Source organism: Gavia stellata, chromosome 10 (genome assembly GCF_030936135.1).
Source record: "Gavia stellata isolate bGavSte3 chromosome 10, bGavSte3.hap2, whole genome shotgun sequence".
Lineage (NCBI taxonomy): Eukaryota > Metazoa > Chordata > Aves > Gaviiformes > Gaviidae > Gavia > Gavia stellata.
This window is the reverse complement of record NC_082603.1, coordinates 22411794-22554955: the sequence shown is the minus strand read 5'-3', so window position 1 is coordinate 22554955 and position 143162 is coordinate 22411794. Positions and strand designations below refer to the sequence as shown.

At 39.4% G+C, this 143162-nt stretch overlaps 1 protein-coding gene across 2 annotated transcripts; it reads right to left on the bottom strand.

Moving 5' to 3' along the window:
• Positions 1–34411: 34411 nt before the first annotated feature.
• On the bottom strand, positions 34412–110451 carry ADGRL4 (adhesion G protein-coupled receptor L4). Of its 2 annotated transcripts, none has more exons than XM_059821942.1 (17): positions 110410–110451; positions 109845–109905; positions 108190–108339; positions 70883–71035; positions 64449–64604; positions 63855–63925; positions 61937–62110; positions 61660–61843; positions 59297–59413; positions 57990–58183; positions 56538–56708; positions 54838–55041; positions 53584–53804; positions 53423–53489; positions 38326–38417; positions 36549–36717; positions 34412–36038 (listed from the first exon to the last, which is right to left on the bottom strand). In XM_059821942.1, the coding sequence occupies exons 1-17, from the start codon at positions 110449–110451 to the stop codon at positions 35976–35978; spliced, it is 2289 nt and encodes a 762-aa protein (XP_059677925.1). In that variant the 3' UTR covers positions 34412–35975. The 2 variants fall into 2 exon arrangements, with proteins under 2 accessions (XP_059677925.1, XP_059677926.1); XM_059821943.1 differs by lacking the exon at positions 110410–110451 and adding an exon at positions 110043–110382.
• Between the last annotated feature and the right edge of the window lie 32711 nt (positions 110452–143162).

The following is a 143162-nucleotide window of genomic DNA, read 5'->3' as shown; positions in this document are numbered from 1 at the left end:
GAAGACAAATCTTGTCAGTATGACCTTCACATTAGCTTCTGGCTAATGGTCAAAGTCTGTACTATGAAAACAGGAGATAAATGAATTCATTTATTTATGAGAAGAATCAAATAAAAAATAAGCTACATTTCCCGAAGGACCTCAGTGAGTTGGGAGCGTCAGGTCCTTCTCAGTGGGTTCTCACAGGGCTTTGGCTGCTACTACCCTTGGGAAAATATATCCTGAATTTCCCACTTGCAGTAAAAACATTTAGACCAATTCTTAGCAAAACTAAGTCATGAGGGAGTTTGCTCCCTAACCTCAGTTATACCTATTTTTTGCAAGTGTTTAATGTTTGCTTTGAATTTAAGCTTGTCTTTTGGTCAAATGATAAATTAAATATCATGTAAAATACCACCTGGGTACAAGGGTTACTGAGGGGGCAGGAGGGAGAGCTCAGGAATGTATCTCTGGTATTTCACTGAGGCTGTGAAAGGTACAACATGCTTGCAAGTAATGCACATAGTCGGGCAGCTAGACTCTATGCTCCAGGAGGAGAACAAGGTTTTCTCGGCTGTTGCTATTCATCAGGGAGGAGAAGGGTGAAACCTGAGCACAGGTCCCGAGGCCTCCACCAGTGGGCCTGAGAATGTACTTACTGTGGGCCCCATCAAACAGTCCCTTTACACAATTATTTCATTTACTTGGAGTGATGCCACCTGACTGAGGAATAATGAAGTGTATGATCGCGGTGCCAGTGCACCTGAGCTGGAGTCAGGGATGCAGCTGTGCGGCGCGCGCCCGGCGTGCTCCCTGCAGCCGTTCTGGCTGGGTAAACAGGGGAAAGCCAGAATTCAAATGCGTTTGGGCACCTTCGCTACCGATACCTCCAGAATTCTCGAGAATTTTAATATCGCAGCTTGCTTTCATGAAGGGAAAGATACACAACTGGATGAGTAGTCAGGTCTTCCTTGAAATGAAATGTGTGTCTAGTAAGATATTTACAAATATATGATAGATATGAACCGTTACAAGAGTCTAATAGTTGGGGTGTTGGTTCACTGTGGATTCAGATGGTGAAAAATTAAGTGCACATGGATTTTCCTTGATGTTTTCTTCTGGGGTGCTAACTAATGTGTGAGATATGACAAGATGCACCATGTTCCCTGGCCCTGCAAAATTCAGCGGCATACCTTGACTGGCACATATGTGCTGTCAAATGTAGTTAGAAAAGCCTTACAAACAGTCACATTTTTTGCAGCCAGAATGGAAGTAAACGCACAGCAGCGGTGTAACACTGTAAGCAGTAACATGCAAAACTCCTGCTTTGGTCACCCTGCTTTTATGGCACTGGTCCTCAGTGCCACAGCTTGATCTTTGCAGTAATACTGCGCTGTCGTGCTAGCCACACTTCCACAGGACAGAATATATAAGAATATATATATATGTCTCGTATATAGAACTATATAGGCAAGACTATTAATTTAAACATGTTATTAACAGCATATTGAAATACTGTCTAAGGGACACATACATATTAAAATGGAGCTATAATGTTTTTCAAGTGTAATAAAAGGCTTTATAATTAAGGTGTAACATGACTAGATTTGTGCTAACTGGGTAGTGAAAATACTGCATTTCTTTTTTTAATGAGGAACACTGAGTCTAAGCTTGCAATCAGAACGTAGACAGCTGATTGCTAGGCAGTTAGCTAAAATAATATAAGATTGTGCAGGCTGCCATGTTCTCTTCATCTGCAGCATGTCCTCTCTCATTTTAATAGCTCCTCTTTACCCAGGTTTGCTTTCTTGGAGGTGAAGAGAAAGTGATCTCAGAATTGTTGTACCTTTTATTACTTTAAAGGGACAACCTAATAAATTCACTAAGTGGAGAGGAGACACAGCTAGAGTTTGAGGGTCACAGCACTGGGCTCTAATCCTTTCTCCAAAGCAGACGTGTCCTTCCAGCTAGCTCTGAGGGAATAAACAGGCAATGATTCACTTTAAGGAAATGGATAAAAGGAGGAAAGGTGAGAGCCACACTTTTTAAAGCCAATACGATTTTTCTTAAACATTCAACATGTCTTAGTGAGCAAGAAAATACCTGAAAAATAAATAAAATATGATTAAATAACTTCCAAGTGCCTAATTTGGTTGCAGAGGAAGGAACTTTAACGTGGGCATTGGCTTTATACACAACCAGTGTCTTTTCCTTTTATTCTTTTTTTTAGCCATAAACAATGAAGAAAAGGAATTCTTAAAAAAACATGGGAAATATCCTGGGATTTTTTTTTAAGGAAGAAAATATATGGTGTTGAGTGTTACAGAGATATGACGGCTGTATAAGAGGAGCAATAAGATGAGGTAGACTGCTTTGAATTTACAGGGCATTTGCACCATAAATGAAACATGAATACAGCCTAATTAACCTGATTAGAGCTATTGCTTCTACACTGCAATTGTCTTTACATAACACATTCTGCTTGAGTAACAGAGTCTTATTATCTGCTGTTGTACTGCCGCCAATAGCTCTGCACTCTCCTTGTTCTGTATTCATATTGCTGAATTATGGTGCAGTGATGCCATTTCCACCCTGCTAATATATAGCCTAACGACAAAGCAGGGATTAGCAAAACAGCTCCCAAGCAACCATAGCAGGTTAAAATAGATATAATCAGATGGCTAAGCTAAGTGATTCTTAGCCTTCAGTTTTCCTCGTTTCTAAAGATGAAGAAACCTTACTTTGAAAATTTTTTAAAAATGTCACATCTATTCAATATTTAACATTCACTCCTTGAATCTTTTCCCAAAATATTCAGCATTTGCTATTGTAGCATAGCCTCCAAGATAATGTTTGATATTCTCTCCAGAGACTCTGGACACTGTCTATTAAATAAGAATGTGTTCTGGGTTGGGCTAAATTGCCATATGTTGATTCTAGTACATTCACAAAGGGATTTTATTACATTAGCTTGCTTTAAAAGGTGCTTTTTGTTTTTTTATTTCCATTCCTTTTACCAACAGGCCCAATTCCCTGCTGTTATCCCAGTTTGATCGGGGCACACCACCAATGGAGTGATAACTGTCGGAATTGGATACAAGGTTTGCAAATTAAAGAGCTAAAAATGCTATTTATATTTTGTCTATCTTTTGGAGTATGCATGGTTTGAAAGATGCTGCTAGTCTAGATTTATATTATAGCTGTAGAGTTTTGTTTTGATAAATCTTTTTTTTGTTAATATATGCTGTTAAGATAAAGCCACGTCTTCGTGCATTTCAGTGAAGTAGTCAATGGGACTGCTCCTAATGCCTAGCATGGATTTGCCTGTCATTTCCAGAGAAAAGAATGAATTTAAGAAAAAGAGAGCAAGAGTGTGGAATCCAACTCTGACATTCTTAATGTGAAAACAGATCATTTTGATACAACTTAGCTTTACTAAGATGTTCAAAAGGTTTTATTTCCATTAAAATACGGAAAACACATTCTAAAGCCTAACAGTCCTCCATTGTTGCTATCATCGTTGGCTCATCAGCCAGCATACCGATTAATTGGCTTCTGGATTTTCCCCCCCCTTTCAGTATATACTATTTCCCAAGTCATTCAGTAGGGTTAAATGTTAGACAACTTGCCATCTGAGATTTGAGTCATGTCATATTTGAGGACTGGTGTTTGATAAGTAGTTCTATTGCACTAGAAGATAACTTCTCCAAGTTTATCTTAACCCTAACTTAGACTTCATGGTCACAGAGTGATTAGCTGCTGTGGCATTGGTACTGATGGGAAATCAGGTAGCCCTGAAATTTAGCCTTGTCGTATCTCCACCTCAGTGACTTTGGGGATGAAATGGTGTCTGCACATGTAGGACACTGGAGAGCTCTGTGTGCTGCATTAAACATTGTTCTACTATAGGCTGAGGTACTGCTTGTAATTGCATGCTTAGTTAGAGCTATTATGGCTAGTAACTTATCCAGAGGGAATAATACTTGTGTAATGTTTATTCCAATGATGTACTCTGACTGTACAAAATGTGGGCACTGCGAGAGGGAGGTGAGGAGATCCCAGGCCATCCCATGTGCCTTAGGCAGGAAGAGGGAGTATACCTGGTTTAGCAGACTTGGCATCAACAACCCTTCTGCAGCAGGCACTGCATAATAATAAATTTATTATGGATAAACATAATACATAACAAATTGCCACTTCAGAAAAAGGCCCATTTTCCTCTGTAATCCTTTGTGAGGATTCTTTTCTATTCTCCAAGGAACAAGGCCTGAGACATTGGTGGGAGAATCTTAGAAAGAAGAAAATTCTCAATTCTTTCTTTTCCTTTACTTCAGGCCAAATATATTAGGGCTTCAAAACTTCAGACCCTCCTAAGAAAGGAACTGGGCTTATTTTTTTTTTTTAAGTGTGGATTTGTACAAATATATAATGAATTATCAAAATTGCTGCTTATTTTGTGGTTCCACCCAAAACGTGCAAGATTCTTTATGAATGAAGGGAAAAGCATTGACTTTTCCCCCAGAAGCCAATATTCTCAGGTATAATGATGATTATTTTTCTGTTTTATAGAACTTCACCTTAGCGACTTATTCCCTTATACCACAGAACCACTGCAAGAACATGATGGATCTGGATCATCACTTTCTAGTGTCAGAGTATCAGATAAGTTTATGGTATCAGGAGGAAACTCAACATGAACTTACTCTCAGTACAGAATATATGAGGTGTGTGATACCTTAGTTTCACAGCACTGGGTCACTGTGACATTAGGTCATGGGTCAGATAAGATAAGCTGTGTATTATTCCCAAGGAAGGAGCAGATAATACTCTGCCAGTTCAAACAACAGGCATTGAATTTACCCGCAAAAAAAAAAAAAGAAAAGCAAAATCACCTACCAGTATTCAGTCAATGACTTTCGACTTTCAAAGATTAAAAGGTCTAATAATATAAAAATAAAAAACACAATTTTGTTTTTAAGTTACTGTGAAAGTTAGTTCAGTAATAAATTGAGCACTATATGTTTCATTATTTTGAAAGAAAGTTGCTACATGATTATTCCCACTACAGCATGTATTAATCACAATCCCATTTTCTGTATAAGACAATTACAGTTTAATATACTAAATGGAGCACTGATGTTCATATCTGCTTATCAATTCATGTAGACTCACTACAGTGCCATGCTCCCACAATGCCCATAAACATCAGAGGACAAAATAACTCTTGAACACACCTTTGGTTAAGACTATGAAGAAATAATTTCTTCCCCCTAATATAAAGAATGAAGGCTGAACAAATTTCTATATCGAGGAGATGTGGGATCTGGATGCAGATCAACGCCTGCAATTTTCAGCTAACTGGTGTCTTACGCTCTTACACAACTGCGTTTTCCCCCATCTTGCAGAAAATCTCTTATCCATTTGACTGGGAACAGTTCTAACTTCTTGTGTTAAAGACTGTCTTTTGCTGCAGGAAGAATTTAACATGGCCAGAAAACTACAAATGCTGTTCTCCAGCATGGTGTGTGCAGCCTTAATGTTTAACTGCTCAAATTCTATTTTCAAGGCTTTTTGATATGAATATAGGAAAAAGTTAAAAGCAGACTCTGGCTCACTACACTCTCAACCCCTCACTGAAGTTAATGGTATCTGTTCACAGAGTTCAACTGGAGCTATATCTAGTATATACTGACACTAATTTGTTCTTTGAGTAATCACAGTAACTTCAGTGCAAACACTCGAGGAATAAAATAGTTCTCAATACGAACAGGGTTTGAAAATCTGCTTTATCACAGGTACCTGTCAGAACATGTTAAAAAGTGCTTTAAGACTACTTCAGAAACCATCCACTTTCTTAACTGTTCATTTATTTATTTTTTTAGAGTAATATCTAAATTAATTTCCTTTTGCCTTTTGCTCACCTCCAGAGAAAACACTAGGAAGATTGTTATTTCCTTGGTGTTTGAAGGCAAATGACTGGGAAAGCAACTTCTGAATTTAATTTTCAAGGAATTCCTGCACTGTTTAACAAACAATGTTGGTCTCAAAACTGAAATTGAACATAATCATCCATTTTTTCTTTCAATTCTTCAGGGAAGGCAATGGAATGAAGCCAGAGAGATTCCATGGATATTTTCTAGTTTTGTGTTGTTGGCTTTCCTTTCTCCTCTGGCAATTTAGCTGTGATTCATTCATAGGCTGAGTTTCTTCTGGGATAAACTGATAGGGTCAGTTTACCCCGGCTGCGTATCTAACCCAATATTTTAAAATTGTTTACACAGGAAGAGGTTGGTTGATGCTACCTTCTTATTTGCCTAGAGGCTTTCTAACAACTAAATTCCTGATTAACTGATCGAACCCCATAACTGAGTTCTTATGCTGCAAAACACAAAGAAAAATAAGTATTATCTACTACATAATTCAAACATTCCTATAAATTTTCCCAGACACTTAAAATGAAAACTGGAAGAAGTAAAAGAAAATGCAAATTTGGCATCGTCTTCATTTAAAGATTGGTTTAAGATGTTTCCTACAGCCTATAAAACTATTTGGATTCATACGCCTGTGAGTTTTCTGAAGTGAACATCAACTTTACCACCCCATTCTGTACTTGTGCGCTTACAAATACATGCAGCATATAACCCTATAAGGTATAATAAATGTATGCATTTAAACATATATATTAATTTTAACTCCTAACTAGTTATACAAATATCCTATACCACTTGCGTTCTTGGTCTAGCCACCACTGGCAACTACTCTTCAGCACAGGTGCCTGTGGCTGCCATCTCACACACAGTTTCAGCAGAACTACCTACTAACACAGACGAGACTCTTAGCACAGGATTTTTTTGTCTTTATAAATCTCAAATCTCTTTCTCAGTGTAACTATTACTCATAAGCATTAAGGATTTTTTAAAATCTATCCATGTTTAGGCTCTCCAGACAGCTGCTGGGCTTTCTGTAGCAGCAGTGTGCTCGAGCCATTGTTCTAATAGATGATGGCAGCGCCATTGTTGAACTTGGAGTCAAAAGATGCTATCATTTTAGGTAGAAGTGTTGATACTAAATAATTAAATGTCTTTCTGGAAGGTAGCAGCCCTATAACCTTTCAGTTCTCCTCACCAACCAATCTACAAAGAAATGTTGCTAGAAGAGGCTATGGAGGAGTGTGGGAACAGCTCGTCTTCCAGGCATAAAAGTAACTGCTGGTAACAAGAAAGGAAAATTAAAATATGAGACATACAGCTGTAAAAGAAAATATGCTCTACATGAAAGCACATCAGCAGCTCCATCTGTAAATTTCTACTCACCCAACATGTTGGGAAATGTATAGAAAAAGATAAAAGGGAGTGACAGCCGTGCATGTACCAAGACTTAGGCAATGTCTGAAGAGAGAGTAACAAATGCTCTGTTGTAATGAAGCATGGAAAAGAAACCAATCTCACAGTACAGTTTGAAAAACGAGGTCAGTCACCTGGGAAACATGAAAAAAGGAAAAACAAGCAAATAGCCTATCAGCTCAATCCTCACAAAGCATTCACGAAATAAAACGACCGTAGACTTGTAAGTTAGCAGTTAATAGGCTCTAAAATTATAGAACTGTCTAGACTATACTTGGAACCACAGGTGTGTGAGCCAACCTTAGCACTGAAGAAGATAATTACTGAAGCAGCAGGTTCAAAGTATATTGAAAGGAAGACCATTAAAGGTATTATGAGAGACATTTCTCTGACTCCAAGGAGCAGTTTAGCGATGGGCTTGAAACAGTCTGCCTCTTCATCTTGAAGTTACAGCAAAAGGGAGCTTGTTGCCTTTTAATGGGTAAATTGACTCTTCCTCTCAGGAAGAGTGAGACCTGTGGACAGATCTTCAAGATGGACCTGGATTGAGCCCATGGACCTCCAGTTGTGAGAAATAAGGTGCCAAGGACCATGGCCAAAGGCAAAAACGAGGCAGTGTGCTTCTTCAGAAACAGTGGGACGAATAGTCACTGAAGTTGGCCTGAGGTGCCTGCAATGAAAGGCGGTACAAGGGGTGAGAAGATTTTCGGGAACTGTATTGAAAGGGCAGGTTCAGGGAAGCAGCCAGGTTTTTCGCAAGGGTATTCCCAGACCCTGAGAGATAAGGGGAGCGAACTTTGCTAAAGAGCAGGAGGCACACAAGAAGCTGACAAGAGCTGCAGATTGATCTGGAGAGAGAGAGGAGACACTGGACTACCCAGGGAGGGAGCCATTCGATTTCTCATCATAGCACTTTGCCCTCACTGTCACTCATTTTGCTCTGGAGCCTTATAAGAGCTTCGACCCAAAACAGGTGTTTTTGTCCCACTAATGATACTTAATTGGAAACCTATTGTTTTTACAGAAAGACTCTTAGGTCTCCTCAATAGGCAGATTGAAATAACATGAGGGAAAAAGGGATTTAAACTGAAACACAGAGGTGATATTTTGTCCATTTTATTACCTCAGCATTAAGTAGTTTATTTTTAGCTCTCTGTCTTGGGGAAAAAATGATTTGGATTTGCCCTTGTAAACAAAAGAAGATAGAAAGGTTTTAAACAATTTAAATAAATACACACCAAAAACTTCTCTGGAAACAAATGAGAATAATTTGAAGCCACACAATAAAAAAGATATATATATATATAAAATTCTACTTTTCCATTTTGAAGCCCATTTAAAATTCTTCAGATGAGAAGGCTGGAAAAATGTGTCTACTTCAGACTCTTATCTGAAGCCAGCAGCAAGTGTACAATGCAGAAAAAAAGGAACAAAAAATAAACTTTTTTCTCTTTGATCCCTTCCTGGATCCTTCAGAAAAATGTAAGAGACCTTCAGGTATTTTCTTTTTCTTAGACTTGCACTTCTGGAAGACCCCTGAATTTCATATATTCTGTTTTTCCCAGTTGGCTTTTCTTTCTTATCTAGAAAAGTTATTCTAACATCTCTCACCATTTTCAACCTGTCTCTTGCTTTGTGGCACTATAGACACGGTGACTCTGTCCCAAGCTCAAAGCTGAATGAGAAGCACAGTGCAACAACACCCTTCAGATGGTTTCTTGATCTCTTAAACAGCCCATGCTGCAGTTCTCTAAATCTCTCACTAATTTACGTTGCTTCACGGAGACTTAAACTGTACTAACTACAAAGAAGACAGACTAAAACTGGAAAGAGATGAGGATTCCTCTTAGCTGTCCAGAGAACGGAAAGGGACCTCCATTTAAACCATCCTTTAGGGGTTGCTGCCTCCTCACGTGGTGCCCGGACTATGCCACTGTGACAGCAAGTTTGACATTGACCTTGCCCCTTCCCTTCCCTACCTTATGCACTCACACAAAGATGTGGGAGGCACTTTCTTCTCAAACTGGTCACAAAACTGGTCTTGTGTTTACCATAGGTGTTGTTAATAAACAAACAAATAAATAAAAGAACCCACAAAAAACCCCCCAAACAACCCCAAAAAACCAAAGTAGCGTTATTTGTATAAAATGTTGTCTGCCTTCCTTGTGTGTATGCTATGCTGATTACCATGTCTGTTCATGGCTGCCATAGGGACTCGAAAAGGGAAAAAGCCCAGCTTTGCCTCAGCATTACAGCACAACAGATGAAGAGAAAGGGAGAAGCAGCAAATATGTAAGAAGGCAGTCCAAGGACCTGATTCACTTGCAGCAACTTATTTTGCTGGCAGTAATTCATGTGCTGTGGTGGGAGGAAAGCACTCCAAGCAGGGATGTGAGGGGAGAGAAAAGAATGCTGACTTACGAGCTCCGCTTATATAAATAAATGTTACTGTTTGCTTGTGAGGTACAAAAGACAACAACACTTAAGGTATATCTGCTTGAAGGAGGTTAACAGGGATGCCATCTCCACATTTCTGTTTCTTACTCTATTTCTTTAGGTAAGAACTCTCCAGCAAGAATTTATCTTAACCTCATTAACAGCCTCTGACAACTGCTTTCTCTCCAGCTTTGCTTCCCCCAAATTCTCATGATCAAGAAAGACACGTTCACAGTTTTCTCTTCCCTGATTTTATTCAGGTTTGGGTTTTTTTTTTTTTTTTTTTTATAAAAGCCTGCAGTATGTAATGAACGATTGCTGCCAGGAGCACACTGCAAAGTGTCTATGTGACGATTATGTGAGAGGTTCATAGTCTTTCACGTACCATAGTATAGAAGTGAGCCTTTGGGGCACCTCAAAAAGTTTTAAAACACTTGATTTCATTCAGGGAAGAATCAAAGAGTTTCACTAGAAGAAATTGTCTTTACACACATAAAAAAATGAAGGTTTCTAAAGGGATCTTTTAGTTAGATGACAGAAAACCTGCATTTTGTAATACCGCAGGGGTTCTTTTAATAAGTCACTGAAAAGTTCCATTTGACAAGTTAAACCTTGAATTTTTTTTCATACTTATTATAGCCAAGGAGGTGCTAACCTAATACAATGGGCAAAGGAGTGTTATCACAACACAATAGACCAGACAGAGTTAGTACAATACTGGGCAATAAGGGATCTCACTATAATGAGTGAGAGAAGCAGTGTCTGCAACATAAGAAACATGCTTCAGAAAAGAGAAAAGAAATGTGTTTGGTTTGTTACTGGTCATTTTATAGCTGCAATTGTAACCCAATGCAATGACCTCAAGATGCTTAAGAGTCTTCTTTAAAAAGTGGAATGATCATTTCAAAGGTTCACAGGCCTGAAGAGACCATTATGGTACCTAAACTAGGGGCATCTAACACAGGCTATGGATTTTTGCACAATGTTGCCTCTGTCTAACCCAATAATTTGTGTTTCTTACTCTATTTCATTAGGTAAGCACATCAATGGTGTTCGGCTGCAGCTTAGTTTGGCCCTCCGTATTGCTCACATTGATGCGCTGTGAGGACTATGGAAGTATTTAGAGGGCAAGATGAGAGAGTTACTCCTGGCTTCCTTTTAACTATGTCTGACAAAAAGTTGCATAAATTAAGTCTTAAATCAGTTCTTTTTCTGTACTATTTTTGGTAGCTGTTTCCATGACCTTTATTATATTCTTGGCCTTCAAGTCACTTTCTTCCATTTATACTCAATTCCCAGCAGATGCTCAAATTTCAAGGAGCACTAGCTCCGACATCAGGATAGTCCTGTAGAAAATATAAAGGGTGTTTTGCTAGAAGAACATTCCCATCCACCACATCATTCTAAAGCACAACGTGGGCAAAGGATGCTCAGAAGAAATCCATACAATGTGCTATATGTAAATCTCCACAGGTATTCAGCAAACTACACTCCGCAAATTTATGTGACCTACTTTTTCAGATTGTTTAGCACCTAATAGTATCCTTGCTGCCAATCAAATGGTAGCTGCAAATATAATATATGCCCTTGATCTGGGAAGAATAGGATGATCTATGGATAACTTGAATAAAACTTGGGCGAGATGTAGGAGAAAATGACATGGGTATGAGTTCGAATGTACAGCACAGCTGTATGAATGCTTGGCTGGGGAAAAAGTGCTGCTCATTCACTTGATAAGTGGCCAAAATGAAATCTGTGGGGTAGAATGGTGACATTAAACGTAATTGTAATATATAGAGACACAATTTGGATCACTTAGATATGCACATGACAGGTGTCTGAAAGTCCAAGTAATACCTTTCCTGATTACCAAGAAGCTCTAGTACAAAGCTTCATACAAAACAGTGACATGCTTGAAAATACTTGTTCAGCAATCATAATGTATGATGCACTAACTTTTCTGATGTAGGCATGAAAAGGAGGCAAGCAAAGTATGTTGGAGTTACTTGGTGCAGTACAGTTTAAGGAGGAGTGCACTTACTTCTGGACCTGATTTTTTAAACATTTTTAATAGCTTAGTACTGAGGAAAAAGGGCATTCTTATCCAACACAGAAAAGCTGTAGTGGTATATAAACTTGAATTCAAACATGACAAAACACAGTAAAGTTACAAACATCACTAGAATGAAACAACCCTTTTGGCTTCAGTAAGACCCAATTTACAGGTACTAAGAAAAAGAGATTGTGAAATACTTCTGAGTTCCAATTGCTAAATAGCCTGCAGGAGTCAGAAAACTTGGGTTTGTGGTTGAGGCGGTGGATACAGCCTGAGAAGAACTGGTTTCAATTTATGGTTCCATGTTGCTCTTGGAGCAAATCACTCTTAATACAAAATGTGGATAGTATGTCATGCCTATTGGACTATAAAAGCTTTAAGGCAGGGAAAAATCTCTCACTAGGTGAAGACTTGGCATCTACCTCAAAGAAATATCTGTCTTGACCGAGAGGCTGAGGTATCCCTATATTAGAAATGCTGATCAATAACAAAAACAAATATTGCTGTCTCTTCCCAGCCTCCCCTGGTTGCTGGAGCTCAGCTCAGATGAGAGATTGGGTACACAGATTTTCTTCAGCACTTAACTTTGTTGTGATGCTGGGGGCAGACAGCTCTGGTTTCCTGAAGATCATGAACACTGGCAAAGAAGAAAATGAACCAGAGAGGTGAGGGAAAACAGAAAGAAGGAGGAACTGATGGAAGAATATGAGCTGGTGAAGATATTCTGGTGGGCAGATGGTGAAAAGCAGTTGGTCCTGAAGACCAATCTTGAGACCAGGGACCGATGGCTGAACTAATGCTATTGAAATGGAAGACAGGGTGCTGGCAGTATAGAGGCAAAGGCTCATGTGAATCACAAATGCTATATGAAAGGCCTTTCCTTATCCACATTTATAAGCCGGGAACAAGGGCTTTCCAGGTCTTTTGTGCTTAGTGTCAGTAAGGATCAGTGCTTATCCCAAGCGATCTCCACTTCATAGTCTGGCATTAGCTAGAATAGAAAGTTCTCAGGGAATTAGAAAATGCTGTTTTCACCTCAAAAATAAACCCAGTATAGGGGTAATGATTAAGGGGAAAACCCCCTGATTGTATAGTCAAGCATCCACAGTTCAGAAAGAGGGTACAAAGAATAAGAAACAGCAAGGGTGAGAGCTCTAAGTCTTTTTTTCTAGCCAGCACTCAGAGCAAAAACTAACCCTTGCTCTGAATTCTCTTCTCCTTGTTCCTGTGTTTGATGCTTCATGCAGTCCTCACCATACTACTTTTCTCATCCTTGCCTTTCACAAATCCCTGCATCTGCAACACTGCTGCTCCTTGCTTTAGGACATAACCTGGCACATGGGATAAGGGCTAGCGGTTTCAATAGACTCATATGCTTTTTGTTCAGAATGCAGAGAGCATAGGTTAGAGAATGAATTGCCCCCTCTCCCTCAGCCTTATTCTCTTCCTTCTCTAAGGGACATTTGGGGTATAATGTGGTGGGAAGACATGCTACAGATGGATAAAGCATGGTGAGAAGTTGGTTTTATCTGCCTCAAATTAGACATGGAGATAGAAAGGACAGCAGTTTCTGGATATTAGAAGGAAGGTTTGTTTGGCAGGGATTTTGAAACTTGGTCACATATTTTTTGTTTAACAGCTTACGAGATAGTGTATTATAAGATTGAATGAGTGTTTATGATCTGTGCTGGAAAAGGACTATGGGATGAAGGTTGCTGGTGGAAGTGGTTTCAGCTTATGTCTGAAAAGGCTGGCAAGGATGAAGGAGGCACTATTTAGCTTGGCCCTTAACCCTTGAGAACTGGATGCCAACCACCCTACTTCTGCACCATGGCTCCTCCTGGGGCAGAACATTTCACCGCGAGGATTCAGCACACAGTAATTACTACACTCCTGTGCTTTTGGAGGAGGACAGCAACTTCCTTCAGTTTATACAGGCATATGCATTTATTGCTAAGGGAATCTAGCTTCCCATTAAGTGCCTCTCAACTCAAATAGCTCCGATTGTTCTGTCTTAAAGATGTGAGACGTGCTTTTTTGTGAAAGCTTGTAGAAAAAGACCTATACTACCAAGGACAACTTTTCTTGCTTCTTACCCTTTAAAGGCTTTGCAAAATGTTCCTATTTAATAACAGTTATCTTTATGTAGTAGCTGAATCTTTTCATAAGCTAATAGTTGTAAAGCACTGTCTACTTTGCTTAATGATACTATTTTCCCAATATAAAACAGGGCTAATGGGTGTCAAATGTGAAAGCAATATTCCTGCAATTTATCACTTAAGCCTTCTTTCACTCTTTTGGGGTGAATTGTTGTATTTTTAAAGGGAAATTGATTGCCTTGAGTGAATTCTTTTATTCTTCTACATTAACAATTCATGAATGAAGCCAATAGCTGCAACACAATCTTCAGTTTCTTGTCCCACCAATAACCTCAGCTGTGTCCTGGAGGGTAAACTCACACTGCATCAATCAACAGTCTTCGTGGTCTGTAGCACAGCCATGTGAACTGTGGCTTACACTATGTTCTCGTTTGCTCCCTTGACTTCTGGCAGTTGGGAACTGCACAAAAATGAATTAACTGTTACAAAGTTTCCTGGCATGCTGTACTTTACATGATTGGAAAGTTACATTACTAGAAAGAACAAAGAATATTATAGACATTTACTCTGAGGTTCCGAACCAAATGCCAATGGTCAAACGATCCTTGTTCACCTTTCTTTTCTGCTCTCCCCATCTCCCTGCCGTTGTTAAGAGTTGGGCAAGTCCAGTTAAAAAGATTCTGGGAGATTAAAGAGATCTCAGTTAAGGAACGTTTTGGACTACTTACTGAAAAAAACCACCAAACCAAGCCACAAAAAAACCAACCCCCAAACAGCACTATAAAACCGAACTGGGAAAGGCAAAGAGGTCAGCAATTTAGGAATACATTAAGATTGCACCTGCAAATGAGTTCATTCACTTCTTTCCATGAGCAAACCTGGTGCTTCTATTCCCAAATGAGAAATAAACACACAACGTTGGGCAGGCAGACATCCAAATGCCCAGACTTAGTATAACTGTCTGCCTACAAAACTCATATGTAGAAAATGGAAGCTGTGAATGTGGACTTCAGACTAACTTGTGAAGCCAGAGCTGTTGTGGAGGTAAACTAATCAAAGTGTGGTGTAATGGCTGGCTTTGAGTCTCTGGTAAAACTTATCTCTAACACATCTCTCCCCTCGCCACTGCTGACTCCTCTCTTGAAAGCCACCTGTTTCACCACCTGTTAAACACATTTTCCTCCTTTATCAGCTTTTTTTGGCTCAGAGTCTCCGCATAAACGTGTATGCATGTGCCTTTTGCTGTTGTGGCTCCTCTCTAGCCACATTTGTTGTCTCTGTATGCTGCAACCCATACCCACACCCCCACATACAGCTCCTGCCCTGGGATGTTGCTGTTCTGCACACCCCAGGCTGTGCTAGAGCAGGCTTCACCCAGGAGTAACTCCTTTGACTTTATGGGCACCTGAGCACATATTTACATACTTGGCAAAACATCACTAGTGTGACCACATAAGAGGTCGCCTCTAAAACGTGGGGCTCATTTCTACTAGATCTGTACTAATTTAAACCTGTGAATTAGTCCATGTCTTAAAAAAGAGACACATATATACACACACAAGCTGTCTATTTATGATTTTTCATAATAATTGTAATTATTTTTCTGGTTTTTCCTATATATGCTGCTGACTCTTTTCATCAGACACTTATTTCTAGCTCAATTTCATCATGGCACTTGGTATGGCTGGTTATATCACTCTGTACAGCAAGAAAAAATACTGCTGGTTTACAAAAAAAAAAAAAGATAAAAATCTGAATGTCTTTCATTAGAAAAACCTTTTTTTGTTGACCAAAACCCAATAAAACTTAACGAAGTGTTACTTTATTTTCTCAGGAAAACAACAAATGAAGACGCAAATAAGTAGCCCACCCTTGTCATTGAAACTATATTTAAGAGAAGATGCTGTGGCTTCATTTCTGAAGCATTTGATCTCCTTGGGATAAAGACAATACCAAAGATTTTTATTTGTTTGCAGATTGCAAGTTAACAAGCGAGACATCTGAAAATATAAACCTGAGATGACTCTTCTAACAAACGATCTTGGGAGAAGAGGAACAGGTACAAGAAGAGAAAAAAAATGAAAGAGGCAGAGAAAGGAATGACAGACGTGCAGGTTATACGAATAAAGAGCTAAGGTAAGACCTGTGGAAATAATTGATTTTTCTGATTCACCACTGACATTTCTTAAAAAATCCCCAAGTAATTTGATGTCCACCTGAACCTAATCTCCGCTCCCCCCCCCCCCCCGCCCCCGGCCCCCGAATTATCTACCATTGAAACAAAAATTGCTTGGGGTTAAATAAAAATGTTTAATTTTATCTGAATTGTTTTTTAACTTTGATTGGAGGTATTTTCTGGTACTTTAAAAAAACAAAATAAGAAGAACTTGAAAACAAAGGATTTGATTCACAGGGACTTAAACATCACTGCTAAAATTGAAGAAAGAGAAGAACAAGTAATGATGGTGCCTTTCACAAAATGGAGCAGGAACAAGGTGTGGGATGTGGAAAACCCAGGCTCAGATTTCACCTCTACCAAAGCTGCAGTACAGACATTAATCTAGCTCTCCTTTCCTATCCTCATGTAATTTATTCACACAAAGATTCAATAAGATTTTGATTACATGTTCATTATTCAACGTGTTACAGAATAATGTCTATAGACCCTAGCTGAGATCAGGGTCCCTTGTACACCAGATGACGTTGAAGAGATGACCTTACTCCACATAATGGAGAGAGGAGATCTGCGTCCTGTTCTTAAGCTGTGGCAATATACAGAAAGGCTAAAGGTTTCTTGTTTGTCCCTGCAATCCCTGGAAACTGAGGTCAGAAATCCCAAGTCCTGGTTCAGTGGCTTTTCTGAAAAATATTCCACAAGACACACTATAAAGACTCTCTCTGATGTCCCTCCACTGCTTTACTCCATGAACTGGTAGTGCTGAGACTCCAGGAAAGCTCTGACCAGATAACTGATTGACAAAACATTTTACACGGACAAGGGGAAGGTAAACTTCCCCAGACTAGTCTGCAGTGTCATAAATGGTTGCAAGTTTGACTGTTCCCTCCAGAGTCAGCCCCATGCTTCACAGTCCTTGCTGCATACAAATGAACTCACTCCACAGCACAATCGAGTGCATATGCTGTGGTGTGACCTCCGGTTTGGTGACATCCATCAGTGAAATGTTCTGTGGTAGTGGCTGTCTGAAAATATCTGGTACACGAATTTTTACTCTGATTTCACTAAAGCCCAATCAATAAGGGCACATAGCTTTACTGTTCTCATATACCTGCTCTGTGAATAAAGTAAATGAAATATTTGCATAGACTTTTGTGATTCGTCTTGAAGAACCTGACCAGAAATTGGAACGTGTCAGGGCCTAGAACGAGGGGACTGCTGACAAGCAGCATTGCATGCACATGAACTGCAAAGTACTGCCTTTTGGGTAGAGGAAAGGGAAAATCAACTCAAATATGAATGAACACTTAGAAAAAATCTTGAAAGATTCATTTGGCATAAGTTAATATTGTACTCTCTGATGCTGGACCCTAGTGAGCATGTAATTCTAATTAAATTAAAGGAGCATTATAGACAGGTGTTCAAATATAAGTATATATCCCAGTTATATCTATATTTGCATAGGAATTTGTGAAAAAAGTTCTCTGGGCAAAATACTTGTAAATATATTATGGGGGAATTTTGTTTTTCCTATAAAAAATAAAACCATAAACCAGTCCGATTACTTTTTAATTATGGAAAGATTAGGTAGCAAGTGGAAACATTTGCTCATTTTGTATTCTAATAAGAAAACTGGGGCAAATCGAATGTAGACGTGGCATTGTGGGACATGGTTTAGTGGGCATGGTGGTGTTGGTTGATGGTTGGACTTGATGATCTCACAGGTCTTTTCCAACCTTAGTGATTCTGTGAATTTGCAAGCAGCCGTTTCAAAACAAAAGGAGATTCCTTTTTACTGAGTGTGTCTTTAAGCTCTGGGCTCCTTTTCACAAAGTGCCGGGGCTATTGAAAAATTTACATGACTAATTGGAAAGCTTCTGAAACAAATAGCCATTGAAGCTAATACAGAGTTATCACCTTGGATCAAAAAATACCCAATGCTCCTGGTGGCAACACTGAGAAAATGTCATATATGCTTGTTATTTTCTGAAGCTCATTCTTAGGTATTGTCTTTTAGTTACTCTCGCAGACAGGACGTGTGGCTTTGTGAGTAAGAATAGCAGTGCCTACGTGAGGCAGTAGGGTTATTATTCCTAAACGTTAGGTTATTGTTCTTAAAACATTCTTCTGCTAAGAACAATGCAACAAGATAAAAACAATAGTAGTATACTCAGAAAAAAGCAACCAGTGGCTTTAAAGAAAAACAACTCTGGGAAATTGAGAGGAGATTTTGCAAAAGAGCTCGTTCATTTTAAAAACCAGGCAGGGGATTATGTTTTGCTTTTATGTTTACATGGGGCTGAACGCAAAAATGGCTGAAGAGAGATCAGAGCATTTTAAATGAGCTATTCAGATGTTTACTAAATAGATACACGTCTTACATCAGAGACAGAGGATAGTAACCCTTCCCCTCCTCCAAGTTTTCAATTCTGATAAAACTGTGGGTAAAAGATAAACATACCTGCTCATGTTTATTACTGTTGTAGTGAGAAACAGACATTTGATTAAAACAGTTATTTACTTTCCAGCTATAGAAGTTATATGGTGGTCTTTGGTATTCAATAAGAGATTGTTATGTGATCTCAAGCATTAAAACTGGCTGATGCCCTGTCTTAAAATCCTTCATTGTCTCTCCAGTTCTCTTAATTTTTGCTTCTATCTTCTTCTCTAACTCTCCTTTTCCAGCTGTCCACAATTATACAAGTAAATGATTTCAATATGATGCAAAAGAGTAAACAAACCCTTACCCTGCAATTGTTCTAGGCACTGTGAAAGAACAAATAATCATTTTGACAGGTAGACGGAAGACAGGTCAAAGTGATCTGCTGAAAGTCTGCCTTCAAGAAAGGTCAGCAATGTAAAGCTGCTTTCTCCTTTCTTTTCTGCTAACTCTTTGTTTCCTCCGCCCCCCCCCCCCCCCCAAATTACAGGGTAACCCAACAGCATTCACAGATATTGAGCTAAAATAATCAGTGACTTTGTTCATGGCAAACCACTTCATCTCTAAGGCAGGTGTTGTGGAAATATATGATCTTTTCTGTATTTTTAAAGTAGTATTATGAGATCCCCTTGCTTTTACCTAATGACATAAAAAGCCATTGCATTAAAAAATGACAATAAAATACACTCTGAAGAGTAACTTCTTAGAGACATGGTAAGAAGTAACTTTCCTCTAAGATGAAAAGTTTGGACACTGAAATGGGAGAAGTCCAGTTCACCAACTTTTTCCTTCTGCTTCTCACTACTGCAAGAGCTCCCGTGCTGTTAAAATAAGGTACGTGTTTTGAAGTAATGATCCAGACCCCTAAAATATGGAAGGTAGCTTAAAAAAATCATGCAAATACTGCAAAATATTTATAGAGACATCTAAATATATTACATGTGTATCTTTATGTGTATATATTATTATGTGTATATATAACTATATCAATTTATACCTAAATGTGTTTTTTAAGTGCACGTGTATGCAGATACCTGTACACACTAATTTTTATAAACTAAGTACATATGTATATATAGTTATACACAGAAATATATATGAATAATATATTTTTTATTCTTTTTAAGTACCTCCTGTTTCTTTTTCTGAAAATACATTCACTTTATTAAGCTTTTGCTTCATAGCTCCAGGCTGTGAAGGTTAGACTTTTCTCCCCTCTAATGACAGCTGGCACCGTTCTGCAATCCTTGCTTTCCAGCAGCTGGCCTTTTTTAGCTGGTATGTGGACAGCCTTATCCTGATCTGGGGACAAGGGGCAGTTGGGACACTTGTTCTGGCACTCATGGCCTCGTGTGATTCATGGGGTATCGCAGCGGTAGCTGGGGCAGGGAAGAGGCAACTCCTGGCTGCAGCACCCTGGGAGCCACCCCTCCTGGAACGAGATGGGTTCCAACCCACACTGGAGATCTTTGTATCCTGGTAGCCCTCAACTATACATTTACTCGTGTTACTATTTCTCATGGTAGCTGGCTTAAACTACCAAGGGTAATTCTAGGACAAGCTACAATTACAATTTCTTTATGCTGTGTAGACATGACCTTTGACTATTTGATTGCAACTGGCTTTGGATCAGGGCCTGTAGCCAGAGCTGTGTCGCTAACATAATGTGCAACACTCTCTGCAGAGCCTCCAAGTATAAGCCATCACCTCTCTGATCTAAAATACACATAACTGCAATGAGCTGGGAGATCCTCCAGCTTTTCACAGCATATAGAGGAGATTTATTAACAAAGATTTTCCGTTTGCAGATACAGAAATACACAGAAGGCCAAATTCTTAGCTTGCATGAAGCAGTGAAGCTTAATGTATCAAGAAGGGCTGAAACTCGGGGGGGGAGGGGGGTGTGGGCATGGGGGCACACTGTTTCCACATACCACTTGGTAGTTCTATGAGGATAGATCTGTGAAGGAGCTGGGAAAAAAGCTGACAAAATGGTTGCAGCTTTGCAGTCCAATTCAGGCTAAAAGACAACTATTAGAAAATGTGATTTGGGCATTCCACATTCTGTTGCTAGGTGAATTTGGGTCCTGCCTTTCACATACAGTGTGATGGCAATTTCTTATTAGTAATTCATACGTAGACTAGAATTATAGTTCTGAGTTCATGGAAGAATTGTGGCTAAGACTAGTTCAGCAAGCAGAGAAATACGAGGGGTATGTCAGCATCTCAGCTTTAGGAGCAACATAGGGCTGTCTGGATCAGTGAGACTCTGCCTTCAGCTCTTCTACGCTGGGCAAGCTGGGGAGCAGCCTACTCCAACTCTAACGACACAGTGGGTCTGTCAGAGGAGCACTGCTGCTACCAGTGCATTGAATATCATCGAAGCTATCAGCATCAAAAAAACAAACCCAAAAATCTTTCTCAACAGCAACTGCCCTGTCAGCCTCTACATAAGCTGATTTATCTGTCACACACGCTTTGTAAAAGCATCAACCCATTAATTTCAACAGGATCAACTTCACACTCACTAAAAAGGGAATGGGACAAAATGAAAAGGTTTTGGTCAGGCACAGTACTATATTTATGACCTTTTTTCTCCACTACAGTTATGCTATTAATGCATTTTATGTGAGTACATCTCATTAGACAAGCAGGCGTTTGCAAAACATTGCAAATGCAACAGAGTATAATGAGTACGCTTCCAGACAGGATATTCTAGTACCCTCCAGGCCTTGATTGGGCAGGTCATTTAAACATCAGGTTAAATCCTGTTTAAGTGAAGTGCCTTATAGAAGTTTTTCAGCACTGCTCTTAATGGCTGCAGAAAAAATTGCAGGAAAGAGAATGAAGTCAGTTCTTGTTGTCTTTCCCTTTTTCTGCTAACCACCCTAAGGAACCTTACTCTCATTTTTTTTTTCAGACACATGAATTCTGCATGGATGTAGAGGGAAATACTTACTTCTCCCTCCCCCTCCCTCCAAGTGTCACATCCCCCGATGCTGCACCACCACCATTTACTTGTACGACTTTTCGTGCCTCCGGCTGCATCGGGCCCAAACCTCATGTCCCCTCTGCCTTCCCATTCACCTTGGGCTGGGGTCTTCCGCCGGGAACCGCTGTGTCCAGCTGTGTCCAGCTGTGTCCAGCTGCCTGAGCCGCTGCCCCTCCGCCGGGAGCGGGCGTCCCCCGGCAGGGGGCACTCGGGCTCCGCCGCCGGCCCCGCGGCCCGGCCCGGCCCGGCCCGGCAGCAGCGCGCGGGCGGGCGGGCGGCGAGGAAGGGGCGTTTGCGAAGGCGCATTTCATCCCTGGGACAGAGGCAGACCGGCGCTTTCTGCGCTGAAATTATTGGCAGCATCTGTTGTGAGCGCACTGTGCTGTGAGCACGTTCGTGTCGTTCCGGGGGAGTCACGCCGCCCTGCCAGGGACAGCCCGAGGTGGGTGTGCAGCTGGGGGGGCTGCAAGGTGCACCCCTCCTGGCAGGAGCCGGGGCTTATGTCTGAGCGTATGTAATATCACAGCAAACCGTCATGGGAGCAGAATTTAAAACGTAGTTATTATCCTCGGGGGAAATCTCTGCATCAAGAGGGGAATACATGTGCATGCTGTAACTCCTATTAGCGTTAATGGGAATTATGTGTGTAAATCCCCAAATCCCAGTGTACAAAGATGAGAGTGTCCCTGTAAGAGTATGAAATATGCATTTGAATTAAGTCTGACTGTTGGGAAACTCATAATGCTGTGGCTGTTACTATAAATTTATACTTACTAGGACTAAATTTCACCTGAAACAACAGAGCCTGAAGTGTTATTTGTTCCAGCAAATTATTTTTTTAGATGTGATAATCAGTTCACAGCAGGACTGTGAGAGGCTACTCAGATTGTTGACAATTCTGGGTCCCGTCCAGCTTCAAGCAGCTTCTGAAGCAGCTCCAAAGGCCACACAGGGGACTCCCGAATCCAGCTCCTCAGGGAGATGTGGCCAGGGCAAGGCTAACTGTCCACGGCCACTTCCCAGGACAACCCTTTCCCGGGGCAGAGTTACCTGTTCTGCCAAGCACACTGCCATCCCAATGCACAAACGATAGGTGGGACTCAGCAGAGGCACTGCTGTTCCCAGCCCCCTGTATTTTGCCAGGTGGATGAGATTTTTTTCTGATGAGCTAAGTGCCTAAGACACAGTCTGAGGTGGAGGAGGAGCTGCAAATCAGTTCTCCTCGACTTACTGGGCTACTCTGTAATTTATTGCAGGAATGATGTGACCTACGGGTATGTTTTCCATTAGCATCACCTTTGAATTAGGAAGATGCCTTTCACTGGAACTTTTGTCCCACATTTATCATCTCAACCTCAGATCAGATTTAATCCCAGGGTATCTCTCCTCTCAAGGCTGCACATTTTCCCTCAGGACTGGGAAGGAAACCCTGTCCTGATCCTCATGTGTCAGCAGCTGTATTGGATGAGTAGTCATGGCACTGCAGGAGGGATGCCATGGGTTTGGGGGGGCTCCTAACAGGGACACATGCCTAAAGAAGCCAGGGCAGTCTGAAGCTATGGCCATATGTCACCTTCATCACCCTATTATGTGGCCCAGCACCTAAAGGGACATGAAAGCATAGAGGACAGGTGTGGAGGGCCTGATCCAGCAGCGCGTGAATGGCAGGGAGGGCATCCCCTTTCCAGGGTTGTCCAGCTTACATGCCACAAGGTTGCAGTGGTGCTGGGTGCCAGCATGAGCCTTAGGGCCACTGTGTATAGGGACTGCCACCACCATGGTGGGAAACACCTGCCAAACAGTCCCTCACCCCCTCCCACTCTGTCATATTTTCTCCTCCTTCCTGTCTCTTTTAGTATCAGTGCCCAGACTCTTCATTCCCACTCGATTAGCCCACTCGAGAGCAGCCATGTGTGTCCTCTAATCCTGTGCAGTCCCAAGGTTAGGCTGAAGCAGACCTGCGTGTAACACCACCCTTGATTTAAATACCATTCATAGTGACAGGGAGTTACTTCATTCTGAATGATTCCTTAATCTATTGAGTTATTTGGAATAGCACAGTTAATTATTTCAAACCCCACTCTCCTCCTTTAAGCCTGGGTGTGACTCCAACAAATTCACTTTTGAATCTTGTAATGGAATAGAAGTATTGCCAGTCCTCATTAAAAACACCGCAAAAGCCACAGCAGCAGCACTGTGTTCCTTGTAATGATTTGTTTCACTGATAGATCAAACAGCCTGTTGACAATGGTTGACTGCAACCGACAGCCTCTTCTAATAAGATAAAGAAGTTGTACGTTTTATTGATTATAAAGCAAATTGGGTTTTTGTCCCTTTAAATTTTTTATTTGCTACAAAATGGAGGACTTATGCCTTTGAAATTGCAGCTTGCCATGACATTACAATGAATTATAATCCTAACCTATTCATGCTTCCTCAAAGGCCTAACCCATTTGCCTGCCTCACAAGCATGTTGTAAAATGCCCCGCATTTACATACATATTTTCAGGAGCTTTTTATTCAAGAACTGCGACAGACTCAGAAAGGGAAAGGGGCTGAATGGGCAAGAATTCTCAAGATCGTGGAATTTTAAGAGTCTTGCAATACCTCGTCACAACCTATGAGCTCAAGGCAGACATTTTCGGATAAGGTTCTTAGTTTTTTGTCACACAGGAGGTGAAGTTTTTAATCCCTTCTGGCTCTGAAGATCTATGTTCCTGAACATCCTGGGAATCTAGCTCCTATTGCCAAAATAAATTCAACACTTTCTAGATCAATATTTAGGGTCAGATCTTATAAAAGCTCAAGGCAAATCAAGGAGCTTTTTAAAGGCCAACCACCAAAATCAGGAGCCCCAAATCTGCTCTCAGCATCTCTCTTGCACCCCTAGACATCTCCCTGCCTGACCTCAAGCTGTGCAGGCACCTCCAGCACTGCCTGTGCCTTTGTATAGAGTGGAGCAGGTACATGGGGATCTGCAGCAACACAGTGCCCGAGTGGTACCCGAGCCCTCTGTGTGGCATCGTTCAAAGGGGGAGGCCAGTGAATACCTACGACCATCAGGGCAGAGTGCTTCAAAAACACCATAGTGTCAACTTTCCTAACATAATGAGAAAGAGAAAGAGAGGAGTTGCTTGTCACTTCCCTGACACATCTTTGCGGCTAAGAAAGCTGGAGCACTTGACCCTGGTAGTAAAAACAGCATAGAGACAGTGGCAGGGAGGAGTCCTGACTTCTGGTCTCTAGTCTCAGGGCCATTTCTGTTCTCTCACTCTTCCTGCTCTTTTCCTGCTCATCCCTAGCAGCTGGGCAACATAAAGGGGAGGGGAGGGGGAAGGAAAAAAAGTCTTGGAAGGAGCCATCAGAGCACAGGCTTCCACCTCCTGGCTCAGTGCACTTCCAAAGGGAGAGACATTCAGGCCCCTCTTGGCCCCATAATTTTTTGCTTTCAGTAGCAGAGATTTGTCAGGAAAACATGGCCCTACTCTGCCGAGTCCCACCTCATGAGCAGGTGTCTGGCAAATGCTCCCGACAAGTAAGAGATGTAGATCTGAACCCTTACAGGAGCTGGACCATGCCCTACCCAGATCCACTGCTCCCAGCTACTAGGCACATAGGTGTAAGTGCATCAGTGTCACCATTGCTGTTGGCTATGAATTAAGAGGCGAGAAAACAACCCTTGCTCTGTTATTAAGCAACTGGATGTAGGTTACATCTCCCAGAAATGCTGTATCCAGCACATATGACAGCCGTTGCCTTCCTAGCAATCACCTCTGTGTTGAGAGGACAGACTATCCCTGTGCTTTTTCAACCTCGTTTTTACATATGAGGTAATAGTAGAAAATGTCAGATACCACACCACCCTGAAAAACATCACTCTGGACGGAGCATTTTGTCCATATGACCCTTTGCAAGTTCTCATCTTCAGCCTCTTTCAGTAAGGAGAAAAGCACACACAGACACTCAGGTACACACAGAGTCCACAGCAGGTGACAAGGGATACTCTGTATTGGAAACTCAAGTTTCCAGCTGCTTTAGGGCGAACAAATCATGAGCTGCTACGTGCAAAGTGATGAGGCACAACAAATGGATGCTACTAGCCTGCAACAACCACAGGGCTTTCACCTCCCAGGGACCTCCATCCCCGTGCGGAGGTCGGCTCACAGATCAGCATTCTAGTCTATTAGTCTGGAAACTGGATCTGAAACACAGCTCTTCAAAGTGGCAATGTTTCCACGAGTGGTGACCAACTGATTAAACCTGTAGTTTGGCACTTACATGCCTTATTCTATTTTAAAACCAGTGTCTGAAGTGGTTTAGTAACTCCGCCATTGATTTCAGTACCAGTGTTTGAGCTTAGGAGACTGGTTTGAAATTTCAGCCCAAGTACATGGGTTATTACCAGGTAACAGCCATTCACTCACAAAGAGGATCAGTTAAAAGAAGCTTGCAGTGCAACAGTTCATGCTATCTCTGTCCTACAGGGATTGAAAGTCCTTTGGTTTCCTATTTGTCGATCGAGTGCTTTCACTAGTGCTCAAGTCAGTCAAAGGGGAAAAAAAAAATTAACAGAGCTTCATAGAAATATTGCATTCTTTCCTAGAGTGGAGGCAAAACAAACAGAAGTTTAAAGTAAACAGTCTCTACAAGCAGATCTTTTTCCCTTTTATTGCATGAATTACAATGCCCTTCAGCCAGCAGAAGGCAGAGAAAGCTCTGCCAGGAAAAAGAGTTATTTGGAAAAGTTTAAAGTAAACTTTTGTTTGCTTTGCTGTGCGTGCACACACAAAAAAAAAAAAAAGAGAAGGGAAGAGGCCCTTTCTTCAACCACTTTAGGGCTAGGTAGAAAGAAAATGGATTTCTCTTTATCGACTGGTATACGGCTGACAGAAGCAAAGGCAAGTTTCCTCATAGTCATGCCTCTGTGCTCAACCATGATCTGGAATAACACTGAGAGATAAAGCAGGACTGTCCTGTTCACCTAGAACATGCAGACCCATGGAAAAAAGAAATACAAGCATCTCTGATCATTCCATTGGTATAAACAAGCACAAAGCTACCAAAGCCAAACAGCATCATTTTATTCTAATAAAACTGCTCAGTTAATCTTTTTCTTCTAAATCTCTGTCCCTTTTGTAATGAGGACAAAAGTTGCAGTCTGTTTTCATTCACGCTCCTGTAAATCTGGAGTAACTGTAAGTCTGCTGGAAGAGAGCTAAAAAGCTCTGTAGTTGGTTAGGACAGAAATTCTGCGTAAGAAGTAAAGCGGTCTCAAAACAACAACCATCACCTTTTGTGAAAAATGTTCCCATTTCTGATCAGTTCTAATGTTTCCATTTGAAACAGACTCCTTGATCAGAAGTTAATAAAAGCATGTCATGTGAAATACGCAGAGCACTTTATAAAACATGTAAGAAAAATAGGGTTGTGTCCTGAAGACTTTGTAACAGGCAGAATAAGAAAGAGAAAAAGAGAAAAAGGAAGATAAAAAGAGGTTTCTAGCAAAGTATAAGCAAAGCGGGATAAAGCTGAATAGCAGTTGGATTAGTGCAGCATGAGTTTGTTTTTAAAGTACATCCCTTTTCTGCACTTCCACCCCCTCCCGTCTGCCCCACGGCCCTGACCTTGTTCCTCCCCATTTCAAAAGAGCCCTCCCTCCTTATTTCCCTTCTGACCTGCATTCCTCAGTGCTGGCTGCAATCTGGTGATAAAGGCACCAGTAAAGCCAGCCAGCTTGCCTAAGATCAGAAGATACAGAGGGTGATGTTAGCAAATTAACTGATTGGTATAAAACAAAAGGGGGAAAAAAAGTTGTCAGGAAGCTGAGAACTTTTGAACCCATTTAAACAAATAAGTGGCAGAGGAGCAGGCTTGTCTGTCACAGGAATCTCGTCTGCAAGAACCAAGCCAGAGCTTGGAAGCTACAACAGCCACATGCAGCCTCGGAGAGCAGCCCCTCGTAGGGGAACAGAGGTGTTTAAGAAAGCGGAGTTCCTGCCTTTCAAAAAGCAGGACACAATGGGATGCTCCCTGCCCCTCGCAGACCTGTACTTGATGCCCTCAGATTGCTCCAGTCTGCAACATGTGCAAAGAGACAAGGAAGCCTCTTTGTGCACTGGCCTCATGATTATGCTTTCAAGGGCCCTGGGCTGGTAAAGAAATTGTGCTGTACTGAAAATAATTGCAGTAAGGCTTTGAGATGCACACAGACTCATTTATTTAGTAATATTAACTGGCTTTCCCGCTTTTCCATCAGCACTAAGAGGGTTAATACCTTCCTCCTGGGCTGGCCTCCAGAGATTTTGCTCTCTGTGGCTCCAGATGGCTTTCAGAAATCTCTGAAGTTTTGCTGCCCTCATTAGTGACAGATGTGGGAATTATAATTTGAAATTTAGGTTCACTAAAGTAAAGCATTGTGAAATCCCGGGAACCCGCAGAAGTACTCTTAAATGCGCCAGTGGTACAGATCACAGAAAACATGCTCTCACGTAATGCTGAACAAGAGACTTTGTTAACAACAACATCACTTTCCTTTTCCCCCTCCACTTTATGTCAGGCTTCCAGTGCAGCCTTCCCTGGGAGCCTCCTGCTTGGCTTTTTGCTGCTCCCGTAACGCAGCAGCCCCCAGAGTCTCGCATCTTGGTGGCTCACCACGATGGACACACCGGTAACAGGCCTGGCAGCGCGTTCTCCTGGTCCGAGTCCTGCATGCCTCCCACCAGCCCTGATGGCACAGCGCTGGCCTCCTGCCTCAGATGCTCTCTTCCTCCGACAACCAGAGCCAGACGCTAATTCTGCATTGGTGTCAGCTCTGCTATTTCAGTAAATGTAGTAATGTTCAGTAAATGTAGTAAATAAACAGGCACCTAAAGGAACCTGAACCAGAACCTGTCTCAACCACTGCTTTTGTCACGAAGGCGGACAGATTTTTTCATTACCTCCATGCAGCGTGCTTGAGAACCACATCCAAAGCCTGCTTTCATTACAAATCCCATTCCATTCTTCCTCCTATAGAAAGGGGAGATCCAAAACATGGCTGTGCTCCTGGAGAGGATGTTTGCTTCTGCAACCAGCCCATAACACTTATGTGCAGAACCTGACAGGTAAAGCCTCTGAGGTCAGCCTGCATTGGCACTGTACAAGGCCTGGAGAAGACACTATTGCTTCATTGTCGTTACACAAAGCCCTTCACCAGCAACTCTTGTACGCAGAGAAGACATGGTACAACTGTCACTTTTAACATCCTCCATAAGTATTGCTTGAACTTTGATCTGGGTGAGGAGGCATGAAATAGCCATGCAACATGTAACCATTTCTGAATGGGCTTGAAGTACATAGTTGAGAGAATCTAACTCTTTGGTCATTCAAGTAGTTAAGACAACATTGACCACTTATAAGGAAAACTTACTTTAAAAACTGGTTTTATGTCCTTATACACTATGTATAACTAGAGTATATTTCTGTTCATTCATCTCAGCACAGACATACAACACATGCAGAGAAGAATATCTCCGAGATGGATGTACTCTAAGGTTGTCAGATCCAGAAGGGTGCTACTCCTTTGTAGCTTACAACACATGTATTCCATATACACAATGTCTTTCTGAAGAAAAAAATAGTTTTAAAGGAGGAAAACCAATCAAACAAGACCATTCAAGCCGTGTGATTGTATAAGCAAATCTCATAGACTGACAGGGTTTCGTGGAAGATGAGTAGAACCACAGGATCTTTCCCTTTTCCTCTCTTATTGTAAACATTTTCCTGCTGTTTCTGCAGGATTATGCTGTTTGATTCACTAGCCTGTAATATTTTTAGCCTAGAAGTGTTGCATACAAATAATTCATTAAAAAGCATACAGGATATCATTGGGAGTTGCTTTAAGATTGAGTTGATCTTTTTTTCATTTTTGTTTAGCTTCAGGGGAGACATCCTTGCAAACTGTTACCATTTGATGATTCTCTCATTTCCCCAATAATCCATAAATCTGGTTGTGGTTCCCCCCCGCCCCCCGCTTGAAATGCCACCACCTCCTCTTCCCCATCACTAGTCCCCTTTTCTTTTGTCAGGTTCAGTTATTCAGACAGGGAAGTGTGTGTTTCTCTAGATGATGGCTCTCAATTATCCATTTTGTCCCAGAATTTATTCTTTTATTTCCCTTCCCACCCCCCCCCCCCCCCCCCCCCCCTTTGAGAACTTTACATATTTGGGTTAGGAGGCATTCACGCCTTTGTTCTGTTATCCACCAAGCATCACCATTTTTACCATTGTATCCCAGTTCTCTCTCTTTCTGCCTCCCTATTGCAGCACTGAGATCCCTTCCTCACTGCAAAGCCAAATGTTGCACTTCAGCATCCTCAGCTGCATGGTTAAACTGGGAGCTGGAAGGCAATTGCAGGTGGGCTGTGGGTGCTTGACGCACTGCGGAGTGGAGGGGCTCTGGATAGGTACGTCCTTATCAGTACCTGCCAGAGGAGGGCGAATACATGGCTCTGCCCCATCCATTTAGAGAGGGACTGTATGCACCACCGCTTCTGAGAACAAAGAGTCAAATCTTAAAGTCTTTAGGAGTTATATTATAGGCATTAAGTGCCAATAGTAACAACAACAAACCATAGCTAAGCACAAGAAAGAAAAGTTATCCTTCACTAGGATGTGCAGTGTCATTTCAGTGAGGATATACTTTGCTCTTCACTGCTTCCATGTGACCCAGCTGCTGAAGATATGCACAAGCTGCCTCTCCCTTAGCTGGCATCTATACTAAATGGGTTACAGCTGCTACTAATTTCATTTAGGGCCTAACCCCTTGATGACAGAAGCCGTGACTTGTGCACAGAAGTTTGATGAGTCCTAGCTGGGTATTTGCAAGTGGTATTTCTGTAGCTCTTTCATACAGCAAGGAACATACTTTCAGCTTAAGAAGTGAGACCCTATCTGTCATTATTAACATAAACGAGCTGAGACAAACATGGCTAAGGTGGGCATTTATAAGTGTATCAACAGGAGCGAAACCCCACAGATACATTAAGGAAGACAGGGGTGAAATCAACAATGGCTCAGGAGTAGCAAGAAAATGAACTTTAAGTTCACCTTAAAAAAAAGAAAAAGGCTCATAACATCAGTGAATGAAAAACAGCTAAACGAATTTTGCTATTGATAATGAGCAGAAAATCCAGTGCTTGGGATCATGAGTTTATGCAAATCTGTTATTACTGCAAATTGGCATCCTAAGACCCTGATCATGCAACACTTGCACATATGCTTAACTTTATGCACATGAGCAGTCTCATTAACGCCAAAGACTTAGTTGTGCATAAAACTGAGCAAATGCATGAGTGTTTGTAAGACTGGGATTTAAGCACAAGGGATGGAAAACAAATTTACTGTATCATCAACAATTATTTCTGAAACCCATCAGAAGTCGAGGTGGTGCCAGAAGTCTGTTTAGTGTAGAAACATTCAAAGAGGGAGAGAAGGGGGATTTTGAAGACTGCTGCCTTTAACTCAATCCATTAGGCCCAATCATGGTGGGCCAAACACAGGAGGAAAACATCCCTGCCCAGATTAAAATATAACTGATTATGGGTATTGGAGACATAGTATTTCCCATCACATTTTACAAGACACACTGAACTGCCTCTTAAAAACACATATTTTAAACTTGGTTATTGCAAAGAAGAACTGGTTATAATCAACTTGGATTTGACTAAATTATTCAGCAGTGTCTCACAAAAGTCTTACAAAATTAATTTAAACGGTGTTAGGTTTACGTGAAGTCAGAGCTGACTGCAGCATTTATATAAATAGTTACAATAAATACAAAGGCTTACATTGAAGGGAGGTGCCTATTGCACTGCAGTGAAGATTGATGGCTAGTCTTAGAGCTAGTTTTAATTAGAATATCTGGCAATGCTTCAGAAAACAGAGGAGCTCCCTTATGTTATGAAACCTGATGAAAATATGCTATTTCCTTGGGAATCCAAAAGAGTAAATACAATAAAATTTGAGTACTTACCAGCAAGGCAAGAAAAAACAAAGAGCTGTAAAACAATGTCTGTAGATGTAAAGCTTCTGCCAAATTTAAAGGGATAGCTCTGGAAAAGGAATTCTGGGAAAAGTGCAACCCCACATTGGGAAGATGCAAAAATAAGGCATCGGCAAAAAAATAAGGTCTTGTTATGATAAATATAATCAGTCAAAAGTCATGTTCATGTTTCATGATAATTTCTATATGCTTTTTAAGCTTTTTTCTTTTTCTAGTTTGAAAAAAATTAGTACATTCTCAGCAGTCAGTTTCACTGCTACTTTTTGTTGTGTGGTTTTTTTAGTCCTATTTTCTGTTCTTTTCACCCAGTAGAATTGCTGCTATCAATTTTGCTGTGTAACAGTAAAGTTGACGGAATTATTGTATGTTCCATTTATCACATCTTGCAGCTTGTTTCAAAGCAGCAGTTCCAGGATCTCCGGGTACCATGCGTGGCCACGTATCTGACTCCTGGTGAAGTCTGGATATTGCAAGGGCTCTTGGTTCTCTGTAGGGTTTGTTTGGGAGGGTTGTCATGGAGATACAGAGTCTGAGAAAGGCAGTATGGACTTTCAGGTGGCTGCAGGCTGCCCACAGCAGTGGCCAGGAGAGCTGAGCTGGCAGGGAGCCAGCCAACTTGTGAAAATGCTTTAGCACATTTGCACTCGACATTTTGGTTGTGGTTAAATAGAATATCAGTGCGTTGATGACCAGCTGTTTTCAAGTCTGCATCCATCTCAAAAGCTTCATTTTATATAAAAATAGCTTTGGGGGATGACTTCAGTGAGGTAGTATCTTCACTTCTGTAGTCTCACAGCACAGTAATGCTGTGTGTCCTGAATGCACGAGAACAAATTGAAAAGAGCAACACAGGCTGGAGCAGGTTGTTGGCTAGGAGCCCTCCTCCCACTAGCTCTTTGCCCAAAAGGAAGAAAGTTTTAATTTTCTTGATGGGTTAAGTTTTGGCTTTTTTATTTAGTCTATAAAGGTTTCAGAGGAGGAGGTAGGACTTCTTCTGTGACTAGCTGGCATCTGGCAAGAGTGTGATTCTGAACTGGGCTTTAAGGGACTGTCATGACCCAGATATAAAAAGTGGTATTATTGGTGAGAAAAGTGATGCTGGAGGTGTAGCAGTCGGAGGAATCAGCCCTGCAAATATTTGTTCATCCTGCCTACAGTCACCATGTTCAACATTGCTTTATATGGCTGGTCAATAAGATGCACGAGTTTGCAAATTCCTGGCTTCGGGGCACCACCATGTTATGAATTGAAAGACTGTGACAGCTGGAGAGTGGAGGAAAGTCTGGAATAAATTTGAACAGTATCTATGGTGTTTTCATGCCTATCTGCTTCATTCCAGTAGGTAAAGAGCGCAGGCGATCTGTTTATCAGCACAGCTCTGGCAGACTGAACCTCCCAAAGGCTGTGATGATAATTAACTCCTAAATGTTGCAGTTTCTTTGAAATACACTTCCAATTCTTTGAGGAAATAATTATTTCAGAATAAACCAGCCTTTCTTAATCCAGACCTTATTTATTATATTCTGAAGCACACCTTGAAATGCAACATTGAACACAAATTTCTCTTTGATTGGTTTAATGGAAACAATTTCTCCCTTCAGCAGACACTTGCTTTCAGAGTGAAACCTTAATATTTTACTTTTTATCTGTCTTGTCAATCATTGATTTTTTATTTTTTTTTCCAGCTGGCCCCACCTGGAGATGTCATAAACCTCTCAAAAGCATGTAATCTGAAAAGATGCTGAACAAAGCTTTTATTTTTCAAACTAGTCAACTAGTTACCAGTTGATCTGACAAATATGGCACACAAATTTATTTTTGGAAAAACTGTTCAGCTGATGCATGGCACCTGAGTGCAAGTTTGCTTGACATAATCGTAACTAATGCCCAACTGTTATTTTTCTGATTTGATATTTCATATCACAGACTCATAGAACAATTCAGGCTGCAAGGGACCTCAGAGGGTCATCTCATCCACCTTCCTGCTCATGCAGGATCAGGTATGAAATCAGGTTCCTGGGGGCTTTATCCAGTCTTAAAAACCTCCAAAGATATTAACAAAACTGCACAACGTCTCTGGGCAACCATTTCCAATGCTTGACTATCCTCATGGCGAAAAGGTTTCTTCTTCACAACTTGCTGAAACCTCTCTTTTTGCAGTTTATGTCCGTTGTCTCTCCTCCTCTCTCTCTGCTGGGTTGGGGCTCATGTTACTAAGGGCTGTGGCAAATAAACCCTTTTATTTCTTGTCAGTACTTCTCCATGCGTTAGGGAGGACAATTACAGTATCCTTCTAGGGCAATGAAGCTAAACAAAATTTTTCTGCTCCTTATGTGCTGTATTAAAAGATGAAAACTCATCCTTGCATGTAAGGAAAACAGAGTTTCAATGAAGATCTGACCCAGAGATTGGAGAGCACAGTTTTCCTATAAAAGATGTTCTTTCATTAAAAAGACTATTGTAACCTAAACACTTTACGATATATTTTCTTTCCAATGAACTTTTTCAATCTAACCGAGCATGCTGAAGTCATTATACAGTTACTAGAGATGCCTCTTTGTCCAGACAGACTTACTATAGGTTACATTTCTGCAGGACATTAAAAATTATGTCTTATAGATATCCTTCTAAAAATACTCTTTTAAGTAATATGTATCTGCACCTTCCCAGAGCTGGAAGAACATATACAACAGCAAAGGAAATACAGCAAATAATTCAGGGCAAATAATATATAATCATGAGAATTTTTACCACTGTATTTATTTAAATGAAAGGAAATATGTCGAAATGTGAAAGCTAAGTACTTCAGTTTGTTCACATATTTTTACATTCAAAGGACCAACAGAAATATCTTTTTTTTTTAAAAAAAGATTTCTCTTGTGGTTTCCAAAATTTTGAGAGAGGCATGGAATATACTTAATGAAGCATGTCACTGCAGTGCATATAATGAAAGCCTTGTGTATATGGAAAAAAGATAAAAACCAAACAAATTTGACCATTACCAAAAAAAGGTTTCCTTTAATATAAATAAAATTCAGAGTAGTTCTTTATTTTAACAGACAACACAACAGTGGGATTTATTAACAACTACGTATTTACAGTGCCTCACTGGTAAAAATACTGGGCTTCATCTGAGATCCTAGACACTTCCTGAGAAGGCAACATGGACTGAGGATTGCTCAGCACTTCACATAAGCTAGGTGCTAAAAGGGTGAAAATAAAGCATACTTTAAAAATAAGTAAGATGGCAAAGGTGGAACTGCTGATGCATTGTCTTTATGCCCTGATCCAGCAAAACTTGAATCTTAAGTACTCCCTTTGATTTCAGTAGATCTAGGTATGCTCCCAAGGTTAAACACAGGATAAGTGTTTCAAAACCAGGAGCCTCAGAGGAAGACAACTGCTTGACTCCAAGATGTTATGAGTAGAGAAAGCTGCTATAATTACAATTTTACATGGTATGGAGGCACAGAACCTTGAATTTAAATCTGTATTCTTCTGCATGGGTGATTTCTACCACTTTACTTTTAATTTGATCCTACAAGGTCTGGATTCCAAATATCTCTATCAAGTGACAAACTTGTGAAAGCATCTTCTTCCCACAGCCTCCAAAATCATAGTGCCAGTTTAGCAGATCTCAGTCTTTTTGACAATTAAATAAAACAAGAACCAGATCTTTTTCAAAGTATTCACAAAATAATCTTTCACTTATAAAATGGCTGTCCCACCATTCTTGTATCAGATCTGACCTCAGCTCTTTAGATCTAAAGAGTTCTTTAAAAGTTATAAAAATAAAGAACTGATTAATATACAAATATATATTTCAGAGTGATAAGAGAATAATATTAAACAAATTCCTTTTTTAATCTACTTTAAATTAAAAGAAATGTTTTCAAAAGTCTGGGCTGAAGCAGATCTTTATCTATTGACCATTTAATGGATCCCATTCCCTGCAGATGGCCACATACAACTTAATTTAAGAAGCTCATTGCTACAAAAAGACAGTGAACATGTTTCCACTAGCAAAGCAATTAATAAAATCTGCTGTGCCAGTTGGTTTTTGGTATCTTGCTTTCAAGAACTACGGATATTTCTAATATTAGAAACAAAACTTAAATAATGAAAAGTCTTGAGCTTCTTTAGAAATTTGCTTCTCACCCTGGTCTTCATTAATATTTGTTTTGCAATAATCGACTTTGTTTTGTATACCGTTTGTACACAACATAATACAAATGCTCTGCATGAATGCACACTTATATACAAAACCAGTCAGTAATTCAGTTAAGAGATATGCCTGCTAACTGGGTCATTTCATATTTTCACAATACCATATTTTTCTGTAATATCCATAACAGCATCATCTAGGTTGCTCCCTTCTTCCACTGAGATGCTCACACATGTTTTCCTTCCATTTATCTCAAGCAGCCGAAACAGCAAGGAACATTTTTGAACAACCTATAATACTCTTCCTGAATCTGAAATAAAAATATTGAATTAAAATACGAAATAGATTTATCAATCTAAAACATCTGTCACTAGACGTTTTAAGGTGGGGCTGCTTTTGACTTTAGGACAGGATACTGAGGAAAGTATCATCCCAGGATCGCATGGATAGCATGAATCCTGCTGCTAACTGCAAAGACTGGAAGTGAGTTTTATTGCACCCATTGCATTATTTCATCGGGTTAATGGCACTATAACCAGTTCCATAATTTTAAAAAAAACATTTTTCCGTGTTTCATAAGTTGTGTTTAAAACTGGGAGAAAATACGTGAGAAGGTAAGAACTGGGCAGAGGTTCTGTCTCCACCAAAAGCAATAGTAATATTTCCCTTCTTCCCTCCTCTCCCCCATCAATGGCTCAAGGATTTCCTCTCTTGCTCTGATAAAACATTTGCACCACGACTGCACTTCAGGGCTGGGCACCTGCCTGTGTAGGTACACGTGACTACCCGAGTCACTTCCCACAAGGAATGGGACACTTACCTTCCTAGACAACACGCAAAGAAATATGAAGATGAACATCCCCTGGAATGCGTTGAAGATTGTAAAAAGGTATGCAGTAACCACAGATCCCTGTACGACATGGAGGACCCCGAAGATCCAGGTAGCCCCAAGGAGGAAGAGGAGAGCAAGAGCACCGCGGGCACAGGATCTAGACAGGAAGGAAACATTGTGAACAACATGCGGGCACGTGCTATTTTCCTCCCGTCACCGCTTTGGATGGTGAATGCTGCCTAGGCAGTTTCTTCAGAGCTGCAAAGGCCTGAGAAGTGAAAATGTGTGGGCTGCTCTTTAGGGTGTGCTGTAGCACTGTGGCATGAATAGGCTCACATAATCACTGCAGAAGAGCAAAGGAGTAAAACTGGAGGGCCTTAAAACACTGGCTTCTTTAATCTTCAGATATGTTTTCTCTGGTGTACTGCAGCACCATATGATTTGATTTAAATCTACTGTTAGTGTAATTCCCCAAGGAAAAACATATGTTATGAAGCATTCCCCCACTTTTTCTCCTCTGCCTTATCCTCCTCAAAAAATAACCCAGAAAAATGTACAGTATGCTCTTAGGTCAGTACATGTGCATGACATCAAAGGGTTCCCAGCCTGCCTTTCAGGTTCACTGCAGAAGACGGTGCTGGTTGTAAAACTAGACTTTCTTTCTTTCATTCTTTCTCTTTTAAAAAAAATGTTTTTGTTTTTAGAACACAAATACTCTCCAATAGTTCCTGGGTCAGCATATTGGTGCTTTAAAATTATAGCAACTGATTAGTTATGACTTTTTTTTCCAACACGCTGTAGAGCCTTGCTCACAGACTTGAGCAAATTACAGCATGTTGTCTTGGAAATGAAGCCACTGATTACTTTCTTATTCATTCTCAGCCCAGTCATTGCAGGACTTCCTTTGAACAACAGGCATTTTTAGCACTGTTCCTCTGAAAATGAATAATTTTCAACTTCATTAAAACCAGCTCACCACATGAAGCTACGAAGGGTGAGGAATAAGAGAAAGTAATCAATCAAACAATTGCTAAATCCTAACTATAAATCTAGTGCAATGCATTGAAACTGCAGGAGTGTTCCTAAGCAACACAAACAGTAAGTTGTTTTCAATGTTCCCTATAGTACACTTCAGCTTTTCCTGCACAAACGGTTTTCAAGGTCCCTATAAATCAGTTTTAAAGAGAGTGAGTTGATGGAAAAATCATAGCAGCATGCAAAGTAAGAATCCTGCAGAGAATCCCCCCCCCCCCCCCCCCCCCCCCGGCCAATGCCAGAAAAGTACAATGTCCTACTGTAGACTTCTTACAAATAATGTGAATGGCTTGATTCTCTTATCACTGTATTCCTTGTTACTTCAAGGCAAATATTTTGTCCCAATTCAGGCATAAGCTTTGAAATCTGGTTTGCCTTGCATAGAGCATAGAGGCTGTGGAAAGTACTTAAGAAAAAAGGACAATTACTTCTTTAACCTTGCTATCAGCCTTTACCCTCTGGTTGATAGGGGCCACTCATTGTATTCTTTGTACAACTCTCACACAACCCCAGTGTTACTGTACGAGGTATTGCTCAGTGGAAATAAAGATTGCAAAATCTACCTCCAAATCTATACGAGAGGAAAACAGAAAAAAAATAAAATCTCTCTTTTTCTACAAATCTTCCAGAAGATTAAATTGTTGCTTTTGTTGCTTTTGAATACTCACTTTCACCTCTGCTTGTATTTAAACTTACTGAAGGTAGAATTTTTATTAAATGGCAAACTTACCTTATATTTTCATAACAACTAACTTCGGGCTTTAACATTGCAGTGTGTCGAAATACTTTATAAATAATCACTCCGAAAGCCAACAAGTTAACCTGGGGGGAGTGAAGAAAGGAACTTTTAGTTCAGACCAGGATGCTTTTGAATTTCAGTAACTCTTACACATTTAAATGAAACAAGGCAGATAAAGTTTCTGTGTATATGAAACCTACAGAATCCAGTGCCGGGAGGGGAAAAAACCCCACATTTTTCTGATCCACTTCTATTAAAAAAATATGAAACCTGTAATAAACATTGATCAAACAGGGCTGTAACTCTACCTTATCTCAACAGTATCACTACCAACAGTCTGCAAATGTTTATTGATTTTATTGGTAAATCTCTTCGATTTCCTGCTGAGATTTTTTTTCTCTAAGTAGACATGTTTAAGAAACGTAAAGTAAAGAAAAGAAAAGAACAGAAAAGGGAAATGGAGAAAACCAAAAAAGCACCTCCCCCCCCTGGATTTTCTATTGTACTGTATCGCATAGATCTTGACAAAATGCATGTCTTTTGTTGCTGAATAACATTAATAACATCATATATTCCGAGGTCTTTGGAGTATGAAAATTTCAAGTGACACAAAAAAACTTTGAGGTTTACACAAAGAATTTTTAAAAAAGTAACTTTGGTTGAAAGGCTCCTTAATGCATATTCTCTCTTATATTTTATGTTTGTTTCATAGGTGAATAATGTCAGTATGTTTTTTTTCCTGCTTTCTTGAGTTTGAAACAGAAAAAAAGCAACTAAAAGAAGCAGTTTTGCAAATGATGCTCAATTATGGTTCTGAACCTTTGTTTGCTCAGCTAGGCTTCACTGATCTTTCATTTAAATTTATACTGCATTCCTTTAACAATGTGGATGGGTTTTCTTTCTTGCTTTTTTAAAAAATTCTTATTTTGCTTTGCAGCATTTAACATCAGAATCTATTATAAATGTTTATAAATGAACCAAATGTTAGCTGGATGTCATCCAGATACTATTTGTTGATCCTTGGTTGTAATCCCATGGTTGGTTCCTGTGGGTTTCCAGCTGTAGAATGAATAGAATTAATGTCTTCCCCAACTTGTTTCTCCAGAAAGACTGTGTGGTTTTCCTCCCTCCCTCTTTTTCTTTAAAAAAAAATCCTCCAAAATGAAAACAAAAGCCTGCAGTAGGAGCACAGCATCACTTTAAAAAGAATCACTTTCATTTGTTAACACTTGTTATGTATGTCCTTAGAACATTTTTGTTGTGTCAAAGGGGGAGTATCTGATATTAAATGCAGGCTCTGCTTTAATTAGCTGCATGCTTGTACTTTAATACAGCATAATGTATTTACAATTTGATAAGACAGGAGATAGGGCTGATTAGTAGTTTAGGGAATTAATCCTTCACTGAATACCTTGTACTTGCACTGATCGTGAGAGCTATTCTGAAGCTCCTTATATTTAAAATTGTAATCTATAATATCTCCTAAACCAGCAATTTTTCAAAGTTAATTATAAGTCAGTCAGTAGTTGTGGGTAATTATATGCAGACTTACTTTTTGTCTTATATTTGTTGGTGAATAACGTGTCAAATAACTTAGTGCACACACTGTAATCTGTATAACCCGCCTAATGTACTTACTAATCTGAAAAAGGTAGGGTGAAATGTGATCAAAGTACCATGAACACAGAGAATACACACTGCTACTTCTTCAGAAACTGTTATCAAGATTGCAAGCACAAACCACGCGACCAACCTTCCTTTCTGCCAGCCCGTCACCAAGATCACTAATGTCAATGAGAGCCTTCCTATTGCCATTAACAGGCTCTGTAAGAAGCTCCATGGGTCAAACCCCCTTACCCTTCAGCCACATAAACCTGCTGCAGAACTGGAGAGGTTTTGCTGAGCAAGGATGGGGCAGGCAGCTGGCAGATGTGGGGCCTCGCGGCAGTGGACTCCATTTCTCTTTGTCCCAGTCGGGCTCCTTTACACAAATACTATTTACGCTGTCCGTTGCACAGGATAATAGGATTTGGCCCTCTGCATTAAAGTAATACCCATTAACTATGATCTTTTCATTCATCAATCCATTCTAATGGGAATAATCTGTACATATCAGGGGAGCGGGAGAGGTTAATGCTGGCTTCTCGGAGTCGGCTGCCAGAACACAATTATTGTACCATACGTCTCAGGTAGCCTTGCAGGAGGTAGTGTTACAGGGTAATGAGGGTGAGCTTAACTTCTGAAATACCCGGTCATTTCCAAGATTTATGAAAGCCTTAAGCTGGTTTTTGCCCCATTTTGAAGCACTCCGTTAATAAAAAATACCTATAGCAAAGTGCATAGACTGCCTTTACACAATGTTCAGTGTCTCAAAACAGTAGCTTTTAGACAACGTAGCGGATTTTTTTTTTTTCCTTTTCAACCTAAGTTAGAGACCTCTGGAACGGCATTTTGTCCTTTGGGAGACAAAATAGGTAACAACAAAGTAGTTGTAACTGTCCTGTGACACAGAAATGCAGCAAAACTTGAGGGAAAACAATAACACGAACTCATGGGTAAATCCAGGAGAAAAAACTAGCTAATGTTAATAATGTGTCAAGTGTGGCCTTTAGAGAAAACTGGTAATCCAACAGGTATCCTAAACTTAACATATTCTGCTTCAACGTGATACTCTGCATGTTCTTTGCTATGAATATACCAGTAGCATCAGCTGTTTCTGGGAAATGAAAAGTAAAAAGTTCACATTGGACAGCTGGTCTGAGTAGGAATACTGAGGATTTGGACTGAGTAGGACTAAAGGGGAGATGGCCTTTATATAACTGATATCCCCAAAGACCCATACATATTTCAACAAATGGGATGGGAAGTCAAATCACCCAAAACGCCTGCCCAAAGATAGAACCACTTAAGACATTTGAATTTGTATCCAAAACTGAGCTTCAAATGAGCAGAAATCGAAGAAGTAGGCTGTAAAAGTAATCCAAAATATAGATAGGCACAAGGAAACCTGAATTCCCAAGTCTTCCAACTGGGACAAACTGAGGGACTTGTGGATGAGAGACAGTGAAACATCTAAAAAGGCTTCAGCTGCTACTTATGCCCAAATAATGTGATTTTTACTTACTTTGGCTGTAATCACGTTTTAGTTTTTGTAATTACAGCACAATCTTCAGATCTTGTTGAACAAACTTTCGATGACATTATAATTAAGGCTGCCTTAAGGTGACAGGCAAGGTGAATGAGTATGAAATAGCAAATATAAGGTAAACTGCCTCTGGAGAGGCAGCAAGCTGGAGTCGAGCAAGATGTGCAGGCAGCTGTGAAACCAAGCTCAGGACAGGCTTTGCACAGCCCTGGAAAGGGCCAGCCTGGGGACTGCTGCTGCCGCACGCCGGCTTTGGGGAGAAGTTACCTGTGTAATGAGGAGAGCTACTTCGCAGCTTTGGGCGAACCCAAAGCGTGAAATGTTGTGGCATGGCCACAGTTTTATCAAGTGAATAACAACATTACAGTGTGACATGGTAAGTTCTTGTGCCTTTGTTTTCAGTGTTATTACATGGCTGAGCAGTCAGAGAAACTGCTGCGTGTCCTGAGAGGGACTTCTCGGCAAGTCTAATAGGCTAAAGGGGAATTGCATTGATTCCAAGCCCAGAACTGAATTCTTTTTTTTTTTTTTATTATTTAACAAACAACCCCAAACTGCTATTTGGCAAACGGTGCACTCAGTCCTTACTATTTCACAAAGGAAACTTCTGACTTTCTCCCTGCAAGCCCAATTCTGGGAGGTGCTAGAGCATCCTCAGCCCTCCCTCCATCCCTCCCACCCCGAGATTCAGTGGGAATCAGGTTTCACTCAGTGTGCTCAGGTGCACTACAGGACTAATTTTAATAATTAATCTATTCCTTTTTTTTTTTAAGTGGTTAATCAAAGACAAGGGCTCATATAGGAACAGCCTCCGCTCATAGCATCTTCAAGGAATCATTTCTCCTTAAAGATATTTGTAAAAGTATTTTAGCTTTCCTAAATTCTAGAAATGTGGTATATTTATGAACAAATGGTAGGAAACTTAAAATATATTTATGTGAAATAGACATTAAATAGGGCAATTATTAGGATCCCATGAAATCAGGATTCTGTAGATACGGGCAACTACATTTATGTATCTATATAACCCAGGATAATCTCCAAGGAGCCACAAATCTGGATGAGCTAGTTTTTGCTGTACACCTGTGACTGAGTTTAAAGGGAGGATGGTAAGTGTTTGGTACGTCTCTCTTGGGGACATCACCTGTGTGAAGGGTCATGAGGATTTAGGATTTTGGAGTGACTTCTGGCCCCATTAAACCAATGGCAGAACTCCCATTGCCTCCAGCGTTGTCAAGGCTTTACCTCTACATATCATAGAGAGTGGCAGTCTCAAGGGGTTCACGGGCAACAGTGGACACTGCTGTGGGTTTCACTCTGCAGATTAGCACTTGCGTGTATCATGGATGCACACTGTGGTATAGAGCAGGACAGTGAAATTTTCCTGCAGCTGTGTTTTGGGGATCTCCATGGTACAGTTCCCATGTTCACAACTGTGACGTTGGTGGGTAAGATACAGCAGGCACACAAGGAAGAGCTCAGAGCTGTCTGGAGTGGCACAAGTCCTAGGATCAGATCTGACCCACAGCCACAGCGTCGGTCTGGATAATTTCCTCTTGTAAAGAAATTCACAGGAGAGGAAAACCAATTGCAAATTCAAAGAAATTTCCTGGTGCTTTCCTAATCGTATAGTCAAGAATAAGGTGGTTCTGCCACAGGAATTAGCCTGGGGAGCTCTGTTCAATCAATGACATGTATTTTAGGATAGGATGGGAAAAACTGTGTGGTGTTAACCTACCTCCACCTAGAGCTAGGATGGCTCTGTAAATCTGTTTGCACATTGGCATCCCTCCTTCTGTCTCAATGCCACCACTGCTAACTGAACAGAGTACTTCTGCCTAGGCTTCTGTAATGAAGGAAAACTGCCCGACGGTGGGCATGGGTAGAGCAAGATACTGCTGCTTTGGCTTCTACTCCTAGCAGTTCTGGGACCACCACAGCACAATTTCACCCAGCCACAGTTTGTAGAAGAAAATAATAGAGTTGTATACATATCAAGACATAATAATATTTACTTGGTTCTTTTTCCTAAGAAGAGGATCCAGAAGAGCACTGAGAAACAATCTCATCTATTGTCTAAGCAAATTACAAACTTCCCTGTCGACTACTAACTGTATTTTGCAAACTAAATAATAATATAAAAATGAGCACATAGGTCCTAAAATGCTAAATGTTCCAAGCTGTTGGAGTTCTGCTAATAGCACATTGCTTAGCAACTGCTATATTTAAAATAGGTCCTTAATTCCACTGTTAAATGTACGTATTTTACATACTGGAAGTAAATATGATGTTAGTGCTTCACACTGCATGAAACACTCTCTGTGCAGGTAGAGAATTATAGTTATTTTTAGTTGAGCACTGAATGGTATGAAATACACAAAATTTAATAAAGCATGCAAAACATCTGCCTGCAAATAAAAATATTTGCACTCATGTTGAAGAGTTGTAGTTTCTTTCATAATTAATTACAATTAAATTGTAAGATACTGAGTGAAGTGATATATCATCATTTTGCCCCATCAAGGTAGCTGACAGCTGTCAAATTTGGCAACTAAGAAATCTTTTTTCATTCCTCCCCCCCTCCCTTTTTTTAAGCAAGACAAAAGAGCACTTGAAAGCTCAGAGGGAAATGGTCCATCTTTCATGGCAGTAGCTCAGTTAGCATCTGGTAAAATGAAACAGATCACGATGAGAGGCATTCAAGAAAATTTTGTCCAACTTTTTTGTTGAAAAATCTCAGCTCATTAGCACTAAAAGACAGTTACTGTTTTAGACTACACTTTCACCAGGAAAGGCTTCCTGACTAGGGTAGCTTTTCTGATTAAAACCAGAAAGGACACTCCTGAACAATGAAAATCCCTGTGGACAGGGCATTTATCCAGGATGTTGGAGACACAGGCACAATTTTCCGTTGTACTTAATATTCAGACCAGGCTATGACCCTTAGTTTGTCCAGCCTCTGTACCCGCTCTATTCACTGCTATTGCTCCGTCAGCCCTGCTGGATCTATTCCATGCCATATAAATAATTAAATATTCACTGGAGCAGGGAGACCTGGATCTCCCTCATCCCTCAGTTCCTCATCCAGGACTATCTAAAGATAGTTCTTTTTTTAACAGTGGAGTAATTGTTTAATAAGAGACTGAGTTTTTGAGGCTATTTCCAATACACATGCATTCATGGAATGAAAAAGGAAATGGTAATTTCATATATGATATCCTTGTGTAAAAGATACACTCCAGCCTTTCAAAAGTTATTAAACCACTTTAAATATCAGCCTTTTAAGGCTCTCTAGTGTTACAAAGAAGAGAAGGTATAAGAAAGAGGCAGCTAATTCTAAAGATTCAGACATACTAGTTCTGATTCAGTCTGAGCACTTTACATTCAAACTTCAAAAAAGAAACCCCCAAATCATTCCCTTTTCCTTTCTTAGTCTCTGTTTCAATAATTGATGAAACCATCTATATGCTGATGTCAGATCTCACAAAAAAGAAAGAGAAAATTTTTCCTGCTGCTCTCGTAGGCATATACTTGAATTTTTTACATATATCATATTGAATTTGGCTCTTTCAAAAAATGTCTGAAGTTCAGAGCAGCTGTATCTGTATCAGTCCTTACAATGACCCTCATTATCAGTGTTTGAATTAATGAGCTTGTGATGGTCTGAATTCTGCCACAGAGAGCAATACATTTTTGTCTCTCTGGCTGTATGGCTAATGGCTGGGTAAAATGACAACATTCAGTGGGTCATCGTTATTTGAGTCAGGGGAGAGCAGAATTAAGCTATTAACAATACAACAGTTTAAGCTTCAAAATGAAAGTGTGTGCCATATTAATTGCATAAAATTGGACACAAGCTGGCAGTCAAACAGTCTGGGTTTGTCTCCTGACTGATTCATCTCATTATCATGTCCCCAGTGAATATACTTTCTCAAATGCTTTAGGTATACAACCTCACTCTTATCTGGGAGTAAAAAATGTAACAAAAACATTAACAAACCCCCTTTACGCTATATTTTGGGTAAATATTTTCAACAATGCAGGATTAGAATGTTATGATTCTAAGATTTTACTTGTTTTAAAAGTTAAAGCATAGCTAAATGAGTTTATTTCAAACCCTGTCTCAGGAAATACATGATTTTCACATAGGGTTGCTCTTTATACATTAATACTTCAAAGTTGTTCTTTTACATACCTCAAGCTGTAGATTTAGACTCAATTAAATGCTTCCTTTATATTTTTAGAACACTTATAGCAAGCTGTAAACAAAGAAATAAATAAATAGATGGGTTTTCTATGTTTTTCATCAGCGTAAACAGCTTCCGAGACTTCTGGATACAATGTTGCTTCTTATTGGATTGGAACGCTAAACACATACTGACCTAAATATGTTTATTTAACTTCAGTTCTGCAGCCCAGGGCAGGAGGGATGAACCAATAGATCTGTATCTGATCTCAGCCATAAACGTTAGCCCAACTAGCTACAATGGTTGGACTGGGGTCTATCTTGCTCCCAGTATAATTAATTACTAGATTTACTCTTCTCCTTTTCCAAGAAGCTTTTGAGAAAGTGTATTTACTTGGGAGTTGGTAATGACATAAATCAGGCTGTTTAATGAACTGATTCCAGGTGCATCAATGACTTCAGACTAAATGTTACACCTCTCCTATGGTTTCTTTGCGTAAATGCAAACCTGTGTTAGGTTACATCTACAGCCTTACGCAGGACCCCTGCAGAAGTATTTTTACCTGGCAAAGAGGAGTTAAGTAGTTGTATATTATCTTTTAGCACAAGTAGCTTCAGTGAACGGATGAGCTACCAGGAGGGAGGCAGCATAAGGAGCACGACTGAGCTGTCAAGTCTGACAACAGGCTATATTTGCCATTTTGGAGGAGTGAATAGTTGACAGAAAGCTGTCTGTGCCTTTCACAATATGCAAAATACTCTAAAGGATTTGGACTTTTGCTTTCTAGAAACATTCATGATTCTGCTCTGGATGTGGTCACAAAATCCCATGCTGTAGTTTACGATCTTACTCAAAGCCAAAAAAAGTTCTTTCCAAGACCAAGTGAGATTTCTAAACAGAGTATTCACATGCAGTTACTACTGTGAATTTAAATTTGCTTCTCTAAATGCCTGCAAGTTATGAATCAAAGGGGCAGTAGAATAGTGGAAGAAAATGTGATTTGAGTGAGAAAATATGTAGTGTGGATGTAGTCATTATGTAATTACTAAGAAAGACATCCTCCAAAAGACATCATCAGTCTATGTTAACTATCCAAAGCAAACCTACGGTGTCCTTTCAATGAACAATTTAGGGTAAGCATATGTGTTTATAGTAATTGTGCTTATAGCATATAGTAATTGTGCTTATAGCAAAGCAATGTAAAGAATCACCAAAAGTATATTAAGCAATTAAAAAAAAGAAGACTGATTCAGACAGTTGTGTGGCTTTCCTGAAAAAAAATCCACTGAGGCTTAGTATACGTGGATCCATTAAAATAGTGGGCACAGTTTATCTTGCTAGAAAAGAAGAAGGATGGCTGGGACATTGACCTGCACCGAGCTGTGGGACGTCTCAGGAAATCTGCACAGCCAGCTGGCACCTGCGGGTGCTCTTCCCCTTCCCCTTGGCTTCCACCTGTACTCCCTCACTTGCTGTTTCTGCTTCCTTCACTCTTGACGACAGAGGACATGCTTGACTTTTCAAGTCTAATGTCCTTTCAGTGAATCTGAGGGAGAACTTCTTCACATGCCTTTTCTTATAACAGTACTAGCTAAGTTGTTTTTTTAAAAAAATCTTTTTATCGAACATCATTCAAGGATCTTTGAGCCTTATGTGATGAGTTTGTTCCTATGTTACAACACAAGAGAAAGTAATGTTCACATTGTAGACTAAGGCCACAGCCTCTTTTTCCAAGTATTTCCAGGGACTTTAGAACAGGGGCTTTAATGACAGAGGGAAGGAAGGAAAAACCTTAATTTCACATGAAAGCCCTGGTCTTGCTGAGAAACTACATCCATTGGGTATGGCAGTATGGAAGCTGTGGCTTGGAGATTAAAGATGGTCTTGTCCACTGAACAGGGCAAGTACTTTCCGACTCAGTGATTACTTAGCACAGCAGGTATTGTTGCTGAACAACATTGTGGTTTAAACTAATCTGTTTCAACCAAAATTGCAGACTCAGTCTTTAATGTCACTGTGTAATTAATTATCTCCACTTTATCCACAATGGCATAATAAATGCAACAGAGACACCTTTAACTGAAGCCACAGAGGGGCTAATGAAAAGGGGACTATTATTCTTTCATAAAGAATAATAAAGCCATCGCTAGTCCCTGTAGGAAATTTATTTCCACTAAAAAGGCAGACTGAGGAACAAGAGTAGATATAAAAAAAAATGTTTAAAACAGCTATTTTCTGAAAAATGTATGGTAAACAGTACAGAGTATACTTTTCTCGTCTATCTAAGAAACATAACTAGGCATTTATCACAAATAACCCTTTTGAAAAAAAAACCCACAGAATTTTCCAAAGCATAAATATTCACTAAAAAACGTGAGATGGTGGTATGGTTTGTTGTGATAGAGGTCAGAGGTCAAACAACTTTTTCAATAGTAATCCTTAGAATATCAAGAAATACCAAGAGTAACGAACATGAGATGCTTCACTGAAGATCAGGTATAATAATGTGAAGAAGCCTGAAGAGGCAGTGTACCTGATTACACCAATGTGGTGTGACCGACCTCAGAGGGGCTGCTTTTGGTTTTTTTTGCCCTCCCTTTTTTTTTTTTTAAAATGGGAGCAAAGGACTGTCAGATCATGTCTGGGAAAACATAAAACTTTGGACTCTTTGAATATTTACTTTTCTACAAGAAAGATGTTCAGTTGGAATGGCCTAGATTAGAGTATTAAGTACATGAAATTTGTGAGCATATGAGAAAACAGCAGAGTAATGGATTTGCCAGGAAATTTTTCTGCATTGATTGCAGCAGTATTACTAATCCTGAATCAACCTAAATGTACAGAACTGAATAAGTATTACAGCTGTCCAATAAGATTTGATGAATGCACTATTCCATTAATTTTACCTTTTTTGTTGAATAAATTATTTGACAAATAATGGTAAAATTCATCAAATAAATTATCTGATGAATATATTTTTTAAGTAATCGACTAGCTCTAATGAATATGCAGGCAGTTCCTTAATGAAAAGCATTACTCTACTGTTAGCCTGCTTTCATCACTCACATGTCACTTTTTTGTATTTTGCAACTGCAATCTGTATATTTTATTCATTTACCCATTCATTTATACATGGGAAGTTCAAAACAGTATGGTTAATCAATCACTGCAATTCTTAGTATATTTTTGCTTTACAGTTGATTATTCATTACATTTATTACATACAGGAATGCTTAATAAAAAGAACTTGGCTTTTTTGAGGACACCTCTCCCAAGAACTAATCTTGGTTTTATGTTCCAAGTCAGGTTTACAAGACAGATCTGAAAATTGCAGGGTCCATTTATAAGCCATTTTTTTAGTTGCAAACACTATGATTACCAATTGTTTCAAGAAACTGGAGCTTGAAACCAAGCTAGATCCCTTCAAGGTCCCTGAAAACACACATGAATGGAGTAAACCAAGGAAGAGTGTACAGGAGCCACCTCCTCGCTGCACAGTGCTAGGATGTTTGGATAAAGCCACAGAGAGGATTGTTTGGATGATGTTCAATTTTGGAAATGTTCCAACCTCAAAGAGCAACTCTGTATTTTGTTATTACAGAGGTGATCTCAGCAAATGATACTGGTAGATTTATGCTGTTAAACAAAAAATTGCACCAGTTAATGTTATGTGTCATGCTTCTGAGTCCTGGTTTCTCACAGATGTATGCCAATTTATTGTGACATTGACAGTGGGTACAACAGTCAAGCCTGCATGAATCTGTCGATACTGCAAAGGTGCAAATCGTGTTATCATTAGTGACTTTGAACTTTCTGCATGAAGGTCAACTGAACAGATTTAATGGGAGAAGGTTGTGGGAGAGAGGTATAATAGAAGGGTTGCCTATAGCTGCACTTGGAGTAGCAGCAATTCTCTTTGAAATTTTCCTTTTAATGCCTTGTAGATGTTCATAAGTGTAGTATTAATAGCCTTTGCCCAGCCCTTCCAAACAATGTCATTTCTGCTGCCAGCTAGACAACTAATATATAGCTGTCCCTCACAATAGGTACAAGTGGAGGGACTTATCCTGTGTCCACAGAGTTTAAAAGATGAAGTTTCCACAAATGTCAGTAGTGCAGAATAAAGCCCTTACATAGGTCTGCTCCCACGCAACACAGAGTGAGCTGTCATGCCAGAGGTGGGGAAAGCCATGTAGAAGTCCTCCACAATGGGAAGGAGTTTGTTCTTGGCTGACATTATATGCTCATCAAAACTGCAGCTGCATTACCCTGCAGACAAATGGTTATTTCCATTCTGCACACTTCCTATTACAGGGAGATTATTATTGTAAGAGTGTGTTACAAAAGAAAAGAAAATGTTCTAGGGATTTTTTTTTTATTTTTTTTTTTCATTTTTATACCTTTTATCTCTGGAGCTTATATTTGTATTTGCCTCAGTCAGGCTTGGGTTGTGGTGTGTGTGAATGTTTGTCCCTTAAAGCTTGTGATAAACTCACTTTTATATTAAAAAGTTTAAATACTTGTTATAAATAATTTCTCCATACTTGTATGCTTTGATCTAATCTTCAGCATAGTTTTAGCTAAAATGGTTGTGGCTCTAAAGATTACAAGTATTAGGAGGAAGAAATAAGTTGTAGAAATTATCTTCAGTCTGCAGCTTGCTTTACAAAGGTTTAAAATGCCCTTTCTTTCCTAACTCCATCTAAAGAGCTTCTGACCCACTCCTTTTCATGTACAGTCACCAATATAATAATAATAATAATCATTTTTAGATGGGATCAATAAGGCCATTGCTTTACACTTAAGAATGCTAATAGAACCTTAATATTAATAAGCAAACACCTTCAGAAGTAGTGTTACTGCTTAGGCATTCAGAGAACTTGGTTTGTTCTCCTGATAAATGCTTGAGCTCCCTGTGCTTCACTATTACTGCAGATTTAAAGCCCAAGGATGTGTTTGAAATAATGTGCAGAAAATCCATTGGTACAGAACCGGTTCTGTTCATCATCATTTACATGCTGTCACAAGGGCATATCACAGTATAATCCAAACCACAAATCACCTGGGCCCCCATTCACAGAAACTGAAAGCAGCTTTTGGGTACCTGGGCTGACAATGAGTTTAATGTTTTTGTGCAAGAATCAGATTTCTGGTGAGGGGCTTTTCAGACGTTTGGTATCCAAACTCTCCAGGCTATCTTGGAAAACCTGCAAACTCCATGCTATTAGTAGATGAAACTCAGGATTAAAAGTGAGCTTGAAGCTGCCACATTTTGCAGCTTTCTATATGAGGGTTGCGGTGCTCTAGCTGGTTAACCCAGAACAAAAATAACATTTCCTTTTCAGAGTCCTTAATTAGTAATTTTTTTATTTTTTATTTTTTTTTTTAATTAGCCATGGGCAGAATGGGAAACTTAGGAAGGGATTGGCTTCTGTAATTAAAAGGACTTCCTGAGTGCCATTACTTTGGGAAGAGTTTAATCTTTGTTATGCTGGTGCCCATGCAGTATGCTGAACAGGAAGACTGGATGACAGAAACAGAATTACCACCACCAATGTGCTTTCCACAGAGCAGACATCTAACACCAACTTCATCTTCTTGAGTAAGTACCTACTTTCATAAAGTGTTCCATGTTTTCCTTAGACAATAACCCGGACAGGGCACGAGCAAATTAGCTAGCTCCCTGCACTCTTTGAAAACATTGCTTTTGCAGTTCAGGCTTCAATTTGCTGTCACCCCATCAAAACAAGCTGCCCAAATGCTCAAAATATCACACAGCAGATGAAGCAGCTTGCTGAAAGGGGGTTGCATTTCCTCCCCGGTTTAATAGTGCATGATTATGAAGAGACAATAATAAAGGTATGCAAATACTGTGAAAACAAGTTATCACAAAATACTTCCATAACACAAACAAAAGCAGCAAAACAACCACAGGGCTATTCGCTGTCCAGCTACAGGTCCTTGTGTGGCTTCACTTAGGCAAAGGAGTGAGAGAAAAAAAAGAAACTATCTGGCAGTTATCCTCATCCACAGGAGGACTACATTGGTGCAGAGGGCCCGTATCAACTTCTGCTACTTTCCCTTTTGCTTTTAATTTGCAGGGATTGCTGAAAGATCTGGACTGCTCACAGAACAGCTACGGGCTTCAGAGCCCAGCTTGCAGGATTTGCCTCTGTGCCCAGCTAGACCGATATCAAAGCCACTGCAGACTTGCTCTGCCTCTGTACTGTCTACCTAAGATACTGCATCAGGCACAGCTCAGCTGGAGCTGAAAACAAGGTTACAGATACATAAACTTTGGGCATTTTGTATGTTTTGATAATGCAGTTTTCCTGTACTAACAGTGCAGTGATACATCACTGCTCATAAATCTTCACCTAAGGCAGATGAGGAATAGGAATGAGAGCAACAACAAAAAAAATCCCAACCCTGCTGCCTTCATGGAAGAAAGAGATAAGGTCCGAAGAGAAAATAGGAAATTGTCAACTTAAACCTAGAGAATTGTAAGAATTTCCTAGTAAAGGGTGGTCTGTCCCCATGATTTTGTTTTATTGTAGTAACCTGTCGTCCCTCAGGGCCATCTGACCCCAGAAGCACTGAGCCAAGGGAAGCTACAGAGCCTTGTCTCTCTCAAAGTCTGCCGTGCTCACCAGGAGGGTGAGATGGGGAACCATCACCTGGCAGTTGCATCCGGCAGGTTGCTCCCAGCCTATCCCCAATCTATAGTAGGAATTTGGGGTGGAATTTGACCAGAATTATGCCTGATACTTTATTCAGCTTTGAAATGGCTAATGCATTGAAATAAAACTGGTTTACTATCATCTGGTGTGTGTTAGGCAGCACAACTTCTTCCTTTTTACAAATCCTCACAATTATCACCAAAGAGCTAAAAAACCAACGAAAGGTTATAGCTGACTTGACCATAGATGTCACGAGGCGTCACCATTGTACCTTCTCCTCCTGTTAGCTCCAGCTATTGCCAGATCACTGTCAACCCAGTCATACACAATAATGCCCCATTACAGTTGGAATGGTTTGTTAAACTTTATAGCACTTAGAAATGCTCCCGAGGCACCAAAAATGTCTCGATTCAGAATTGAACATATAATACCTGCCAAATTTGCAGGTTTGAAACCACTTCCAATAAGAATTAAAAAGGCCCTCTTCACAGCTGAAATAGGGCTATCAATACTTGACTTGTCTGCCCATGTGAAATAGCGGGTTCTTTTCTCTGACGTCGCAATTTAGTTTAAAATAGCTTTGATGATGACAGGGTACACGCGAGTGATAAAACCATAAGGATGGCAGTCTAATCTTACAAAGATGACCGATCACTGATAAGAGATTAAGTCACACAACGTTTGAAAAACCAGATTATCTGTCTGCTAGGATAGTGTCTGTGTACACCTCCTGCCGAGTCATACTGAGATGCCAACGACATACAAAGATGCTACTTCTTAAAAACCAGGAATGCTTCACAGAATTTCTCAAACCATTGGGTTAAAAGAAAGCAAGTAAGAAAAAAAAAGCTCTGATCTATATTGGGCTTTTTTTGTCAAACATTCATTTTTCAGGCTAGTAAAGTATTTAAATATACAGCATATAAATAATTTAGAGACACTATAAAAAGGTCTAAATTAGCCAATTCTGCCCTATAATTAGCACTCACAGCTATGCTGGCGATGGGTGGGTGATTATTAAACACCTTTTATTATCAGTTTTATGTACTACAATAAAAAATGAAAATTATACTTACAAGAATTATTAGACATGCTGGTCCTATAAAACTCCATATAAAGTTATTCTTTGTGCTGAGCCAACATCTGAAAAGTAAACAGCAGAAAATGCCTTGAAATGTGCTATTGTGACTATTGCATCCTTATGGATGCTGATCTGGACACAGAAACAGTAACTTACACTTCCGTGGTGCCATAGTATTTGTATCCCAGTGCAGCAGAGATTCCAACAACCACAGCTGGACTGACATAGCCAAAGACATAGAAATTCTTGTGCAAGAAACCCTTGTTGTAGATGACTCCCACAACTATAAGGTAGAGGTGAATACCTTCAATGCACATCCACGCAAAAGCAGCAAGAAGGAAATAATGGAGTAATCCAGCAGTAATGGAACAGAAGAGCTAGAAATTCAATCGGAGAAAGCAAGAGTCATAATTCTATTAATAAGTCTCTGTAAATGTAACAGCATATGCACAGCAACCTAGCGACTCTAAAGTGGTGGTCCAGCAGCCCAGATGTAATACTGATTAACAAGAACTTGGCCTACACCCAGGAGCACACTTGTTCATTGGTGTTTTCTCTAGCAACTGGTAAAATAGACTACATTCAGCTTTTAAAATTGGTGCATGTCTTCCCAGAAAAACTGTATCAACAAATTGACAAGGTTGATCTCACAGTTACAGCTGAGTAGTCTATATGCTTTCCTGATCTAGACATTCATTTTTATGATTTTGATAACAATGTAATTATGCATCACAAGGAATTATTTCTGAAATAACTTTTGTTACTACAAAGTGTTTGTAAAATGATATTTCTCAATCAATTAATACTGGAGTGCTACCTCAGGGATAGCAGTTCATATTTTCTCCAAGTAATTTTAAATCCTATCCAGTGACTTAGAGTAGGGGTATTTTGATAATTTATGCATAATTTAATTTCCTAAAACTAACCTGAGATGCACAAAACCAACAGCCCAACTTGTATGAAAATTAACAGGGACAGGTCAAGACCTCACATGTAGAAGGGAAAGGGGTCCTCCAGCCAACATTTAGTATCTTAAATGCCAGCTCAGGACTGCAGCTCTGGCCTGGCTTTTCAGGAAAATGGTCACCCAGAGAGCCACCAATGTGGCTTTGTACAGCATCCAAACGGATGTGAAAAGTGAAAATGCTGAACACATTGAGATCACAGTCTTGGCTAAGGTGACAAAGTTTAAATGAAACCCGTGGAGCAAAGTCAATACACACCAGCTCACATGAAGGCCCTACTTCTTTAAATGACTGTTTTATAGTTCCTGTTACTAGACTGGGAAGTTGGTGTCACTTGAATATTCATACTGATACTAGGAAATACTGGAAGTAGATGGACGATCACATCTTATACTGTGTATTTACTTTACAACACAAAATCAAGAGACAAGTGAAAAATACCCACCTTATTATTGTTCATATTAATTCCAATCAGAAAAATAAGTTCCGCCAGGAAAAGGCTGCAGCAGAGGTTTTTGTGAATTGTCGTTCTAGTGCTTTGAATTTCACTGAAGAACCAGAATGTAAAAATGCACATGGAGAGGCAAATCAACGAAATAATTATTCCTAGCTGAGTGATTCTTGTAAGAATGTTATAATTTGTAACACCCTGGGGGAAAATTATAATATAATATTTAAAAGAATAGCTTTGTACCTTCTCAAGAAAGACCTCATTCTATAATACAGTTCTTCTTTTCTACAAAATATTAATCAAAACTGTTTGGAGAGTTTCACTGCAAAAGTACACTTTGGATAATTTAAAAAGTATTGTTTTTTTGAGAGATGGGGAAAATTAGTAATGAACCGTATACATTCCTGCTTTTGCATTTTCTGATATTTCTTAACAAAACTTTTTATTAACATCAGTATCTCCTAATATGATTTTAAAAATCAGATCATTTTAGTGAATGACAAATACCCTGGCAGTAGGACATATATTAATATGACATGAACATTTTCTAATATAAAAGGGCTTATCACAGCAGTGACTTAGATAAGCAAAATTGAATAACCGTCCTACTGAATTTGCAACATGATCAAAACAAGACTCTGAAATAGCAATCACTTCAAACAAATGCTATTCCAGATATGTAACATGAACAGTCTCCAAAGAAACACAGGCTATTTTAATACTGGATATGAATATTTTCTGTGTAGGAATACACCTACATTTGCTGCTTGGTATTTGCGCAAAGAATCTCTGAAATACATGACTGTGTATCAGCATAAGGATAGTACTCAACTGACCATAAAATGTATCTAAGTATTTTTTTCTGAATACAAGACCAGAGATTATTCTCCTCCCAGCCTTCCTTTTCAAAATAACTATATAAGTACCTGCAAAGGTTTTAAATTTGAACTGAAGACTTAGGATGCTATATAGCAACCAGGAAACAGCCTCTATCAGCATGAAATTGCCAGTGTGAGAGAACTGTCTCAGTACAGTATATTCATGCTAATATTCTGCTTGTTGTCAGTTCTGATACCTTACAAAGCTGCCTCCTGAGGCAGGACCTGAGCTCCTACAGATCCCCACGTAGACCCTGGAAATCTATGGGGCCTCTTAATATAAGAAGGACATAAACTGAGTGGTCATTCTCATGATTTTGTGCTGGTCATGAGCGTCCGTGTTTAATAGTCATAAACTTCAAATTGATGATGCTGTTGCAAACTCTCAGGAGAGAATTTAAAGCAGATTTTTAGATGCCAAGGTTAGACAAATGGGTGACAAAGTTTTGTGAGAAAGAAATTCAGGGCCATATGGTTACTGACCACCAATGAATGCCAGTTAAATCCCACAGCAGTCTTAACGTGGGATTTAAAATTAAAAGCAATGCTCCAAAAATAAGCACAACAGACTGTGTATTTGGAACAAGATACTTCGCTGCATCACTGCTCTGTAATACTGCAGAAAGGACATAAGGAAATTCAAACACATATGGGAGGAATTTTGTTTGCTCTGTGCACAATAAATTGTGTGTTTGCTGAACAGAAACAAGAGGCAATCTAAAGGGGGAAAATACATAAGTTGCACTGAAATAAAAACATAAGGAATGAAGACAGGAGAAAGTATCAGGTAAAACACTAAATTAAAATAGCACTTACAACAGAGCCACCAGAGGACATCAAAACAGCAAAATGAGTCAGATGATTACATTTGCATGAGATATGAGTGGAATTGGAATGTGTCAGCTCACAGCCTTCTGTAGCCCAGTTGCCATTCATTGTGTCTGCTGAGTAGTTCCAAAACGCACATTTAGTATCTTTATCCGCAGTCTGGAACAGAAACAAGATGTTTTACTGATGGCAAAAGGCACGATATTTCCCATCAGGAGACCTTTCTTACGTTAACTGGCATAATTAATTAAAAATTTCTTGTTACCATTGGAAGGCGGGGAAACAAAAAGCACACTCTGCAGGGCCTGTTCCAAGCAATTAAAACATGGCTGGGGATGGCAGCATTTTATCCACACAGCTAACACCCCACCAAACATGTCGGCTCATCAGATTACTGAACCCTTCTGGCACTTGCAAAGGTGTTGGAATTTTTACCTACAGAAAGCATTGTTATATATACCCCTACACCTGCTGAACATGGACTAAACCCCAAGGTTACAGCCACATTGCTTGTCCTGCTCATAGTCCCTTCCAAATGAGCAGTTCACAAAGTCAGGCTTATTCTGTGCATTTTACAGAGTAATCTGGGATAAAGCCAGGGTCATATCACACCTGCTATATCAGGTGCAATGACAGCGATGAGTAAGACCATTAGTATTATTTATTACAGTTAATGCTTATTAACACTAGTCAAAGATAAGGTCCCCACTGTACTAGAGGCGGTATAAATATATGCAAATTTATATAAAGGTGATCTCTAGCTCAAATATTAGAAGGCAAGTAACAAATTTAAAAGCTGCATAACCAAGGTTTACACCTTGTCCCACTGCCCACCTCCCTACAGAGTCACTTGTTTGTTATGTTTCCGATAATAGTTTGTGCCATGTAAGGTCATTCTTCACATACAAGTGAAGTCAGCAAAATCTATATATACTGGAAGTAAAACTCCCAGTTTTAAATAAATGTGTTCAAATTTCAGAAATAACGAAGTTGCAACACTGTAGGTTCTTCTATTACCTCCTAGCTCCAGGTTAACTTTTTGCATTAACTTTGAAGCATTTCTTCACTTTTTTTAGTATGCATGCTTAACCATCTGATAAACTTTCAGAAACCCCCCCACCTAAATACAGAATAGTCAAGATCCTGTAATATTCTCTGGTTCAGGCATCTACATTTTATTCATACTACAACCCAGCAAAGATGGCATTGTTGCCCTTGCTTTAGTACCATAGCAATTTTCAGCTGTATCGTGTTTCGTATATTGCACTTAGGATGTCACATTTGAGATTAATCTTATTAGAGAAATAAATGACAAACTCACATCAGCAAACAACAGAATTATGTCTCAGTATATCATACACTGTAGGTATGGTTACATCACATAAAATGATTAGCTATTGTTTTGTTTTATTTGAAGTTGATAATAAAAAAACCCCTTACCTTGGCATACTTTAAGGTAAATGTTATTTTCTCGAGCTCATAGAGTGTAGGTGGATTTGAACTAATTGCAACAGCTATAACTGATGAGCTTACTGTCTGTCTCTGCTCTGAAGTATTTTTCGAGGAGCGGTTTTTAGGCGATGAAAGCAAAGAGCCAATATTGCTATACCGCAGAAAGACAACTGCAACGGTGCCTATCAATCAAACAGACCATGTTTAGTAGTTTGTGGGTTTTTATAGAAGAACAAAATTGAAGACATTAAGGAAACAATAAACAATAGACATTATTACTGCTATTGCATAAAATATGCAAAACAGATGGAATCTTTGTGGAATACTTATAAAAATGTTTTAGAGACAATGAAATATAGCTTTATTTAAAACAATGTAACTGCCATTACAAATAAAAATGTGTGTTCGCATTGGAAATTCTAATTAGACATATGCATATATTTTTTTTCTAGAGTAATATATGCTTGCTGCTCTTCTGCAGCTGGCTACACATGTGGTGTCAGGTCTCAGAAACAAAAACGGCACAGACCTGAGGTAAATACTGGGCCTCTCTGAAGTACCTGGCTGGCTTTGACGTCTCTTACAGTGGAGCCAGCATGGAAGGCACACAGGGAAAAAGAAAGCAAAAAGTATTTTAGGATGCAGTGCTGATATGAAAAAATGTCATGATTTTTCTCCCTGGTACCCAGATAAACCACATTAGGTACTGACAGGCGATGAGATTCAGATTAGCTGGAAGATTAAGATTTAAAATATCTTTTCTATGTTTATTAGGTTAGGTGGTTTCATTCCAGAACTGTTTAAACACATTTATTTATTTTTAGTGATGCCAGTAGTTGTAAACCATTGCTGTAGCACTCTGAGGTCCAAGCCAAGAACTGGGCTCTGCTGGTTTTGGTGCGGAAGGATACATGTTTTTGCCTCAATGAGCTACTTTCTACATAGAAAAGATGCACCAATTTTTGGAGGAGGAGTGACACAGAGAGTTGAAGGGGTTAGTCCAAAGTCACACAGCAAATCTATGGCTAAGAAAAGGGTAAAGCTCAGGTCTCTGGTATCAATATCCAGTGTTAAAACTTACTGGATACTCACTGTGCCACTGGAAATGTTAGAAATACCAGTCTTGAGACAATAAAGGGGTAGGAGAGATGGTGATAAAAATACCTTGACTCCTCTGTAGTTAGTAGGGCTGAAGCTCAGTCTTGGTAAACTGCACATTTGGTTATTTACTAATGGTTACAAGTCTATCCAAGGTGTTTATTAACCCATCTACTCTCTTAGCATTTGTTTCTTACCATTAGGATGAGATTCCTCTCTCTTCTTTGGAGAGATCTTTATGTAATCTCCCCCCATGTATACATGAGGGTGAATGTGTTTCATGTGGTGTGAATCAAAAGCAAAAACCTTGAGCACTGCAAAAGAGGAAAAATACTGTACAAATCACAGCTCCATTATGGTCTACCATAATTTACAGTTGGGTTAATAAATGTGCTATTGGATTGCATAATTACCGTGAATTTCAAGAATATATCATTGTGCCAAATATTTCAAGAAAAATGCTATTAATATAGCACGTTTGCTTAAACCTCTATGTTTTGTTGTTTTCATGCATACATTTTGCTCACATACTTTTTACTCTTTCCATGAAAAATATAGTCTTTTATTTACCTTGCATTAAATTAGGCACTGGAAAGAATAATGTAGGTTACTTTAGGAAGAGCTATTGCTTTATTAAAAATGCATTTCTGAAAGGAACCACAAATCACAATTATAAAAAGCAAAGCATAAAATCCTCTACTGAATAGCAACATTTGATAAAAGCCAATTTTTGAAAAGTATATATTTTATAGTTATCTATCCATGCTACCAAATGCACGTTGCACCATGAAATAATGATGTGCCTTGTCAAAAAGCAAACAAACAAGCATCACCCCTCAGGACAAAAACTACATTAAAGGACATTGAGCTCTTTATTTGGTTCATTATAGTGCTGAGTTTCAATCACCCAGGATGGAAACAAAAAAAAAGTCAATCAGGCCTTTTTTTAAAAACAAAACAAAACAACAACAAACAAATCTAAAACTTGACTGATGGAGGAATATCACTAAGCTAGACCATCTGCATTGCTTATAGCACAGCACACAAAAATAATATGAGCTATTCAATAGACCAGCTGTCAGAAAATGTTTGTCAGGACATAAGAAATGGTTTTCTGTGGCTGGAGTTTTGAAAAGCTTGGAGTTGAAGAGCTTGCACCATAAAAAGCAGTGGAGAGAGATGGATAACGTTGTAGGTCTTGTCCCAAAATAGATGTGTGGGGCACATATAAGCCCTGTGAAAAATATATTCAAGCTGAAAAACAGTAACAAAAAAATTCAGTGTTTGGGGCCAATTTGGAAAAAAGCTTGTACAGTTTCCCATTTTAGAACAAAAGCAAGCAAAAAAATCATCGACCTTCCAACATGAAGCTTCCTCCCCATTCTCTTTATCAGCTTTTTTTGTCACCTTGGTTTGACTGACATCTACACTGCCACCGGAGGCTGCACCTGAATCCTCTCTTCTCATCCTTCATGGCCTCAGCTCTACAGCCATGAGAGCCTTGCTTTCAGCCAGGGTGGCAGGGGAACGGGGGCTTTCCAGCCAGCTCCTGGCACCACTCTGGATCTGCTGCAGACCCAGAGGTGCTCTGCACTAACATAACTCTGCTTCCACAGAGCTTATGTCATGGAATAATTCCCTCCCTATTTTTCCATCACTCTTGCTAATTTAGTTTCAGAAAGGTGAGGGAAGCACAGGTGGTTTGATTTGCCTCAGAACCAACAGAGGCATCTTTCTCGTCAAGTCATCTTATAAAATGGCAAACCACTACGAGGCACTGAAGGACTGTACTGAATCTAAAATAAGAAAACATGTCACATACAGTTTGGGTACATTCAGAAAAACAAAAATGAAAGAGTGGCCATTGCCAAAGGAATCAGCAGTGCTTTATTAGGATTTTTAAAAGTGGCTGGTATTAGCCTTACTCTGCTCCCATTAAAGGAAAGGTAAAACTATTATTACCACAGGAAAATCAGTAGGAGTTAGTGTGAAGACACCAGCACACAGGGAGAAGGTAGGAGAGCAAAATGGTGCAACTCAGACTAACCAATTCTCCTCCTCTGAAATTCCTCTAAAAATGTGAAATTTCTCTGAAAATAAAACCACACAAGATTTGACTCACTAGGTGCAGTCCTTATTCCAAGTACATTTACAATACCTTCACTCAATCAAAAAGAGTAAAAAAATCTGTATAGAGCAAATCCAGATTTCATTCCACTGGTGTTTCTTAGGCATATAAGATGCATAGGATAATTTTGTGCATGTAAGATGAATCCAGATTCACTGTGACAGTGTGACTATAATGAGAGACTGAAAGAGAATCTGAAAGGACAACTTCCCACAGCCTCTCATTTTTTTTTTCTGTGTTCTGGGCTCAAATGTTCAATCTTTGAGAATTATGATACCTACACTGAAAGTCAGGTGTTAGTTATGAAACTCATACAAATTAACACCTGTGTGTTTCACATAACACCATTTCGAATCTTCATAATTGTGCCGAAAAACTGCTCAGTGTAATCCACATCTAAAGTATATCTTAGATTAATTTTCTTTATCTTACCTATATCACTTGCATTAGCATCTAGCTGTGTTGTCTTTTTGAAGTCCTGCGACATGAGAAGCGTTGCTTGTTCTGCAGTATGCAGCAGCTTAGTCAGGCTCTGTCTTCGGTTATCTACAGGAAGAGCTTCCCAGACTGTAATTTTGTCTTTTTGTAAAAAATTGTTCACAATGTTAACCAAAACCTGTAAATAAAAGAATATTTTTAAGCAGAAGAGACATACGCTATTTGTAAAATAGGGCGAAAGCCACATAACTTTAAGGCTTGATCCACTCACGTTAATGGTTGTATTACGAAGTACTTCATTGTCAGAAACAGAGTAATGCATGGTATTCAGTGATGAATGAGACAGTGCTTCAACATATGAAATCACATCTACAGGCAAAAGCGGTCCCAAAGTATTTTTATTAATTTCTTGAAGCATCTCCAGGGGTGTTTTTAAATGACTTATCTGAAAAATACAAGAACTTGCATCTTAATGAAACAAGTAAAGTGACATTTCTGCAAGTGAAAGTAAACCCATTGCAAATGACTGATTTCTGTGAATTAACACACTGGCTTTTAAGATGCTTGTGCGTAAAACCAGGCACTATTTAAATCAATAGATTGACCTGTAAAGTAATGGTGTTACCCATGTCTGGTATAACCCTAACAAGCAACTATGACTTAAAAAAAAGTCATGTGCTATCACTGCACTTTTTTTTTTTTTAACTACTGCAGCTCAGTTTTATTTAACCTAATGCTCTAAAATGAACTAGTAAATGTTCTGCAAAAGTACTTAAATATCAGCGATACAGTTACTCCGTTTATTCTTTTCTGTTAAATTTTAGCTGAAGAGGTGGGAGCAGATGGGCAATATTTGTGTATATTGTGGTTGGTTTTTTTTCAAATGCAGATTATCAAGCATGTAGTCTAGTGAAACTGTACTGCCTATTTCACCTTCACTGCTTCAGTTTATGAACTGCTAAATGCACTTACATAAAACAATTAGTTTTAAAAGTAATAAGCTTGAGAGGGTGAGATGAAGATTATGATTGCAGGTTTCAGTCTCATGGCTGAATAAGAAAAGAATTCTTACTTCACGATACTGAAATCTAATGAGATTTTATCCATAACCCCCCCCCCCCCAGCACTTGATTTTGTAAGATCTGTAGTCTCTGCTGCTGAACAGCTTTTATGGGCCTTGTTTTGTCTTTGACTGCAGGTGAACAGAACTAGAACCCAGGCTGAAAACCAGGCTAAAATCTGATACAGTTATTTACATAAAACTGAGGTATTTTGACTTATTACTTTGGTTTATGTTTAGTTTGACTAGGTATTTTTTAAAAAAATCTCACTCTAAGATCCTGCAGTGGCATTTACCATGTCTTTGCACAGAAATGTGGTAAGCATGTATTGTATTTAATATAATGTATTACATTGCAAGTTAACATAGAAAGCATGTTAATACAATGTATATCTTACACTAGGTTAATATAAGCCTTTAAATTAATATCTTTCTGAATCTCATAAATTTGGCAAACTGTTTAATATAAAATGCAAACATATACAATTGGTTTTAAGTTATTTATGCTTATCTTTCATTTATCCTTTTAAATTAGTCAATACTATAACTGTAGACTAATGAATAGTGAATTCATTAATATTTTTTTAATTTGCTTCAGGAATCTCTGCTTCTAATGAAAAAAAATCTTGAGTCCAGAGTCTTTGAGTCTATAAATTCTGTACCACTTTACATACTATGCTTTAAGGAGTAAATATACTAGCATACCAGGATGTTATTGCTCCATTTTCTATTTTGTCACTTGTTGACATTACTTTTGTAAGCTATCTTGCTGCCTTTCACTCTGAACAAGTAAATAATTGCACATCAGTAAATGCAGCAGTGTGTAACTTCAGAAATTACAGAAACAGTTGAGTGATTACCACACTTCTGAATTTTTCATGCATCATGACTCACTTTGCTGGAAACAGAACACACAGATTCCCAGCAAGTTATTATCATGATTTGAACATACAACTCAGTTCAAATAATTTGAAATTATTAAAAAGACTTCTGTAAACATGCTTAAGTTCAATTGTATGCTTCAAGCATTCGTTAAAAGCTCCTTAAGAACTATTATAATTGAAATAACAGTTTCAAACAGAAACAATTAAAGGATTTGAAAATTAATCCATAAACCAATGCTACTTACTCCAGCTAAAGTTCTATTAATATGTTCAGTTATACAGTCTTTGTATAACTCACACTTGGCCTTCGGATTTTCTGTAGAAATTAAAAAGAAACTAATTATATATTACAGTTTAATCAATATTCAATATATACTCATTGTAAGAGCTCTTGTCTAAGTAATTCCCCAAACCACCAGCATTCTGAATTTATGCACATAAGACGCAGCACTCCATTCTCAAACTTCAACTACTAAGACGTTATCTTGGGCAAAGTTACAGCACTGGATTGGACTCTGAGCTTTGTTTTACTCAGATAGAGAGTTTGGCCCCTTTCCTTGGGACTTCCACAGGTGAAGTTAAGAGACAGCTCAAATTTACAGAGAGGAGTACAGATCTGACAACTATGAGGAGGTAACCATTATTTCAAATGGATTTCATCATGCTGTTTAGCAAAAATACATTTATGAAATGATTCTATTCTCAGGAAATGCAGATCCCACTGCCTGCCTCTTTTTCATGTCTTGCTGATTAATCTAACTGAAGATAAAGAGGCACTGGTGGGTTTCTCAGAAGATGTAGCTCTATAATAACACATAAACCTTTATAATATCATGTACCTTGGCAGGAAGTGCCGTCATTTGGCTTAAACTGCAATTTTCCTGTGGATGGTTGATAACCTTCCTTACAGGAGCAGTTAAACCCTCCATCCACGTTTTCACATTTTGCATGATCTCCACAGGCAACAGTTCCTTCATTGCTGCACTCATCTACATCTGCAAATATCGTGAGAAATTGAATTTTTTATTAAGTATTTACAGACTAACACCTTGCTGCTTTGTTGATAATAGCCCTGCACACTGCAAGCAGTTTCATAATAAAATTTCATGGAATAAAAAACCCAAAAAACTAAAAAGGCAAACTTAATGGCAAAACACCTGCCAATTATAATACTTAGGGATTAGAAGGATAAATCATAATTGATCATATTTTTATACCACCACTTTTATTACTATATAATATTGCATTGTTCATGTTTGAAAACCATGAATGTAAATATTAATTCTGTCATACCAAAATGCTTGGCATGATGCAAATCATCTGAAATTCATTTTCCAGAGATTAGACTAAATAGATTTTCTCAGCCTTCTGATTCAGTTAGGAAAAAGAAAGAAAACTGCAGCCTTTTCTTTTAAGTCATGGCTTTAAAAAGATGCTACAAAAGATCACTCTATCCATCTCGTTAATCTAAGATTTAAGCTCTGTGCCCTTTAAAGTGCTTGGCACGTCTTATTTTTTAATCCACATTTAAATTACATTTGCCTAAACCGGCTTTTGTGCTTCTAAATAATTTGCCATTAGGCAGACAGGTTCAGTAACTGGGCGGGGCACAGTCCAAGAGTAAAACCAATGAATTCCGGTAAGGGAATCCATGAATTGATCAATTTAGGAGAGCTGAGTACTAACTCTCTGGCGGGAGTAGGGATTATTTTGCATTATTTGGTTGGCTGAGGATAAAGATCAAATAACTCAACAGAGAAAGTAAACTGGGAACAATACCAAATAATTCTGAAGAATGAAGTAATGGACTGTGAAATGCTGTGCTGGAAAGGAGAAAAGAGCGAACAGCTTTGGGACAGGTATATTTGACAAAAAGAGTTGAAAAATGAAGAAGCGACACATGAGCAGATTTAAAGGAACAGCCTGAGAGGAGAAGAGGCTGAGAACTGAACTGAAGGACAGTAAAGGTAGAGAGGGGAACAGATGAACTAGAGAGGAAGACAACCTAAGTTAAGAACTGGCACGACACTGAATTTGGGAAAGAAATTGGTGAAAAAGGAGAACTGATTAACCAATTAGTGGAGGAGAATAGCTACCTGAATTGATAGGAGGCCTTTGTGCAGCCTTAAGAACAGACAGAAAGCAGACATAGGGGGCTGGAAATGCACTATTAGCATATAAGAACTGTTTTTACACTCTTATTTTGACACAAGATTGTTGGTGGGTTTCAAGAAGGAGTAGAACAAAAATGAGCAATAACGTATATGAAATAAGGTTGCTAGAGAAACGGGAATTGTGGAAGAATGGAAAAAATTCCTGCATCTCTGTGGGTATATCTAGGGAGTGCAGAAAGATGTATGAAAGATACCCGAGGGCCATCTGCCTATTTGGACAGCATTTTTGGTAACTTCATAGAACATTCTTTACCGATGGCAAGAGAGCCTCCATAAATAATCAGCTGAATGATTTTTTTCTTTTTTTTTAATTTACAGGGCAACTGTAAAATGCATTTAAACTCTTAATGGAGTATCCCAACAGTTTCTGCATCCACACAATTTTTGCTCTTTCACGCTTAATTCCCAGCTCCCTTTCTTCTGCTCTTAATCCTAGAGGTCTCCCTGGGATTCAAGGAGATGGGTGAGGTCCCACCTCACTTCCATATCCCTATTTTCCTCACTGAGCAGTGGCTCTGATTTGCACCTGAAATACTGCGTTTTAAGCCTGAGATTCAGAAGCTCCCATCGAAAAGCCGTTTTGACTCCTGCACGGCACAGGTGGGAAGGAGAGGCAGGGCTGGAAGCACATTTGCCCTCCCCAGCACAACCGCCTCTGCTCTTCAGGGAGAGCCGCCAAGGAAGCTGTGGGTTTGAATGGGTTGGCACAAGCACTGAAATCTAAAGTATGAGCTTACATTATAATTATCCGCATTAGAGCAATAGTTCGTTTCCATATTTGATACCCCAAACTGCAAATGTTTCTATTTAACGAGCAAAGTTTTACATTATCCATATTTGTATGGTTTCTGTGACCTCAATATTCATAGCCATGGAGCTAATCACGTTATACATCAATGAATCTGGCAAAAGTGAAGAAAGCGGGGGGGAAAAAGCGTGATATAGTGCTACACACAGGCTACCTCATAATTAAATGCTGTCATGTAAAGACATAAGGCTAAAGTTCTTACTCTTGGCATTTAAATAACCTCTCACATCTGTAAATTATAAAGCTCTTTTTGAAACAAGTGGGTGCCTGTCAGTGCCCTGTTGTGTGACTCTGTGTAAAACAGACAAACTTTGAATGAATTGAAGTGGCAAGGGTCAAAACCATGACAATACCAGTTTGTATAACAAGAACATACATCAGCCTTATACCAAAGATTTCTTTGGCCTTGTCAGCTATGCAGAGAAGGACATGTACATCTTAAGAAGATATTCAGTATGTAGTGCAGTGCTAGAATACCAGCAAATGACAACAAGCTTTGCTAAAACTTACAATGACTTATAAATATTTGAATACTTTCCAGACTACCATTGCTAAGTATCAGGTTTCCATGTGATTTACGGATGCAAATATTTCAAAATTATTATGATATTTTGCTTTTCATGAACCTTTAGTTTAGTAAATCGTTTATTTGTCATTATTGAGCAGTCACACAAATTACCCTTCCTTTTGTAATTACATCAGATAAAGTATAATGGAGATTTTAATGAAAAGTCAGGATTATTCAAAACAACAGCAGAAACTCAAGCACCAAGACACATCTCTGGCAACAGGATGGCTATTTAAAGTCTAATAGAGACACCCTGTTGAGTATATGCAAATAGACTTTCTGCAGTTGAGTTGTCCATGTGGAATGAGTCCATACCACGCCTATTTAATTTACTGTTTCCTGGGGGAAAAAAAAAATCTCCTGGATGACAAAATTAAAAGGCAACATGCCTGATCTTGCAAGGTACTAATCAGCTTCATATCCTTTTTAAAACAAGAGTTTGTCAGGGGCAGCCAACAATTTGTGACAGTTTCAAGAATGCTGCTTTTAACTTCCTGCTTTGAAATACTGTGCACAGTAGCTGTAGGGTTTTTTTTCCTTTATATTTTGTAGTTATGCCTTTTTAACCAAATATGCAATTGTTGGACCACACATGGACAACAGCTTGTCAGTGCTTTCAGCAATCCAATTTTACTGGAGCTTTAGGATGAGGATCTCAAACTGTCCTCCTTGATCTACTACGGGAATGAAACTGGGCTGCCAAGGCTTGCATAAGTAATCTTCACGGACAACATTCCTGAGCAAAGGTTGAAGAACAGCAGCTTTTTTAACAGAATAGCATTTGCTGTAGCTCTGCAAAAAGCCCCGGCCTTTTAGCAAATATTCAAAACAAATCCTGGAGCTGAACTTTGAAGCTTTTATAATAGCTCCGATCAGAAAAATAATATCGCCAACACCACTTAGGCTAGTGTGAAAATAGATTTATAACCTTTTATTTTATTTCTGTGCTTTGTCACTCCTAATTTACTGCAGCAGGCAAGGAAATTCCAATTAAATTAAAAGTGCTGAGAACAGTTATTATGTTCAGTCTTGCCAATTACTGGATTGTACCTACATCGCTTTGATTCTTCACCAGTCAGTCAAGACAGCTTGATGTCTACATTATACCTTCTGCTTATTAGTAGCTTGCAAGTGATAGAAAAGTTCAATTGCAAAGGACTAGATGTTCCCTCCCCATGTCCCCATACTGTGGAAGGCAGCAGCACACACAAAGTAGAAATGGAAAAGCCCACGAATGGCACAGGTAAAAGAAAAGTTAGCAATGTGGCATAATGCCATATCCCACCCACTGTACAACTCCCCTGTTGCAGAAAAGGATGTGATGGAGAATAGGCGCCTTCCCAGTGCTCTTAGAAATACCTGAAGAAAACTAATAGCATGCTCCTGGGAAAGGCAGAGTGGCACGGATGTCACTTTCATTTTCCAGATGGCCATTTTCACACTGTTGACCAGGGTGAAAAAAGTAGGTTTATATTTCACCTTTCTGTCTGCAGCCGAACGTTCAATAGAATGTGAAGTCTAAGGAAAAAGCATGGCTTTTACACAGTAAATAGATTTTAATAGCTCACATTCAGGACAGCAGAAAAATATCTTCAGAAATACCACGTCTCTGCATTCCTGTTTTTTCTTCTCCATTTTCTTTCTCCTGTTTTTCCTCTCTCTCCCTTCCTACCCTCCAGTTCCTCCTTTGTCTGCATGCTTCATTGTAATTTCTTCACCAATTCTGCCTGATAGTATGGATGAAATGCTGCTGACCCTTAACTCAAAACTCAACATTCTGGTTGGCTTAAGGTTGAACTGACATTTCCCAAAGCCATTGCCCCAAGTTTTCTTTTCATCCACTACCCTGAGCCTTACAAACACTTTGAATTTGGAAGTTTAGTGTAGTAAGCAAAGAGGGGAGGAACGCACATATGTATGCACATAGACTCACACACACACGGTGACGTATCACACTTGTACCGCTGGGGACTCCAGGTAGGTTTGATGGGATTTGACTATAAACAAATAGGTTGCATAATGGCATGCAATCCAAAATACAATCACTGTATTTTTAAAGTTCCTGCCATATACATTACACATATATATTAAAAAGAAAACCTAAGACTTCGCAGAATCTGAAAATATTTTGGGGCCTTATAAACGTGGAGAACAGAGCTACCAAGTATCCATCCTACCCGATTTGTACTGGATAACTTGCACTGTATTTACAATGACAACTTTGGTGTTGGCTTCTGCTGTGTATAGTACACCCTGATTATGCTACTATCAGCTGCTTGTGTGCAAGTCATATCTACTACCTGTAGCAGCAGACCCATTGGGTACAAAATATCCTATTATTGTTTCTCTGACAGATATAGTAGAAAATTAATTGTGGATCAAAAGGTTGTCTTTAGGACTCACTGCTTGGTAAAGTAATTGGTACACTTGTTTAATGAGAAAAGGTGCCCACAGGTAATTCTTTATTTCAGTGTGAGTTTTGGAAGCTCTTCGCTCCTCCCATATGGATTTAACAAAAAAAAAAGTGGTAAACTAACCCCCAGTAGAGGATAAAAAAAGATCAGTCTGCCCAGAAAAGAAAAGAGGGCAAAAAAAAAAAAAAGAAATAACTTTAGAAATAACTTTGAAGACAAAACTTCTGAAGCTGAGTGAGGAAATGTCATAACATAAAAATCAAAGCCTGGACCAGAAACTGTGAGAATATTTACAGCTCAACGTGCTAACAGTCTCACTCCCAGCTAATTTCAGAACGATTCATGGCGGCTGAATAAAGCAGAGTTCTTTTAGATGGGTGTAAGCAACGGGCAAGAAATGTTGATTAGATCACTTTCTGGCTTAATATGCAGCCATTCTGCTGATATTAAGTGCAGTACGAAGAGAGGTTGTCAGCACTCACAAGCTCACAGGAGACATATCTAGAATGAGACACAGTCAGCATAAAGGTGTAAAGGGCAATAGATTTATTTCTTTATTTTCCCATTCCCTGAGGACTGTTGCAACATACAGAGAAAATTACCAGGAATTTGAAAAAAGAGAAATAGTTACAGTTCTTCCATTCAAAGGAAATCCTAAAGGATTGCATAGTTGTTCAGAAATAACATTTTTCCAGAGAACTTTTCCTCCCCTGTAATCTTGAACACGTTCCATCCAGCTGCTACAGAAACAGAGGCTGATGGATGGCACAGGAGGTAGGATGACTACTGATCTTGCTCATTGCTTTCGATCAGACTTGAAAAATTACCAAAAATGTCACAACCAAAGCCCCCAAACAAAAGATATTTGGACCATAGTAGGTCAAACGTATAGGGAATTTTGTTGGTCTCAAGAGACCTGAACGCAGAATACTTTTGTCACTCTGCTTTTGTTTTAAGAATATGACCCAGCTTGCCCACAGATCAGTGAAACAGGGGCATAATTGGGTGGATTGGGGATTTCTGTGTTACCTTAACTGTATATTCATGGTCTAAAACTGTGACATGTGGATTAAAAATAGTGAGCAGAATCAAGATTGAAGTGTTACTGAAAGCAATGGCAGCTGCTGTGTTATCAGCGAGAAATGTGGACCTGAACTGGAATATTAAGTCTGTACCAGTTCAAATTGTGGGAATTTTGTGTCTAGACACCAAACTTCACAAATCTGAAAGCATTTTGCTAGATTTCTGTAATTAACAGAAGCAGTAAGAGTGACAATGTAAAGCTAGCTGGCAGACATTAATAACTTACCCACGCAGGAAGTTCCATCATTAGGTACAAAAGTTTGTTGACCATTGCTGGATTTGAAACCAGGCACACACATGCAGAAATAACTTCCCTCCGTGTTTGTGCAATTGGCATGCTCTCCACAAGGCTGAGTAGCATTTTCACATTCATTATCATCTGTCAAGACATAAATTATGAAGAAATATATTTGCATTTGCCAATTGAAGAAAACAGTAAAGTAAAATATAAATAAAATACCAGAGACTAAATTAAGAGAAGTTTTGAATGCTGAGCTGGCACTCTTGGTGTTTGTCTACATAGTTTTCCCACTGCCAAGGATGTAATCAGGTGTTCAGCAGCACTCTTCTGCCCTCATCCCACATGAGTCAACAAATGAGAAAACCAGCGGGATACTGAAGTGAATGGTTTAATTGGATATTCACTTAGAATAAAGGATTGAGACAAGAACATGTTCTGCTTTGGTTGTATTTGATAACATTTTTTGCTATCCAAAAATCTACAGGTAGAGAGTCACCCTGAGGATGCATTTGGGAATTTAGAATCATAGAAAACAGAGCTCAAAAGGATATCAAGAAGTCACCCAGTTGATTCCCTAACACAAAAGCAGGATCAATATAACTAAATTGACAGGGTTTTTTCTGGCCTGTTTTGGAAGACGTTCTGTGGTATTTCTCAGCAGTCCCAGACAATAAACTGACAAAGTTTGTCCTACTGACTGACCCGAGTCTTCAAGTATATTGTTTTTTCTTAGTTATCCCAAAGATCTTAACAAACGGATGAGCAAGACTCATGGCTTGATCTTACCTCTTAACAATTGCTGTGCAAGTCATCATTTTTATACCTGCAAATTTACATGATCTCTTTTACAGGGCTAATCCCATGCCTCCAATGATACATGAAAAAGGAACTGTATACACAAGTTTTACAACTACTTCATCTCCACAGAGCCTCTGCATGTGCTATCATTGTGAGCACAGGGATCCAGCTAGCTTGATCAAAGGTCAGATGAAATCATAAACTCATGCTTTGAACTGTATAGTTGATCTTCTGCAATGACTCAATAAAACCATTTCCTCTCCAGAATCTTCCAAGGTCTGTGTTGTCTATTTAATAATTTTCAGACCAAACTTGAGAAAAATTTCAAAAGCTTCCTTATCCAGACACTCTACTTATCAAACTGAGAGTAACACTCACAATACTGATAATTCCATCTTTCCAAATAGCCCATTTCTCCCAAAACACCCAAAACTCTGAAACAAACAAATCAACAAAGCTCTCTCACAGGAGATGATACTGAGTGGAGTTCTCCATTTTCTACATCATGAGAAAGGAAAAGAGTTAAAGGCTTCCTGAGGTCTACTGGGATTTTGTTCCTGTTCTCAAGCAAAATGTACTCATAACATGATGAACGACAGGAAAGAATTCTAACAGGGAGAGAAATAACAATTTATTGCAGAAGAGGAACGATTAAGGAGTGTGACAGGGAGAAGAAATATGATTTCAGAAAAGACGCCCAGGGATGCGCTTCAGAAAGGTGCTTCTGCTTCCTGATGGTCAGTGTTCTCATAAGGTGTTTACAGAGATAGAGTACAGATAAGTAAAGTGTCATGTAAGCTAGGGAAGTGGTAAGATTAAAGTACACCAACAACTGTAAAGCATTGCAGAAATACATTTCTGCAATATAACTTAGTTACAACACTTAGAATAACGCTGGAAAGAGACATTTTTCAGATTTGAAGTCTGATGTGATACTGAATGTTACTCAGTTGACTCAGAGATGCAAATATCAATTCAGAACTGCAGCTCTCCTCAGGGGAATTTGGGTCAACAGTATCAAATGGATTATGGTCATTATAACTAAAATTGAATGTAATTTAATGAGGAATCTAAGTATAAAAGCACTGTGGCAACACATATCAACAATATTTATTCTACAGCTTTGGTATTCATGAGAATACAGCAGCAAAGGTGTATGATGTGGATCTTAAAGAATGCCAAAGTAAAACCAAATTAGTTTAAGTGAATTATGATAAGGAGGAAAAAATGTGGCATTAATCCAAGTTCAAAAGGTAAGTGTGAGAACATGAAAAGTCCAGTTTGCACATGGCATTGTGGAGACCAGGCCCCAGAACGCTTTACAAATCTTGGTAGCAAGGTCCTCTTGTTCAAATATCATTTGTGTATGTCTGTGTGTGTTTGGCTCTTTTGCTCCCAGACACTGGCACTTCATGACAAAAAGAAGTGGACTACCCTATTTTAGCTGTCAAGTAAACTTGGTCTTGGGAAAGTATTATAGATCCTAGAAAACAGTATGTGTTGACTTTGGAAAGCTCATGGGGTAGTAGTCATGGAAGATGAGAAATAGAAGGCCACTGATCACTGCAGGACTTCATTCAAAGTAGGGGAATAACAGAGCTGATGAGAGAAAAGTTACAGGCTACATACAAGAACTTTTCTTCTTGATTTGTTTCCTAGGGGCTCAACTATAGTCATCAAAATCCAGCACTAGTACCTTTTTCAGGTGGTCCAAAGAGTTTAGGTAATATTAAAATGACTCATGCAGTGGTCATCAATAAATGCTTTACAATTATGACCAATTAACTCTACTAGATTATTGGTGCTTTTCCTCATTATTTAGGCTGTCTGTAAGGGCTTTAATGGTGACTATATTGCCTTGGAAGGCTTGCCTATTGAGAACCTTTTTGATAATTTGAGAAACCTTTAGAACATCAAAGAAGAGTAACAGTAACTTACATTGCAACCACAAGAATAGATATTTTAAAGAGTCAGTTCATAAGGAGCTTTCTTTTCACTATTCCCATGGTCTAATGTAATACTGAACAGACCATGCTGGGGGATAATTTACTGGACCACATCCTGCTTCCATTGAAATTAATGGCATAAAATTCACTGACGTAAGTAAGTCCAGGGTGGTGCTTGCTATGGAAAACTACTGGGTTAATGAGAAAGGCAAGCAAGGAAGACATTTTCAAGAGGGGGGGGAAAAAAAAGGAGTTTCATAGACAGTTTGACTATATGTTTTTAAATAATCTGCCTGATTTCACACAAAATATTTTACAAGATCAACAGTGATGGCAAGAATATCTTCTGGTTCTCTGTATAAACAATTTGAATTTTTTACTTCAGACAGCAGTTCAATGTGAAGCCCAGGGGCTTAAAGTAATTTTCCAAATTTTACATGATTTATAGTATTATTGGATTTGTTATTTAAAGGTTGTCAGGAAAAAACCAACAGGATTTATAGATGGAAAAATTTTTGTTTAAGAAAATTCTCTCTCTATACAGAGACGATACTTAAATGACAACAAGCATATAATCCGCCTGCTTTGTTGCTACCTAGTTTAATTATGTCATATGCATTCATTGCTGGCACAGATACCCATTGAACATTACAGGCAGTATTTTCAGGAATGCACATTCCTTTAAAGATTTTTTTTTCCTTTTTTCCAGTAACTGATGAAAAATTGGGAGACTTTTAAAAACAAGATTGGCCAAATGACAAGGTTAAATATTGTGGCTAAATGGTAATACTGCATACAAGTCTATTTGATACACAAGACATTTGCTGAATAGCTGAACTATCTTGAGAAATGGTTTTGGGTTTTTTGAGGGGGTGGGGAGCAGGTTGTTTGGGGTTTTTTTGTTTGTTCTTTACATGGCAGTTCTATGCTATTTGGATTGCTCTAAAATATTATTAAAAAAATCACAAATGTGAGGAAGGTTATAAATAGTTTTCTAGGAAATTTGTGTTAAATAACCCAAGATGGGTGGATACAGGAATGTGTATGCATATGCACCTAAATATTGGTAGGATGCTTACATGATACAGGTGTAAAATAAAACTGATTCTCCATTTTTGCCTTAAAAATGCAGCTACTTTATATTTTAATGTACATATATGTAATTATGGTTAGAGGGAATCAGCTACTAGCTGCATGTAATCATTTCTCTACTAGTCTCTTGAAAATGTATAAGGATCTTCAAAAGCAAAAAATCTGCAATGCTGATATACCCCTTTCAAACTCTATTTGGATTGAGGATGGTAATTCTGTATTAAAACTGCATTTGTTCATTAATATGAGAACACCATTGGTTTAGGATTGAGTAGCCCCAGTCAGAAGTTTGGGCATTGATGGAAGTCTTCCCCTGTCACAGAGGGCTATAAATCGGATCCAGTGTTTGAACAATCACTCTTTTACATCAGGTAACATTATTCATTGTTAAGTAAAACGTGTATGAATTCTGTTTAGCATTGCTATAATACATTTTTGTATAAAATGCATTCAATTCTTTTAGAAAATTTAAAACATATGAAATACAAAAAGGAAGAATGATTTGTGGATTTTAGGGCCATGATGCTGTTGAAAGCTAGAGGAATCTGATAAGATTTTAGGAAAAAAGGATAGAGAAAATTTCTTCTATCATATTCCATATACTTCCTAAAGTGCAAGTTTTACCCTGTAATATATCCTGTTTTAATACTGGGTGGTTATAAAATTATAATCTACAATAGGAAAACGCTAGGGCAACTACAGCTACAAAGTGACATAATTTGTTATTATTGTGGCAAGCATGAGGAAATGCTTTGAATTATCAATTTTAGGTATAAGTTTTTGTAATACTTTTTACATATTTTACATGAAAAATGTCACGTGGGAAAGTCTTATGGCAGTGGATCTATCAAAACAGCTTTGAAGGGTTTCTACTGCACTAAGCACATCTCCATGATAGACTTTTTGATGCTATGATGACATATAATATGAAGAGTTAGTTTTGGGGTGAAACTTGTCATATCGATTAACAATCCCACAGAAGTTTTGTTTTTCCTTTTTGTAGATTTTGAAGTAAACCATTTCTCCCTTCACTTCAAGTAACAAACAAACAAGGTTGAAACCACCCAAATTAAACAGAGCGATTTGTGCCTACTCAGTCCTCACCAATCCATACAAAATGACATTTTTATCAAAGTGAAATTTTGTATTATAGAATATATTCTGGACTCTCTGACATTGAATTAAACTGGTATCAGTCAGGCTGATGGCCTTTATTAATTGGTAAGTGACCTGATTGGAAAACTCTCAATGTTGAACTTGGAGTTTGGTCACCGGTGACAGCCAGCTGGAGGACTCCTGTGGTGGGATGGCCCATGGTTGAAGGAGCTTGCCGCCTGGGAGCCCACCACATGGAAAGCCTGCCCTGGAGCTGCACAGCCTGTGAGCTCAGCCCTTGACTTCCATGCTCCTGGCTCATCTGCAGAAGAGCTGGAATTCCCGAAGTCTTGGATCAAAATCTGCCAGTTAGACCTACATCTCCAAGGCTTTCTACTGGGGCCTTGCTACAGGCAGAGCACTCAAGACACTTGTTCCTCTGCTTCTTTGGCAGGGACCACAGTCCTGGCTCCCCACACAGGGTAATCTGTGCCATGGCCAGGGTGCTTTGTGGGGTCTGACCTGGATACCCAGCCAAGCTGACCAGGGCAGCAAAAATCTGTCTGTTGCAGGTGAACTCTTTTGACACCTTGCCATTCCAGACAAGGATTTTAATTCATTAAGAACTCCTGACCAGAGCTCGAGTTTGATAACTTGAGTTTTCCCAAAGCCATGCTTGAACAAGCATAGGCAAGATGGTGCGATTTTTCATAAGTTTCATGAACACTTGATGTTATAAAGACCACAAGCAGCTCACACTAAGGCCGTTACCATATACTACAATACATTCACATTCTATTCAGTGCCTTCCCCAGCTGACATCAAAAGAAGCAATTAAAACATCAATTAATTTTGCCCCAATCCAGGCCTTTTGAAGGCAAGGTTGGAGGCCTCTGGGGCATACCCATCTATCAAGAATGGCAGTGGCAGCACAGGGCTGGGGACCAGTATGGGACACAGCAGTCTGAAAAGTGGACAGCACTGGGTAGGAAGGAAACGCAGCCGGAGGGGCTGGGGAATACGTTGATTCATTGCATCCGGCTGTTCTCTTTCTACAGCAGCCTCTGCTGCCAAAGCTGCTATGGAGTCCCTGGGGGAAACTAAAGCTACCCTTCCCTAGTGTAACCCCCATGGGAGAACAGTACTTGAAGTGCCTCACTTAACCCCTCAAAAGCAAGGAAATGAAAGGCTTCCTGTAAAACAAATTCCAGTGCTACTCACCCCGCTGTGCTTAGCTTGTCTGGAGGTCTCAGAACAGCGGGTGATCTTACATACATTACTTCTGTGCTGCAGGACTGTGAGTCTACAGCTATCACAGCCTGAGTTAAGAACAGTGATACCATTAACAACCTTGCCTTTCCTTCCTTGTGATGTGTTTCCATTAATGGTAATATAACACAATTTGTTTATGATTCTCCAAAGATTCAGCATTCAAGTTTGGTCTAAATCAGCATGAAAGAGCAGATGCTTAGAAAAACCACTTGAGACTGCAGAACTGGGCTGGAAATCTCATTTAAATATGAATTGCTTTCATAATGGGCCCGATTCATCTTTGTCCTACACTAGGGCAGGGGACCATGCAGTTGCTGCATAGGAAATCTTGCCACTGCAAGCTCTCTCTTGGTAAAGTTCGTAACTCTCTACCTCCTTGCAAGAGCTTTTCACAATACCTTCTCAGGATGTTTTTATAGCTTGGCAGGAGTTTTTATCTGGTTTGAACTTGATGGCTCTGCAGCTAGCTGGACTCCTAGAAGTCCTTAATTCAGCAAGCAAATATTTTCTCTCACATTCTTCACAGGCTAAGTGTATATGGAGAGATGATTTTGGATCAGCAGTTCTTTCGTGTCTGGCTGAACTAAAGGGCCTCACAACAAAAAGTTCCCTTAGTCCCAGTTTAAGCAACAGGGCAAAACAGTCTAAAAGAAGAAGGAAAGGCATGTCCCTACATATTCAAAACACAGTCAGTTTGAGTTTCAAAGAATGGACAAGGTTCGGACGGGTTAATAGATTACCTAAACTGCTTCCCTCATCTCTTGCTGGTAATTTCAGACATTACAAATTAAACATGAAATTGTCATTTGTTTAGCCACACAGAACAACCTGCCTTTTCAACATTTGTGAAGTATCAAAAAAAGAAAATCTATAATTGATGATCACTCATATGTGAAGAAGGCGGGGAGGCAGGAGGAGACAGAGGGAAATCTTTAAAAGCGCTAGTCCGTGACTGGAAACAAACCATTTACCCAGACAAACATCTGCAGGAATTTGAGAATAAAAAGCAACAGGGTGCTCAAATTAGTGAAACAGAGGGAAAGAGGGGAATAAATAGCTGTTGAGTGGCCCCATCCCTCTTTTTCCCCAGCACTGCCTTCCCTCCTCCTCTGGAGACCAGGGGTCTATGTGCACTGCAGACAGCAGCAACAGGCCCCCACCACTACCCCCAGAGGAGACCTTAGAGCTGCACTGACCAGCGGAGACTCAGCAAGAAAGCTTCAGAGCTGTGCAGCTGCAAGTGGGGAGCTTCAGTTTGGGTGTCTAAACCCTAAATTAGCTATTTATTTTCTGGCTGACACCCCTTTCCAGACCAGATCATGAAGAGAAGACCTGCGAGTGCTATGAAGACTCACCCCGTCTATTACAGGCAAAACTCAAAGCTGGTCAGGTATCCCCTGCTGCTGTGGTGAGTGGGGTCTTGGGGCACTGGTCAGGGGTGCAGATGAAGAGCACAACCAACATTGCAGCTCAGGCACAAGGGACCAGGAGCTGCCACTCACTCTCCAGGGAAGCAAACCATGTCCTCCTTGCACCTGGAGCACTCCAGGCTCCCCTTCTGCCTTCCTCCCAGGAAGGTGGCATTAATTCACCAGCTGAGCACCCGGCCTGATGAGCTGTTAAAATGCAAAGCTAAAGAAGGAGAGAGACTGTAGAGGAGTAATGACAGAGACAGCAAAACGGAAAAAAAAATCCAGGGTGAAGATGGTCTGCTGGAGTTCTCAGACTGGCTTTGGAGTGATGACCAGATGAATTCTCTGGAAAACTGGGTTATAGACATTGAATAGGAGGGGATGAAATGATAATCCCGTTTTCAGTTCCAGTCACACACAGCTCCTGGTTAACCATGCCATGAACTCAAACAACCCAAGGCTCCCATCTGACAGGATGGGAACGAATGAGACATCACCACTCAAATCTAAACACTTTGGTCCCAAGCAAGAGATAAGACAGACGGAAAACAGCTTAGCAAACAGTTTGATTAAGGGGGAAAGAAAACTTCCAGGCAGCACTTTCCCAAATTTCAAAACAAAGAAGATAGATATTTATTCAGAAAACACAGCGGGGAAATGCATCACCACTTTACAGCTTATATATGAAAACCATTGTGGCACCATCATGGTATTGGTAAACAAGATGTGAAAAAGGGAGTAAGTGAGAGACAACGCAGTTTGAATGAGGCAGAGGAACATTAAGCATTATCTGATAAGCTTTATCGAACTTGCTACAAGCCTGCAGCAAAGGCTGTGATAAGAAAAAATGCTGTTCTCTGTCAGGATATGGACTTATCCTTCAGTCAGACAGGACTGAGTCCTGGGGTCTTGAACACCACGTAACAACAGCAGCACTGCATTCCCACCGTGCCAGGGAGCCAGGACTGGAAGCACTCAGATGCTCACACAGGATCATCACTGTGCCACTCTGGGAGCCCTCCACAGTGCACAACAGGCAGTTTCAGATAGTTAAAGCCGGTGACACTGAAGCATGCGAGTTCCATGGCTCTGGATCCAGGCACAGAACTAGTTGTATGTTAAAGGTACTTTTAATTGGAGTGGATGAGAACTATCAACTGTCATTTTGTTTGGGGTCGTTCATATTACACATTTGGGAGCCAGAAATTAAGATCCAGTTACTGAATTCCTCCCTGGAGTGGGCAGATGGTTGTGTATGAACTAAAGGGCAAGCTCAGGTTCATCTCTAACTCTGAAGAAGGCTTTCCTTCAGTGACGACCTGCTCTATTGCTCATTCTTGTGGCAGGCTCTGAAACAGCAGGATTGCTTCTGCCTTTACTTCTGACTTATCAGAACAACAAAATGCTCATGTTCGGTTTAAGTGTGTGAAAAACCTGTTTCCATAACAGAGCCCGACTTCAAACTCGCTGAAGTCCAAGGAGTGGCTCCCCTTAACCTGCATCTTCGTTTATATAGAAGCAAAAAGGAAAAACCTGCCAAGAGCATAAGTCAAGAATGAAGGCCACATTGCTCTTCCTTTCATCACCCCACACAGATCTAATTACCAAGACACAACCTCAACATCCTGGCAGGCACCCTGTTGTCAAGCTTATGCTCAAGGATTAGACAGAATGTGATTGAGACACATCAGTTTCTTGGTTTGCCTCCTTCAAAACCATGGAATTAAAACAAAGCAAAGTGCAGCTGAATGGGAATATGCTGGATTCAAACTGCCAGCAAAGTGCAGGTGTCAATGTTTTTCTCAGTGCTACCAGCAGAAGGGGTTTAGAAACTTCCCTGATATTAAACTACGTCATTCCCAATCCAGCTTCCACTTTTGTTGCTAACTTCCTTGTTTTCACTGAAACTCATCCTTTAACTGAAAGTTAAAACAGCACATGTACAATTAGAATATTTTTGCTTAAATGAAAGTGAGCAGCACAGTGGTCCCTTACTGAGAGGGATTTGCTAGTGGATAACTATGCCTCCTGCAGAACTGAATGGGCAGCCCGAGTAGAATTTCTGTTTCAGCACTGCAAATAGAACTGTGTTTAAAAACCAAAACCACCAAAACAAAATCCAAACAACCTATGGCCAGACAATATCTGCATTATAATTTCTTGAAGACTTCCCATTGCACTTTCGATTTACCATAATGCTGGCATAGAATCGGCATCATGAAAGAAGATGTATCAGAATGCGAGACTGAAATCTTGACTACATTCTTTAACCCTTTCTTCAGCTTTATATAAATAAATGCCTTGATTTATTTATGCTGCGTACACACATCTGCCCAATATTCCAGTAGCCACTCTATAATAACATTCAGGAAAATAAGACTCAAAGCTGTTGTTCAATTCCCAATGCACCTGGTTTTGTTATTTCCAACACTAATTTCTGAAAACTCTGTTTGCAGAACTTTCTGAACCAAAATACATAAACTCAGTATGGCACATTCTGGTATTTGCCTAAATCCAAACTCTCCTTTGCATATTACAGCAGAATCTGTAAACTGTCTTCTTGCAGAAGAAATAGTTCCCCAGTAGCTGCAAAGAGATTGCACACTACCATGCACCAAATCTTGGCATCCATCTGAACTGCATCCAACAGATGTTAAACGCATCTAAAGAAAGGCAGTGCAACCATATCAGGATTACTCTGTCCCATATCTAATCCCCAACAACTACTATATGGATGTTTCCTACAGCCAGTTACACAAGAGCCATCACTCAGAGGTCATGATCTCCGGCTACTTCAACAATGCCCCATCTAACAGCAGGTGAAACACAAGGCTGGAAGTCAGAATGAACATGAGCTCCTACATCTCACATTTCCAGACTACCTTCCTGACCCGGCAGAGATAAAATCTGTCAGTTTACATTTACCATTTTAGCAGCATTTTTGGAAGGGAAAAGAAAAACTGAACTCCACTGAAAATTTTTTTCTAAATCATGTTATACCGTGATTTAAGAGCTTCAGTAGGAAGTCTTTATTTGGGCAACAAGGACAGCTCCATATGTAGAAAGGACAACAGGGCTTATCAATGTTTAACTAGAAGTCCCTCCTCACGCTTTTGAATCTACTACTTAAAAATAGGTGGTACATTATGAAGTGCAGGTGTCATTGTACTACATTATCTTCAATAAATTTTGTCCTTTGAAAAATAACTTGCTGTAACATATCTGAAACAGTATTAAAAACATTTCTTGCTTTTAGCTTTGAGATCTTTATTATGTTCCATTTTGGATTTAAAAAGCAAAATACAATAAAAGATATGGCAAAATTGCTTTGAGAGAAGTAATAGCTCAAATAGCATGGAAGGTCATAAAACAGTGACTACAGGAGAAGCTATTTTTTTCCCCATTGTGGAGCAGTATTCATTGATTTCTGAAACCACAGGCTAATTATGCTCTGAGTGGACAGAGTACTTTAAGTAGTCTAGTCTGAGCATCAGAGACATCGAGTTCACAATGTACTTTTGTCAAACCCAAGTTACAATACTCAAGACAAGAGTAGCTTGATGAAGTCTCATCGCCAGTACTATTCAGGAGGTTAGATGAGGTGATCTAATACTAGTCTATGAGATGCACAGACCTATATTGCTCTAAGTTAATATTAAGGTTAGGTCATTCGAAGAAGATAAAAAAATCTATTCTTTGCTGTTAAGTCAATACTGCTTCATTCTTGTCAAAAATTGCATGTGAACTAAGCATCTTCTACATTGGCCCACATAGCTTTCATGTAGCTTGGTGACAGTGTGTTTTTTATATTAGCTCTGTTTGTAAGTTATCCCATTTAAATGCTCTGGAATTCAATAGATTCACTACTGGATTATAGACTAATTCACAAAAGGAAATAATTTCAATCCATAACTGAGAGAAGCCATTAATTACTGGAAAACATCCAGTCTCCAGACCTGAAGATATCAAATATGATCTGGCAAGGAGGAGACAATTAGATTGAGGAATTCTACCCAGAGGGAAAACATGCCAGCATTACTTCAGCTAGACTAATGACTTCTACAATAACCACTGAAGTATTTCCAGCTACTGTCAATGCTTAAGTATTTAACTCCATGGTGAAAATGTCTTAACTACTGACAGTCCTATTCTTAGGGACTGACCCCAGTGGTTCATTTCTGATGACAAAAGTCACTTTATAGTGATATATAGAAAACATACAGGGTTTGGTTCTCCCCCCGCCCCTTGTCTTCTGATGTGAATTAAAGCTAAATATAATGATGCAAGTGGAATTAGAGGTTATAAAACTTGGGAGAAGTTCGGTCTATGGTACTGCTCAGGCTCAGTTAAAGGGTTGCAGATTTTTGGTAATCACAGTAACTTTCCCATATAATAGCCAAATATCATCTTAGTGGAATTTGCTCATTTGAAAAGTACATAGCCTTCCTTTCTGGAGCAGCCTCTTCTAAAAACCAGACTGCTCTAAAGGCCAGAGGTCCTCTTTCATCTCTCCCTCCTGAATCCTACAACTTTGAAGTGATGGAGCCTGTGGTATCCTCATGCCAAATGGTCTCGATAGCTCTTTCTGGACTTTTCTTTCTGAGGCATACAATCTGGAAAACTTTACCTCCATGTCAAATGGCAGAACGAGCTAACCCATTCAGGTCCCTTAATAAATTTTGAATGTGAGGGAAGTATATAGCATCCTAATTCAGTCTAAAGTGACTTTTCCCTTGCTGACTCCACCAACAACTCTGCTCTTCAATAGTTATTACATGCTAGGTTGAAATATTCTGTTTATTCATAATCACTGTTGTCTACTTTGTCATTTTCTAGTGAGGGTGTTTATTCTTAGATACAGGTGCTAAGGACTTCATTATCCCAAAGGTATGAAACACACTTAGTAAGCAAAAAACTGAGAGTTCCCTTAAAAACATATCTACTGTTTGGACAGAACTAATACTTACAACAGGGAATAATGTTGAAATGTGGCACAGGTCAGAACTAAAAACACTTTCAAGTTTGCCTACCATAATACAACCTGCCACATAAAGTGTTATCATGTGCATTTTATGCCTGGGAGTACTGACAGGCAGAAGGGTGTAGATATGCTGCATAAAGGCTATGTATCTTTCGGCAACTGGAGGTATGCCTGTATGCCACACTGGAGAGCTGTGTGGAGCTCAGAGGCAGGTCATACTGCAAACAGTGATGCTGCATTAGTGCCACTCTCTAGCCGGTCTAATTAGCCCTTTAAACACAGTCTCTATTAGCTTGGAGATAGCAAGCAGTGTGGCTGTGCAGCACAGTGCTATTGCTTGACTTGGCTTATCCGGTACTGCACTGTGTCAGCTCAGCAGACAGTTGGAGACAAAGTCCCAATTACAAAACACAGCGAACACACTCCTGCCACTGATTAAAGCAAGGGGTATAATTTACATACTAAGAAGGCAGAAGCCACAGAAAATGAGGATTGTCATAAGGGCCTGAATAAAGGCATGTAAAACATAACAGCTTTCCACAGACTGCCATGCTGAGGATCTGTCAGAGAAAGAGGCACTGCAGAAACCTGCACTATTATTTTTTTAAGTATTACTCAACTGCAAAGTTCTCAGTTGGAAATGCTAAAAACTTGTTTCCCAAGCAAATCACTCAAAAAAAAAGAATGTAGCTTCCCTTCATTTATGGAAATAAACCTCTCAAAGTGCCTAAATCCAAGTTCAAGCAAACATAATCAAGAAAAACATCTTGATTATCAAATAGACTGAACTTGCAGAAGCATTGGGTAGATTTCTACAGTGTGTTAAGCATCCCGGAAAACTGGGCCATTTATTAGATATGTGAAGCACTGCAAGTTTTTTTTTTTGTTTTTATTTTCTTTTTTTTTTTTGAGAAACTGGTTCAGCAAAAAGCAACAGTAAAGACTGTTACTTTATTTTTAATCCAGGAACACTATTACATCATGTATCAAATGTTTTGTTCATTAAAAAAGTCATTGCCTTTTGTCCTCTGTGCCCGTCTCTGGATGTACCAGCACAGGCAGTTCTATAGGATATCCTTAGTTTTGCTCAAAGTCCCAGCTCAGTCAAGATACTGAAGATCCCAGAATAGTTTGTTGGGAAAGGTTCTCTGTGCTCAGATTTGTTGCAAACTTTATCTTATAGTAAGCACTAAACATTTCTTTTGTTTATTCTGTCAAGAAGAGTAGGTTTACATCTCCAATTTAAATACAGACTATGCACAGAGAAAAGTAGTGTTTAAAAGACATTTATTTTCAAATGGTCAAGCTGTTAAATATGAAATACTGGATTAGAGCTAAAATTCTTACTCCAGCTGCCTTGGCTCCAGATCAGGGACTGTAAAGTCAACCTCCAGGATCTCCTCCAGAGACCTACTGAAAGATCTGGGATAGGGGACAGCTGGAGCCAGGAAAAAGGGCATGTTGGGGATGGGACAGCAGCACACACTGTTGCAAAGAGAGTAATGCCATGCTTTGGAAAGGCTGACATTTTTCAGAAGGCTGACTATTGTTCACAGGAGGGCTTTACCAGTCCTCAAATCTACCCCGGTATTTGAGTAAGGAAAGGGCATTCCTTTCATCTTAACTGGTGACACCCATGTTACGTCTGTTAGAGGCAAGTGGCAGAGTCACCCTGTGAGTTAAGGCCCAGGAAAGAAGGAAAAATTGTTTTTGAGGCAGGTCCAAATTTAGGCCATTAAACTGCAAGATAACGATGGGTTTCTTGAGGAGCAACAAATTTCTTTAGAACTTCATTTGGTGCCTGTTTTAGCCAAAGGCTGCACTGTTGTGTTATTTTATGTTTAAACATACCCTACTCTGACAAGCCACTGAAGTCTGTAAAGTCTTCTCATCTTTATTGCAGACAGTACTTTGATCTCAACGCCAGAAAAGGTCAACACAAGAACTTCAGAATTAGACTTTTAGACTTGTTTACATCCAACATACAATACAAATAAATGAATGTGGCAAGGACATCCCAGGCAGATTAAATGAGGCCATGTTTTTCTAGTTCTACTTAAAATGTTTTTGTTTTTACTAACCATTGTGCGAGCGATGTCATCATCAAATCCAATGAAATTCACTTATTGAAGCACTTTCCCTCTCAAAATGTTTCATCAATCATAGCCCAGAAGGGCTGTGTCATCGGATAATTGCGACTTGGCATACCAACAAAGAGCATCCAAGCGTCCTCAGCTTCCTTATCTATACAATGGGCAGGGATGACAGCCATTTTATTAGCTGAGATATTGTTACCCTCATCAGATAAAATAGTGTGTTTTGTTGCCTTGATGTTTTCTGTCACCATAGCAGAGCTGTCATTTTCAACTGTATATTTAAAGAACGGCTGCAGTGGCAGTTTATGTTCCTTCAAAATAACACTGCCTACAAATGTCTTACAGAAAGAGGCAAGGGGTGTACTAATTGCACTTTATCAGAAAGACATGGGAAGAACAAACAGAATTTCTGCTGCAGTTATTTCAAGTCAAGACATAATTGTGGAGTCATCTCTCTCATCTACATTTGTTTCCTTGAGGAAGAAAAGACCACCAGAAAGCAAATTCCTTCTGAATGAACAGCCAGTTGAGAAGCCACACAAAAATTATTTCAGCCATCCTTGTTCTCCTGCCTCCATGTACAGTATTATTAATCCACAGAATATTTAGTGGATTAAAATAACATTTGGGGTAACTACTTATATTTAACAATTCTCCACAATAACTACAACTACTACAGCACTCAGAAACACGTATCTTGCTTCCACATGCTTGGTTAGATCAGGCAGACTTTGAAGGCTAACAAAAAATCTGTCATGCAGAGCAATATGCAAACCCATTTAATTTTCTATTTAAATCCTTCCTGACAGTGTGGACTTTTCTTGAATTTCAAAACGGCAAGCCTGTTAACCAAACTCCAAAGGTGGAAAAGTCTGCTTGTCGACACCAGGCTTATCTCCCTGTACTATCACTTGGGCAATAATTATATGAAGTGCTGCAGACACAATTTAATAATTCAACATTTACCAGCTGCTACTGAAGACTTCCCATCTATACTAAGCACAGGGAAGGACTGTGGGCTCTCTAATGGACTGCATGACAAATACTGTCCACTTCTTTTATGTCAGTAGTGGTCTAGCACACCGATTTCTGCTGAGGGATGTTGTTGTGATGATAATGGGAACAGCATAATTAGAATTCATCAGCCCAGCTGGAAATCTCATCTTTGGTGGCTACTCAGCAAGAGGTTGCCCCTGATAATAAAAGGGCAAAGTAGGCAAGTGTAAACTGTTCTGGCAAATGCAGGCATCTCTGTTGACCTTCATAGTTCTACACATACTATATGCTTCTAAACAGTCAAGAGGCATTTTCATTGGTGCCAAATCCAACAGCCCTGATATAATGACCTCCCCACAGTAATTCCCAGATACAAAAGGTAGGTTCTGTCACATTCTGCTAGCTCTATGTTGCTTTTTCTTCTCCTGGAAGACAGATCCTGCTCCTTCGTTTACACAGTAGTCTCCTTTCCTGATTTTCCACCTCCATCCATGCTCCTGAAGCCACCTCCACAACTCGATGTTGTGAGCTGGATGCACTGTTGGAGAGGTGACCTTGAGAGACTTACAGCTTTCATTTTCATTTATTGACTTTGCTATAGACTGTGGGTGGAAGTCTGGGGAATCACTTAACCTGCTTCTGCCTCAGTTCCGCATCTACAAAATACTTTCTTCTACCTTATCTGTTTTGATATAAGCAAAACAGACCCAAACTCCTAAAGGTCACATGTGCTTCGATAGCAATATGAACACATTTGGTACCTTGATCTTGTTTGATTAAGCATAAACCAAATAATGAATCCTAAGAAATGAAACAAACAAACTTCCTTTCAAACACTGCTCTCCAGAATGTTTTTACTTTGAGTGAAGGATGGTGCAAGAGTAAGTTTCATAGTTAGAAAGGTACCTTGTTTCGCCACTAACAAACAGAGCTGAAAAGGAAATTCTGTCATGAATTCAAGTAGTTGGGAGATTTAACCTTGAATACCTTTTTGATATCGCAGAGAAGTTACACATTGCACATACTTCTTTCTAAGCTCTGTGCTGTTGTTCCCATTGCAGAGCACTGGAGATGGTCATGAGACATAGAGGGGAGGTACTCCAGCCCACTCAACAGATGCCCTCCTTGCAGTAACTGACTAATGCATCTCTCTCTCACGCAGGCCAAACCTTTCCCTAAAGCAAAGTTTCTTCTCCTGTGGAAAAAATTCCATGCTCCTGTCTAGCATGGAATTTAAGATAAAAATTGTGGCCAAAAAGAGGGTTGTGATAGTCTGTTTTGAGCAGAATTGCTTGTTATCTTTAAGCATCAACGGGCACCTCGAGGCTACAGTGCTCAGTGCTTTAGAAATGCCTTCAGTATATGAAACAAATACTTTTACAATATTCAGTATTTTTTTTACTTAAAGCTTTATTCAGTATTTTTTTTACTTAAAGCTTTAACTCCTGAAGTCACATTAACAACTCTAATACTCAAAGCTTATGCAAGAAAAAACAAAACCCAAGTATCAAACTCCCAGCTACAGAAAACATCTATTTTAAGTAGAATAAAGTCACATATTTTCATGTTTCCAGTTTCCTGGTTTGCAGGGTGCATGCATACATGATATTTGATTCACAGATATATAACTTGGCAACAAAGCTTCCACAAATCCAGAGGTCCTACCCCTTCTCTCATGAAATCCTTTGGTTTTCCAATTCTGCTTGCGCACCCTGGGTATACCACATATCAAACCTCTTTAAAATTAATAAAATATTAAGAATTACACAATTATGCTACCTCATTTTTTAATGCATTTTTAAAATCCTCCTCACAAGTATTTGACAGATGATAAACTAAAAATAAAGAGAATAGAGTCTCACAAATAGTTACTGGGAAAGTCAAGGGCAGAGAATTATTTATGTCATTCTCTGTACATATTCCTTCAAACAACTGCTGCCACACTTCAGACTTAGAGCTCTGACTAACACCTATTGACAGACTCAGCTCACGCCTGCCTACCTGCTTCACAGAGAAAGCAGCTACATAAGGGTCCCACCTTGCTGTCTGCATTTAAAAACATAGAAGCACTTACCCTTACCTCCTTTTTTGCTGCTTCTGCTGATTGCCATGATGTCTGCCTATATCCTGAAGCAGACTGGTAGCAGAAATCTCAATACTGTTTGTACTTCCTTCCCTTTTAATAGCTAGTTCAAGAAAGAGGTAGTAAATTAGCATCTGGAGTATTGGGGCCCAGGAAACTACTCTGCTGCAATCGAAACCTGGTGTGTGTCAGGTGTGACGAGTTCTGGGAAAAAATCAGAAACTTCCACAAATGAACTGCAACTGCCAGAATCACAGTACAGGGATGAAAGGGGCTCTTCAATGACCAGAGTGCTCCTTGGTCACTTACAAAGGATTATTCAATTAACTAATAATTAAACCTTTAGATAATGAATTTTTTTTTAAAAGGAGGAGGGGAAAACCCCAGCAATAAGGACTTTGCTTCAGCAGATGTAAAACTGACACATCTGCCTCCCTCGATACCAGCAAATTGGCTCTTTCAATATGTTTCATTTGTTCTCCTGCCAATTGCTGATCTCTCGTCAATTTACTCTCAAACTTGGAAGAAAATTAAATGTTTTTATGACATATTGGTTTCTGTCTTTTATCTTTGAAATGCAAAATATATTTCAATGATCTTAGAAATGTTTCATATCTCTGAAATCTTTGCAATTGTAAGATGTTGAGCTTGATCCCCATCTCGAACATAAGGGCATAACTCCATCTAACACAAAATTAAGCTAGGCAGTTTATCACAGCTGATGATCTTGCCCATAGTCTTTCCACAGATTAACATGGAACATGTCATATACTTATTTAAAAATATGCAGTGTGAAAGGGGGTGACTCCCTATATGCTTTAGGCATGCTTGAAAATACCTATGCTAGATGATTGCCTAAAAATGCTTCCTAATAGCTTTAAATACTCAAAATGAAACAATGGAACTGTCATCAGAGCAAATCACACAAGGAAAGAAAAATGATAGCAGCATTAACTGCATCAGCCACCTACTCTATAAAGTTTATTAAGATGATGGAAACAGTATGTTGGCTATGCCATACATGTAGGCTAAAATCCCCAGCAGGTCCATTATCCCATGCTACAAGCTGTAATTTATATGCTTATAATTTATGCTGTACTATAATTTATACAACATTTACCAAAATGCTGGCTGGAAAGGACTGGCTACTAACTGGGGTACTCATTTAATTCCTTGCTCTGTGGCTACTTAATTCTTCAGTCACAACTTGACAAAAGGATTTTGGCACCAAAAGCAGGACTTTGACGAATGCCTGTGTTGTGCTCCTTGATATGCTCGGGACCACCTTGACCCTGCCAGCAATAAGCAGCCCAGTCTGTATTTTTCAGTGATGCCTCAATTCCACTGGGAACTCTTTGCCGAGGGGATGGGGTCCTATAAAAATAATAGGCCTAACACACCTATGAGAACCTGCTCTGTGCTCAACACTGCAGCAGCCACTTTTATTCAAACACAGGAAGAAGAAAAGGAGAAAGAGAAGGAGGTAGTGGCAATGTCCTCTTCATAAGCAGTGTTTAGCATGCAGTAATTTAAAGGCAGTCCTAAACAAACCTCTTCTCCCCTGGTCCTGAAAAGCACCCTAATCCCCCAACTGCAGGCAGTACCTGAACAGAAATGCACCTCGTCCCTCCTACTGAAGCTACTCCAGTTGGCAAAAGCAATTCAATCTCCCCGAGCCCATGAGCACATCTCTCCAGCTGGGCAGTTGGCGTCTTCATGTGGGAGTCTTGATTTCAAGTTCCTGCCCTAGGGATGCCTAATGTATTTTATCCAAGAATTGTTTAAAGTAAAATAATCTGTCATATAAATGAATGGCAAGAGGCTCATTTTCAGAGCTACTGCCACTATGGATGGCCAATATAGATGAAAGTGCTTACATTTAGGCATTCTTGACTGAAAACAATGGCTTCCCTCTCTTTATGCTGAGTTTACCCATCTGTAAAGCAGACACATTACAGTCTACCTAACTCAGAGAAATGGGATAATACAACTTTAGCAAAAGAAAGGCTCCATCACATTGCTTTACTAGACATAAAAACGTAATATGAATATATGATTTTAAATCAACATTAAGATAGTGTAGACTACGGGACATTTCTGATATTGCTTTGGCTGTATAATATAATTCATTTTCTAACAGGTCTCGTGCCGTGTTTGATATTCCACAGAGCCAGCCTGGGTTACAAGATGTACATAGCTAATCTGCTGAGAAAAGAAATCATAAACAACACTTTATCCTGCATTATTTTATTCATGAGAGCATTATTCCAATAGGTGTAATCTTGAAGTATGGGTTGGATCCTGGGATCATATAGCCATGCTGACATACCCCAAGTTAGCCTGCTTTAAACATTCTTTAATTCCAGAGGAGGAGGGTGGTGCAAAATCTTTAAGGCTGTCATATCTGGTTTAAGACTTCCTTATAATTCTTTTTTTCTGTTTTTTTTCTTTCTTCTTTTGTTTTTGCATAGTTGTATAAGGAAAAATCTCATTACACTATTACCCATACTTTCCTAAGTGAGTAGTCTGAGCAGGGTATTAACTGCATTAGCAGTTAGTTTCCAGGGTGGAAGTGACCGCATCTGCCTCTGCTTGTCCCCAGTGCAGGAAGTTTGGCTTTCGGGAGCTCCTAGAACAGGCACTTAGCACTGAAAGAAACAGGAATCTGTTGGGCAAGTTTATGTTGTTTTTTTCCAGGAGCTGGACTGAAGTTTTTGTAATATGTACAAAGTGTCCACACATTCCTTACAAGTCAGCCATCACATATTTTCAGTAGCATTGTTTTCACAGGATAATCCTCAGTGATACAGAAAATGAAACCTGTTACGTCTTTGATGAATGCATTTTAAAGCCCAAGGATAAGCGTGGGTAAATGATGCAAAGACGACTGTGAAGGTTTGCAGAGCAGTGATGAGAGCTCGCAGAAAGGAAGACTAGTTGGCTTCTCAGGGGTCATCTCCCAGTATAATTTAATTATATGAATCCACACTTGTCCAGTATATATAAATTAGCACTAAAACTTCATTAGACACCATCCCTAGAAATTATTTTAGAGAGGTGGATCCCAAGGTCATGCAGACATTGACCATAAGATCTTGCTAGATCAGATGCTGAGAGCTGTCTCCCATGACAGTCCTGGATACTAAGCCACTGTTAAATGTCTGTCTTGTCACAGATTTACTCTGTTTGTGCTCGAAACTGAATCATGTCACATATTTGGCAGGAAACGTAATCCCTCCACAAAGAGGATTTGATCCTCAGTGTGATCCTGCAGTTCGCAGGCAAGAATAGCTCTCGGTAAAGCCAGTGCGAGGTCTGTCTGTGTATTTCTGTTTTGAGTAAGGGACAAGCCCCAAACACGGGGTTACGAGTGCAAAGCTCCTATCCCCAATAATCCACACGGCCCAGATGGCATGAGAAGAGACGGGCTACAGATACAAAGTGCACAGTGCACAAACATGGTGCCTCCATCTGATTTCATACAGAGAAACTGGATTTTTTTTTAGTTGTTTTCCAAAACACAAAGTGGCATGGGATGCAAACAGCAGCGCAAGAATTACTATGAAAGAGAACAAGGCATGGCTCATGGTTTGAACAGCACCAGACAAAATCACTGAATGAATGACAGCTGAGGGATCCTCCCCTAGAGCCGACAGCTCCAGAATTCCCCCATCAAATCAACTCCCAGTTTTGAGACTGTCTTTGACTTCCCCTGCTCCTTTCTGTTCAGACCATCATGGCAGTCCTCCTCCCCCTCCAAACAGCCATGCCATGCCTTTCTGTCCTTCCTCTCTGACTGTATCGCCGAGGTTATAGCTAGGTTTCTCTCTCTGCCATTCTCTGTGCTCTGGGAGTACTCCTCATATGCGATGTCCCGTTGCTGAAGGGTATGCATTTGGGATACACTGCCCCCTTTGCCTTAAAACCCTAGGTGTGAATCTCAGCAATTGCTGAAAGTCTTCCAAGAAAAAGGTGAAGAGAAGGAGAGCGAACCTGCAGTTATCTACTGGTATGATTGCTCTCAATCTCTTCTAAAATAATGGAATAAATATTATGAGCATAAAAATCATCTGGAACAGGGGAACCATGACCAATAAATAGTTTGTATTTTCAAAGAACAGATCATGCCAGACAAATGTAATTGCTTCTTCACCATTTTCCGGGTTAGCGTACAGAAGGAACAGAGTGGCTGCAATATATCTGGCCTGTAGTACAGCATTTGATTCAGTGGCTCACAAAATCTTATTAGAAAAATAATTTATAATGCCTTGGATAAGAGTGCTGTCATGTGGATTGAAAACTGGCTGAAGGAATGTAAACAAAGTATAATGAGTCATGACAAACAGCACTGCTCTGAGCTGTGAAGAGGAATCCAGTTGGGCTGCCACAGGAGTTGGTGTTAATCCCAGTTTTATTTTACATATTTATTAATGCTCTGGAAAAAGAGATGAACAGGCTGAGAATTAAATTCACAGATGATACTAAATTACTCGATGTTGTTAACGCCAATCAGGTCAGAGATATTATATAGAAGGAAAGCAGAGAGGATGGGAATGGGAGGAGCCAGTGACCAGATTTACCTACACAAATATGTGAGGGCGGGGTTTATGTCCCAACTGATAATAACGGGAACCCACTGACAGACCAGCCAAAAGCAGCTTACATCTGGTCTGTCAAAGGCTGGAGCAGAGAAATAACAACAAAACCAGCTAGGAGATAATTATTAATGATAACATTTCCCCAAAAGATCCCAGAAAAGGCTTCAGTCTCATTTTCTAGTCTTGATAAGGTTCAGTGTTTGGGATTTTCTACCATTTTGTTTGGTTGCATTCTATAGAGTAGCATATAGCAATGTAATACAGAGTCATCTGTTTTCACATCACTATACTGTCGCTTTTCTGGGGAGAAATCAGTGGTAAAAATCTCACCATTTTCTTTGCATACCTTGTTTACTTATACTATTAACATGAAGAAAACAGAAATAGTAAAAACTGATACAGAGGTAATATATATACACACCTATAATATATATATCTGTAATTCTCTTTCGGGTTTTTCACTCTCCACAAGCAACTCAACCCCCCCAAATTGAATCTGCTTAGAGGTGTTAAAGCAAAACTAAATTCTCTAGCTATTTGCAGCAGCTGCCTAATAGATCCACGTTACAGAATGAAAAAAAGATTTTTTTCAAGCACTATGCTCTTTGTGCTGTAGAAAAAGCTGTGAAAGTATTCCATTGTCCTAATCTATTCTAGCGAAACTATGTGCTGAGTGCTTAACTACACTACATTTTTATTTATTTATTATCCATTTATAGACCACATTTGTATGATGAACTGGATATGGATCTAAATTTTCTGAATTAAGTTTTTGGACCTTTTATATAGCTTAAAGGAATTCAGATGGTTTCAATGTCTTTTAAATGTACATAAACAGTATGGTCTATATATGTGTCTGCATTTGTAAAGAATCTTTCCCTACTACTTTATAGCCCAAGGAGTAGAAAAATCTAAATAGACTGTAGGTCTAACGAGACTCTTCAGTTCAAATAAAATTTTGCCTCTTAAGATAACATTATATTACCTAAAATGAAGCCAAGCAAAGTAGATAGGAACATCTCACATAAAAATGCTTCTGAATACTTGCAGCAAACAAAACATTCCACAGGACCTGCAGCTGTTGAGACCTGGCTTCCTACAATTTTACATCTTGAGTTTGCTTGACTTTGGTGGCTAGGGAAATGCAAGCTCAAGGTCAGAGTTTGTTCATGGCTCAATCCCAAGTAAAATTACCCTTCCATGTGGATTCTTCAGTATATGTGAGTTTACATATACTTACATACAACTTTTCACATCAGGTTATTTACACAAAACTTTCAACTTTTTAAAAAGCTTGTGGTTTTTTTTAATTTAGTGGAAGACAACTGAGTTCAAAAGGTACTGAGGATGATCACACTTCAATGTCACTCCCCCAGAAAACCTTAACACATCAGTTAAAATAAAGCCGCCCATTAAAGATTTCATTATTCTTTACTTTTCTTCCTGGCTGGTAAAGATTGATATGGAAAACTGGAGAAAAATCAACCTGAGAGGGCGTAAGTAATTCACACGGAGGTGCCTTCAGGTTGCTTCAAGTTATGACAGAGGACGACTTCAGCAAAGGAGTGAAACCCATGTCTGGCTCCAAGTACAAATCCTGAATACTTGAGGATCTGATTGCAGACACAGCATGGTACAGAGCAGAGTCTGTCAATGACTGCCGTGAGAGATGAAATGAATCAGCCTTTTGAAATATCTGTCAGTGCCAGTGGCCACTATTTTTTCATATAAGTGTCCCCAAAGAGACTACTAAGGGAGCAAGGTTAAAAATTTCCAGGAGGAGTTTAGTTGTAGTAGTATCCAAGTAAATATAAATTTTGGTTTTGTACAATGCTATTACTTGCATGACATAAAACAGTAGTGTGTGGATGCTTTATTTTATAAGGCAATGTTATATCTCATAAAATTCTTAGGACTAGCAAGGGAAAAATCCCTGGCTCTGAATCTCATTTGATAAAAACTGGTGTAGTTACTCTGAATTTAGAGAATGCCTTTCAACGATGATAAAAAGGCATTTCAATGGGTTCTATTTTATTACAATTGTCTCTTTTGTCTCAAGAATTGAACACATCCTTTCTGTGGAATATTTGCAGAGACTTTTCCTTCCACCAAAATTTGTACAGAAGTTAAACCCAAATTCGCCTAGAAAAGTTATGTTGAGCTTGTTTCTGGCAGTGATCCAGCAGCATCTTTGTATCTGCACAGCACTGTGATTATCTCACAAATTCACAATACTTTAATTCTGAACCATACTATTTTCCATAGAGGCAATATCCCCAGTGCTAGTCTGAATGCTCTGAATGTTAAGTGTCTGGCTCTGGCTGGATTCTCTACATTTTCTGTCCGTGAACACGTAGCACATGGCCCTTGATTACTACTTTTAAATTGATCTGTGTCTGCTATGAAAATATATTGCTTCATAAAAGTCTTTCAGAGTATCAGCTCCCAAATTAATGATTTTTCTCTCAAGCTCTGACTTTGAGAGCTTACAATACAGAATCGTACAGTCCAGCTACTTGAATCAAATTGAAATCCATCCATCTGCAATTCAGATCCAAATTCTTTCAGTGCTGTTGGCTCATTTCTAGGTGAAGAGCAGCTGTTGTCCTGTTAAAGTGACTGCAAATAATTCTAACTTCAAGCTTCAAGAGTGAAGTTCACCCTGCTTCACTGGCGACCACTTAATCCCCATGATGTTCCTGGGTTTGGTCTTCAGCTGGTGGGAGCTGCATAACTCTGCTGTAATGGATAGAGCTGTGCTGCTTTGCACCAGGTGAAGAGCCGGCCCTGGCAGAGTCAGCGCGCGGAAGTGCCGTGCTGCATGCCAGCTCTGCAGCAACGGGGCGGCAGGCACTTGCTGGGTATGGAGGGACGTGGGGTCGTTATGCTGAGCCAGAAACCCTGACTTGTTATGCTTACTGCACAGGGCGATAACCTCCGGGTGAGGAGGTGAAAAAGGCTAGTGTTTCTTTCTTGTGCTGTCAGCATCTCTCATTTTCCATCCCCAATGAGCCTGTTACTGTGCTTTTTGGGGGGTTACACGCGTTCTGTAACACAAACAGTACCACGCCAGAGAAAGACTTGTTTCCAGCAGAGATTCAATAAAGTGTCTAAAGGAGGAATCTTCCAATGAAAAGAGATGGGCCCTAACCAAGAAGGAAGGTACTTGTTGTTAAAGCAACTGTATCAGAATAGCAGATGAATCATGATGTGATTGCACTATTTGAAAGGATGTTTTGAATGGAGCTGTCAGCAAGTATTTTAATAGCAAGTCTTCAGTTTCTGCTTTATGGGGGTTTTAACCACCAAGAAGAAAACATAAGTAACAAGGAGGGATTTAGGAATTGTGTAGTGTTTAGCTGTTCAAAGAAAGAATAAGAGCCCTCCACATGCATTGCAGCTAATGAAAATTGCCATTATGGGTTTTTTTCCCTCCATTTGCGGATGTTAAACACTGTAATAATGCAAAGTCCTTATGATTTTCTAAATCTTCTCAATAAGGAGGATATTATCTACTTATTTAATTATGGAATCTGTGATGGCAAGGAGCTGTTACCACCAGCAGCTCCAGTTCATTCATATAGTTCCCCTCCCTAATTAAAGGGTCTTTGCAGTTCAAAAGAAAGTAATAAATCAATCAAAAGCCCAAACTGCCAACAGATGATAGGAAAAAAAAAAAGCACTTCCAGGACAGATTTTCAATTGCTCAGCACCCACAACTGGAATTATTCTTTTGAAAAAACTCAGTCCTCCTTTAGGCACCTAGGACAGAGCCAGACAGTTCAAAAGTGCTCAACAAATATTTCTTTGGAAAATCCACCCCTAACTGTGGCTTTGTGTCCTACAGCCATTGTGGCTTGCAAGAGTCAACCGCAAGTCACGTCCCTATTGGAGGAAAGTCATCAGCATCACCTATAGTTTCTGCAGGAAACTATAATAAAATACATTACCGTAGTCATCTGTGCTCTTGTCATTGGTAATTGCAACAAGAACAGAGGCAGCAGGTATATCAAGAGACTATTTTTACCACGCTGCCAGTGAAAGCAGCAATAGCCCTGCACTTGGATTTCTGTTGCAGCACTCAAAACCAGATGTCCATATTGCAGCACAGACCCCTTACTAGTTTGAATATCAAGCTCAAACTTGACTGCTGCTGTCTGCATGGCATTCCTTGAGGGTAATGGGCCATTGTCAGGTTAAAAATTTTCCGAATGTTCATCAGTCTAAGGCCAAAACTTGAGTAATAATGCAAGAGCACTTTACAGCTAATAAAAGCTATGTTAGCTTTCTCTGAGAGCAGAGAATACAGCTGAGAGGCCTTTTAGCACATACTTCCCCTCCGACAAGAAGCATTTGGCGGTATTAGCATACTACCTGTTTATTCAAGAGGATGTACAAAAAGTTCAGTTAACAGTTCTTTTCTTTGCAGCCCACAGCTGTGTAAATATTATTCCAGCCTCTCCTTTGACATCCTCTAAGCCTCAGACCTCATGTGCAAAATGATACAAATGGAGCTCAACACTTCTGTAGCCCGCCACTGTGTCCCAACACACCTAGGACTGAATATCTAGCTTTTCCTGTGAGAGTAGTGATGCTGTATGATGTGCCCCTGAAGCGACCCCATTTTCTAAAGACAGCTTTACTAAGAATTTCCTAGATTTTAACTACGGAGCTGGGTACGATGAAAGCTTTGTGGAATCAACGTACCAAGGCTATTTGCCTTTCCTATTTTCTCTATGGTAGTTAAGGAGATAAAATTTTTCTGTATGCACCAGATATCCCTTACACAATGGGATGGAAATATTGATATTTTTATATTGCACAGTAGGTCATATTTATGAATTGATGCGTGCTTCATCATAGCTCTAAATAATGAAACGTTTTGGATAGGTACAAAGGGCCCGAGCCTGTTTGCCTGAGTACCTCCAGCTTCCACAGATCTCCCTTCTGAACTTCTTACAGGCTGATTTTGAAAAGGTAGAACTTTCTCAGGATCAATGCTACCCACCAAAATGATTTATTCAAGACAAAAAGTAAGGCAAAGCCTCCACTGTAATATGATTTTCCACCTACTCCTTTCCCATCAGCACAAAGAACTAAAGCAAGGCTCAGAGCTCCTGTTTAGGCCCGCAGACCTTAGCTGAGCTTCTCTTTCAGTTCATGCCAAGATCGTGAAGAATTTCTGTGGCCATTTTTTAGGGCCTCTGATGTTATCAGAGATGTCAGTGATATCAGTTCAGTGATGAAGACCTTCATGTGGTGCAGAGATCACTGCTGCAATAACTCCCTGCCCCCCATGACACTCTGATGCAAGCTGTGAGCCAGGGCAGTGCTGCCCTCAGTCCATTTGAACTTTGGGGATACCCAAGAAAACATTACAACGTTAGGAGGGCAGTGAGGATCACTGGACTGTCTCCTAACCTGGGACAGAATGTAAGAAGATAATGCAATGGTCAAGGGAATGGCCCTCCAGCTCCTTTGAACGGATGTGGCAGGAGAGAAGCAGTGGTGTAGGACGAATTCACCTTTTCTCTTAGTTTTCCTTTGGTAACTTTCTGGGAATGAAAACTGCAATACCTCAGCCTAATTTCACATTCTTTAAAACTGTGATTCAGACACTTTGCCACAAATAAATATTAAAAATATAAACATGCAAGTCACCATCTATGCTGATGGTTTCCCTTAATGTAACTTACGCAGATTGCTGCCTATGTGCATAGCTTTCATTACAAATAAAACATAAAAGCCAATGCATATCCTGAAGAGCTGTTTTTCTTTATTGCAACACCATTACATGAAGCCTACTAACATAAACAAAGATTGGACTTGGCTGTTTTTGAACAAATAACCATTTATTGTCAAGGCTTTTCAGGAGCTTTCATTTTCCTTTTGGAAAAACATGATCCTGTGCCAACTTAACAAATGTGTAACATTAAGTAATAAGCAAAATAATGGGACACCCTGCCACACTAGTTTATAGACAACTTTAGACTGTCACAGTTGTACAAGTCTAAGCTACGACAGAACCCCAGCTAAATAAAGCAGACATATTAAATCAAAAAGCCACCAGCGGAGTCCCTTGGGACATAGCTGCTGTTCCTAAACGCTACAGCTGGCCTTTCAAGTGGGAGGATTCACAGGAATAACAGTCCAAGGGCAGAGCAGCCCATGTGCTGCTCTCTCCTCCCCGCCACTGGAACAGCATGCAGGAGAGCACAACCGGAGAGACTTTTCCCTGTATCATCTCCTGGCACAGCGGCAGACAGCACAGGACAGAGCTGTCTCAGCCCTAAATGAGCAGCCACACGTGCGGTGGGCAGACCAAAGGAGAAGCGCCCGCGCCTCTGCTGTGCAGACCTGCCTGCTTGCTCCGTCCGCTGCGTGGCAGCAGGAGAAGCTCTGGCCCCAGTGCTCGTTGAATGTTCATTCCACCAGAAGTCTCCATTTTGAAGTTGTCGTGAATATCTTAAAACTTAGCCCGAAGTAATCACACAACAACCTATCCATTAGACAATGAGCAGAGATTATTCAGCTTCCTTGTACCACAGCGAAAGAGCAGCTTCCTTCCTGCCAGTGACTGCGGCTGTGATTAACTGCGCAGTTCAAGGTGAAAGAAGAATGTGGTTCCAGGCATATATGGCTTCCTTCAACCTTAGCAAAACACAGTGCCAGATATTTCAATTAGTGTGTACCAAGGTCACAAAATCAATTTCTTATCGCCGAAAAACACACATACTGTAAATTTCATTTTCAAGCCATAATCTCTAAATTAAATCTGTGTACCTAAAAAATATACAGTGCAAAACTGCAGTCCTTCAGCTCCCTCCTTCTCCTGCAGCTGAGCAGCATTTTCACAAACATCACCTGGCTTTGTGCTCTATATTTAGAGTACAATGTTTGGTTAGATTCTAATCTTCTTGGAGAATGTCATTATCTTCCTTTGGCAAATAGAGGCCCAAAGTGTCAATTACCTTCTTAAACTCTTTCACACACACAGGGCTGAGCGGGGTTTGATATTCTGTCTGCCAACAGCTCAGTCGGCAATTTTTCACAGTCATACACAGAAAAATTGTGCACCAGCAAATCATCCTAGATAAATTACACATTTCAAATGAGGTTACAGACAACTTCACCACTCCTGGCCAGTTTGTTCTGGAAGAGGAAAACAAATAAAAAAAAAAAAGTAAAAACAATCTTAAAGAGAACACTTCTCTACTATTGAACTCTACGAGTTATTGAACAGAGACAAAAGTAAAATCAGTATGCCAGATTGGTGGACTATTATATGGAAGTCAGTGTAGCTGCACAGAAATGAAATCGTCTCTTATGTGTGTAATTCCTTATGATACTTTCCTTGTTACATGGGTAACACTAACTTCACAGCCCCAAAGGCAGCTGCAGAATCTGATAGCTGCAGCGGGCTCTACTGTGAGCAGACCTAGGTACAGAAGATGTCTCAAGGAAGTGGAATTTATGGAAGCAATTTCTTCCCAATAAATCCTGGTCTTTCCTTAATAAAAGCTAATTTCAACTATACAACTATAGAACAAGTAAAACTGACAATTTTGAGATTGCTTTAAATTTCTTTCATAGAAATGTTGCTTTTTATTCACATACCTACTTATACATAGGTCCCTGTGTGCACATTTGTGTGCATTTACTATACATGTATGAGCATACATGTTCTGGAAATATCTTCCACCCTTTTTCTTCAAACCAGCAACTGGGAAGAATGTATTGTTACTGTTGGACCTTTTGGGACCACTTCAGATGCTAGAGATACAGGAAGTGAATCATATCTCTGGCAGACACAAAGTAAGCAGACTCTGAGATAATAAGTTTAAAGCTCCTTAAATGAATTTTCCCACATCCTCTAAACATGTAACATATTGATTGATTCTTAGGACCATAAAGCAGGATGAAAAGAGTATTTTCTCAAGAAAGGAAATCAGCATGATTTGGCAAGGGTTAAAACACATTTTGAATTAAACAAGTAAGAAACCATCCATGTGCAGCTGATCAGCTTGAAAGTTTGGGTACATTTTTGAGAGACAACTAACTCTTTTCTACCACATCATATACACACATTTTTAAAGCTCTTTTTAAATTAGTCCTGTTTGCATCTAAAAAGAGAGACTGGATATGATTAAAGATGTAACAAGAGGAAGTTTTGTTTCTTCCTGGCCCATTCAAAAAATGCATTACTGTATTTTAGTCATGCTCAAAGTACCGTTTCAAGAAAATGTAAACAAAAAACATGGGAAAAAAGATAGCACTGCCTTTTTTTTTTTTCTCAAATTTTGAATGTTGTGAGCCTATCAAGGGCTTGGTCCAAGGCTTATTAAAACGAGGGTCAATCTTACAAACTGTTATAGTGGGCCGTATCTCTGGTCCAGGCAAACTGTATTTTCTGGCAGTAGGGAGGAGAGCTAACCCTCTGAAGATTTCTCTCTGTCTCATTCAAGTGAGAAACTGGGCAGGATTTTTTCATATGAGTGAGAAAACTAGATTTGGCACTTTGAATGCATAAAATGCTTCGAGTCAAAATCTAATGGACTCAGCCATTTACAGGGATAAGACAACGGGAGTAAGACAGCGTCCACTGTGTCTTATTCAGCAGGATCGTATTGTTACTTCAAACATATTGCACTGCTTTCCATCTGACTAATGTTCTCATGCATCACCAGGCACTGTTGTAACACATTCTCCCTTTCAATTTCAAATTCCTGACCTACTCTTAAACTCCTCAACTAAAACATACTTTCAATAGTAGCTAGTTACAATAAGCAATTTCAGTTATAAAAAGTAAAGTTAACTTTACAAAAACACTATTTTGACTAACAATGATAGCGAAAGGTAGGGCTATTTTCAGGAACATAAACATAGCTCCGTCCTTTGCTACTGGAAGGCAACCATGCAACAGCTGGTTAGTCTGCAGCAGTCTACATATATCACAGCCATCAAACCCTTCCCAAATTCACAGAAAAGTGTAACATCTTGCACATGAAAAGGCAAAAGCCGGATGTAAAGCTGTAGGTCCCCAAATGACCAGGAATCTGCTATGTTAACTTGTACAGTAACATCCACGCTTTCCCAGGCAAGTGGACCATCATGCACTGGAATATCAAATCCTCCTGGCTAATTTGTCCAGGCTTTTCAATTCCATGATCTGCCTACAGGTTTAATCTGGAACGTGTGATCAAGATACCTCAGCTGGGGAACATTCCACAGCTCAGCGGTCAATCTCTGCACTTCAGGAAAAGGTGAAAAACACTCAGATACGTTATGACTCATGAAGACATGGAAGGGAAGAAAACTTTCTGTCTCCTGGAGAGGAACCATGAAGGCATGGGCTTAATTAAATATAATACCTACATATGCAACAAACAGAATGGTTCTTCCTAACACTTCTTGGCATCACCAAAAAGCCAGACACCTAAGCCTGGGGCAGGAATTCTGAATTTAAAGATGACTTCTGCCCTTTCACACAGCCCACACTCTGGTTTTACCACACTCCATCCTGAAACCATGTAAAAGATCCAGCACAATTTGGAGGCAAAGCAGCAGAGACTGGGAGACACAGGAGGAGGGGGGGAAAGGAAAAAGGGTAAGGAAGATTAAGAGACAAGCCCAGAGGCTATGAGGAACCTGTCAAAAGCGCTGGGAATTGGTGGTCTGCCTTGGCCTCCTGCATAGCATATCCCAAGTTTTCCAAGCTGTCACCCACTGTGTAGAGCCCTGTTATTTGTGTTTGGCTAACGCATATCTTTCTCCTTCTCTGCTATGCTAGAGCAGCTGCAATTTGCTTTTTTATAGCTTGTGGTAACTGATAGCAGTGAAATGAATTTAGGAAGTGTGTGTATTGGATCTTCCATATCAGTGATTTCAGACTATTTGGTAAACACAGAAGTGACATCCAGTGATGTATGCCTGCTGGTAACAAAAAAAGAATTCTCCTCTGGTGAACCAGCATTTGGATTATATAATTTTTTACTGAAGGACACTTCTGGATAGAATTAAATGATGATACACAATGGTTTTACAGGGTCATGTTAATTTGAAAGGTAAAAATTCCCTCAAAACTATACATTGATTGGGTGCTGCAGAATGGCAATGGTGACACCAGTGAATCAAAATAAATCCAGTGACTGCAGTAAAAGTTGCTGGTAGGACACAGCGACATCACCTTAGAGCAAGGAGCTGATGTCTCACAGGAAAGCTCCTTTTCACAGCTGGCAAAAGCCAGAGTTCATTGTATGACCCTCAGTAAAATAAGAAAATATGTTTGTGTTCAGATATTGAGTAGGCTTTCAATTTGATTCAGCTGAGTTTACACAGATTGCCCTGTGTTCTAACAGGGATTCTGTATTTTGATACAAAATACTACTTTGCACTGTTGTATTTTTTCCCTCTGGAAAATGATAAATCCTCCTGCACTGCACTTCAGAAAGAGTCAGTGCCTTGCTTCAGTACAAAGTTTCCCTGATAGCCTAAGTCTCTGCTCACTATTTCTGGAAGAGCTGTAACTATTTTACAAGTAAGACTGATTAATTTTGCAGTATAATTTGCAAGTGACATTTACAAGGGAATATTGTGCGGGGATATCTGGGAGGGATATTGTGTTCAGACTTTTCCTGCTTGCCTGCCTACCCTCCTGGAACAAACAGCACTGCTTCATTTTCCTTCCGTATTTTGCAAAGTTAAAGTAAACACTGTGATCACACTGTTTACTTCAATTTCCTGCAGTGTGCCAGCAAAGCAGCAAATTGGCAGTCAGCAATCAAGAAGCAGCCAGTATTGAAAGAGCAGAGCTGCTTAGGAAAGCATCAATGATGCCAACTCATTTTCCCCTCTGTTTTAAAAATAAAATATTGGCTTCTATGAAGTTTTACTTCCACCCCAATCTTCTCTAAAGGATCTGAAATTTTGTTTGTTTCCTTCAATTTTCTTTTGGAAGAAATCTGGGATTATGAGCAACACCTAATTTATAAGGCTGACTCTTTTTATATAATGAAATGAACTTACAAAAGTGGCAAATACACGCTATTTATCTGTAAAAAAATCCATGGCATTTTTGCACAAGAGGAAGTTAACTTGTCTATAAATCAGTCTTATCTGGATATATTTTTATTTTTATGCCAAGAGCTCTAGCTGTGCTACTCCAATTAGGTGTATGGTAATGTGAAGCTAAAGCCTCATGCATGACATTCAGAATACACATCTGCCCAAGAACGGAGTCCTAAAAGGCAAATAGTTGTATTTTCAGAGGCTGTTCTCTCTCATCTTATACTACATAAAGCAAGGAATATAAATATGAAAGAAGGAGTAAGAAGAATGGGATAGTATTTTGTACCTCAGAGGTGTAAAGCTTGACAAGGTGACTCATTTATGGCTTTCTGGAAGATACTGTACAGAAGGAATTTATTGCTATGTAAGTTCCAATATATAAATTCCAATATATAAAAGAGGCCGGATCCTACAATCAGTTATTCTCCTGACTATGTGCATTCCTGCACATAGTCTTACTGAAGACAATGAGATTATGAAGAGGATTAGCTTTTTGTTAGACTGGCCTAAGTATGCCTTTGGAAAGCCCAAAACATGACCTAATTTAAAGTGGCTGAAATCTTGTGGGAAAGATTGTAAGAGGATAATTATTTTAAAAGCCATGACTTTGACACCAGGAAATTAAATTCATATCTATATGTCTTTATCTATACACAGCAAATCCAATAATCTTGAGCTCTCTGCAGTCACTTAGCCAGCTGGCAAAGGGAGCAAAGTAAAAACTAACAAACCCCATTCCTAAGGTATGCTGACATCAGTGATTCACGATTCATCAATAATGATGCTAGGAAATAAATGTAACAGGGCATTATTGCCTTTTGCAGCACAGTAAACTCAAGGGAAAATGTCCAAGTGTATCACATTGAAAAGACAGAGCTAGCAAAGAAATAACTTTTACAAGTATTTAAGAGGTGTTACAAGCAAGTGAAAGTAGAGAAACAAATGTAAACCTTTTAAATACAGTGAGAATGTACCTATAAATAAAGAGGGACGGTTTTCCAGCTATACAAGCTTAAGAGGACTAATCTAAAAGCTATAGCCTTTTTTGTTGTTCAACATTTTTACAAGGAGAAAGAATTTGAATTGCTTGTTCCAGAATAAACCCTCAAAACAACCACTATTCTGGTTTTATTGTCTACCAGGATAAGCACAATGAAGAAGCTGGTTCTACGCTATGCAAAATTATTAATGTTGTTCACAGTAATTACGACTCTCACAACCTATCTAAATAACTAAAAGGGCAGATATGTAAACACAACGTACCACATATACTCTTTAGAAAATGCCTGTATTAGCACATAATTGATGATCTCCTTTGAAGGTGACTGGACTATCATTGTAAAAGCCTAAGATTATTAGCTGAAGAAAAATGAGCAGCTATCTCTAGAACAGCAGATACACCTGCCGCTTTCACCACACAGAACAGCAAGATCTAATACATCATTAAACAACTGAGGCTTTGCTTCACGTTTTCGTAGCTTTAAACTATTTATGATAGGGTTTTGCCTATATTTCTAATCCTTTTTAGAGCCTACCCAATTAAAATTCAGGTTACTTGTTTATGCTATTAGAGGACTACTGCACAATATTAATAATGCACCGTGTAACATGCTGCCCTAGAGAAATATCGTCTCTCTTTCAGGGGCAACAGTCACATAGTTCTGATCCAAGCTTTGCTGCTTAGCTGGAGGGTAAGTGACTTTGGCGGTTGTTGAGGTATTTTACCAGAGAAAACATTGGTCTCCTGACATGAGGCTTGCTTCAAACCATTGCCACTTAACTGCAAAGCACCACAAATACATCTAGTAGCTGGTTTGCCTGGACTGACATTGGAAATTTTATTTTAAAGATTGAGTTTCCGTACACTTAGTATAATTCTTAATAAGCAATTAATTGATTCACAAGATTTGTGAACGTATATTTCACTGTACTGGATTTTCTTGAAATGATGCATAAATGTTTTTATGAACTTTGAATTTAGATCTCCCTAAGAAAATACAGGCAAAAGAAAAAGTAAGAAAAAGATACTGTATGAGAACAAAGAACATGGAAGGTAAGATAAATCCATTCTCACACAAATGGATTTAGTAACACCATAATGGGTGCATATATAATGGATGGATTTCAGAACGTCAGTAATGTCAGTAATCTTCACTGTAAATTTAATAGATTATTCATAATCACAACTTTCTAGAAAAGTACAGTCAGCGTAGTGGATACCAGATCATGGTAGATAAGTAAATGCTGGTTTGATTTGTTCCAAGTAGTATTGCTAAAATTTTACTTGGTTTTCTTCTTTCTCTGCATTATTCACAAGTGTAGGCCCTTGACTCTGCAAACATAATGTGCACTTAACTTTCAAATCAACCAGCTTACTCATGGTAGTAAAATTGAATTAGTGCAAATATAATACTAGTGTGATGAAGGCCATTTCTTATTTTCATTTGACCAACTCGATAGAAAAATAATGATTGACCTATATTTAGGGCAAGGTTAGCATTAAATTCAAGAAATATGTTTAGTGACTACATGACACGTGATGTAAAGAAGCAGCTGAGAGAACAGTGTTTGTTCAGGCTTAAGAAGAGAAGGCAAAGGCGAAATCATATTGCTTTCTACAGCTACCTAATGGGGGGTCATGGGAGGAGATGAAGTTAAACTATTATTAGAAATGTACAGCAGTAAGTGCACGTGAGAGGCAAAAGTTACAAGCTGCAATAAGAGAAACTACAACTACATATCAGAAAAAAGTTTTCAAAATTATGGTAGTCAGACACTGGAACAGGGGCCCAGAGAGGTGGGCGATCTTCATCCTTGGAGATACTCAAAACTCAGCTGGACAAGGCCCTGAGCAACCTTCTCTAAGTTGGACCTCTTATATTTCTCTCTAAGCATTCCCAGCTTATAAAACGGTAGGCAGCTTTCTTAGGAAAAAGGTCTTTGCATTCTAAATTTTCCTAAAAGAACCACACTTCCGAGTACGCAATGGCAAATGCGCTATAAAAACCCAAACGAAAGGTGGGCCGCTTACCTGTGCGCATACCAAACCGAAGTGCCTCTGTTACTGCTAAATTTCCCAAGATGCAGCAAACACAAACCCTGACCAAACGGATGGTTAATATTCATAACTACTTCTCAGGACACTGAAAACGGACAAGATTCACATGAATTTCAGCCTGCCTGCAGCTGGGCATAGCTATATGTAACAGTGGAAATATGTACTAGAGACATTCATAGTGGAGGACAACTCAAAAATTAAGGCAGGGAAAATACCCTTTTCTTTGGATGGAAGACAGAGGCATCCAGAGGCAGACCCCTCCGTAGGATTTCTGGCATATTTCCCTTGCAAGCAGCTGTAGTGGAAAAATTAACATTGGCCTCACACACGGGCATGTCTCTGTGGCACACACACACACCTCCTCAGTCCTCAAGAGTAGCCCAGGAGCTGTATTATTTGATCATGATCAGCTGCTGGGAAGAGTGGCCTAGCGCTATATGTGTGTGGATGAGATGTGAGGGCTGTAAAGTAGCAGTCATGCCAACTCCAAGCTTCAGAAGTCCTGAGTCACAAAGGAAATTGCTGAAGCTGAATCAGAGAAGATACATCAGCATCTCTCATGGAAAAAGAAAGCTGGAAAACAGGTCATACTCAACTAAGATGCAGGGTATGCTGTATTAATATACCAGGCTGAGAGTAAGTTGTAGAATTTCTCAGAAACTGCTGAAGTTTTTGGCTTTGAGAACATGTTAGTGTAAGGTGTTGTGACATAAAGGTTACTCCTTGAGCTAACGGGATCTTGAATAAGTTTTTCAAGCAAGCACATAACAGAAATCCATATAGGTAAAATCTGCTTACCGGAACAGAACGTTATGCCATTTCCCGTATATCCTTGGGAGCAATAACAGCCTGTTGTCCCACCCTGAACTTCACACCTGGCGTCTTTGTGGCATGTCATGTTGCAGCTTGCAGAAGTGCAGCCATAGTCCAGCAGACTGGAAATTAGAACTGGAACAAAGGAAAATCAGACTTGTTTCTTTATCTAAAATCTTCATTCTGATCTCTAAAACCAGATCTGGGCAAAAGGTATCCACAAAATAGGTGTATTCCAGTAAACTTAACATCATCACAGACTTAGCTATATTGCAGGATGGGGCAAGGGCCCACGGGGACTTCTTAGGTAAAACTATCCAGGGTCTAGAAACAGCAGACACTGTAGATTAAGAACTTGTGTATGTGCTCAACCAGTATAAAATGGGTAAACAACATAGAAGTTACTGAGTGATCTGGGGAAAACATTTGAAAGGCTTTCAAAGCTCTCTAATACTTTCCAGTAAAGCACAGACATTTATTTGCACTCTGAATTATGTATTGAGTGTAATCCAAACTGCCCTACACATACCAAGTGAAAAACACCAAAGAGGGTTCCCCTGATCAGAGTTTTTATTTTTATAAGCACTTCCATACTTGTGTAGCTAACACACATGCATGGTCTGAGAGATTAAAGTGACATGTCACAGTATTTACAGCATTATGACATTAGGGTTTAAAAACTTATCCAATTATTTAAAGTTAATCTCTTAAAATACCATTTCCATGTTATGAAAATATTGTCTCCTTTTTTCCATCCACTGGATGATTCCTAAATGGTATAACTACTTGCCCATTGTATGAATGCATATGGTTTTCAACACAAAGAAAAAAGGAATCTCTCCCTTTGAGAAAACTAGCAGCTCACTGAATAATTAGACACACCCTGTAATAGGTTAGAAATGAGGCAGTTAACCTGGAAGGGAAAGCAAGTTTTTTACATTGTACTTTATAAATCTTCAGCAGGACATAACAAAAGTTGCAGAACACAAAGACCCTTTTGGATGCTGCCTTCCCCTGCAGTTCTTCTTTTCCCTACCCAAACATTGTTCTGGATATTTGCTAGCCTAGTGTTACAATTACAGGTTTCATTGCTTCAGGAAATCTCACTGAGGCATTGTTTTCTTGGACAAATGAAAATTCCATGAAAAATTCAAAAGACTAAAAATTACACACAATTTTTAGCTATTATATATAATCCAAACCAATGTAGGTATCACCAAGTTTCATCTTTCCCCTCTGTTTTTGAGAGAGGAGACCATCTTCCAGAGATTAAAACAGAAACCTGTGGGATTCTGTTGTCATTTTACTGTTCATAACATGTGAAATCTAAAAATCTCGCAAACAGACGGAGAGAGAGGAAAAAAACCCAAAACCAAACCCACGGAAACCCACAATGTTTCTGTTTTTTGCAGAACAAAACCCACAGTGAGACAGAGACTGCCATTTGCGGGATTTGGTTCTGGGGTGATCCTCACCATGCAATTACTGAATCGGGCAGCAGCGTTGATCAAATCTACAGGATCTTTCAGTCCCGTGTACCCAGCAGCTTTCCACGAACCCCAACACGCTCGTTTCTCCTTGCCAGACCCCACTCCCTTCCCACCTGCCACTCGTTCCCCAGGGAAGGAGATTTCACCTACCTAGGAATGGAAGCAGTTTCATTGGCGACGCTGTTGCTGTGCGGTGCCTTGTGCAGAGCCCCTGTGTCACAGAAAAAAACTCCCTGCCTTAAAAATACGTACACATGCCTATCAAGAAAGCGATGTCCTGGTGCAGGCGCAGCCCTGACACTGCCCGTTGCCCCAAGCTTCACTTTTCCAAAAGCTCCTGAGACTCACAGGCAGGACAGGGAGGGTCAGGAGGGGCTGAGGATCTCGTCTTCTGGCAAGTAGGGAATAAATGAGAAGGGAATAAATGAGAAAGTAAAAGAGAAGCAGGAGCCTGGGTCCTGCAGGAGTTATCAGAGAAGATTCAGGGCTGAGTGGGTTAGAGGAGCATGGGTTAAAGAACCTGCTTGGGAGAGTGCCTGGGGCAGGGGGAGGATGAAGATGGAAGGGATGAGCCACAGCCTGCTGGCAGAAGGAGTAAAGGAGCAGCAGAAGAATGGTGGAGCAGATCAGGCAGGGTGAGGAAGAGGTGGAGAAGAACAGTAACTAGCTCAGGGTTTACAGGCTCAGAGGTAACGGTCTACATGCTTCCTTCCACCTTTTCCTGGTGAGCTGAGTATATGTGAGCCCCAAGACCCATTTTTTTTGAGACAATCTTGGCTGACTGCAATTGTTCTTCCTACTGCTTTCCTCGGTTTTGAGACAAGCCCTTGCTGCAGCCAAGCAATGTTGCTTTAAGGGTAACAGCCTGTGACGGGGTACAGGAAATCCACTGAACTCTGCTTTGTGAGAAAAACAAAGACATATAGGCAGGGAGGAAAGAGGCAGGAAAGCAATTGTATGGCTGGGAATCTCAGAAGCTGAAGGAGCCGAAGTTTCTACTGGTTTGTGGGACTGAAACAGGGTGTTGTGTAATAGGACATATTCAATATAGCCAATTTGGTAAAGCGTTTGGCACGTCTTTGTGTGAAACGTGAGAGCGGTTCTGTCCTCATTATAGCATCCTAATCAATGAGACTTCAGCATGTACTTATATTATGCATGGACATGGCAATATTTTCTCTAATCTTGTTACAGATGATGTGCATACCACCATTTCCCAGGTTCCTGGAGGTGACGACTCACATATTGAAGCATTGTAAAACTGAAGCATTGAAGTATGCCTGTCTTTATAGATGGAAACAGAGGGACATGCAGAAACAGGTATGCTGCTGGAAGAATGGAGAACATCTCTAAACTAAATAAAACTGACATGAGACTGTGGAATGTCATTGTGACAAAATATCTCATGTCTGACTACAAAGTTTTGAAGTTGGGACTTTGGTAGGGAACTGATGGGAAAGCATCAGCCTGCTCTTAGGAATTATCTGTCGATACGGATGTGGCAACATTTTTTCTAAACTTGTTAGGAACTATTTGCTCCCCATCATTTTCCAGCTTCATGATCGCTGCTGGCTGGAGTTCAACAAGTTAAATTCTACTCAGGCCAGGGATGTGTGAGGCATGTAGAAATAGCACGTAGGTGTCTGGTTGGCATGAAGTACTTCTGCAGCACCTTAGCAAAGAGAGAGGAAGCTCCAGTAACCGGATGTTAATTTTTGATGAACTTCAGAATAATGAACAAAGGGTCCAGGTGTAGAAAGACTGTTCTTCTCCTGTTTGATTTTCTGAGGCGGGGAGGGACTAGGAGTTAGTTTGTTTTGTTAAGTTTTCCTGTAATATAATGCACGGAGACACAGAGGAACAGAAAGTCAGATGAACTGAGGGGAGCTTTGATCTGCACATCCTGTCCTTCATGCCGACATGTGCTGTATTGTAAGCTTGGCTTGTCTGAACTAACTTACAGATCCTGCTGCTGAATTTCAGCGGACTAAGAAGGGCTGGGTTTGGAAAGCCTATAATGCAGAAATTGTATCTTTTTGCCCTATATCTTTTTACTCCCCAAAATCAAGCTAGGAGGTGTTTAATAGTAAGCAAGTGGAGAGAGCAAGAGGTTACAAACTAAAATTCAGGTCTTAAGAGCTGGAAACATGTTTTTGAAAAGTCAGAGGTGTAGGTTTCAATTTTGTCTAGACATCAGCTTTCTGCAAGGGGTGGAGAGCAATTTCATGAATCAAACTAACAGTAAATTTATAGTAAAAACTTTAATTCCTTTTCTGGTTCAAGACCTAAGAACACAGGAGAGATTGTGGATGACTCAGAAAACCCCCAAAATCTCACTATAAGAAGACAAATGCCTCCTTTCCTTTGTGCTACAAAAGCACATGATAACTTGCTTTTTAGTAGTCACTGTTTTAAACATGTCAAGCGGACTATGCCAATCAGGTTACTTTCTATCTATCATCTGGAATAGTATAGCCAAACTACTCCACTCACAGGTATAGTGGACAACATCAAAGGTGACACATTGGTCTAATTGGCAAACGGTTTACCTTGTGACCGGCAGTGGGTGAGGAGGGAGCATGTAAAGAAGAAAGATGTGGAAGAAGAGACCAAGGACAGAAGAAGGAAGGTTAGGTCAAGAGGAACTCTGGGTGATAAAAGGAGCTTCGATCAAATTTAGAAAGCAATAGGGAGACAGTGAAGAAGGGGGATTTAGGAATATCTTAATGAGATCTCAATACTGGGAGCAGTGGATTACTTTTGCATTCGACTACTTTAAAAACTGGGTAATGTGAGTGTCAGTTAGAGACTGAAGACAGCAAGGTCGCAGTAGGCATGGATGTGGAGAAGGATGGACTTGACAAAGATTTTATAGGGAGAATGAAGAGGAAAGGGGAGATTTCTGAGACATTTTTGAGATGAAACCAAGAGGATTTACTGATAATATCTATTGACATATAGGGATAAGGAGTTAAACAGTGGAGATGAGCAGATGAACACATGAGAAAGCAGACACTTTCAAATTTGTGCTGTCAAAATTTTCAAAATATGCTGAGAAAAAAATATTGAGGTGTCATAAAACTGAAGTATTGATGGGTGCCTCTCTTCATAGGCAGGGAGGAGGGACATGCACAAACATGCATATTCCTGGAAAACTGGAGAATATGTCTAAACTAAGTAAAAAGGGTACAAGAATGTGGAATGTCAGTACTGCAGAATCCATCCCTGTTTGCCTCGAAATAAAGAGTCATTAAAAATAAATGGTTTATGGAAACATTCCAAAAGACAGCCTTTCCGTTCTTACCCGTGTGAAGCAAAGCCCCAGTTCTATACTTAAATGTGTTGTTCGTTTTATAAATGGGCTCATTTATCTTTGCAAGACTGAGTTAGGAGGGCATAAGTAAATGAATATACACAGGCTAACATGCTTGACTTCAAACCACACATTTTTGATTACTGCTCACTGTGATTACAATATCTTGTGTGTGACTGTAGAAATCTCAAGTTGTTTTTTTGTTGGTGAACAGATAGGAAGACAACAGCCTGCACTTACAAATTACTGGATATTTTCCAAGCTTTGCATCGTAAAGAAATGTATTTATTCACAGTGGTTTTAAAGATAATTGGGATGCTGATTGTGCAGACAATGCTATGAAACTAACACCCACAGCTGACGAGGGAGGGAAGTTAACACTTCCTAGAGCTCAGTCTTAGGTAACTCTCAAAAGATAAATATAGATAAATATAGAGCAACTGCTTTCATTCCAGAAACTGCCTATAGTACCAACAAAGGAGCAAAAACTGAACAAAGCTAGTATTAGGTATATTTCCTTCAAATGAACATAAGCATGATCTGCTGTCTTAAAGATATTTATTCCGTCAATGTGATCAAATTTGGACTGCTAGCTGGATATATACCAGAGTCTCACCACATTTGCAGTTTTATATTACAGTGGGGAAAAACACTGTGGTATGCCATGATACATATTTATTTCTCAAATTACGAGTTAAGTATGTTAGTAGAGACTTATCAAGAGCCAAAAGATGTCGTTTGATGGGCATCTTACAAATGTATCTGCCATAGGTTGCAGACCCCACTTTCAGACCACTACGGATCATCCTGAGAGGGGATGGTGAGAGTGTGTATCAGACCAAGAGATCCTGAACACTCCAGGTACAGTTAATACACCTTCAGCCTCCCTGCTGTTGAGTCCCATGTATATTCAGCACCCTCAGACTCTGGTATCTAACCCGTCAACAGTGTGCTCCAATATAATCCACTGTATGTGCAAAACTGCCACATGCACCTGCATGCTCACACTCACACGTTTCTCTCTATCACATAAGCACATATATACGTATCTATTACTAAATTGGGCTGATAAATATTTAATTCCAATAATAAAAAGATGGTCATGATCTTTCCTTTCAGACTTTGCTTTTTTTGACAAATGACTGTTCACTTGAATCACCAAGTTTGCTGCCAAAAGGAAAATGGGATGTAAAACAGACTGAGGATACACAAATGCCTTGGATAAAGCTTTTTCTCTGATGCTTGCTGGTTTTTTAAAATATGAAATTGATTTATTGTTTCAAACCAAACCCTATCTCTTCAAGAATTTAGCTGGTCTTTATACTACTTCAGAAACATTTCATTTATGCTAGTCACTAGAGCAATTACAGGGTTTTTTTTCTAGTCAATAAAATCTGGATACAATTGAAAATGTACTTAATGTCAGATCAAAATAAGGAATTTCCATGGTTGGTTAAAATGATTTTCAAATAAAAAATCCAGAGAAACCATTTTTAGAACACAGACTAGTCTATCATAGAGAAGCCTACCTCAGAGAACTCCAGCACAAAAGTACTGTTAGCATCTGCTTCATAACTGCCTCACCTCACCTTCCTGTCTGAGTGCCTCCTGAATCCTTATCGTTTTATGTGCAAAATCATATTCCTGAGCATACAGGACTGAATATATCTCTTGGGATGTTGTAACTCTAAGCAATTCTGAAGCAATAAACACACAAACACACATAAACATGCATGCACACATCCTACCAAATCTGCGTAGCTATGTCCATCTGAAAGAAATTTCACATTTCAGTGTTCAGACCCAGTTTCTTTCTGTTCTTTGCTTTACCTTGGATGAAGTCATGAAATGAGGGAATTTAAAGTGAATGTAATGTTTCTGAAAGCCAGATTAACTGCCCTGAAATTGGGCTCTGTATATAGCATCTGCTATAATACAGAAGAGATGTACAGACTGAGTATAAAGATCCTCACAGCTAAAAGAGATAAAATAATTCTGTTTCCACGCCTATTTATGTTCTCCTGGGACTGGTCATGCTACGGTAGTGCTCTTCTGCAGAAGGAATAGAGTGAACCCTATGAATAATTACGTCAATGAAATGCCAGATTACTAGTTGCTTTTAGTCCACACTTATTTTATACCAGAGCATTAGATGTGAAGGGCTCTTACAGTGCAGTGCTAATATGTTAACCAGCTCATAACCAGACTAGCTCTTAGAAGACCACAATTACCTCTTCTTTGTTTTACTTACCTGGGAGAAGAGTTCTGACACTTCTCGTTCTTCTAACATACAGTCTTAGACTCCAAGTAGTGTCAGTCACTGCCCTAACCCTGCCCTAACCCTTACAACCCTCCAGTCAATATTCCAAGCAGGCCAACATCACATAAAGCCATCCTGACTTTGTTATCTTCAGGTAACAGGCTGAAAAATGTTTAAATTATGATATAGGTTTCGGTCCTTATTGAATTAACTTCCATGTCTGTTGAGGAATGACTAGATCCTAAGTGATGATCTTGGGATTTGGTTCTACATTTCCCAGGAACCTCCAACTGCTGTGAGGTTGTGTCTTGCAGAGATGCAGGCCCACAGGGAGCAGAGGAGGAGGTGTGACCCACTAGACGTGGCCACAGGGATGGGGAGGACTGTGGTCAGATAAGGTATATGCAATGCTGGAATAGAAGATGCTCTTTTCCATTCTCTCAGTCTCTCACAATTACAAGAGTCTCAGCTAACAGCTCCTGGAAACACCGTCTCTCTGCTGCTTTTGTGCTCTGCCCCCCTTCTCACTGTCCTGCCATGGCTAGAGCCCTCTTCCCCTGGCCCCATTCCTGCCTCACCACCTCCCCCCAACTGCAACTCTTCCTCCTTTCTCCCAGGGACTCCTCAGGAATTTGTGCACTTCCTATCTGAGAACTCTTGCAGAAGGAAAAATGCTTGAGGACCGTAGCAGGGAACAAAATAATATGCAGAAAAGGAAAATATTGGACAATCATTTTGGACTTAGAGTGGAAAGTTCATCCTATGAACTGCCAAGAGTGCTATAAGTCAAAACAAAACACCTGCATTAAAAACAATTGTATCATCACTGACTTTTTGCATTATCCCTTCCTAGGCAGAAAGTTCTCTGTAATGCATGGGCCAAGAAACCAACTATTCTGTAATATTCTTTCTCTGTGATATCACCTTCTTCATTCAAGGTTTCAGGAACATGGTAGTTCACTGGGAAGTTGTAAAGTTTGGAGAAAAGTTGGCAGTAGCCCACAGAGTGCAAGGGAAGTCCCTCTGCTCAATGACAGCATGGAGAATGCTTTGATGGAGAGAAGAGCAGAAGGAACGGGTCCTCAGGCATCCCTGCTATTATTGATCTGTTCGCTTTTCTAGCATTCTGGTCACTGGGCAAACCACGTTATTCACGTGGACTGACTCCAGAAAGAGCTTCCTCTGGACTCCAGTACTACGCAGCAGAGAGTTCGTAGCAGCTACAGAAAAGTTCGTATTTTGTTGCTGCCTGGGACAGTGACTTAGAGACGTATTCTCACTCACTTCTTCATGCTAAGGACTCATGTTCCTGCGGTGTTACGGCACTGATGGTTGAGCTCTGGCAAGTCCGGTTGAAGCAGTTTAGAATTAAAGCCTGTAATATGCTGGTTTGACCCTCTGTTAGAGACAACCACTACAACAATTTGTCTCAGTTGCTTCAATGGAAAGCTTAGCATCTTATTTTAAACCTAATTACTCATTGCTAAACCTTTCTGTTTGTTCTCTAATGCTAGCTGCTGGGCTGGGGCATGTCTTGAAGAAACTCAAAATACGCCCGTCACAGAGGTTCATATTATTTTGTATGATGTTGATGCTCATTTGACTCTGAAAGCAAATTGTTTGTTTAACTTCCATCCTTCAGGCCACTTTTCACATGTGTCTGCCCTTTCCTCTGTACTAGCTTATTTTGACTGTGTCCTTTCAGAGTTGCCTTTTAGCTTACGTTGGTGCAATTCCATCCCCGTTATGAGAAATTAATTATAAATAAATAAATCTAGTGATTTTTTCCCCCAGCTTAGACTCCTGCACAGAGGTCTAGAGGCCACTATTTCTATTTTACATTAGCCCTGCTTATGGCTGAAGAGAGCCTTCTGATCTGGACTCACCCTTCCCCAGGAATGGACTGCAGCCTTTTTTCCTTCCTCACTGCCACTGGACAGTACGTCCATCCTAACCCGGAGAGGTTAGAGCTAATTCACGCCCCATCAATACGTACAAGTAGTTCCAATGATTTCTTCCAATGTTCATTATCTTGTACTTGTCAGCATTGAATTTCATCTGGTATTCTTGTTATTCAGTCACTCAGGTTTTATTAGCTCCTCTTGAAATTCCTTACTTTGCTGCTTGGTTTATATTAACTTAAATAATTGTGTATTGTCAGCAAATTTCAGCACCTTGTTATTCATCCCATTTCCCATATCATTAAATATGAGTGGTGAGCAAATAGCGGAGGAAATTATTCATGAATATTCATTTGAAGTTAAAAGCAAATCCATTTTGACAGCATTCGTGACTACTCCTTTTTCACTTTCTGCAAACAGCCGAGTGCTAAAGATTTACTAGTGCAAACGCACGCAGGAACTTCACATTTTACTCCCATATACAAATAATCCCTCCAAACAAAATTCAACCTGCACGTTTCTAGGCAAATCTCACATTTCAGGGGTAGAGGGGATATCTCGAGAGAGGGGACAGAGTCCCAGAAGCTAAGAGTGTGTTTTGGAAGACCTCTCCCTTTTTCACGCAGAGACAATCTGACACAAGACAAGTAAGGAGAAAACTGCATTTCTGACGCATCCCATTTGCCATCTGTATCAGCACCCACCCAATGTCAAGCAAAGACTTGCAGTTCTGACCGGCCCTCCGTTGCCATCTGCACTGGCTCCTGACTTATCCCATATTTCCAACTCTTTTGGCTTATGACTGGCTGTTCCATGCGTCCTGGCATTCTGTTTCAGTCCCATCTGGTAGGGGATTATGGACTCCCAGCAGGTTTAGTTGTACAGGTGCTACTTGGTATTGGTCAACTGAGCCATTTGCAACTCCTGCTAACAGGCTACTGGCCACGACATCTCTGCTCTTCTCTGCAGCTACACACCCAGACGAAGCCCCAGGCAGGCAACCGGACTTTGAGAGCCCCTGCCGATCTCAGCCATTTCAAGAAGTAACAGCCTCCCTCACCTATACAGCAAAGATTACACTGCTTACATGAGGCACAGGTTCTTTTTAAATGTGACCCCGTGTATTTCTAAAACAACGTCATAAGATATATCATAAATCAAGATCATAAAGAATGAGATATTTTATAATAGCAGTTAAGAACTGGTCCAGTCTGTTACCACTTCTGTTATGCGTTACACAGCAGCGCTAACCTAGATCGAGGTTATCTTTGAAATCCACACATGAAATCCATCTTTGAAATCTGGGAAAACAGAAAGCAAAGCCTGTGAATAAGCCAGGGAATTTGCAATACTGTGACACAATGCATGAGAAACATTGCTATAGCAGAGAGATTAAATTGATTTGATTTCTGTATGCTAACAAGAGGATGAATGGAGGTAGCTGGTGAGCAGTTTAATTTGATTTCCCCCATCCTTTATTCCTTATTATTTTTAAGTAGCATTGATAGTGGGCGAAGTGTGCATATAAGGACAAGGAGCCTCTTCAGTCGCTTCAGTAAATTCAAATCTATGCTCCACATTAAACTCTGCGTGAACACAATGTCAAAGTTCTCACACACACACTCACGGAGGACCATTTGGCCTTTTGGATGATTAGCCTAAATTGTTTGAAGGTCTGTTCTGCACATTTGTATAATGATGAAAACAGAATGGAATATAGTCTGCAATGCTCAAAAAGCAGCAAGAAATACATATTTGCCTCTGTCATATATAGATCACTATGTGAAGACCCAGGTATGGCAGGCAGTTCCTGAATAAATTCCTGCCTGCAAACTAGTTAGTGGAAATTTTTTTTATGCATGGCTATAGGACTTGTTCTTTTAAAGAACTGAAATACAGTGAGTCTATTCATGTACTGCTTGAACTGGTACACTGCAGTCTTCACTTACTAATTCAGATTTTTCAGATTAACTATTGTAAGTATTTTCAAAATACACCACTGTTACATGTATGTGGCATAGTCAGTGCTGATTATGGCACAGCTTTTTTCATAAGGTTACAGGAAAGGAGACGTGCAGATACACATATGCAACTTCCTTCACAGAAATGCCTGTATTTAAAGTAAAAGGAAATTAGAATAAGATTCCATTGTTTAGATGAGAAAGTGCAAAGGTTCATGACTAAATTAATGTAATTCTGATTTTGACCTTTAGACAAAGCATTTAAGAGCTTTCCAATAATGACATCATATTCACTTGGTGCCTATGCCTTAGTTTGCATTGTTTTAATTACATAAAGAATAGAACAACTATAGATTTATAGTATACGCATGATATACTGTATACATTATAACCATAACACTCATCACAGTTGCTTTAATTCAAATGACGATATGCTGGACTTCAGCTCATAAATCCCTTCCCTACAGCCATGATCCTAGAAACATCTTGGCACACAAATGGATATGTGTGAGAAGTTCCAGTGTGCTTCAGGGAACTCAGGGATATGGAAGATGCACACGTACATTTGCTATTCTATATTTCACATTGTTTGCCAATCTCCATTCTTTAAAATTCTCCCCTAGGTATCTTGAAATATCTTTTATTTCAGTATTTTCAAAACCTCCCTATCAAGAAGAAGGTTTCCTTGGAGATTTCGAGAAGATTTTGAGCTCACTGAAGTCAAGGGAACTATGCTGCTTTATGCAAGCTGAGAATCTAGTTTGATAGTCTCATCTTTGTGAATACAGAGCGGAATGAATTTATTCAAACTTATGAAAGCCACATGAATAACTTTGTTTGAACAATTCTGGTATATCCCCTCTGCATTTACAGTGTAATTTAGCAGACTGAAATTAATTTTTCTTCCCTGATTATGTTTTCTACAGACACTGGAAAGGTTGATGAGTACAATATAGTTTTAAATGATGTGCCTTGTTTATGCTTTTTTCTTTATGGTCCATTACTGTAGGATTTGAGTGGAACCATCTGATTATAGTCTTAGGTTGTCATGCAAATGGACTCATTTTGTTCCATTTCCCATTCCCCTTACTGTCCTTGTCAATACGGTGGATAAATCTTGCTCTGTGTTCTGTTCCTCATAGACTTGCAAGGCTGTCATCAGAGTGGATTAATCTTCTGCCTGTGTTATCACAAAATTCTCTGTCCTAACAATGACTTATCACTGAATTTAAAGCCTGATATACTTTATACTCAATCTGTAGACTTAGTCTTGCAACAAAAATTGTAATGAGAGCTAAAAATGGTACAAAACTAATCCATTCTTATCACAGTCTTTGAATTGTAATTTCATGGATTTCCTTGAATAAGGCATTTTACTGAACAACACCAAGAGAGAACATGGTAGAATAATGTACTTGAAATTTCAGTTTTAAATGTCACCGAAAGTAAACTTCCAAATTGTTTAATTAAGTGACCATAACTGTATTAGAGGTTATTACCAGCACAACTGCTGCACAAGCAGTTCCTTCGATAAAAGTCAGGATGTGGACAAACTATTACTCAACAGCATATAAAAACACCATTAAAAATAATGATAATGGTGGGACTTAAACCTAGAATAATACAAATGTTACAGTTACCGCTTCCACATATAATCCCTTAACTCTCCCTTTCATGCTTAGCTATTGCACGGTTTTTAAACTGACGTGTAGTTGTTATGCATGCTTGTAATTTATTCTTTTCTCAGGGTTCTCACACAGGTCTACATTATAAGAAAAATATGTTTTAAGCATTTCTTTAAATTATATATTTATGTGTGTGCTCAAGATGCTAGATGAAATAAGAAATGTTTAATATTTCTTGCTCTCTGATGTAATATATAAAAGGCCAAAAGAAGCTGATTTAAGCTACTCTGGATGCAACTGAAGTCTTCTAAACTTTAAGCTAACTTGATGTTTTATTAGCATATTAGGCTTGTCTACATGGGGATTTTAACATGAGGAAAAGAAGTCAGTGCTAGGCTATGTTAAACGGAAGTAAGGGCTGCCACACCACTTCCTAAAGCTGATTTACAGAAATTCCCATGTTAACCATTTCATTTACAGATTCTGTTTGTTTGACTTCATAGTTGGCAATTTTGGCGAGGAGCCCCGTGCAAACTTTTGCATGTCAGCTCTGTGATTTTTCTCACCTTGCTTTATGAGATGCCTCCTAGAACTGGCAGGAGGCCTGCGAGTTGCTGTGTTAAACTGACATGATGCTTCTCCCATAACTCAGCTGTGTTTTGCCAGCTCCGTTTCTAAACTGCCATGAAAGCAGCCTGGAGGACACACTGCTCACTTACAGCAGTCTTTAATATAAACAGGATAATGTCTTGTATTGGCACTCACACAGTCAGATGGATTTGGCTTTGCAGCTTTGGAAGAGTAGAATTGTGGTTTCAGGAGAAGGAAATATGGAGGATGAAGTAAAAAGCAGTGTGTGGTTTGTTTTTTTTTTTCCCTTGGAGCATTTCTCTGCAAATGCTTTCAGAAAGTGCAACATTGCTGCTTTACTTGGCAAGCTGTGAACGCCTGCTAGGATGCAATCCTGGGAGGAAAGGCAGTGCTGAAGAATTTTATGCTGGAGAAGGTGATGATCCTGCTAAGCTGTTTGGCGCTCATTTGAAGTGACAGAACATCCACGTGAAAACCTTTTTTCTTCCCCAGATTTAAAGCAGTGGGATACGCTTGTTGCCTACAATGCTGAAGGAGGAAAAACTTGAAAGGCAACAGCAACAAGCAGAGAACATACTGGGGAGTTTGGATGTTCCCTATAGGCATTAAGCAAATTCAGCTAGGCCTGTAATATACAGTGCTGCCACTGGGTGAGAAATGACTGCCTCAGAAATGGAAGAAGACCCGGTTAGAAGGACAATTCTAAGGATGAAACCTGTCCTGAAATGAGCATGCTAAAAAAACCCATTTGCTTTGCCATGAGCTCTCCTTATGAAACCCACAGATCTCACCCTGCACTCGCAGTACCAAGAATGCTTTAAAAATTATTAACGTTTCTTAAGAAGTGTTCCCAATTCAAACATTAGCCCATCAATGCTCACATCTATACATTCTGACTTGTGGATGCCACACAGCGTTTCGGCCCCGATGCTCTCTCTGCACTATAGCACAGACATACACCTCAGTCTTGGGACCTAGCTTCCACTCCTGGCTTTTACAAGCTCCACAGCACAGACTCAGAAATGAACGTGCACGAAGAGCTCTCGCTTGTCGGCCAGGTCACATAATCTATGATCACTGTTAAAAGTCTCCTCCTGGTCAGACCTCAGCATGTCTGAGCATTTTCCTTTGACTTGGCACTGGGAGTAGGAGCAGGAATTACCATCTTGGTTTTATTTATTCCAACAACATCTTGTAGACGTTTGCTTCTGTGACGCTCCTCCAGATGGGACTGAGCATGCAGCTCTTTGAATCCCAGAGCTCTACAGATGTCCAGATGGAAGACTAGGCAGCGCAGCAATCAGTGTGTAATTGGGTAAGTGATAGACCTGCTGCAAAGCAGCATTACCTCAGCCTTAAGGAGGATTAATTACAAAAGACCTATGCTGCCAATTAATTCTCTTTAAAAAGTTGTGTGTGGATTCAAGGCACAGTAAGTCAAAGAAGCTGTAGTTAATTCAACATAATGTGCCTACATAAATAAGCAAGTGTTGCAAGATATTAAGCACTTTATATATCACACAAATGGAAGTATGTGAGTTACATTTTTTTAAATGTATTCTGTAAATAGTAAGAAACTGATCCCCCCTGCCACCAGAGATGGTTTTCTTAAAGCAGACTGTAACCCCTAGTTTTGTTTCACATACAGCACCCAGTGCTGAATACTGAATGTGAAGTTTGATCCCAAAGTGCTGATAAAATACAGCTGATTTCTCAGCTTAGGCTGACAAGATTTGTTCATGCTTAAAAAAATAACATCTCAAGTGACAAGCCCTCAAGATTTCAAAGGAAGCCTAAGAGAGTTTTGTTCAATCAGAAGGTAACAGAGACGCTCTTCCTGACACATCACTGCAGTCTCAATGGGATAAGATAGACACTGAGGAGGGGGAAATAGTACTGATCAGGTTAACGTGAAAACTTTCTTTGCAAGCGCTAATTGGAATGCAAATCTTTGTACCATAAAAAACCTGAGCTATGAATAGAGCATTGGAGTTTAATTGATTAAATCTGTCAGTTTCTAAAAAAGCAGGAGATACATGCTCTGATATACTTGACTCTCAACAGTTTTATTAATAATATATGGTGCTTCAGCTTCCTTAGAGATGCAGGTATAATACACTGTATATCTTCACACATAAGTGGATTTCCTGTAAAAGGCTCACAAGAAAGAGACTGGTTCATAAGGCGAGCTGGAATGTGCCTGGCAATGGGGTGCTGGCACTGCCGTCACCAGCTAAACTGTTGAGGCAGCAGAGGGGTACAAGAGCAAGAGGAGGGGCTGGCAGCGACTGTATATCATTGAAGTACAGAGGTTTGCCATTGTTCCATTAAAGAAATTACAATAAAATGTATTATACATAAGCTTGTGAAATACCAGGAAATCAAAGAGAAAGGAAAAAAACAAACCACCCACAACCTTAGGCTAATTGTTGTTTTAATTTCATTGCCAAATAAGTTTTAGCACTAATATGGTGATATTTTTCCCAATTTTCTGCTGTAAGAAGCTAATAAATTTATGAACCTCGTACTGAGTGATGCACTCACCTTTGAATGGGTGTGATGGAGTGTATGAGTGTATGTGTGCAAGGAGAACGTTGGCCCATCTGCACAATGCTTATCGGTATGCAACATGACAACTTCCCCCAACAGCTGCTTTCTCATTATAACTCAGGTGGGTTAGTTGCAAAAATCATATATCCAGTAAGTCACTCTACAGATGCTCACTTTCACCCTATCAATCCTCTCCCTTATTTCCTCAAATATTTTTCTCAAATCCTGGACCAACATTTATCAGAGCATGAATCAGAACTTTTCAAAATTACTGTAATTAATGGAAAGCCTGTAAAATCCTTACCTATCCAAGGGCAAGTATAAAATCCTGCAATGAAGTGTCATTGAAAATTACGGTAGAAATTAAAGCTGCATTTGTTAATCTTCCCTCCAACCCCCAACTAAAAAAAAAACAAACCACCACTTCATGATCCTGTAATCCCAAGTAACAAAACTCAGGTATATAGCATGACGCATGGTATCATGCTGCTTCATTAATATGACCACTACATGACTTGTGTTTTGTTACTAGAATAACATTTAATAGATTATACTTGCATTTTGTGTTGCATACCTGGTCTCACATTATAGCTCAGAGATTTATTCTTTAAAGAAGAGAATATGAAAAGAGGAAATAAAAAAGGTAAATCAATAGGCTTATGTTTGTACTCTGTGTATAACCACATGAAGCTTTTCTGATTTTCCAGCAATTCCAAAAAAGCCTGAAACAGTTCCAAAGAACCTGAGTGAAAATGAGAAAGCATGAACTGCCTGAAAACATAACATATCATTTCAAAAATTAAAAGAGTAAAGAAAAAAATCTACAAATAGAAAAAACCTTTCAATTTAAAATACTGAAATATCAAGATATTGAATCAGAGGAAAGCATCTTGACTTCTGTTTCAGTTTTTATTTGTATTTCCATCCATCTCTTCTTGACACAGTTCAGAGAAATTGAAATGGAACCAAGGAAAAACTCATTGTCATCTAATCAGTGTTTTCCAACAAAATCTGACCTACTTCTAGCTTTGTCCTGATACTTGGCAAGAACATTAATTTATTTATGAATTTTTCAAGTTTATTTTTTATGTTTTTATAGAAAAAAACAACCATGATTGGGGAAGAAGTACTACCATAAATATATTTGACAGCTCATGGGGAGATAACTTGCTGCCATTAATCCTGCTGGCTAATGACAGCATATATTTACCCTGCACAGAGTCCTCCTTCTGAGGGTATGAACAGTCAGGTTTGGAGAGATTAAGTAAAAAGGGGGTGACTTGTTACCACGCAGGTGCATTGAGGCTTTGTGGGTGTGGGGAAGGTGTGGGCAACGTCTTGGGGAGAAAAGCCCAAAGCCGTGGTGGGGCTGTGGCACCTGGAGGTGAGTGATGAGGGGCTGGCCCCAGCCAGTGTTTCATGGCCAAAGCAAAGGCAGCAACATGAAATTTCTGAACGGCCACGCACCCAACAGCCCGTCACTGACCTCACCCAAAGGAATGCTTCGCGGTCAGGGAAAATGAGTCCTGCGGGGGGTTGCCACCCACTTGTCCTGGCAGGGCAGTCCACGCTCATCGGGGAGAGACAAACCAGAAATGTGAAATGTAAACCATCCCTCCCTGCTTAGGGGAATCTGGGCCTGAAACTTGCGTAGTGTGACTTTGTTCAAAATGTCATAGCAGCCGGTTTCAGGGCTCAGAGCATTTCAGTAGAGGAGCAGAGAGTATAAATATTGCCATTTAATTAACATTATACAATATGTTTCCTATACAAGCTGACATAACTATCTATATTTCAAGTGGTAGGTTTATACGGCAGTGGTTGGAAAGGAGCAGATTTACTGCAAATACTACCGTAAATAAACTTTCCCAAACCAATATTGGTAACACAAACAAACGATTATGTCTGTTGTCTTAAATGCGGCAAAAAGCAGAATTGTGGCAGGTGTGACACCTCATAGCTAAATTGAAATTTATAGAATGCATATGGCAGAATTTAATTTTTCTTTTTCATTTAGTGATCAAAAACTAGATGACAGTCAGTGTAAAATGAAAACAGATGAAATTAATTTCTGCATGGATCCTGCCAAGTTTCATTTTCTCCACAAGTTCTTGGAAAGCCCAGAACCTATTCCCACGTGCATGGCCAGAATTTGCAGATTCTGTGCTTTACCTCTTCATCCTGCCATCTGACAGTTTGCCAAGTTCTATGTGGTGCAGGAATGTGAAGACAAGTCTGTTTATTATGGTACCAAGATCTTTCTGTCAGACTTGATAGTCTGATTTTTATATGCAGTATAAATAAAATATAATAATATATAAATATATATATATACACACTCACACATTAGTTATAAAACTTCTCAAAGCCACAGTCATTATAATGCTTTCTCTGATGAAGGTAGAAAGACTGGATAATAAATGACGTGTAACAGAAATTTGATATGAGTTTTTAAATACGTGCTGAGGTAAAAGGTGAACCTAGTTAACTAAGCAACAGATCCTTTTACTCGTCCGATATGAAACAAGATTCTCTGTGGAATAAGTTTTAGACAGGCATGGAGAATTTATTTTTAATCAGCTTTAAAATACAGACTATAATAAGCGTGCCCTTAGGCGGTTACACTGTGCATGCCATCATAAAAAGAAAAAAGAAAAAAAAAAGCTTACAATGAGGCTTAAGAAAAATGGTCAACTGGATGCTAGTTTTTTTAATCCACGGTTGTCTTTGCCCCTGCTGAGGATTCCTATATCATCTTTTCATCAGGAGAGTTTGGCAAAGCCACTCAGTGGGTCCTTTACTTTGGGACCCACAAAAATCAATATAGGGAATATGAAGGCAATTTTTAGAAGCTAATGTGTGAAACGTTAAAAATCCATGCAGTATAAACCATGTATAATCTTACCAACTCCAAAGCTCAAATGGATCAAACACAGCAGAAATTGTGGTATATTGTGCACTAAAGTGAAATAGCCTTTAAGGTTGAAGGTTGATTCTTTTGGGAAAGTTTTTACAATATGGTATATTAAGAACTTCAGATAAAAATAACATCTTCTCATAACAGGGAAATTCACTTCTGAAAGAAAACAACTGGGCAGTGATCTTATGGGCTAAATGAAGGGAATTAAGCTTACAGGGGAAAAAGTTCAAAATTTATGCCTTTGGTACAAAGTATAAGAAAATTGTCAGATAGTTTTCTTTTCAGAGCATAATGTCATTCAATTCCAGTTTTGTAATTAGGATGTACTAGTTAGAAAAGTGTTTAGTGTTTTCTTGAAGACAACGTAATTCACATAGCATTAAAATTATTTTATTTAAAGCTTTATATACCTCTTAAACAGCTGATGAGCTCTAGTGCTAAAAAAAAATGCTTTTGACAGAGTTTGCTTGCACTGAAGTTAACCCCCTAGAATCAAGGCGATTATTCTGGGGAAAAATCAAGCAAAACACACAAGCATGCTACAATCCACCCCAAAAAGATGAAAGATGGGGAGTATTTCTGTCTTGGCTGGGTGCCTGGGAACCTGAAGAACAGAGAGATGAGGGGACATGCCAAGGTTATGTAGGAAGTCTTTGTCAAGGCATGATCTAACTATACATCTTGGGAGTTCTAGAGGGCACAATATTGTCTCATTTTGAATCTAAGTACTCTATCTAATTTGGTGCAATCTTCCAAAACATTTATACCCTACAGCGTACACACGATATCCTTGAAAAAAATTAATATGTATTTTGTATACAATTCCTAGTGCAATCATCCTCTTAGAACACTAGCATGAAATCAATAATAAATAAAGAGGTAAGTAAAAGAAATCAGCAATACGCAGATAACATTAAAAATGGAAAACCTTCACCAAACCCCAATCAGAGAATTAAAGCAGCCATTCCTGTACTCATACCTACCAACTTGTCCTTGTACTGGCCACCTGGATTAATGGGGCAAAAGAATCAAAATATAAGCCTACTTGGAAATGACCTCAGTTCCTGTACAAATTACATACACAATGCCTCAAAAGAGATGTAATTTGTAAGTTTGCCATAGGAATAATATATTTCATGGTTCCTTTCTAAATTATTTCATTGAGACCTATGGAAGTCCCCTGTTAAAACTTTTGCTTTGATGTGAAGTCACACTTTTCATTATTTAACATTTTAGTATTGTAGATTTTGTATTTGAAGAATTTCAACTACCTTCTCCTTCAGAACAGAAGTGTGTTAAGTACAGAACAGATTTGCATAAGACTTCTTAAGAGAGAGAGAGAGAGTGCGATTAAAAATGCCCCTAACACACCTGAAATACACGCTAGCAGTAAAGAACTGGAGAAGGAAAATGAGATGCTTAAAAATATATTGAACTCCTGTGTGTTGTAGTAAAAAAAAAAAAAGAAAAAGAACAGATTTTTCAAAAATGTCCAGGGGAAAGAAAAACAAAAGCCTAAGTAAGATTTCTGAATAACAGAGAAGGGGAAACAACCACAAAGGACTTGGGCATGGCAAAATTCCTGTGTAAATACTTCACTTCATCCTTTTAATAGGAAAAAATCAGAAGCTGAGATGTATTGGGAGCAAAATCCAAGAAACCGAAGGGAAAACGTAAAACTAATCTTCAGTAAAGGGAATGCAAACATATACTTAAGAAAAGTTAACCAAAGACGACTTCACGATCTGAAGGACTTTGTTCCTTGGGGACAAGTAACTAACAGAGACGTTAGGAGGGGGCATCTGACAGATTTTACAGACCAGGCTCCCCTACCCAAATGTTGAACAAAATATAGTGCTCAAGTTTAAACAGAGAGGGAAGGATGAGTGACCAGGACATGTAAACTTTTAACCTGCCTTTTGTTCCAGGTGAAGAACTTGAAAGGATCACAGAGGAATTAATTTATGAGAACTGATGGAGTGGAAAGCATCTCAGCGGAGTCGGCCTGGGTTTGCTGAACTCAGGCTAACATTACTGATTGACTTTTTCCACATACTAAATTGGGCAAAAAAGGATGAGGTAAAATTAATCTGGACTTCAGCAAGATGTTTTGATCTAGTTGCAATCAGAAGAGCCACTGAGATAATGGACATGAATTGCTGGCTCAAGACGATGTTATGGTGGATGGTGATTAGTTTTCAGATAGAGTATTATTGGGCTGAGTCATGGTTCAGCTCAGCTAGCACTGTACTACATAATCTCTAATGATTTTAAGGCAGTGATTAATTTGGTCTTGATCAAAACTGTTGTTGAAATTGGGAGCAGCAATAAATAATTATTTCCTTAGAGTTGATATTATATACATTAAATGCATCTGAGGGGGATTCTGGATCTTGACAGAGCAATAGTTATGAGCTCTTATGTCAAGGAATAGAAGAGGTTGTGAGTCGCAATTTATAAACCCATTTTTTAAGTGTTATTTAGAAAACGATTACAAAGATAGTGATGGGGGAAAAGCAGTGGGTAAAGTAGGGGAAGAATACACATAAAAAGGCTATTGAAAAACCAGTTTTCTCCTGGGATGAATACATGGGGACATAAGTTATGCTTATTGCATAGTAATGTGTACCTGCACTAGCTGAGTACAAAACACTACTGAGCGGGAGCGCCTGCAGTTTCTCACCACTTTCAGAAGTGTGGCAGACTGCTTGCAATACTGAGTGGGAGAATTCAGGTCAGCAACATTCCTGATCCAGAGAGAAGCTTCAAAGCAATTCGAAATTGCCTCAATTATATTTAGAATTCCACAAACTGTGCATTTTATGTCCAAGTAGATTTTTTTTTAAATGACATGACAAAGGGAGAAGCGGTTCATGAAATGTAAATTTAACATGAAATGCAGATTTCCCTAGTTGAGATGGAATTGAGCCTTCCTTCTCCACAACAGCCCTACAAAAGCTCTACTTTGCCTGCCAATAACACCATTCCACATAGCCCCATCCTTTATCCTCCACTATAATGCCCAGGCTGGGATTTAGAGAAGAACAAAGTGTATTATTACTTAGAGAGTGAAATAATTAATTTGCACTTGTGTAGGGGGAAGGTTCAACAGCGCCTCTTGCAGTACCCTGACATTGTTACTGCTGTGGTGGGCTTCAGATGCTTCTCCCCAGGTAGGGAACAGCCTTCTGGGCTGTTGGTCTTATCGTTTCCCGTGCTGGTCACCTTTCTGGTATGCAGTGTACCCCTAGAAGAGCAGATAACAGCTCATAGGAGATACTGATCACCGTATGAATACTCTGAACCAGCCCTACTTTCTTACAATTGAATCTGTTTGATGGGAGAAAAACCTCTTCCAAAACCAGAAAAGCTGGCAGTAGCAAACTTTGGCTGATTTTCTTCAATATGCTCATTTAGAAATCAATCATTCTGGTTCCAGTCCAGATCTGCTGGAACTGGAATACTAATTTTTATTGTCCGATGTTGTCTTAACTTTTCCTTTGTATATACAAAATTTTGTAATCCCATCCCTCTGATAGGATGTGTTTTTACTTTTTCTAGTCTCCTCTGCCTGGCAGGAAACCACATCAACCTCTCTGTAGTGTAAAAAGAGATTAAAGAGTAAACGCCATGACGTTTATTCTCAGAGGTTGCTACTCGATGGTAGATACCATTTCCAGAGTATTTCTCCCTGCTTTTTTAGTGTCTTTTCTCCAGGAAAATGAAGAAGAATAACAACATTTTCTTTTGGAGTGTCTGCCATCCTGACAACAAAAGAAAGAGAAAGAAACCAAGCTGGCTTTATTTTAGCAAATTAACCATATGCCTGACATCAGTGGGAGATGTGCCCTGTTAAGAGAAAAGAATAGCCCCTGTTTTTATGGAGATCTTTGCCAGGCTATAGGCTTGGCTTCTGATCTGTACACAGAACTTTTATCCCTGCTTACAGGTTTGTCGGAACTTTTCCTCTATGCTGATAAATACCAAAGCAGATGAGAAAAAGAAAAAACATTGCTTTAGCCTTACCTCCATAGAAGGGACCTATAATACAAGATAATATAATTGAAATGAAATTACATAATATAAACATAATATTACAAGATTATGGTCCAAAACATGGTGATGTTCCACATTTATTGACATGGTTGAAAGACAGAGACATCTCTTTTTCCTACCCATTAGAACAGACAATCCAAAGATTCTGACCCCAGAAACATTTGTGCACGCTTAACTTCTACTACTAACAGTAATCAATCCTTTCCACCGGCCTCATCACATATTTAAAGTTGAGTGTAAGACCAAAGAATTCACAAGGCCAGAAATATGAGTCAGGGTTTACACAGGGAGAACTGAGGTCCAGAGAGATTAAGTGAATTGCCAGGAAGTGACTATATATCAGAAGTGAAATTGAATTCAGGCCTCTGAGACCCAGTCATCCAACTAAATCACAAAGAACACATTTCCTCTATTTAACCATTAGATAAAAAGTGAGACTGAAAAAAAAAAACCCCAAAACTTCAATTTGTTTGGAAACATTTTTGCTTCCATTTTGGGGCCAGATTTCAAAAGTGGTATCTTTTTTCTATACCTAGACCTAACAAATTCAGAAGGGTAAATACCCATGGAAAGTGCCAATGGAAGACTGTGTTTTCTGCTTGCTTGTTGTTTTTTTTTTTTTCCTCCCTTAAAAATAATTCCTAAAATAATCTAAAATATCTGTTGCTTATATCTCAAATAGACAACAGTTTGAAATATGCACACCTGTTTCTAGTGAGTTGGAATCACAATGTAACTACGATTTTATTACCATATCTTTTGTTCTCTGGGTTTCTATTTCAAGGGGTTGATCAAAATTAATGTGGTCTCTCTACCCAATGGCATTTATTTTGGTTATAAGATTAGAAATGTAAATTTGCAATAAAAGAAGAAAATAGGAAGCTGTTTTTAATGAATATTTTACACATGACTAATTAACAGAATCCCCTACAGGAATTTGGAAGTAATAAGGAATTGACTGAAAATAAATTAAAAATTAATAAAGGGGTCTCCAAACAACTTTGTTTATGAGCATTACCAGTTGCATTCTTAGTTATGAATATTTCAAGCTGCTTTGCTATTCAGGATGTTTTATTCTTGGAGTGTTCATAATTTTAGAGGTGATTAGACAAAAAAAGAAGAACAACACAAAACAAAATGTCTTGAAATGATAAAACCTACCTGGGGAAAACTTGCTAATGTACAAATAATGGCTTAATAGCCATTGTTTTTGTCTAATAATACCTGCAGCATGATGTTCCTCTTAATCTTCAGCTTCTAAATGGAGTGAACAGAAATGCTCACTAATTCATTGAGGAAAACGAAAAGCTTTTGCAAGATATTATCTTAAAACAAGAATTCCAGACATGGAGCTGAGCATAGTCACTAATAATTGTTAGCTGAGCCTGGAGAGGGGCTTTGGTGTATGCATGGACTGTTGCAGCAATCAGAGCTGGTTCAGCAGCAGTTTGTGGGTGGGGGTTCAGCATCAGAGCCGGGATGCCAGGCAGCCATGGACGAAACCTGCGGAAATATACTTTGCTAATGGTAGAAAGCATGGCTACCACTTAGCTATTCTGTTCCCATTTTCTCTACTAAATCTATACATCAAAGTGCATTGCAAGACAATGGGACAAAAAATGACTTGCCTTGTTTACAGTATATCTTCATTTATATCAGTATAGCAGAAATGTTAGAGTGGGAAAAAACACATGAATGCCAAGTGTTCTCATATGTCTGTAATATTTTAACTTGCTAAAAATCTTTGAAATAAAAGTGAAGTGATTTGAATTCTGTGGTATTGGCTCTGATACAAAAACTCATATAACAACTTCCTCAGAGAACTTAAGCTAAACCATCCAGCACCTTTAGCTGTGGAAGGTCAGAACATAAACCTGAAGAATGGAAAAGAAAAGGAAATAAATGACCACTTCAAAATAAATAAATAGATCCACTTCACTGTTAGATGATCCGAGATGATCCGATCGATCTAGGTATCCTAATAACAAAGACAAATTGCAGCAAAACTAGAATAAAATAGTAAGCATTGAGGTTTTGTTTTTTTTAAATTCAAACCAAAATGAAACCATGGCAGATTTTGCACAGCTGGTCAGTTCTTTCTCTCTGAAGAACTGAAACCTCTTCTTGGGTCATATGCTATCATGGGAAACGGAGTTTCAAAAAAATGACAGAGAGGATTTTTTTTTTAAAAAAAGCAATGGTCCTTTCTGAAGATATCAAATGTTCACAGAGAAAATATGTGGGGATGTATCTTAAGTAAAGAACCAACACATTTAGTGTAATCTGTGAAGACTGAATGAAGTTCCCTTAATGAGAGCTTGAAGATCACTGCCCAGAATAAAATGATTGGCATAGTATTTTTGTGAACTTATCCCCCCAGAGAAAATGTCAGTAAAAAATGTCTTTGTCGTTGTCATTGCAATAACAATAATAACAATAAATTTGATTTGTTCACATACAAAAAAGAAAAAAGCCACACACCTTAACGTAGGGAATTCTAACTCTTCACATCAGTGGCACAGTTTCTTTATGAAAAAGAGCTAAAAGGTCTTTCCTAGCTAAGTCCCTGTGAAGTGTTTGGGCATGTATCAGTCCCATTTTGCTTCAGATTCCAGGCCACCACGTGTGCTAGAGGGTGCATGTCACTAGTGTTTGATGGCTCTCTTCAAAGGCTGTATCAGACAACATATATAAGTCATCTCAGCTTTTCCCTACCACCCAGGTAGACAGATGAATAGCAAGAGGATGCTGCTACCTCCCATGACAAAATTACCTTGATAGAAAATGAGATTAAAAAAAAAAAAATCACAAAAAAGCAATTCCACCTTCTTTCAATTCACTAATTACTTTTACACTTTTGCTGCCACCTGAGAAGTCTAAGGTAGCTTAAATCATGAATTAGCATATAGGGTGTGAGCTCCTTGCTTGAAAAAAAATCTGCAGATCTCTTGAGAGTAAAGAAAATGATGACTCCATCATGGTCAAATGCAAAACTTCCCTTAAAGTCAGTAAGAACCCATTACATTTCAGGCATGGCAGTTCTCACCACAAAATTGCAAGTTTCTGCTCCAGTGCATGGAGACACTAGAACTTCTCCATCACATAGAGGAAGACCATATATTTCCTTGATCAATGGCACAGACTGATTAATTTTGTTTAAGCTTTCTATAATAGAAGAACCTCCCTGTGTCTTTCAGGATGAAGCATACAAAAGTCATGGACATTTTGCAATAAGATTTGGCCTTAGGCACAGTCAGATAAAACCTGGGAAAGCTCTTAAACCTCCGAATTCCTATCTGAGTATCACAAACTTCAGATATCACGTCTTAGTAGTTTAAAATAACACTACGTACTCTTGAAAAGCCAAGGAATTCTCTCCAAGTGTGAAGACACTGGTTAGTCTGTGATCTCTTTTTTACAGTGACCTCATCTAACACAGAACCAACTAAATAAAGGTTCAAACAGTTTTCACCAGTCTGTAAATGTGATGTGTTTCTTAAAAATAAGTAACTGATTATGGTGATTTAGCTATCACTAAAAGCTTTTAAGTGAAACCTAAAATATATCCTTATTGTAAAAAGAAATAGCTGTGTCTGAGGTTTATTGATAAGGGCATTTATTAAGGACTTCTGAGCTGACTTGTTCTTTTGAAGATAAGCTCTGAACAACATTTGTTGGATATTCTTTATATTCTCCACAGCCTCTAGTTCATTTTTCTCTGTCCTAACAGAAATATTTTTTTTTTTTATTATTTTTTTTTTTAAGGTAGAAAATTACCTTAAGTGTTTCTGACTGGTTTGCAAAGACTAGACCAAAAAATGGTTGAAATTTAAATATCAATAGCTGCCAGTAAACATTGGCAAGGACTCCAACCATTGGCAAGAAATTTTTATTGAAAGAAATAACACTCGTCTTCTTGTTGGGAATTAACGCCTGTAGCTGCAGTAAGAGTGGAGCTGTGTGGCAGGAGCTCACCAGGAGTGCAGTGTAAGCATCAGCATTAATAGGGCTGCGGTGCTGGAGGAGTCGGCAGGTAGTGAATGAACAGCTGGGGAACAGTTTGATTCACAGATGCTTCGATATTGCTAGAAAGGCCTGTGGTGAAATTCATGGATGTTTTACAAATAACAAACCCATAGCTATTCCAGCTGTGAATAGTCAAGTTGCAAATAATAATTTGAGGGTCCAGGCCAATTTTCCCCAGAGCTAGAACATATTGTAGTGGATCGCTATGTGGCTCTGCAATACATTTTCCCCACAGGAGTGGTGGAAGGAAGGAGATACAGGCTGTCCTCCCCTCCCTTTAGCACCCTAGACGGTGCACTGTTCCCATCACATGGCATGGAAGCGCCAAATTCGGCTGCGTCTTTACACAACCAGGTGCCAGATTGTAAAAATGTTGAACATCAAACCTTTCAAACCATTCTACCAAAGAAGTAAACTTTTCCATCAGGTAAACGAAAAGCCAAATGAAAAGATCAAATACAGTTCCTGATTGACACTTTGCAAGAGTCCTTTTTTAAAAAATGAAAGAGCAATTTGTATATATTTTCTAAGGTTTTGATGTATAAATTCCTAAGAAAACTCTGGCAAAACTTTCTCACAAGACATCTGTACCACAGCAGTAAACAATAAACCAGACTTCTCAGGTCATATTGTTTAGTGCAAGAAAACTGGAAAGAAACAGAATAAACTGAAAAGTAAATGAAATTTTTTGAAGTCTCTCAGGTATAGCTTCCTCAGCTTCTCATCTTACAATGAGTCTCCATAGCAGATATTACAGGGTCCAACTCTGTAAATGTATTTATAAAACAGGAGCAAGTAGGTGATCAGTAGAGGTAGTAATAATTTGCACTAGCCATTGTGGAAATACATACTAATTATAACAGCCATGTTCTTTTATTATTAAATACAAGAAATTATTAAATGCTGGAACATAGCATGCAAAACAGGCTTATAAGAACATACTAACCATATATACACTGAGTCATGCTCCATGGAAGCAACGTAATTCCTTTCCTAAAAAAAACAAAAATAAGGAGTAGTAATGATTTGAAAAGCAGAAGTCTGTCCGTGTATAAAGAGCTAGAGATTATAAAAAACAGATTGAAAAATGTGTTTAATTGACATTTCTAGCATCTGTTTTATTTTCATCTTCAATTAGGAGCCAAATCCAAAGAAAAGAAGTGTTTTGGCTCAGAGTCAAGTTAGATTTTTCTGGCTTTAGTTCATTTTTATCAAGTGCAATTTTACTGACTTCTACTCATTTATTTATTTTTATGGCCCAATGTTTTTGTAGCACATTTTTATCTTGCATATGTGGGTGAATTTTATATAAGTAATATGCATTAATATTTCCACTAAAAGCTATAGAAATGCCATGAAACTTTGACATGCCTTCCTCCCTTTTCCCTCCCACACCCAAACCAGCAGTAATTTACGGCAATTATTTGGATCCATTGTGTCTCCAATGCATAAAGAATCTTGAGTCCTGGGCACAAGCAATGATTAGAAATAATTCAGTCTTTTACTTCAGTCTCCCAGCAGACCTCTGCCTACAACAAAATGAACATGATTTCCTTCCTATCATGAGTCTAACCCCTAATTTGTTTATCTCTCTGGAGACACTATCTACCCTATCTTCTGTTCTTTCTCCAGACTTCCTACTTGCATGCTGTCAAGACCAACAGCTCGGGCTATTTTTCACCTAGTGGGTCTTTCACCTTCCTCTGCCTGGTTTTCTGAAGCCTAGTCCCCTCACAGACTTCCCTCTTGCAACTTCTGAGGATGCAGGTGGTGAACTGCCACTGACCACAGCGATGGCTGTGGTGGATCATGCATCCTCTTAGAAATACTCCAAACTCTCTGGAGCTCTACAGATCAAAATTCACACCCTAAATCACTTCAGGGGCCCACAAGAAACCAATACCTATTATCTACTTACAGCCTGGAAGCCTTGCTAAATGGACAGCCTTCCTCATACAACAGTTTAAATATGATTTAGCTAAAATACAGCTGTGTATTGGCTCCTTGCAGAAACTAAGGCTGAGATCAGAGAAACAGGATCCTTATTTGAAAAAAGGTCATAAGTTGTGAGCAGGTGCCAAGCAATTTTTGACTTTCATGACAGTACAGTGACAAGGACAGAGCTTTTTAGAATAAAACTAACTATTCACTGTAGCAGTGAGTTCAAGTAAGGTGTATTTTATTGCTTATTTTCTTGCTGCATTACCCAGGGACTGTAATGTAATTTGCTAGTGTCACCTGCCCTATTCAAATACATGAAAATAAGAATTCTTTGCTGTTTTTCAAAGAACACAGCCACTTTGTCCTTTGATCTCAAACTTTTATTAAAAAACATGTTTGGATGTTTGATTTGTTTTTACAATGAGTAGGCAGGCAGTGTTTTGCAGTGGGTTTCCATAATCAGATATTCACTTCTATCACTCACTTTTAAATAAAGTATAAACCGTTGTCATGGAGGGAAAGTACAAAGCTATTTCAAAATGAAGCGTACTGATTAAAAATGAATAAATATGTTCAAATAATGAATCTGACTATAAAAAAAAGCTAAAATCTACATTCCAGTGCAGGCAATGTATGAGGAACACAAACATTTACCTTAAGTTTCTATTTAACTCTACTGACAGCTATTCTCAGTAACACTGAAATAATGATACACCCCTTTCATTCTCTTTCCCTTATATATAGAATCATAGCATCGTTTAGGTTGGAAAAGACCTGTAAGATCATCAAGTCCAACCGTAAACCTAACACTACCAAGTCCACCACTAAACCATGTTCCTAAGTGCCTCATCCACAGTCTTTTAAATACCTCCAGGGACAGTGACTCAACCACCTCCCTGGGCAGCCTGTTCCAGTGTCTGACAACACTTTCAGTGAAGAAGTTTTTCCTAATATCTAATCTAAACCTCCCCTGGCACAACTTGGGGCCATTTCCTCTTGTCCTGTCACTATTCACTTGGGAGAAGAGACCAATACCCACCTCTTTGCAACCCCCTTTTAGGTAAATGTAGAGAGCGATGAGGTCTCCCTTCAGCCTCCTCTTCTCCAGACTGAACAACCCCAGCTCCCTCAGATGCCCCTCATAAGACTTGTGCTCCAGACCCCTCACCAGCTTCGTCGCCCTTCTCTGGACACACTCCAGCATCTCAATGTCCTTCTTGGAGTGAAGAGTCCAAAACTGAACACAGGATTCGAGGTGCGGCCTCACCAGCGCCGAGTACAGGGGCACGATCACCTCCCTACTCCTGCTGGCCACACTGTTTCTGATACAGGCCAGGATGCCGTTGGCCTTCTTGGCCACCTGGGCACACTGCTGGCTCATATTCAGCCGGCTGTCAACCAACACCCCCAGGTCCTTTTCTGCAGGGGAGCTTTCCAGCCACTCGTCCCCAAGCCTGTAGCGTTGCCTGGGGTTGTTGTAACCCAAGTGTAAGACTGGGCACTTGGCCTATTGAACTGCATACAATTGGCCTGGGCCCATCCATCCAGCCTGTCCAGATCCCTCTGCAGAGCCTTCCTACCCTCGAGCAAACCAAAACTCATGCCCAACTTGGGGTTGTCGGCAAACTTACTGAGGGTGCACTCGATCCCCTCATCCACATCACTGATAAAGATATGAAACAAGACTGGCCCCAGTACCAAGCCCTGGGGGACACCACTTGTGACTGGCCACCAACCGGATTTAACTCCATTCACCACAACCCTTTGGGCCCGGCCATCCAGCCAGTTTTTTACCCAGCGAAGAGTACGCCCATCCAAGTCATGAGCAGTCAGTTTCTCCAGGAGAACCTGTGGGAAATGGTGTCAAAGGCTTTACTAAAGTCTAGGTAAACTATATCCACAGCCTTTCCCTCATCCACTGTATGTGCGTATATATATATTACATGACAGATAGACAGTAGTACTGGTGTTTCTTCTGAAAATTTAACTCTGATTTAAACCTCAACCCAGCAGCCTGTGAGACTGAATTACCTCATATCAGTGTTTTCAATGAATGGTATTTCTGTGCTCACAAGAGCTGAATCCCAGGAATTAAACTGAGAGTGAGGTTAAGTGCTTACCCCTGTCTTGCCTGGGACCATCCCCCTTAGATACCATATTTAGTTCCTTATAAGAGATAATTAAGCCCTAAAAGCACTTTCATGGAAGACCTTTGAGCATTCGTATACACCAGATCATGTAGCTTGCTGGTCAAGTTCCTTTCTCTCATAACACTAAAGTATTTCTATTTTATTTCATGAAGAGTTCTTGAAACTGCTGCTCTAAAAACTATAGCAGACTCCATTAGACTGTCATATGAAATTGATTGGGCATTAAACTGAAAAATCTATGTTTAAACTCTTGACTTCATGCAAGCTGGCTTTACACCTGGACTGACCTATAGCAAATAGTCAAGACCCTCAGAAACGGTATGACGGAGCCCTGTATAAATGGAAACTTGCAATCGATCAGAAGAGTTTGCACTTCATTGATCAGCTAAGATGAGAAAAAAGATCTGTAAGTGCAACTCTGAAAGTCAGGGGAATTCTTATACATCTTGTTTACCTGGAGCAGAAACTAAAATTCCTGGATTCTTCAACACTGTGGAGCTGAATTTAAATATTCAGCAAAGCATTGAAATACTGCCCTAAAACAATCTGTAGCCAAAGCCTCAGACAAAAGAAAGCTAAGCATCTGACTGTCATGAGCATTTCTGAACTGTTAACATGTTGAAGCAAAACCAGTTTGCATTTCACACAAAGAAGTGTATTGCTTTTTTGCATAAATATTGGCAGTTCTAAAGTTACACAGTAGGTATAAATGCTACATGCTTGCCAGCCTGAATTATGGTATCAGGCGTATGTAGCAGTTAAAAAGATATCTATCAGAAGAAACAGGAGAATTTAATGCAAAACCTGTATAAACAATAAAATTGGGTTTTGGCCAGTAGCATCTTTTACCCAGCACCTTATCAAGTAGAAAGCTCTCCTTCCTGGTGAATGGTACACTGAGGGAGGAAGGATGGCAGGAAAACTGAGCACTGTAAATACACTGAATGGTTCCTTTTATAATGGCATGTTGCTAATGACACCCCAGTTAAGATGGGCTGAGATTTGCATTTAAATCAAGGTTGAAATCCCCTTGTTTCACACTTTAATGGTTGAGTAGTCTCTAAATTTGGCACAGTAAACTTCAGAGGAGAATTTTCCTCGTTATTTTGTTTAGTAAATATTTAATACATAGTTATTAAATATTTGCAAAGGAAAGTTGCAAAGGGAACAGCTTTTTTTTATTGTGTCTCATTTTCTTGGGTTTTACAGTCCTCAGGCCCAGCAAACTTCACAAATACCTTAGTGCATATATGTGTATGTACACACCTTACATCCCTTCATGTATCTTTTACCTGGTAACTTACTGTCAACATAGACCATTCTAGACATTCTAAATTAAGCACAAACCACTATTTAGCTAAACAACCAACCTACTGGAGCTGTATGTAGAGGAGAGCCTTCATCCAGGCTCTTGTTCTGATGAAGATAAGTCCCTTGTCCCCTGGGTTCACTAGTACTTTTTTTCTGTGTGGAGCTGGGGAGCTCATCACATATATAATATTATTATTTTTGAATTAAAGCTTGCTGTTACAATCATGTATTTTTATGATTGTATACTTTGACCCATAAAAATGGCACAATCGTAACAGTTACGGGAAAATAACACTGTTTTGTTGTAGAGATGAAGAGCAAGGTGGCAGAATTGATCCATAGCTAATCATAAGGACTGGAAAAGTGGGTTGGGAAATTGGATAGAATCTGAGTAAATTATGTAGTTCATTCATTCCTGCTCTGAAGCTTTTCTTTGCAGGCCTGGTGTTAGCCCCGTAACTCCTTCACTTATTCCCCTTTTTTATTCCAGTGGCCAAACTCCCTGCTGCAGGATAGCCCCTATGCAACGGGCTTCGTCATTGATGTGAGTTGTTTCCATTGTACTAAGCCAGAAGAGATTCACCAGACTCAAGCCAAGCAAGAGGTGAGGACTTGAGTTAGACTGGGTTAAGAAATCTGAGGTTTAAGGTGGGGAGGGTTAAGGATGAGGCCAAGGAGAGAAATAATAAATCAAATGCCAGCAGAATATTAGGTAACTTTAGAGCTTATTTGCCTTTCACAGCTTGCATTACTGGGATGTACAATCTAATAACCCCATCCACGGAAAAGAAAACAAACAACAAACCTGTATGGACTTCATACAGTATGGCAAATATTTGCCTTAATGTATAATATTACAATTGGATTACGAATGAAGGGTGGAATTTCTCTTTGATTAAGTAGAGCTGGATTAGTGAAGGAGTAGACTCAGATCAAACAGCTTGTAGAAAGAATTAACACAGTTCTTGGGAAGCATAGCAACTAGCAAAAAATGAGAGAACAACATTTAAAGAGCACAACAAATACTTCCCGACTTCAGAGGGAAACAGCCAGACTCCAAAGAGCAGTGAACCTAGGGTGCAAGTGAGAGGTTGGCGCATCCTGCCCCATGAGAAGCAGCACTGAAAAGCCGTGTGTCGGAGGGATTTTCCCGTGTCCATCATGTTTCCTCGTTCCTCCACTGTTCTTCTGTGTGAAAGACCCTTTTTTTTCCAATTACATAAAAGGATAAGAAGAGATAAAAGCTGGGTTCAGGAAGTTATGCTGCAGAGATAATGACCCTTTCTTTGTTAAAATTCCTAAATGTGAAATCCCAAAGAGAACAAATTCAGCCTCTCATCTTCTATTTCCTTTCCTCCTTTTGTTCATGTTGCTGTCAGTCTCTTTGACACATTCTTCTTCAAACACTCCCTATCAACTCTAATATTTCCCAAGAAGGAGACTCTTATGTTCTTCATCATCATGGAGACACCATACATTTCTTCAGGTCAATGAACAACTTTCTCTCTGATCATTCAACCTGACAAATAAATTACACTCAGACTTCAGAAGAAAATAATACATCTATGACCAAGATCAAACAAAAACCATACTAACAGTGTATGATGCACCATGGGCCCTTTACTCGTTTCAGTGTTACTGGAAATATAGATTATCAATGTTAACTAACATAAATATTTTTGTGCTTTTAAAATCAAATGGAAATTTTAAGATCTGCATTATCTCTAATCTATGAAGCGTTTGATTTTTTAGTCATAGCTTCCACTGATGTAACAGTTTTTAAAGACAAAAGCTGCCAGTCCAAGCATGGACTAAAAGAGTAACATGTGTAAATTATCCATCCGGGAGCCCTAACTGGCTGCAAAAGAGGCACCTCTGGTGCACTTTATGTGAGCACAAGTGACAATGAAGTGCTGCAGGTCATGGAAGGGAAGGCAAGTGACTGTCAGAAAAGAGCCTGATGATATAGTATAGGCAAAGTAGTAGACAACTGAAGCAGTGAATATTTAGACTCAAGACTGTAAACAAATATTTCCATGGTAACTTAATTTAATTTTTTTCATGGAAACATTTGAAAATTATTATGGCTGCAACAAAAATTGCACTATAGTTTGTCTTGAAGCCTTTATTTAGGCAAGGATTCACAGTTTAATTCTTGTCCTGCATCATATACCAAAGAGACAGCTGAAATGAATAAATGCTGCATGCTTGTCTTAAGTTGAAGGATTAGGGCCATAAAAGGTGTGGTATACACAAACAGGTAAATAATATGAATTTAAGAGACTGAGGTGAGTTATATGTAGGATTTTACAGCCTGAAGAACATTTCACTGAGATGTGTATAGCTTACCCAGCTGTTGCATAGTATGCAGAACGAAGAAGTAGAAGTTAGAAAGTGATAGGAAATTACCTATGAAAAACAGGACAGTCAGTGTCTCTTCTAAAGTACCTAAAAACCAAACAAGTTTTTAGATGTCACTTTTCGTAGTCTTGTACAATATTACTGACAAATAAACATTTTGTTTGTTTTACAAGAACAACTGTTTTAAACTGTAACCTGAAAAAGTTACTATTAAATAATCAATATTATACAATTCCTGAGCTAAACCAGAAAAACTGTCACTCAAATACAGACATTTCACATAGCTAAAAACAGGTAAGTGGAATTCCCAAAATACTAGAAAGGACTTAGCATCAGATATTGCATCTTCCCTCAATAAGAAAAACAATAACAAAATAATACCAGTGGCTCATAGTCATGCAGAGAGATGCTCAGCTGCTGAAACATGTTTTACTGCTATTTTTTGTCCCATAAAGATATTGAAGATGTAAATCTTCATGAAACTTTTTAACTACCAGGGATT

Excerpts from the sequence above, each read along its gene's own strand:
- ADGRL4 (XM_059821942.1), bottom strand. The coding sequence starts at position 110,451 with ATGGGTCTTGGGGCTCACATATACTCAGCTCACCAGGAAAAG. Across the intron at positions 61,844-61,936 it reads TTCGTAATACAACCATTAAC|GTTTTGGTTAACATTGTGAA; the intron begins GTGAGTGGATCA and ends TTTTATTTACAG. Across the intron at positions 53,805-54,837 it reads TTAATATGAACAATAATAAG|CTCTTCTGTTCCATTACTGC; the intron begins GTGGGTATTTTT and ends TTGAATTTCTAG.